Below are 117,036 nucleotides of genomic sequence, written 5' to 3'. Positions count from 1 at the left end.
TCAAGACTCGTAACTCAAAGGTCAAGGCCACATGTAAGGGGTCACTGCCATTCTCAATACTGAGACAGTGACAGACACAGTGAACACAAATGTTCACTTCATTAAGAAGGCCTTCAAGACTCGTAACTCAAAGGTCAAGGCCACATGTAAGGAGTCACTGCCATTCTCAATACTGAGACAGTGACAGACACAGTGAACACAAATGTTCACTTCATTAAGAAGGCCTTCAAGACTTGTTACTCAAAGGTCAAGGCCACATGAAAGAGGTCACAGCCATTCTCAATATTGAGACAGTGAAGGACAGTGACCACAAATGTTCACTTCATTAAGAAGGCCTTCAAGACTCGTAACTCAAAGGTCAAGGCCACATGAAAGAGGTCACAGCCATTCTCAATATTGAGACAGTGACCACAAATGTTCACTTCATTAAGAAGGCCTTCTAAACTCGTAACTTAAAGGTCAAGGCCACATGTAAGGGGTCATTACCATTCTCAATATTGAGACAGTGACGGACACAGTGACCACAAATGTTCACTACCTTAAGGCCTTCTAGACTTGTAACTCAAAGGTCAAGGCCACATGTAAGGGGTCACTGCCATTCTCAGTACTGTGACAGTGACAGACACAGTGACCACAAATGTCCACTTCATTAAGAAGGCCTTCAAGACTCGTAACTCAAAGGTCAAGGCCACATGTAAGGGGTCACTGCCATTCTCAATACTGAGACAGTGACAGACACAGTGAACACAAATGTTCACTTCATTAAGAAGGCCTTCAAGACTCGTAACTCAAAGGTCAAGGCCACATGTAAGGGGTCACTGCCATTCTCAATACTGAGACAGTGACAGACACAGTGAACACAAATGTTCACTTCATTAAGAAGGCCTTCCAAGACTTGTTACTCAAAGGTCAAGGCCACATGAAAGAGGTCACAGCCATTATCAATATTGAGACAGTGAAGGGCAGTGACCACAAATGTTCACTTCATTAAGAAGGCCTTCAAGACTTGTTACTCAAAGGTCAAGGCCACATGAAAGAGGTCACAGCCATTCTCAATATTGAGACAGTGACGGACAGTGACCACAAATGTTCACTTCATTAAGAAGGCCTTCTGAACTCGTAACTCAAAGGTCAAGGCCACATGTAAGGGGTCATTACCATTCTCAATATTGAGACAGTGACTGACACAGTGACCACAAATGTTCACTACCTTAAGGCCTTCTAGACTTGTAACTCAAAGGTCAAGGCCACATGTAAGGGGTCACTGCCATTCTCAGTACTGCGACAGTGACAGACACAGTGACCACAAATGTCCACTTCATTAAGAAGGCCTTCAAGACTCGTAACTCAAAGGTCAAGGCCACATGTAAGGGGTCACTGCCATTCTCAATACTGAGACAGTGACAGACACAGTGAACACAAATGTTCACTTCATTAAGAAGGCCTTCAAGACTCGTAACTCAAAGGTCAAGGCCACATGTAAGGGGTCACTGCCATTCTCAATACTGAGACAGTGACAGACACAGTGAACACAAATGTTCACTTCATTAAGAAGGCCTTCTAGACTCGTAACTCAAAGGTCAAGGCCACATGTAAGGGGTCACTGCCAATCTCAGTACTGAGACGGTTATGACACAGTGACCAACATATTCAAGAAGTGAAAGTTTTGTCTGGAAGGTGACACTTGTGCATTGTGGTAAATTTCATAGTCCTTATTTTCATGTAAATGGAGAGAATCCTGCACTGCAAGTCCCGAGTTATTGCCCTTGATGTTATTATGTTGTGCATGTCTCCAGGTATTTGATCTCCTCTCATATTAGTACCAAATTTGTTCTAATAGACAAGCAGCCCTAATAGAATATAAATAAATGTGCGGCAAAATTTAAATAACTGTTAATTCTTTAGTTAGTCGAAATGATTATTGATTGGTCAATATTTATCCAATGATGAGATGAACAATTAAATAACTTCCAAAACTGACCAAAAGATAATATGTGGATAACACATCCCATTTTATACAATTGGCCCCTGTACTTATATACTAAACACCACCATCCAATTTGTAAGCAAGAGCATCTATTAGAACAGTACAAATGTTTTAATTTTCCATCACAGAAAAGAAGTGCAACTCTGTTTATCTCCATATTCCTTACAGTATTAGTGTGTGTACTTTATTCTGTTAACACATTTGTACCATGGGGAAATTGAATGACAACCTCTTGTTTTCATTAATATTAATGACGGGGGGAAAATACTACTCTTCCAACAAAATCGCATGGTGCAATTCCATACTCTTCAATTTAGATTAACCAAAATGTCATGCAGGGGTTTAGTTACTAAATATAGAAACTAACACACCACATAAATTGATTGGCTTAGATTCAAAGGGGTCCCCATACAGCAATAAATAAAGTTTTCCTTGCTAAATGACCCACAGTACTCATTGAAGCAGACAGGGGGTATTGGATGATGGTGAACACAGACTTTGGTTTGGAATATTATGTTGAAGAATTTGTACGCAATTCTGTTTCAATATTTTATTTCATGTATTTTTACATTAATCATAACAACTTTGAGTACACTTAATCAAGTAATATATATTGTGGGATTGATGTCATTATTGGGGATATGAATGCAGTAGGGCTGGTTAAAGTGTGTGGAGTCCGTCTCCACGCATTCTTTTACCAGCCCAACTGCGTTCATATCCCCGATAATGACCTTAGTTACACAATTCATTATTTATATTTACACCAATATTTAATTCAAAAATCGTTTAAAAAACATGTCATTTCATCTAAGCAAACTTTACAGTAATTCTTTCTCACCCATTCTGTAAATAGAACGACCAGATAGTGACCGGAAATAGTTTATCAAATGAAATCACAATAACGCGGGGAAAAATCAATCAATTTAAAATGTAATATTGAAACACTCCTGACAAAAAATCATTTAACAAATCATAAAATAACACTTTCTAGCGTGTTGTTTTAAGTTTTTCAGCACCTGCGGACACAATACGAACAACAAGATAAACAATTTTCAATTTACATTGTGTTCATCGGAAAATATTCGCAATTGCTGAAAGACAGTTAATTTAAGTTGAGGTGTAAATATTTTGAAATACAATCAAAATTAAAATAAGATATGAAACTACAGGTGAAACGAAATTACCCAGAGGTTTTTTGGATGGTCATAGCATAAACTCTTGACAATTCATGAAGAAACAAATAAAGTTGTGTGAAGTTGTGGTTGTTTTTAAGTGAAAAAGGAGCCTGATAACTCAAGAATTACAAAAGCCAGACTTATGTGCGTATCATCACTTGCAGCATGTGTACTACGTTTCATTTGAATATCTTAAATATTCTTTATATGTGGCCATGGTTGAATTGTTTTTAAAGACATGGCCAACAATGACTTTGTGAACAACACAAGGGCTAACACAATACCTAGACCTTTGTCTTTATAAAACAGACAAGCTAAAAATGTTCACCCAATTTTCTTACTAACATTTTCTTTAACCCCATATTATTTTTATGGTCCATAATAATGAAATGTTGACATTATCCTCCCATCCCTGCAGACAAAGAAGGTGAAAAATTGTTTTTTCCAAACAAGGGAAGGAACTTGAAGGACCTCGGAACTGGGAGAAGTTGCTCCCATTTATGATAAGGACCAATGCACCAGAGTATCACAGCCTACGCTTGGAACGCCACATGTCCAGGTCAGGCCAGCATGTCAAAATCATCCCGCTGAAAAAAAAGAAGTTGTATTACAAACATTAGTAATGGTAGTAAATATCATTAAAATGAGTTGTATGCAACTTAATCCTTTCCGTGTAAAAATTATCCTGTTAATGTATACACAATGCTTTGTGTCAAGTTATCACAACAAATTCCCAACATACCATGTCATTGTAGTCCAGGACATGTTTCTTGATGGCTGAGGTGTCTGTCCATGTAACAAAGTCCTCCATTTGTCTGAAAATACAACAATGTTTAGTCAATGTCCTGAACATATTTAGTGATCAAAATAGAATAAACACTCTTCAAATCTTAACCAATAATAAAACATCATACAAAATTCATTTTAATTAAATACTGTTTCACAAAATACATGAAGAACCCCTCTGATAATTGAAGCTACAAATGTATTTTTAAAACTTATTTGCCTTAAAAAATGCATGAGAACCAATACAGTTTATTAAGAGAAAAAATGCACTACACAGTAAGCTGATTATTCAGAACTTTTTTTTTAAGTAAACAAGCACAGCTTAAACGGTTGTCTTATATCTTATCAGAAGAACTGCAGATCACAAATGTGTCCATGGAACTTTCAGAGTATTTAACAATAAAATATATGGCCTATAAAGGTTAACAACAATGCCGATAGCCATAAAGCTAACTTGAACAATGTTCTGAACTATCCACCAATTCTTTGTCTTCAAAGACTTGATATCATTCAGACTCTGCATCATAAATTACAAATAGTGAAATTCTAATGCTTAATGCCATAACAACTCACCTGGTAACCAGAAATGCAGGGTCGGAGACAACCTCTGGCCCAACCCTCACATCTGCCTCAAGGTCAAGGTCAAATTATATTAGACAATTTTGAATACCTACATATAAGAAGAGGTCAAATAACCTTCACCAAGGTCAAACAACCTAAAAGATGTCAAATTACCAGTGACAGACACTTTCAAAGCCTAGCTCAGGCCAATATTTACTTCATGTCAAGGCTGAGACAAACGCCTAGATTTAGATTCAACAAATTAAATGTGAACAACAAAATAACTAAAAAATAACAATCATATCAAGCAACTTCGAGAATTGATATACCCAGTCAAGTTTCATTATTCAAAGGACGTCATTACAAGACCCCAATGTCAGCAAATATTTATTAAAACCTGCATTTAAATTGACATAATCAGTAAACATGTGCTACGTCATCCAGGTCTGTGGTTTTTTACCAATACACTGGTGTACGTTGAATAAGTTAGGACTAGGCTACCGTATGTGTTATATACCGGGTACGTTAAAAGCACACTGGTATAAGCTGTCAAACATTGTTGTAGGCATAGGCGGAAATATTATGTCGAGACAGACTGGCATGGAGATGTACTTGTTGATAACCAATGAGTAAATTGCTTCAAACCTATATCTGATCTATCAGCAACGCATATTGACATATTCAGACATATTACTTATTAGTATTTCTTACGATGAAGTAACTTATTTAACTTGTTTCCACAATACAACAAAAAAAGCGTTTTATTGCATTTTGCCAGCGTTTTGTTGTCCCTGTACATAAGGGGGCCTGTGACTAGCTCACAATCAATCTCCAGCTGTCATCAGAAGATGGAGGATCCTGAGAAACTGCGACAAGAATACCAACTAGAGATTCCCCAAAATTAGTATGACATCAAATTCACATTTTACCAGGTCCCTGCCAATAGGAATATGAGGAGAAGAGGTCATCTACTGCAAAAGGTCTGGGCCAGACCATGGATCGGGAGTTGCTGGCAGTTAGGCTGTACAACAACGGGGACCAGACCCATGGAGCACTTATGTTTATGCTGATCATCTTTTCTGTGAAGTTTCATGAGAATTGGTTCATTACTTTTGGAGCTACAGGCAATCTAAGATGTTTCAGAGAGGTGACTCGACAGGTCTGATACAAATCTTATATTATAGACCCCTGATATCTATATCTGGGGTTATAAATATTTGCTGTTACATTTTCAAGAATCCTGCTATTTTCATTATTGAAAATCAAAACCTCATCCACCTAAACAAAAAGGATACGTCCTTGCTCTATAAATGTTGTAGCTGCCTTCAGGGTCTGGGCCATGTGGTTACGGACCATGACCACAGGTAGCCTACGCCTGGAAAGAAAATAAACAAGCACTTCTGTACAATTTGAGATTAGGGATGCATAACATTATCTATATGTCAGTCGAGTTAGTAGGTGACCCGATATGGGATATACAGGGCAAAGGGAACCCTATTCAGTGAGAGCAAAAATGGAACCTGAATAATTATGGTGTCCTACACCCTGCATACCCTATATCTTGAATTTTCTTGAAACTCTGAATGTATCTTAACTTATAACATGATTCTTTTTTTTTACAAGTGTTTTTGCAAAGGCATAGAAACACCAAATTAGTCAAAGTTTAATGTAGAACTTTTTCTGTGGGCTTGTGCTCATTTTGAGTAATTATAAGCAAAATATAACATTTCTGATGGGCTTTTCAAACACAGAGATTAACCACAAATCATGTTTATAAAGTAGCATACTTCCTTAAGCTGAGTAATTCAACCACATTACATTGACAATCTTTTTGTTCTTTGTCCATGGCAATTACCTAGCAACCTTTTATCTAAACCCTTAAGTTACCAACATGTTTATAAACTCTATTTTTTATTATAGTATGCCAATATGGTATAAACTTCATGACATTGAACAATATTTCATACACTAAGACAATGACCCCACCTGCAGAATGATGATGCGTTGACATCATCAGCCAGTTGCAGACTCCTCTTGGTTGGTATCAGCCCCAAACTGTGTCTGCAATACAAGAGATCATAATAATGACATGTATAATCACAGTTTTAACAAAACAATGAAAAAGAAAAAAAAAATTAGAGCAAAAATTGAATGTTTTTGCTCTAAAAATATTTTTTTTCTTTGAAATATTGGCAAAAAGTTTTTATGAACACATTGTATAATTAAATAACTAAGATTGGACACAGGCAATTTTTATGAGAATTCTTGGGAAAAAGTGCATCCTTATAATACACACAGCACAGTAGAGTATGGCATGCATCTATATGGTAAAATGAGTTGAGATTGAGATTTGACTTGATTATTTTCGTGATATTGGGGCCAGGGTTCACCATTGACCACTGTTTGTACAGTTGTATGAAATTAAACTTGCCATTTCCTTTTATATGTTGTATCTATTTCATTTATAATTACCTGGGTACCTAGACACACAAAATACCCTGAGCAATAAATCAACCAAATGGTTAAAACTGGACTCTTGACCACATGAAACTGATTTTATTACCAATTACAGCAATAAACCAATTAAACGTGACTCCAGTCTATTTGTTTGGCAACCATTTGGTTACATTATACCATAATTAGCTGGACCATTTCCTGTCATTTAATCACCACACATATTTTGAGAGCATCTGAAATGTCCCATTTGGCATAATTATAACCCTTGGGAGTTTAATATAATTTATATACAGAAATAAATTTAGTTATTATCAAATATATAACGGTGGCAATAATTTTAATCTTGAAAAGTCTTGAGTCATGATCGAAATATCTGAGTTTTGTTGATGTTATATAATATACATCATAAGGGAATGTGGCCCGTTGTCTTTCTGATTGGGAAAAATGCAAAATGTGTCATGTGGCCCGTTGTCTTTCTGATTGGGAAAAATGCAAAATGTGTCATTTTGACTAAAATGTGGAATTTTTAGAAAATAGACTAAAAAGATAAAATGTTATGGGTCATTATTTTTCACATTTGGGAAAAAACTGTTTTAAAATTGGAAATGGGGGCGTATTTTTGTCTTAAATTGGTCAGAAAACCCCACGCTGGTTTTGAGGATAATTCCAAGAGTTGAGAGTTAAAAATTCAAATATGTTTATTCAATGTCACTTCAAACCTTTTCGCTTTCACCCATAGATTTATACATACAGTAGTAAGGCAAGCTAAAGAAAACCATATTCTAATTGAGTAATTAGCCTATTACATTCCTAAACATTGCAATCTGCCCAAAATCTGCAACTCATTTTCCTCTCATTTGTCATGCAGAACTTGTCGTTTATTACCAGTCGAATAAATCAAAGCAATAATCATTTCCCCACCGCCCTGTTTGCAAAGTCAATCAAATGAATAAACGCCAATGAAAATTTAATCAATTAATGGCATGCTTGATTGCCCCGATGCAGAGAAAGTAAATACTGAACCATTGTTCCCACACATCATGGCAGATCTGAACCACCGACGCAGAAAAAAATCTTCATTTTTATACTCATGTGCTTGTCAATACTTCTGATTGTTAAAATTTTGCGAGGATTTAATTTTGCGAATCAGTTAGTTCATGACTTAAAGCCTAACAAAATAATAATTTACCTGAATTCGCCAATGATGAAATAAAGGCATAAATTTTTTAAATCTTTTCAAATTCATCAAAAAAAACAAAAACAAAAACATGAAATTCACATAAACTGAAAAAAGGACCTCAAAAATTGTAACAATTTACAGCAATATGAATGTTAACTGCTACCAATGATTAATGATATCTTTTATTGCTTAAATTGAAAATAAACTAATGCATAGCCACATAGTCAAATATGAGCATATTTGAAGTCAGAAAATAATTACACTATCTCTAATGAAGTCCCCAGTGATATTCACGACCTAGTTATGAAGTAAAGTTGATTTTTTTACATTTTACATGCTAACCAATTGACATGATCGAAAAGCAGACATTTTTGTCTAAAAAATTTTTTATGACCAACGGACAAAACTCAACCAAAAGTTTAACCAGAATTATTGACATATTGACAATGTGTACCTAGTTTCATATTTACGACATTATGTTCGGGCCCCGATTTCACAAAACTTCTTAAGCCCCTTATAACAGGATTAAGCTAACCTCTCTATTTTTGATTTTCAATAAACTGTGTAATGTTAACTTTTTTAAGAGTTTTTATACTTCAGAAAATTATCATCAAGATTATCAGAATAAACAATTTTTCATTTATCAAAATTTTATTTAAGTATGTATTTTGGCTTTTTGAAATAAGCAACTTAAGCCTGTTTGGGTTAAGAAGTTTCGAGAAATTGGGCCCAGAAGTTTGAAGGCTTAAATCTTAACAATTTTTTTTAAGTAGAAAAACTAAATATTATGCGATTTCCATGAAATATGATAAATAACCCGAATAAACTTGGCAATTTCGATAATTCGTCCACCTATGAGGGAGAGCGGATTTTGTTGGGAGAACAAGTTTTACATAACTAATGAAACAAGCATTGGAGAATACAGTAAGTGCGTACAGTTTTTCTAGGATCTGACCGACGGCCTCCTGTCTGAATGGATCCTTCACATCTAGTTCCTTGATTCTCCGCACCAGCTCTCGTACCTGGCGGGACAGCTTGTTGTACCTGAAATCAATTCGATAACCATGTGGCAAATGATGGTTACTAGTTTTGTGTCAAACTTACAATTACTACATGTAGCTCTTCACCTTAGGGTCGAGGGTCAGCTGAGTCCCCAATCTTTTCAGACAACAAAATTTATAATATAATTACTTCAATTTCCTTCAAATCTTCCAATGCATCAGGTTGCTAGTAACTAATCTCTGATTAGTTTTCCACTTTATTGTTATAGTATTACAAGAATTCTCATTTGAACATTAGGTGAAAACTTTTTCAAATAATCCATTTTTGTTTAAACACATTTAAAATATTTTAATATATGGCCTAGTCCTAGTGTGTTTGGTGGGTGGTCTGGTGGGTACCGTAAATATATGACCAAGTGGTTAAGCAGTTGGTGGGTGGTTTGGTGGGTAAATACATGACCAAGTGGTTGAGCAGTTTGTGGGAAGTCTGGTGGGTAAATAAATGGCCAAGTGGTTGAGCAGTTTGTGGGTAGTCTGGTGGGTAAATATATGACCAAGTGGTTGAGCAGTTGGTGGGTAGTCTGGTGGGTAAATATATGACCCAGTGGTTGAGCAGTTGGTGGGTAGTCTGGTGGGTAAATATATAACCAAGTGGTTGAGCAAGTGGTGGGTGGTCTGGTGGGTAAATATATGGCATAGTGGTTGAGCAGTTGATGGGTAGTCTGGTGGGTAAATATAAAACCAAGTGGTTAAGCAGTTGGCGGGTAGTCTGGGTGGTAAATATATGACCAAGTAGTTGAGCAGTTGGTGGGTAGTCTGGTGGGTAAATATATGGCATAGTGGTTGAGCAGTTGGTGGGTAGTCTGGTGGGTAAATATATGACCAAGTGGTTGAGCAAGTGGTGGGTAGTCTGATGGGTAAATATATGGCCAAGTGGTTGAGCAGTTGGTGGGTAAATAAATGACCAAGTGGTTGAGCAGTTGGTGGATAGTCTGGTGTGTAAATATATGACCAAGTGGTTGAGCAAGGGGTTGGTAGTCTGGTGGGTAAATATATGGCCAAGTGGTTGAGCAGTTGGTGGGTAGTCTGCTGGGTAAATATATGAACAAGTGGTTGAGCAAGTGGTGGGTGGTCTGATGGGTAAATATATGGCCTAGTGGTTGAGCAGTTCGTGGGTAAATATATGGCCTAGTGGTTGAGCAGTTGGTGGGTAGTCTGTTGGGTAAATATATGGCCTAGTGGTTGAGCAGTTGGTGGATAGTCTGGTGTGTAAATATATGACCAAGTGGTTGAGCAGTTGGTGGGTAGTCTGGTGGGTAAATATATGGCCTAGTGGTTGAGCAGTTGGTGGGTAAATATATGGCCAAGTGGTTGAGCAGTTGGTGGGGAAATATATGGCCAAGTGGTTGAGCATTTGGTGGGTAGTCTGGTGGGTAAATATATGGCCTAGTGGTTGAGCAGTTGGTGGGTAAATATATGGCCAAGTGGTTGAGCAGTTGGTGGATAGTCTGGTGTGTAAATATATGACCAAGTGGTTGAGCAAGTGGTGGGTAGTCTGATGGGTAAATATATGACCAAGTGGTTGAGCAAGTGGTGGGTGGTCTGATGGGTAAATATATGGCCTAGTGGTTGAGCAGTTGGTGGGTAAATATATGGCCTAGTGGTTGAGCAGTTGATGGATTGTCTGGTGTGTAAATATATGACCAAGTGGTTGAGCAAGTGGTGGGTGGTCTGATGGGTAAATATATGGCCTAGTGGTTGAGCAGTTGGTGGGGAAATATATGGCCAAGTGGTTGAGCAGTTGGTGGGTAGTCTGTTGGGTAAATATATGACCCAGTGGTTGAGCAGTTGGTGAGTAGTCTGGTGGTTAAATATATGGCCTAGTGGTTGAACAGTTGGTGGGTGGTCTTGTGGGTAAATATATGGCCTAGTGGTTGAGCAGTTGGTGGGGAAATATATGGCCAAGTGGTTGAGCAGTTGGTGGGTAGTCTGGTGGGTAAATAAATGACCAAGTGGTTGAGCAGTTGGTGGGTGAATATATGGCCTAGTGGTTGAGCAGTTGGTGTGTAAATATATGGCCTAGTGGTTGAGCAGTTGGTGGGTAAATATACGACCAAGTGGTTGAGCAGTTGGTGGGTAAATATATGGCCTAGTGGTTGAGCAGTTGGTGGGTAAATATATGGCCTAGTGGTTGAGCAGTTGGTGGGTAAATATATGACCAAGTGGTTGAGCAGTTGGTGTGTAGTCTGGTGGGTAAATATATTACCAAGTGGTTGAGCGATAGGTGGGTAAATATATGGCCTAGTGGTTGAGCAGTTGGTGGGTAGTCTGGTGGGTAAATAAATGACCAAGTGGTTCAGCGGTTGGTGGGTAGTCTGGTGGGTAAATATATGAACAAGTGGTTGAGCAAGTGGTGGGTGGTCTGGTGGGTAAATATATGGCATAGTGGTTGAGTAGTTGGTGGGTAGTCTGGTTGGTAAATATATGACCAAGTGGTTGAGCAAGTGGGGGGTGGTCTGGTGAGTAAATTAACAGCCTAGTGGTTGAGCAGTTGGTGTGTAAATATATGACCAAGTGGTTGAGCGATAGGTGGGTAAATATATGGCCAAGTGGTTGAGCTATAGGTAGGTGGTCTGGTGGGTAAATATATGGTGAGGTGGTTGAGTGATAGGTGGGTGGTCTGGTGGGTAAATATATGGACAAGTGGTTAAGAGATAGGTGGATGGTCTGGTTGGCAAATAGATGGCCAAGTGGTTGAGCAATAGGTTGGTAGTCTGGTGGTTAAATAGATGGCCAAGTGGTTGGGCGATATGTGGGTGGTCTGGTGGGTAAATATATGGACAAGTGGTTGAGTGATAGGTGGGTGGTCTGGTGGTTAAATATATGACCAAGTGGTTGAGTGATAGGTGGGTGGTCTGGTGGTTAAATATATGACCAAGTGGTTGAGTGATAGGTGGATAGTCTGGTGGTTAAATATATGACCAAGTGGTTGAGTGATAGGTGGGTGGTCTGGTGGTTAAATATATGGCCAAGTGGTTGAGTGATAGGTGGGTGGTCTGATGGTTAAATATATGACCAAGTGGTTGAGTGATAGGTGGGTGGTCTGGTAGTTAAATATATGGCCAAGTGGTTGAGTGATAGGTGGGTGGTCTGGTGGTTAAATATATGACCAAGTGGTTGAGTGATAGGTGGGTTGTCTGGTGGTTAAATATATGGCCAAGTGGTTGAGTGATAGGTGGGTAGTCTGGTGGGTAAATATATGGCCAAGTGGTTGAGTGATAGATGGGTTGTCTGGTGGGTAAATATATTGCTAAATGGTTGAGTGATAGGTGGGTTGTCTGGTGGGTAAATATATGGCCTAGTGGTTGAGTGTTTGGTGAGTGGTCTGATGGGTATATATATGGACAAGTGGTTGTGCGCGTGTTTGGTTGTCTGGTGTGTATAGAACCATATTAACTCTTTTTTAATAACACAGAATGGGGTACTGCTGGGAGTAATATTTTACAGAAGTTTGATATGCAAAATTGTTGTCTGTGTCATTAGAAGCTTTGCACACCTACAAAAGGTAAAGCCTGTTTTATACGCATTTTATGCTTGTTTTGTGCAAAATACTTTAGCAGTTACATGGTAAAATATAAATATAACCCTTTATAATCTATATTTCAAACATCAAATACTTCTCTAACAACATTTTTTTATTTTTTCGTACACACCCCGAGTTTTATTTTACAAACTTGTTTAGACATTTTGGAAGAAGAATCCCAATTTGAATGTCTATTATTTTATACTAGATGGGAGACAAGCAATTTGGAAAAGAAGTATGAAAAAATGGGAGAGAGTTTTTGTCTGCCTAGAGTTAAGATCATACTTGGTTTAACAATTAGAATAAAAATTATGTTCTGTTATAAGCTCTGAAAACTGTTCGAGTCTGATAATTTTGAGTATGAATATGACAGCATCCATGAACATATTGAGATAGAAGTGGGGATATTCATAATGCACCAGTCAATTGTAACCACAGCCCACCCAGGTCCAGGGAATATACTGGGGATAGCCGGGCAAATGGTTAGGGTTTTTTTACCTTCCAGGTGGTCCTGCAGTTCCGGGTATTTTTTTCTTTGTGCCAAAAATAGTAGAGAATTTACATACCTAGATTTCCTGGGATGCGGGAGCATTTGGCAGGGATATTACCAGCAGTTAGTCCCTGCAGGCATTTTACCTGGCTTGGCTGGACCAAAAGTCAAAGTCCCCACTATTTCCAAGACCTTGGGGGGCCATGGTTAAAAAAGACTGGTGCATAAAAAGAGTTATGTATTTGAAATTATACCAGGGTTCGACACTAAGGGTCGTCCCGTAGTCCGAGACTACCAGTTTTTTAGTCGGACTACAAGAAATTTTAAGTCAATAGTCCATCGGACGACTAGAAAAATTAAATATCACATCAGTTAATTGAGCATAAAATCTTTATTACGCTTAAACTTGCATAAAACTTCATGTTAAAAAAAAGCCAAACATCAGCGGTAAATGCTCATTCTAAAGTTTGCCGAAAATGGCCGAACAGTTCCGGACAACGTGGACTGTTCACCGAATTTTGCGCGCATTTCATATAGCCTTTCGACCAATATTTAAACCAGTCTTTAGAATGTCTTAATTTAGAAAGGGAAAAACCCATTTCCCACTGTGTGGTGTGTTTTAATCCTCAGACATGTAAACCTCTGCCAATCTCAGCGAGGTAGATTTGGGTCCAGAAGTGGTAGAATTTTTATGTCCCTTGCATTTTCAGTCAGAAACAATGATAGATACAATGTAAACCAAAGCTTGATTTTTTTTAGATTTTCTGAAAATATGTCGGGGTTATCCAGTGTTCTCAATGACACGAAAATGGGCGATTAAAATGGCAGTAGGGCCGGTTCCAATTTGGAAAACTAAATGAATTTTCAATAGAATAAGTAGAAGCTGGTCGGTTACTTTACTATTTGAAACGGTTCAACCGAAACTTATTAACCCTGGTTATCATGGTTTAGGGTATTGCCAAATGTCGGTGTCTCGATAAAGCAACCAGAAGGAACATAATGTCTGGCTTGAGAAATCTTTTAAATGGCTTTTAGAAGAGCAGCTGATAAAATAATTATACTGCCAAAATAGGTCTAATGCAGTGTAAGTGCAGACGACGGCAGACTTGTGTGCGTTAATTTTTCGCGCCAAAATGTCGTAACATTTTATGCATTGAAGCTAGGGCAAATAACAACTTTGATCTTACTCCCATATTAGAAAAGTAATTAATAACACTTTGGGAGTTTATTTCATTATGTTTTTTAATCATTATGTTATGGTATGTCATTTAGATTAACAAAGAATACTGAATAATAGGATGCCAAATTATCAAATATTGCCTATAAGTAGAATGTCTGTCATTTGTGCCGTAACTTAGCAACAATTTCGGTAGAGGTGTCAAGTGATTTATTACACCGTTTTCCCGAAAGTGACAGATTAAGGGGGTATTTTAGGATGGTTCTTATATCTTTATTATGGGGCATATTAGAATGGTTTTTAGATTTTTTTAAGGTTTGGAAATGATATTTAAAGGCCAGAATTGTTTTTAAGATTGAGATAGATAAAAAAAGACAAATCAAATGATGATGACAATAGTCTAAGGAGAAGGCTAAGTCTGGCAAAACACTCTAGAAATCGGTTGCAGGCTTGCAATATTTTGGACTACCAGAAATTTTGCTGGACTACCCAGATTTCAGATCCAATAGTCCAAGGGACTACCTTGTACAACATATAAGTGTTTAACCCTAAATCATACATGCCATATCCCGGGGGGGGGGGGGGGGATTTTGACCCATCCCCTGGTCCCCCGCCGGGGGATCCATATCCCCTGGAATTTAAAAAAAACTGGAAAGCTTCAATAATATTATGAGTGTGAAATTCCATGAAGGACCATGATGACTATGTCCAAAAATTATTGTAATTTGAGTGTATTTCTGTATTTATTGTTATATTATAAATGCAGATATTGCGCAAATTTTCGTCGCGTAAAAACCCCCTCGTGTAATTTCAAAATCCCCTGGAATTCAGACCAAAATCCCCTGGGAAGCCTCTCAGAAATATGGCATGTATGCCTGAATACATAACTGTTTTAAAAACACATTGCGTTTTAGCATTTATTCATGTATATCAGCTCAATACGCAGTAATTTCAGATATTCTAACACAGGCTAGTGAATTTTCGGTAAAGCAATAATTGTTAATTTACTAGTCGGGCTTGCTTTAAGTTTCAGATGTTAATTTTGAATGACTAGTAGAGCTTAAAGTGATATGTCTATCACAGTTGACACTAGGAGGCAAAAAAGCGCTATTTCTACGTCACACAGGTATTTGACATCAGCGACAGATTGCTCGTGTGGTCACTGTCGCGAAATTATATGACATTCTGACTTACTTTGTATAGTCTTCTCTCCGTTGAATGTAATACTTTTTCATGACCTTCAACTCGTGTAGATTGTTGTCGACATTCCATGAAATGAAGTCGACCTTCTTCAGAAGCTTCTTTTCGTGGAACTTAAGTTTTCTAACCATGTTTACACGTTTTCTATGTAGTGAAAATGGCAAATTTATTTTAGGGGAAGCAACTGCTGACATCATTTAAGGTTACATACAACCAAACCTCAAGGATAAGTTACCAATAATATTAGTGGATAACAACACCTTGATAAGTTCGAATATGCCTGACAAATTATCACCACTATGTATTGAAGTGTACCTTATTTATGCATCTATCAGCAGCCCAGCAAGCTCAATGCTTAAGATACGATGGTCATGGCGGGGTGTGAGCCCGCACCATCTCGCTACACCCGCGGCGGCTTTTCCTCCCTGAAATTGTATAATTATACTGCTCCAAAACATGATTTGCAATATCAAGACACTGTTTCAAGTGACTTAAATAAGTGTTGATAATCAGCGTTACATGGAAGCGTCCTCCTTCGGTATGTATTCTCTACAAACGGATTGACCTACCTGGTGTGTTTAAAAACATTAGGCAAGTGAATACTGCGACTTTACGTTAAGCGTTGGTGCTGCTGATAAATAGGTAGTTGTTGATCATGCGTGTTTTTTTTTGTTTTTTTTAAAAATAGGCTCCAAAATAGTGGTACTACAATGCAACGGAAATGGGATTTGGAAGGGGAATCAGCAGGCGATCGACGTGCTGACTTTGACGCTAGGGTTGTAGCACCATGAAATTGGAACTCCATTTCCGAAGATGACCCATTTACCTCGTTTTTATTTGCTGTTGGCTATTTGATATTCAAACACTTTTATTGAACACATTGAGCTGCCAGGGTTAATTTATAAACCCACGTTACTGCTCTACTAGCGTACCACCCCTAGTGCGACACGCCGGAGGGTGGTGCGTTAGGTGTCATGGTAAGCTTATTAGTACTCGCACTCGGGCCTTGCCCATTCGGCGAGTTCTCCGATAAGGTTATATAAGTCATTTTATGTTTTTGGAGCATAGTGCACGGGCAGAATGTAACGCTGGTTAGAGCTTCCCTGGGTTTTCAACGTGCGTCAGTGTATAGCACTGTACTGTGACAGGGGACCCCAATTTAACGTCCCTCCCGGAATACGATAAGTATGTGTTAGTGGTGCGGCGGGGAGTTGAACCTGCGACCCCTGGTTTGACAGTCAAGTGTGTTACCACTATACCACGGATCCGCCACATACACCGGAACACGAGCTTTATAATGCAATGGAAAGTACAATTGAGAACAAGCCCGAAGCCAAAAATTAACGCAGACACTGTTTGAAAGCACAAGCGGTTAACAGGAACTAATATCTGTATTAGTATAGTTAGGGGTTACGGAAAGATCTTGGAATACTCGGAAAACATAAACATAAGACATTTCTTTCATTTCTTAAATCGTATCCATTCCCAGTTTCGTAGTTTCAAAATTGAGGCTATAAATCTGATGGAATCGTCTAAGTATTCAGGGGTCGCCATTGAGGTCATTTTGGGGACTTAAAGTGACAGCAGGGCGCTCGGTAAGCGCGGCCTGCGGTGGACCTGTTGAACACTTTCATACCATACTCAACAACTGACAACCAAAACGTGTGTGTCGGGGGGGGGGGGGGGGGGTCGATCCCCACTCGGAGCTTCGTCGACGATCTACTGGTATGGTAAAAAACGGTACACATCTCTACAGATCGTGTGTTATATGTTTAAAATTGCGACTTAAAGCTGCACTCCAGTCACAGATGACCGTTTTGGCAGCTTAGTTGTAATTTTTTGTCATAGAATGAGCCAATTTTTGCGTACATGTCTTGAAACCAGTGATATAAGACTGCTGACAAAAGATAAGATTGCAGTTTTACATATTTACATTCGAAAATTGATGTTTTATGCTGAAGAACACATTTTTAAAGCGTTAGCCCTAAACCTTTTTCGAACGTATATTTTAAAGACTTCGATCTGATATTTTGTCACCAGTATTATATCACTTGTTTCCAGATATTTACGCAAAAATTCGTTCATTCCAAGACGGCAAAAAAAATGTCAAAATGGTGAATCTGTGAGAGTGCAGCTTTAAAATTAATGGCACCTTTATCCTTATAATATTTATCGTTCGTTGTCTTCAAATTTTGTAGCGACAACTTGTCTAAAACGGATTTTAATGAAGCGAAGAAACCCACCGCTGCTGTTTTAAAAGAAAATAAAGGGCGCTTATCAGATCGCATCAAGCTGTTACATCTGCCATTTTTGTCGCATGGAGAGATAGTCTTTTCACGAACGCAAAATATAATTGAAAATAAATACTAATTTTAAACAATTATCATGTAGATAAAATCATTACTCTTTTGATTTTTTTTGTATTGATAGTTTATGCTGATATTAGCATAAATGAGTTAACTTGGACAATTTAGTCGGAGCGCTCGGGTGCGTCTACAACCGCCCCACTCCTTTATTCCCCTAGTGTTTCTCAATTCAGTGGGTTTTATCATTTCCCTTCCCCATTCCGCCTGCCATTATTCCGTCCGTCTGCCGTTTAAATCGGACACATATTATTATTATTATTATTATTATTATTATTATTATTATTATTATTATTATTATTATTATTATTATCATTTTATCCCTATTTCAAAAAGCCCCGCACTTGACATATGCTGTATAAAATGTAATATCAAAAACTACATAGGTATACATTTTGATTTTGGCAATTATGTGTTTTTTTTTCATTTTGCTTTACTTTATGTTTATTTTAATTTTCCACTGTGCAGGTTTAATAAGCAGATTCTAAGAGATCAAAGACGAAATGAATCTGCCAAAATTAGAATCCGAACAAAATAGTCCCTTGTATAAACGCTTCAATATTAATGAGTTCACATCAGATTCGATGATCTTGAGTTAAGAATAACATCTGAGATTATGAGAATATGAATTATTGCGATGCCAGGATAAATAATTGGCTAAAGAAAACTTTAAAAAGTTTTGTTTGTTTAGCGCGGAGTGATACAGATGCACTGATTTACAATACATTGAATACACCTTGGCACGAGCCAAATACACTGCTATGATAGTAGAATGTAGGCGATAGACTGAATACTGATTATTTTTATTTCTACGCGAAATTATCAATTCTTTAAGGATATTCAATGTGGTTATGGATTAAAAATGTGTTTATTAACGTCATAGTGAAAGTGGATTAAAATATTCGGAGTTATGAAGCTAATTCCTTGGATTTTATTACTCAGTCTCCTGCAGATTTTTTGTACTTCCGAAGGTAATTTATTTTTTCTGTGCTTTGGAAAAGAACAACACTGTACCTTGTTTTCGGTGAATAAGAGCAGCGTGAATATGAAACGATGTTTATAAGGTGCATGTTATGGTATATTCATCGCGGAGAGTTTCTCAGTAATATACGGTTTACCTACATTATAACTTTAACACGTGCAGTCATGCACTATTTCCAAATTCCATGTAACTTTCAAGGAAATCAATACCTATTGTTTATCCCACATCTGATTCATGAACTATTGTTTTAATTATTATTATTATTATTATTATTATTACAGTCACTGATTAGTCATTATTTGCATGGGATTCTAATGTGCCAATAAGGGTCATAATTAAGACTACCGGTATACTGCTAATTAAGTAAGCTGGGGAGGGATTGGTTTTTGCAATTGATTCTCTGAACTGTTTACCAGTGGAGTAAGTACTTGACATACCTGATCCCACAATGACTTAAAATACAATTAAAACGAATAAAAATGTACTTTCTCTGCATAGACACATCACACTAAAATATTCCTTCATTTGGAAAAAAATACCCCCCCCCCCAATGCAATGCAATGCAATGACACATATTAAGTACCTAGTCCTACAATGACAATTTAAAAACTGCATTTTCAACGCAATGACATATATCACATGAAAATGAGATTTGTCCACTTAGTATAATTTAGTACCTGGTCCCAAAATGACTCAAAAAAGAAACAATTTTAAATGAATTATCCTCGTTATGACATAAAACGAAAAGATGTGTAGTATCTCATATGAGGAGTATTTGTCTCTCCGTCACTCTTAGAATAATTATTGACCACAATTTGGTTTTTGGATTTCGTAAACAGCTTTCCCAACTTTCACCAAAAATGGAATTGAAAGTAACACCTAGTCTCCATGGCATTTCCCCAAATTTTCTCAAATTAACCAAATCTTTGCACATTTTGGATTTAAATTGCTTTGTAATGGCATCAGATCATTGATCATTTATAGAAATTGTCGGAACCAAAATGTCCAGATTGTGTGGAATGATTAAAATTGTGGACTTGATTACATTTTAACTTCTTGCTAATTATTGTGAATCTTTCACGAGGCTTGATTAATGCTCAGTGGTGCCTAGAATAATACTAAGAGTCCATGTTTCCTTTTTTTGTCAATATAAATTGTTGTAGGAGAAAAAGTTATATTAAATGCTCAAAATGCACCATTTTGGATTAGAAATTGTTAAAAATGTTTTTGGGGTCAGTATTAAACCCAAAACTGCTATTCAAACATATTATGCATTATTTATTTGGTTCTGAGGGAGGGGCACAACCTTAAAGGCTTTTGACGTGCGCCCCTCCCTCAGAACCAAAATAAGTTGCACCCCTTCTAACTTTGATTCCGGATTCTGCCATTTATATATTAAGGGATGTGAAAGGAAAGTATTTTAACTATTAAAATCTTGTGCGAGTGGATGGGCAATTTTGGCAGTTTCCATATTTTATCATATTAATTAATTATTATTGTTCATAATGTTCATATAATTAATTTATGCAGTTTATAACATGTAAGATGACAAACTCAATATGTGAAAAATATTTTTTTCAGAACTGACCATTTTGGCCAATGAAATAATCAAATTCATAGATCAGAGATTATCTGAAGGTCCATAAAGCCGTAATTTTTGTTATTTTGTTTTGGGTTACTTGACCCTACTTGTGAAATAGACGCTGACCCTACCGTTTTTAAAGTCTGTTGGTAAAAAAGTGTACTTTTAAGGGCATTACCCAATTATGAAATGAAAATAACACTAACATATCTTCCTGTTTTGGGAAAAGATGTAACCTTAACCACATAATTTTATTTTGGCCTAATATATCTTAAGTGTTTTGCAGGGGCAAGTTCAGGATTTGAGGTCAGAGGGGGTCTCAACATGGGGTTGTAATTTGTTATGGGAGCCCCTCCCCTCGGGCCTTGTGTTTTTTTGCAGACTGGGAACATTTCTTCCATTGAAATTCTAATTATTTCAATTGCTCATACTGTTTTCATATAATATCATTCTTAACTCATCCTTGAAATGTACTGACTGCCAACAATAATGGCCCACATTCGAAAATCAGTCAGTAAGCTTATATAAGTAAATCTATTGGGCTAAGAATCCTGGCCAAATTATTGCCAAATTGCTGTAAACAGTTTATTTTACCTGGTTATTCTAGTAACAAAACTACCAGGTGTTTCGTTCTGAATCAAACCTTCGTAATCAGCACTTATTTTCTTATTGTTTCAATTTCAGTGGGCTTGAAATTCTGGAATCAAATCTCAGACCAGCAATTTAGTTTATCCAGAATTGATGTTTTCATGGGATGAATTGATCTTGGAATTTTTATGAGAAATGAATTGAACATATGGAAAACAAACAAAGACAATATAGGTATCATATGCAAATTTTGAGTTTAGACTGAAACATTTGTTGCATTTTTTCTTCAAAAAATGTAGCAAGGTGAAGCTTTTGGCACCCAATCTTCAAGTGTTTTCTTAATGTTTAGAAGTGGCTCTTCATCTATAGGTGTCTTCCCCTGTAAGCACTTCTGTCATATCATGCTGTTTTCTTCAATTTTAAAGTCACATTTGGGAACTGCATTCCTCAGAAATTCAAGCATAAATGAAATATTTCCCCACAAATAGAGGGCTATCAAGGGTCCCTTCCCCTACTGAAGTGAAAAAAAGTGAAAAAATAACTTGAATACAATACATAGTCAGTCTTGTTAAGTCTTTGCCACATCCTACATGTAAACCATGATCATCTAAATCTGGCTTCATAATATATGTTTAAACGATTATTATTATTAGTAACTCCTGAGGGGTAGGGGAGTGGGGGGATGATTTTACCAGGCATGCCTCCCCCTCTCCCCTCTAAATTGAAATTGTCCAAGTTAAACTTTTAGTGTCAATATGGTGAAACATATATGCATGTAGTCTTTAGAACCCACAAAAATGCACCATTGGACCAAAATTAGCCTAAGTTTTCTTAGTTGGGGTCCACACCGTAATTTATGATGTTAAGAAGTTACATTTTTTTCAGTTCCAAGGGAGGGGGCGCTTGTCCCAAGTTTTTCCCCTTGGCTACGCCCAACTCTGGATCCACCTCTGTAAATTATCAGGCCTAAAAAAGCCATGCCTTTTTTTTTGTTACCGCCTGAAAATAAATGGGTCTGTTTATACATGCAGATAGGGTATTTGTTATCTGGCATGGTGGAATGTAACCTTCAAATTATGCTTATTCTTCATTTTAGATCGCAAACATAAAAATTGTTTTGTTTTATTTTCCCGGTCTGCGGAAACAAAACATGGTTGGTCTGGTTACCCAAAACAAACATTTTTGTTTCGGCCTAAGTAATAGATTAATTAATGCTAAAATGCAGCAGATTCACATCTGTAAAATATATAAGATGAGTTTGAAAACAGGTGGATCTACCAATATCTGTTTCCGATGCGGAATTTGTGCATTTTTTGTTTGTTTCAGAGATATTTTATGGGGCAATCTGTTTCAATATTTTGACAGGTAACGCTATTATTTTAAAACTTCTTGATCCTGTCATTGTTTTTCTGAAATTGTCTTACATTGAATGAACACCTGAGCAAATCTTTCTTTGAGAATTTCTTCTGAGTCACATATCTGGAATCAGTGGACCTGCGATTAAATATCACTGTATTCCAACCATGCATTACCTGTCTAAGTTTATTGTTTAATAAATCTTCTGTGCTACGCATTTTTTTGAACTCATAAATAAATGTTTAAAAATGAGGTAATTGTTTGTTTCAGTGTTAGCCAGCAATTACCATATATATTTTACCAACTGAGCACTAGAAGTTAAATTTCACAAGTGGCTTTGTCACGAGTGAAATATTTACTTTTGGTGCACAGGAGTGAAATATATTGCTATCTTACACTGAAACAAAAAAAATCCTTTTATCTCATGCTTATCAATTTGTCAAATAATTAATTGATTCTTAATTGAATAATTGAACCAAATTTTAGTGAGTAAGAATTAATGTCATACTGGAAATGACATCATTGATTTTTCTTCCTAGCAAGGTTTGCAATTAAGTTCCTTTTTTTACAGTGAAACGGGTTTAAAACAAAGTGAAAATATAAAAAAATGAAATCAATATTCAATTAACTTTAACTGTTTCAAATTGTGAGTTTATCAGGATAATTAACGGTATATTAAACACAGTTAATTTTCAATAAACCACTGAAAAGCATTCAAAATAAATCATTATATATTAATAATTATCGATTCCATTAGGCCACACCAATTCTATCTTTCGTATGTAAAATGAAGTCTGAGAAAAAATTGAGTGAATAAAAGAAAGATATAAGTACATTTTTTATACCCCGCTGAAAGGCGAAGGGGATATATATATAGTAATGGAAGGCGTGAATAAGTGTGTGTTAGTGTGTGTGTGTCCGGGCAATCTTGTCTGGTGCATAACTTCAAAGTCTTTGAGGTATTGACTTCAAACTTCATTAGAGATAGATCTCATTGAGGAGAAGTGCAGTGCACAAGAACCATAACTCTTGGTGCAGTATTTTTTGAGTTATTGCATTTTGTTTTAAATGTTCATTGGTATTGTTTGTCGATGTTTGATACTGTTCTTAGTTTGGCAGGGGGGTTAGGCTGTGACTGCTCTTGTCCATTCTTATTGTTGCAGTTCTTGGTTTTAAAGGCCTAAAATGATCTCAAAAAAGCTAGGTATAGGGTGTGACAAAATAAATTCTCTAGTCAAAACAACAAAGCATGTGCCGCATGCTTAACATGGATTCTAGTATTAATTGTTTATTTAATAATTCATGCATTCTTTCTTTTTTTGTTATCAACACAAATTGTCAACATCAACTTCAAATCAGGAAATATAAATTTGTTTATATACTGTGGATAATAAGGCCTTATTGTCGCTAGATCATCTTTTTATGTAACATATATGTTAACAGTTGCAAAAATCTTTATGGGCTTTTACACTTTGAAATCCTTTAAACTTTTTAGAAAGTTTTTAAAATGACTTATATATGTGCATATATAAATTTTGGTTTATATTCTTTTCAATTTCAAAGTGCCAACCAAATTTATACCACAGTTGCCAACATTTATAGAATAATTTGTTTAATTAAGAATCAATTAGTGTTTTGTGAATACTGTTTGTGCTGGTAATTATATTATTTATATATGCTGATTTTGTATATTAATTGTGAGAATTTCACAAAGTCCTAGTTTCCGTAGGAAAAATGGCCTTCTTAACAAGAAATGCATTGTCTTACATGGTTTCTCATGGAAACTCAATTCTTTGATATTCTTTTATGCTTATGTAATAAAACATAAGTTACTGAGCCAAAAGTAAAAATGATACAGGATCCAAGTCGATGTTTTCAAAGGTGAAGAACATCTGAATTTTCTAACTTTCTTTTCTCACAACACGAGGATTTTCCAGCAAAGATCAGGAGTTTTACGAGTTGATGTGGAGTTGATGCCGTAATTACGATCAGGCTTGATACAAAGTTTGATAGGTAGCATGAGGCAGGAATTATGTAGGTAAAACAATTTCATGAGTCACATCGCCATGCAATTCATATGTAGTATTTTTAGTTCTTACCTCATCGATAGCCATGCAATTCCTATAGTTGATGTTTTGTCAGTAAGTGAACACTGGAAAAGGAATCATCGAAATAGAACTGGAAAACAAATATCACATCATTGTTCGTTTTCGTTATTCATCATAAAAGAAATAGACTTCCAAAATTGGGGCTCTTCCAGGTATTAGGGTGGTTATAACGGCTGATTTCTGACATTTATTGTCAGCAAGATTCGAGGTAAAATGATGACAGAAAAACAAGTGATCCCCTGACTATATAATGGATTCTTTTATGTTTTTTAAACATGCCGATGAAAAGGGGACAAATAGAAGGGGACCCCCCTCCCCCTCATCCCCAGATTATTTGGTTGATTTTCATGTTGATATTATTTTTTGCCACTTTAATTGCCTTTTATCTATAAATATTTGATATTTCGCCCAGTCACTTTGTAACAATGTAAAATGAAGCATAATTAGATGGAGAAAAATTGTATCAAAAATGTTTTAAGCTGTATCAAAAATGTTTTAAGCCAAAAGCAACATGTAAGAATTCAAAAAGTTGACGTTGCTGGCTTGGTTAATACATTGTTATTTAATTTTAGGAAACACCTGAGTGATGCTTCCTGTCTGAACGGAACAATTTTTTTGCAGCAGGTTGCAATATTTCTTCCCTGAAACTAGATGAAAAAAATATAAGGCATCTTGATTTTCATGATTGCTGAATTTATATATTTTCTATGGCTGAGTCACAGCATGCCTTTATAACTGTTTTCTGCAATTCATGGTGAAGGAATTTGCGGAGAAATCTGATCATGACAATTTTAATATAGAACCAATTGCTTAAACATAATACTGAGTTTTGTGTTTTGGAATGAACGTTTTTTTTTTGCAAGTGTCTCATTATAATGGAATCTTCATTTTGGATGGCTTAATAAGTACTTTCAGCTCGATTTTCAAGAAAGCTACTGCATGATTTCTTGAAAGGTTATAGAAACACAGACTCAAATTATAGATTCATATGAGTCAATTTCCTTCAAAGAAACGAGGACTTATGTCCATTTTGAGAATTTTTTAGCAAAAGAAAAGCCGCGGATTGGATTTGAACCCATGACCACTTGATAGAATTACACTTAAGTTCCATAACGTTGACCACTAGACCGCTCTCGATTCGAATGCACTGAGCATGGCAAAGGCCTTTTGCCAAGTTTGGAAGTGTTTTTTCTTTGTAACAATGCTTATCGATAAATTATCTGAAGGGTATCAAAGTTCTTGTGCATCGTAGATCAAATGTCTGTGTCTGACCCAGCATGTTTATGAATTTTTTTTATCATTTTACGAAGAATTAATTTGCAATTCAGGTAAAAAATGTCAGAACAAAACCATGGATATATGAAGCAGATATTGTAGCCTTTTTTATGCAGCTTTGTTAAAATTCTAACCCAGTTTAACAGAAAATTATGAAATCTGTGGTTTGTTAAAACCGTAAAATGTAACATAAAATATAACAGGACTAAATTGGACAAATGATTTCTGGAATTTCTTTATTTCCAGAGTTGTTAGAACAGAGCTTACAGGTATAAACTTGATCTTTGACACACCTACAAGTGTTAAAAAACAACCAAAAACATTAACACATGCATCGATGAGCAAAACTGTTCTCTGGTAAACTCATAATCCAAAGGTCATGAAAACTCAACATTTCGTTAACCATTAAGCATGTGAAGATCATTTTCATACTGCGTAGGATCGGTTCAAGTTACTGTGCCTGTATACTTCAGACCCCCAGTGCCATTTCGTGGCATCTGAAAGCAATTCGGGTTTTAAAGTCACAGATGACTGTGATCTTATCTTGCATTTTATCTTCTCGCAATATTTCTTTGTCTTAGTGCACAATGAATGGAACTCTTCATATTTTGGTGTTAAATTTGTTTGATGATGTGTATGAAGAAAAACAGGAAACGTCTCCTTGTTAATAGTTGTTAAAATTGATCCCTGGAGTAGCACATATATATATATATATGTATTTATATTGTATTATTTGATGACTGCCTATGTTATTGTTTAAACATTAAAGGGACTAGACACCAGATGATACATTTGCAAGAAAAAAAGAAAATTGTCAAAAACTTACATAAAATTGACATGGATGTGTATGACACATTGAGTCTTGCCTACTGATGTATCACATCGCTAACAACTCATATGAGAATGCATCTTTCGCATTATTTGCCCATTGTTCCAATTCGAAATTTATGTATGAAGTTAGTTTAAAAATAGCATCAGTATAATTATTTGTACTCATAAACAGATATGATTTAAACTGGAAAACCATAATGTGCTATTTTTAAACGGATAAACACAGATAAGACAGCAACATGATTGTTGCTTTTATTATTTTATTAGTGAAAAAAATGATGTATTTTTTACCTCCTACTAGCTTGCATTGACAAGTCTAGGCATGTTTTGACGCAATAACTGTATTTGCCGATTTTGGGACCATCATTCTGGTGTCTAGCCCCTTTAAGCAAAACCTTTTGAAATGTTGGACATATTTTGCAGATTCACATGAAACTTGGTACATATTTACTCACATTTTGTTGCTGTTCCCAACACTCTGGCCATGGTTTTTGTTTAGTTATGTCCTTTGTAGATTCAAAACCAAATTGGCATGATCCACATGTATTGCCCTTATTCATACCCATGGGTAGTATATTAATCAAAGTACAATGTTTTTATTCTTTATTTCTATTTGCAGGAATTGAGTCATGTGACCCCAACCCGTGTCAAAATGGAGCTCCCTGCAAACGATCTGTTCTTGGACATTACGAGTGCAAGTAAGTGATGCTGTCAGGGACTGGTAGTCAGCACAATGGCTTTATGCAGTTATAGCTTGGGCTGTATTAAACTGCTCCAGCAGGAGGCATGATCTATGGGGCTGAAACCTCCGTTTTTGGTATGCCGTGTTTAGGTGCTTTGTGCAATGTAATTTGGAGGTGTACTGAGTTACCGATAAACTCCAAATTTGGCATTGCTTGGTATGTCAACTCGAAATCAGTTAAATTATTTCTTATGTAAAGTTCAGGTAAAAAAGGAAGGAATATTCGAACCACAAGGGGGGGTGGGGTATCAACCTCTTCTAAAGTGCATTTTGTCTCACTACATAGTTCTTAATTGAAAAATGCACAGTGCAAAACATTTGAAACCTTCCTTAATTTTCCCAAATGGGAGGTATATTTGGATTTGCTTATTCCAAAGCCCCAAGTGGCTGAACCATCCTCCAAAATTTATTCTATGAAGGCAACAACAATGAGATTAAGAATCACGTACCAGACCTTGGAAATAATCTGGGTGCTCATCAACAAAGCTCCAAGTGTCAAGAACCTCCCCTAGAATCTGACATGCTTACACATGTAACTCTTGGCTCAGTCCCTATTCATTATCAAGTAACTCTTGGCTGTCGCTATTGAAAATATTTTCGATCGGTGTAATTCAAGTCCGATAATGTTATATAATATGTTGTTTTTTTCTGGTTTCTGTTTTTATAATCCAAATTTATAAAAACAAGTGCACAATCTTGTATGTCTTATTAAAAAAAAACGTTATTATTTATGTTGCAAACAGATAATAATTAAATATATTCATAAATTACACTTGTTCATTTATCTAAACTGTTTTATATTTGGGACTTACTTTAAATACAAAAAATTAAGAAAGAAATTTAGATATGATATGAGATGATATGTTACCATTTACAGGGGTCGACACTAACCATTTTTCCAAGGGATCCCGAAGGGACACCAACATTTGAAATCAGGTGTCCCTTCCTGAAATTAGGAGTCCCTGCCACTTTTTACATTTTTTTCATTGTTGAGCCTGTTTTAATATTAAATTCAACATTCTTTTACTTTTCAATTTGTAATGCAAGTATACACCACCATATTATACATGTTTTCAGCAGCATGTAATGACAGGTTTATAGTAGAACTGAATGGCAGTGAGGTATATTTTGGTCTCTAAGTTGGTAGATTGGGTTCAAAAGCGGGAGAATGTCCAAGTCCCTTTTGTTTTCAGTCAAAAACAGAGATGGATACAATGTAAACAAAAACTCTATGTTGTTACTATTTTTAGATTTTAGGAAAATACGCATAAAATACATCATGGTTCAGGGTCTTGTCAAATGTCGGTGCTTTTCATTAAGAAACTGTAGGAATATTACATCTGGCTTGTGAAAACTCCAATCAATATTTAGTAGAGCTGTTCATAAATCAATCAGACTGCCCAACAGTCGTAGTGCATACTGGAAGAGCAGACGACCCAAAATTGTGTGTACATGTTAATTTTCGCGCCAAAAATTTTATAAATTGATTGAATTAATGAATAAAACCCTGCAAATTTTATTTCTATTATTTTTTTATCAAAGCATAAAATATATGTCTTTAAAATTAACAAAGAATATTGATAAGTTGAATGCCAATTAACAAAGAATGCTGAATGTAGGATGCTGTTCTTTTTGTGTAAATACTCGAAGGTCGTATCATATTATATAAAAGGTATCACCAGAGTTGGCATCTTTTTGGGCGGTTCTGACACATAAGCAAAACAATTCCACATAAGTATTTTACTGATAATAAATCTCTGTCAGCTCTGACCTTGTTTAAAATGTAAACAACAAAACGGAAGCGTTAACCTGCATGCGCCTTGTGAAATGACCTGTTTATTTATAGATTCATGACGTAACTATAGTCAAATAGTCAGCTTTACTTTCGCTTTGATGAGTCCGATAATGATAATTAATAATATCGTTTTGACATGTGCTGTCAAGAAATTTAGGGGAGCCCGAATTTAGGTAATAAATTAATTAAATGCTACTTATTTATTGATATTTAGCGTTTATCAGTCAAAAATTTAAGTGTCCCGACGGAATACCGGACTTCGAAGTTCAGGTGTCCCTCCTGAAAAATTGGAGTCCTCGGGATCCCGGGACCCCGTTAGTGTCGAACACTGATTTAGAGGAAAAGTGTTCCTAAAATAAGCTAGAAACATAACATAGAAACATTTAGCTTTATAGAACAAACCTTTTAATGACAGTATTTGGAAGTTATTTCATTGATATAAATTTATATATGTACGATATATATTATTAAAGACCATTAAAGACCGTATGTTTTTTACCTTTCAAGATAATGTTACTCTATATCGCTGTGGTTGAAGACTGAATAGAACACATAAAATCGCATGAAATTTTCCCCACTGCTATAAGTATCGCAATGATCTAAGAGTGGTAATATGTAATAATTTAATGGCACCATGCTTTCAAAAATTGCCTAGTTATCTCTCAAACATCAAAGATATGTATTAATAAATGCTTTTTTGCTGATAAACTAGTCCAGTGGTAACTGATTCTGATCATGAATAATATCAGCGGCAAAAAATAAAGTGCTCCGAGCATAGCAGTTACAAAGCTGGAAATTACTCTAAGACTACATGTAGATTTTGTTGTGAGAAAAAGTTGAGTTATGTTTTTATTCTAGTAAATACCTGAGCAAAATCTGATATTCGTTTTAGACTCAGTTTCTCGATAATTTTACTAACAGCGACGGAGAACAATATTTGCTTTATGTTTTTTTTAATGTTCATGTATGGAATCCACGCGTACATATCATGATGTAATTTTTATTGTCTTTTACGATCTTTGTTTGTTTCTGATATGTTGAATTGCGCATCATTTCCGAGGTGGTAGAATCATTTATAATCAGAGCGTGGGAAATCTTCTTTTACGTAAGTAAGTCGCAAAAACCTTATTTTCACGCATGTTTTTGGAAGTCACTGTAGAATTTAGTAATGAAAAAGCTCATGTGATGTTTAAAGTGCGCAGTTCTTGCCCGGAATATTCTTGTACTAACCAGTGCAGATGATACTTTAATTCTTACTCTGTAATGCTTAAAATTACATAATTACACCAAGTTAATGCGTTGTAAGTTTACGTCACCATCATTATACTGGTAACAATTGTTTCTGTAAATTCAAATTAATGATGAATTGCACTGAGAGTGTTAGCCACTATTAAACTGCCTTTTTACTGGAGTCTGTCAGTCTAACTACCCACTTACAAATGTTTGAAGTCGGTCAAAATCAAGGAGTCCAGCGCATGAAAAAAATTTCATTGTCAAAGTAGAAAGAGAAGTATTTGAAGCTAATTAGCTTTAAAACAATGCTTGTTATCAAGTTTTTGAAGTGTTTATAAAAACTCACAAGATTACTTTAAGAACCAAAATAGCATTAATTGTTTTAAACTAGGTTTCTGAAGGATGCCCAAGCTAAATTTTCTAGAAATCCATTCCAAAATCTCACATCAAGGATTCCATGCTTAACTCAAAGAGTCCATGCTTAAAATTCTATGAGTCCATGCTAAAATCTATGAGTCCATGCCAAAATCTAGGAGTCTATGCCTAAATCTAGGAGTCCATGCCCAAATCTAGGAGTCCATGCCCAAATTTAGGAGTCCATGCCTAAATCTAGGAGTCCATGCCTAAATCTAGGAGTCCATGCCTAAATCTAGGAGTCCATGCCTAAATCTAGGAGTGACCGAGTCCATGCCAAAATCAAGGAGACCATGCCTAAATCTATGAGTCTATGAGTCCATGCCTAAATCTATGAGTCCATGCCTAAATCTAGGAGTCCATGCCTAAATCTAGGAGTCCATGCCAACAACTAGGAGTCCATGCCAACATCTAGGAGTCCATGCATGCTAAAATTTAGAAGTCAGTGCCATAATCTAGGAGATCAACATTGCATGCATATATCTTGGAGTCCATGCCAAAAGTCCATGCCAAAATTTAGTAGTCCACGCCAAAATGTAGGAGTGTAAGACTCCTTGGCTCCCTTGGTGTCAAACTCTCCAATAGTCTAAAGAGCATGTATATCAACATCGTCATGATCACTAGACTGTCTCTGTATATCACCATCGACATTGCCGCTAGACTATCTCTGAATATCACCATCGACATGGCCGCTAGACTGTCTCTGTATATATATCACCATCGACATGGCCGCTAGACTGTCTCTGAATATCACCATCGACATGGTTGCTAATCACCATCGACATGGCCGCTAGACTGTCTCTGTATATCACCATCGACATGGCCGCTAGACTGTCTCTGAATATCACCATCGACATGGTTGCTAATCACCATCGACATGGCCGCTAGACTGTCTCTGAATATCACCATCGACATGGTCGCTAGACTGTCTCTGAATATCACCATCGACATGGTCGCTAGACTGTCTCTGAATATCACCATCGACATGGTCGCTAGACTGTCTCTGAATATCACCATCGACATGGCTGCTAGACTGTCTCTGAATATCACCATCGACATGGCTGCTAGACTGTCTCTGAATATCACCATCGACATGGTTGCTAATCACAATCGACATGGTCGCTAGACTGTCTCTGTATATCACCATCGACATGACAGCTAGACTGTCTCTGAATATCACCATCAACATGGCCGCTAGACTGTCTCTAAATATCACCATCGACATGGTTGCTAATCACCATCGACATGGTCGCTAGACTGTCTCTGTATATCACCATCGACATGGTCGCTAGACTGTCTCTGAATATCACCATCGACATGGTCGCTAGACTGTCTCTGAATATCACCATCGACATGGTCGCTAGACTGTCTCTAAATATCACCATCGACATGGTTGCTAATCACCATCGACATGGTCGCTAGACTGTCTCTGAATATCACCATCGACATGGTCACTAGACTGTCTCTAAATATCACCATCGACATGGTTGCTAATCACCATCGACATGGTCGCTAGACTGTCTCTGAATATCACCATCGACATGGTCGCTAGACTGTCTCTGAATATCACCATCGACATGGTCGCTAGACTGTCTCTGAATATCACCATCGACATGGTCGCTAGACTGTCTCTGAATATCACCATCAACATGGCCGCTAGACTGTCTCTGAATATCACCATCGACATGGTCACTAGACTGTCTCTAAATATCACCATCGACATGGTTGCTAATCACCATCGACATGGCCGCTAGACTGTCTCTGAATATCACCATCGACATGGTCGCTAGACTGTCTCTGAATATCACCATCGACATGGCCGCTAGACTGTCTCTGAATATCACCATCGACATGGCCGCTAGACTGTCTCAGAATATCATCATCGACATGGTTGCTAGACTGTCTCTGTATATCACCATCGACATGACAGCTAGACTGTCTCTGTATATCACCATCAACATGGTCACTAGACTGTCTCTGTATATCACCATCGACATGGTTGCTAATCACCATCGACATGGCCGCTAGACGTTCACTGAATATCACCATCGACATGGCTGCTAGACTGTCTCTGTATATCTCCATCAACATGGTCACTAGACTGTCTCCGTATATCTCCATCAACATGGCCACTAGACTGTCTCTGTATATCTCCATCAACATGGTCACTAGACTGTCTCCGTATGTCACCATCAACATGGTCACTAGACTGTCTCCGTATATCTCCATCAACATGGTCACTAGACTGTCTCCGTATATCTCCATCAACATGGTCACTAGACTGTCTCCGTATATCTCCATCAACATGGCCACTAGACTGTCTCCGTATATCTCCATCAACATGGCCACTAGACTGTCTCCGTATGTCTCCATCAACATGGCCACTAGACTGTCTCCGTATGTCTCCATCAACATGGTCACTAGACTGTCTCCGTATGTCTCCATCAACATGGCCACTAGACTGTCTCCGTATGTCTCCATCAACATGGTCACTAGACTGTCTCCGTATGTCACCATCAACATGGTCACTAGACTGTCTCCGTATGTCACCATCAACATGGTCACTAGACTGTCTCCGTATATCTCCATCAACATGGTCACTAGACTGTCTCCGTATATCTCCATCAACATGGTCACTAGACTGTCTCCGTATATCTCCATCGACATGGTCACTAGACTGTCTCCGTATCTCTCCATCGACATGGTCACTAGACTGTCTCCGTATGTCACCATCGACATGGTCACTAGACTGTCTCCGTATGTCACCATCGACATGGTCACTAGACTGTCTCCGTATGTCACCATGGACATGGTCACTAGACTGTCTCCGTATATCACCATCGACATGGTCGCTAGACTGTCTCTGTATATCTCCATCAACATGGTCACTAGACTGTCTCCGTATGTCACCATGGACAAACATTAGACTGTCTGTGTAGTTGTAAATTGTAAATCATTATATTGCTTTGTAATATTTATATTCCCATTTCCTTAGATATTTATCCTGTTCATCTTCAAAAGAAAATTTTATGTTAATGTTCAAAGACAATACTGCACAATTACCAATTATCAGGGTAATTGACCAATTAAGGGCGATGGTCATACACAGTGATTGCTGGCTCTTGTCTCTGAGGGGCTATCTCACCTTCAGATAGTGTGGTTTAATCATGGGCCTCCGTAATCTGCTTATCACCTTTCCTGCCAGATTAGCTTGTCATTTTTGCCAATATTGAGGAATTTCACCTAATGCTAAATGAAGCTTATTTTGACAGTTACGGTGATGAAAATGACTGGTTTATAAAGCATGAATCGTTTGCTTGTATTTGAATATCATAAATTTAAAGATGATGTTTTATAATGTGTATAAATCATCTACTTTTTTAAATTTGTTTGAGTTTTGTGGCCAATTATATTTGTCTTACCAAGTGAAGGGTACATTTCAGTGTATTCCTTGCTCCAGTAACTGTCCACCCCCTTCCCCTGAATGTTAATTATTGTTTAGTTGATGCAGCTCTAGTTGTTGCTACTGTAGGTGGTGCTGCTCATGCACTATGTGATTTATTAAAGGTAGCTGTTGTTGTTTAATCCTTTTAGATGTTGTGAGAAAAGAAGTACTGTTTATTTTATTTTGGGCAATTATTTCAGGATTCAAATTTCCAAACTTTCACCCGTAACTTTCCAGCTGGGTGTTATAACGACTGTACATCTCATGGAGGGTAACAGTGGGTGTCCTTAAATAGACTAGGGCATGGGGAGGATATAATTAGGGAAAAAATAGGTAGCTATGTAACAGGGGTGTGCTTGATTTCAACAGTGGCTGACTTGATTGTCACATTTTGGTAATAAAAGTAATGGAATGTCTCCTGCCGGTTCCGCTTGGCCTTTATACCTAGTGAAAGGGGAACTCTTCTGTAAGCTTGCGAAATTACAAGTGGCAAAGCTGCGAAATTACAAGCCAGGGGATCGTGAAGGCAACTGAGATGCACACAACAATTGATACAGTAATTTGTGGAATGATTAGGTAAATAAAATGAAACATGGTATTGTCAGACGCAGCATGTACCGCTAAAGGTGGGAATGAGTCACTGTTTTGATAAATAAAAAAATGCCGCAACATTTTTGTTTCACTCAAAATTTTTTTTCTTAAATGTTGGTATATATTTTTTTTCATATTAAACGTATCTTAAATGTTGGTATATATTTTTTTTCATATTAAACGTATCTTAAATGTTGGTATATATTCTTTATATTAAAGGGACTAGACACCAGATCGTCCAAAAATCTGCAAATACAGTTTTATCTCAAAACATTTTTTGAGCTTTAAGAATTTTCAATGCGAGCTTAGGTACTGGCCAATAGTACATCATTTTACATGATTAAAATAATAAAGGCAACAATCTTGTTGCTGTCTCATCTGAGTTTTCCTGTTTAAAGATAGGGCATGTTTTTGTTTTTCCAGTTTGAACCAAATCTGTTTATGAGCTCAAATAAATATACCGAAGCTATTTTTAAACTTACTGGAATTTGCGTGGTAGACTTAACCCTAGTCATTTTCGAATTTGAAAGACTGAGAAAGGTAAGAGATGCGATACATTATAAAGTAAGATTCAGTAAGTTTTTTACAATTTTCATTTTTTCTTGCAATAGTATCATCTGGTGTCTAGTCCCTTTAAGTTCTGTTTTTAAAAATCGCAGAAAAGTAGTTGTCAAAAGGTTTCACTTAAAATTATTAATCTTTAAGGACTACTTTTTTTCCATCCACAATGACGAACAAGAAAATTTCATTGCTCATTATTCAGTTGTAATTTACATTCGTGATCATTTAAATCTTTTGTGCTACTGATAACACATTGTGATAACAATGATTTTTCAATTTTCTCGCAATAAATATTAAAAATGTCTTTTAAACTTAAATATCACAGAAGACGACATAAATGTGTGTTCAAAGGAAAGAATTGAAATAAAGATTACAGCAATTTTCTTGACTTGTAAATAAGAAAATTTGTCAATGAAGGCGTAATAGTGATCAAAATCTGGACTCAATTGTCGATTGAACGGCTCATTAAAATAGATAATAGTATTTTAAACAAACATCTTAAAACACTCTAAGTTCAAAAATGCTTCTCTTGGTTGGCAAGATGTTAATAGTTAAAAATGTATAGTGGTGCTGATCATACTTTTGATAAGTTTGTTGTTTTTGAGAAATGTATTGCATCAATTTCTTTGTTTCAACTAACGACTTACAAATTCATTAAAGTTTGATTTATATCCAAGTAATGAATTCTCAGTCCTCGAAACTGCATGAATGATTAAAAAATGTTTTGGTGCAAAAAAATCAGAAGAAAGGGCAAAAAATGCAGAAGATGAAAAACAGCTGTTCTTTCTCATCATAATTTCGTAAACAGCAAATCCAGGTGCTCGACACATTGTTTTCAAAATCTGCAAAAACCCTCTTCAATCATAATCAGTGTTTCAAAAGGTTTAATGTGTGGGGACGAGTAGATTTTACTTCACTAACATCATGTGCCAATAATTACTTGTTGAAATGTTTCTATAGCCAGCCACAAATGGACAAACGGTGTCATGAAAATCATAAATATCTTCAAGAATTTTAGACACCCCTCTTCAGAAGGTAGAAGTGTGTTATTGAGGATGATAAGAGACTTTTTATGGTGGAGTGTAACCTCTAACTCAAGTGCATCAATTTTAAATTGAATCTCAATGTTTGCGCACAGATTTAAAAGATTTACTGCGACATGACAAATTGTTTGTGTACTTTTGAATAATAAATGTACAATGAATCTTAAATGTGCCAAACAGTTGCAGTATATTTTGATAAGATGCTGGAAAAGTCAGTAAGGATTTAAAAACTATATTAAAGTTCTCAACAACAGCTTAATCAACCGCAGCAACAACTGTAGTAATAGTCAGTAGAATTATCAGCAACAACAGCAGTATAATTAACAGCATTTATCTATATGAACAGCTATAAACAAAATCATCAGCTAAGAATAAAAAACAACCACCATGTCCATTGCAACGACAACTTTATCAGCAACAGCAACAACAGCAGTAGGATTATCAGCAGCTATAGCAGCAACAGCAGTAGAATTAACAACAACCATATCAGCAGTAAAATTATGTAGCAACAAAAACATAGAATTAACAAAGCTTAAAATGAAATATGTGCTAGAAGCAGCAGTATAACATTGTTTCATGTTACACCGGCAATAGCTGTAGATTTGCCAACATAAACAACATTAATTTGGGCCTTTTCACCAAAAATTGGGAAGTGGACTACATGACTTTATAGTCTATTCATTTTGGGAAATTTTAGCACATGACATTCTTCTTTTAGTGCGTAAACGCCCAAAATAGGGAAATTCCACATTTGCAATTATTGTAGACAACTATTAAATGTAATCATATCATCTAACGAAGTAATGGCCAGGGCCAGGCAGGGGAATAAATGATGCGGTGGGCAAAGCCAGGCAATTGAGCAGTGAGGGATAGATGGGGGCGCGTTTAATTTTTATATCAATATAGGAGAAGAAAAGTAATAAAATATGCCCAATTGCACCATTTCGGACTAGAAATTGTTAAAATAAATTTGGGGGCGGACCCCCTGCAAAAACTAATAATATAAATTTCGTTTCTCAGGGAGGGGTGCAAGTAAACAGTGTAGGCCCCTAAGTTATGGCCCCTTTAAGGGCGAATCCTGGATCTGCCCCTGGATTGATATTATTAATTTGTTTTAATTTCATTGATCAGATCATACCATATATTACCTGCTGCACCCACACAAAAAGTCATGTATGTAAGGAATATGACTCCTTTAATTAGCATCTAAATTAACAATTACAGCATCCTGAAAGATATATATCACTCTTTGAGAATTAGAATTGGCACAAATTTAGGCTAATGTTTTTGGAGGAAAATACACAAAAAAGAGCGGAATGCTTGAATCCTTATCAAAGAAGTTTTTCATTTCTCCAAAATGTTTTTGGTAGGCTGTATGGGCAGAGCCCTAAAAACTAGCTTCTTCAACCTGAAATTGAATTCTGACATATTTATGATTTTATTTGCTTAAATCATTTAAGTATTTACTGAACTTAGCCCCAAGTTTTCCCTTTCTTTCATAAAACAGGAGTCTATTTCCTTTCTGTTTTCTGTTCATTGAAATCTGTTGATTGCCGCCTATTTGTCATATCAAATGAGGTATAAATTGCTTGATTTTGAGTCAATATTTATTATTTGGTTTGGAGTCTATTTTTTTTTTGGACAATTTTTGACATTGTTATAGTTCAAAATTTTGTATTCTTGTGTATTCTTGTGTATTACCTGTTTTAGAGTCTAGTAAACAATGTTACAAAATAAATTGTTTACATTTGATTTGTATTTAAAGCACTCTTTTCAGTGTGAAGTTTTAACATTTTTTGAAGCTCCAGTATTTGAAACGTTTCGATAGAATTTGGTAGGTAAACATAGATATTGTACGAGAATTTCTCACAGGTTTGTTTGGATTATCCTATCCAGGTTCAAAGTCAGTTCTAATTTCCGATTTGTATCTACTTGGTTTATATAAGCTTTTGATATTCTTAAATTCATGAATGTTAAATGCCTACTTTGGCACTGTTTTAAAATGTTTTCTGCAAATATTGGCAAAGATTTAGGCCGATATTTCATGTATTGTCTTAAGCTTTCTTGTAAATTAAATACCAATGAATAGGGAATGTATTTTTCCCACCATTTTGGGAAATGGGGCCTGGGCCTGGGGGAAAAAGGCATATTTATACCCCCGACAAACAAAGTTTGAAGGGGTTATATTGGAGTCACCCTGTGGTTGGTCAGTCGGTCGGTCGGTTTGTCGGTCGGTCGGTTGCAATTTACCTTGTCCGGAGCATAACTTAAAAACTACTGGATGGAATTGGATTAAACTTCATACAATGGTAGAGCATAATGAGAGGAAGTGCAGTGTACAATAACCATAACTCTATTTTTGCCTATTACTGAGTTATTGCTCTTTGTTACTTTTTTTTGTCCAGAGTATAACTTGAAAAGTACTGGATGGAATTGATTGGAACTTCATAGAATGGTAAAGCACAATGAGAGGAAGCGCAGTGTTCAAGAACCATAACTCTACTTTAGCTAATTACTGAGCTATTGCCATTTATTTGAGTTTTTTTGCTGTCATTTTTTTTCCCGGACATTAACTTGCAAACTACTAGATGGAATTTATTAAAACTTAATACAATGGTAAAGCACAATGAGAGGAAGTGCAGTGCACAAGAACCATAACTCTATTTTAGCTAATTGCAGAGTAACTGCCCTTAGTTACTTTTTTCTTGTCCGAAGCATAACTTGAAAACTATTGGATGTAATTTAATAAAACTTCATACAGTGATTGATCATAATGAGAGGGAGTGCAGTGTACAGGAACCGCAATTCTATTTCAGCTAATTACAGAGTTACTGCCCTTTGTTACTTTTTCTTGTCCGGAGCATAACTTGAAAACTATTGGATGGAATTTAATAAAACTTCATACAGTGATAGATCATAATGAGAGGAAGTGCAGTGTACAGGAACTGCAATTCTTTTTCAGCCAATTACAGAGTTACTGCCCTTTGTTACTTTTTCTTGTCCGGAGCATAACTTGAAAACTATTGGATGGAATTTAATAAAACTTCATACAGTGATAGATCATAATGAGAGGAAGTGCAGTGTACAGGAACTGCAATTCTATTTCAGCCAATTACAGAGTTACTGCCCTGTGTTACTTTTTCTTGTCCGGAGCATAATTTGAAAACTATTGGATGGAATTTAATAAAACTTCATACAGTGATAGATCATAATGAGAGGAAGTGCAGTGTACAGGAACTGCAATTCTATTTCAGCCAATTACAGAGTTACTGCCCTTTGTTACTTTTTCTTGTCCGGAGCATAGCTTGAAAACTACCGAAAGGAATGTAATAAAACTTTATACAATGGTACAGCACAATGAGGAGGAGTGAACATGAATCATTACACTATTTTAGCAAATTACAGAGTTATTGCCTTTTTCTGTTTGTTTGTTTTTTTTGGTCAAACTTTTGTCCGCACTGTTACTTGAAAACTAGTGGAATTTCATAAAACTTTATACAATGATAAATCATAATGAGAGGCGGCGTTCGGGGGTATTAATCACCTTCAGTGATAGCTCTAGTTTTTGCTAAAATTGGGAATTTCAACTTTGCCTATAAATGTGCTTGAATGCTTTAAAAAATCGTCTGATAAAGTTTGTTTCTAAAAGAATGGCTCAAACTCTTCTAACCTAAACTGTTGGGGTTAAATGTTTTAATTAAAAAAAAAAAAAAAAAAAAAAATACAGATTTTTTTGTTTTGTAAAAATACAAAATTTGAAATTTTATTTTATAAGTTGGAAAATGAAGAATGTTAAATCATAAGAAATGGCGCTTAATTTTGGCCACAAAAAGATCAGAAAACAATCACATTGATAAAAGTAAGCAAGCTTACAGCTTTAGCAACAGATGCATGGAATACCAAGTCTCCTTGAAAAAAAGAAAAAGAGCTATGTATTTGTATGAATGAAACCTCCAGCCTGATTTCCTGAACCAGACTCCAGTGGATTCCACCCCCACAATATTCTAGCCAGGCTCAAATTATCAAGAAATAGTTCTGCTCCCTTCTTGCATCACTTGCTTTTTCTAATTATCAATATTTACTGACTATATACCTGCCTCATAGGCTTCTGTAGTTTGTATAAAGTTGAGATTGGAAACATAAGTTGCAAAGTACCTTTGTAATAATGTGATACCTAAAATATATATGTTCCCATTCCCATAAATCAGCTGTATATGTTGTAGTCTAAATTTCCGGTTAATTTACTTGTGATTCTCTCACGAGAGACAAAGAAAAAGGTATTCAACATGTTTTCATCAGCTGACATCAGCTGGTTTGTATTCAGCTTGTTCATCAGCTGACTGGTCAGTGATAAGTCTCAATAAGCAGTGATGAACTTCATCAGCTGACTGGTCAGTGATAAGTCTCAATAAGCAGTGATGAACTTCATCAGCTGACTGGTCAGTGATAAGTCTCAATAAGCAGTGATGAACTTCATCAGCTGACTGGTCAGTGATAAGTCTCAATAAGCAGTGATATACTTCATTTGCTGACTGGACTGTGATCAATTTAAAGTCTTCATCAGCTGACTTGTCAGTGATCAAAGTGCACATCAGCTGACTCAGGTCAGTGATCAGAGTGCACATCACCTGACTCAGGTCAGTGATCAGAGTGTTCATCAGTTGACTGGTCAGTGATCAGAGTGTTCATCAGCTGACTGGTCAGTGATCAGAGTGTTCATCAGCTGACTCAGGTCAGTGATCAGAGTGTTCATCAGCTGACTGCTCAATGATCAGAGTGCACATCAGCTGACTCAGGTCAGTGATCAGAGTGCACATCAGCTGACTCAGGTCAGTGATCAAGAGTGTTCATCAGCTGACTATTTTAATAAGTGATCCAGTATTCATCATCTGACTGCTCAGTGATCCAAGTTTCCATCAACTGACTGGTCAGTGATCCAATTTCAATGATCTGACTGGTCAGTGATCCAAGTCTCCATCAGCTGACTGGTCAGTGATCCAAGTTTCCATCAACTGACTGGTCAGTGATCCAAATTTCCATCATCTGACTGGTCAGTGATCCAAGTCTCCATCAGCTGACTGGTCAGTGATCCATGTCTCCATCAGCTGACTGGTCTGTGATCCAAGTCTCCATCAGCTTACTGGTCAGTGATACAAGTTTCCATCAGCTGACTGGTTAGTGATCCAAGTCTCCATCAGCTGACTGGTCATTGATCCTAAGTTTCCATCAGCTGACTGGTCAGTGATCCTAAGTTTCCATCAGCTGACTGGTCAGTGATCGAAGTCTCCATCACCTGACTGGTCAGTGATCCAAGTCTCCATCAGCTGACTGGTCAGTGATCCAAGTTTCCATCAGCTGACTGGTCAGTGATCCAAGTCTCCATCAGCTGACTAGTCAATGATACAAGTTTCCATCAGCTGACTGGTCAGTGATCCAAGTCTCCATCAGCTGACTGGTCAGTGATCCAAGTCTCCATCAGTTGACTGGTCAGTGACCCAAGTCTCCATCAGCTGACTGGTCAGTGATCCAAGTCTCCTTCAGTTGACTTGTCAATGATCCAAGTCTACATCCGCTGACTGGTCAGTGATCCTAAGTTTCCATCAGCTGACTGGTCAGTGATCCTAAGTTTCCATCAGCTGACTGGTCAGTGATCGAAGTCTCCATCAGCTGACTGGTCAGTGATCCAAGTCTCCATCAGCTGACTGCTCAGTGATCCAAGTCTCCATCAGCTGACTAGTCAGTGATCCTAAGTTTCCATCAGCTGACTGGTCAGTGATCCAAGTCTCAATCAGCTGACTGGTCAGTGATTCAAGTATCCATCAGCCAACTGGTCAGTGATCATACTTCATTAGCTGACTGGTCAGTGATCCAAGTCTCCATCAGCTAACTGGTCAGTGATAGGACTTCATCAGCTAACTTGTCAGTGATTGGACTTCATCAGCTGACTGGTCAGTGATCCAACTTCATTGGGTGACTTTACAGTGATCCAAGTCTTCATCGTTTTATACTAATTATACATATTTTTGGGCAATATCAACATTTGCAAAAATGAATGCTTCTACAGCATTGTTGCCAGATGTCTCTGAAAACATGTTTTTTGTGCCACATAGGAATTCCCTGGGCTATCAGGCAGCGTGCCATATGCACAATGTTACTTAACAAAAGGGCCCACCCTCCAATGTGTCTGAAAAATCGTGGCCCGGTTTGTTTATGAGTCCCCGCACCTTTATGTCAGAACTTTGTAAACAGTTTGTGCCAAAATAAATTAATATCTGGACCTCCTGATTTTTGTATTTCCTTCTTTTATATAGTTGTCAATACCATGTGTGTCATTTAGAAAAAGCTTAATTAAAATTTGTATAAAATTGATAAAGATAGGGTAAAAGGTCTACTTTGAAGATTTCCTCCTGTGATAAGTAAATAAGGATGAGATGAATCCTTATTATTTGAGGAACATAGGGAGTTTTTTAGGTTTAGAAGTATATATATATATAGAAATTAGTCTCAGATTTTGATTTATCGTAAATCTGCAGTTTAAAAGAAAATAACACGGTGATTTAAAACAGATAATGACTTTTGATACAAATTTAGCAAAACTTTGAAACTCATATAATTCCTGTCTGTTGTTCTTGTTTTTCCACGAAAAACAACAACATTTATTGTAGTAGCCTTGTCATTGTCATTATCAGTGTCATTGTGCAAAAACCTTGGCCATTACTCAAAAACCTCTTCAGATGTTTACATATAATGTAGATTATATGTTGCCAGAGACAATAAGCAGAGGCAGAGCACTTAACTCTGGCTTCAATAACGGTTCAGTTGTGTCCCTTTTTAACTATTAAACAACATCTGCAGCTGGCCCCAATTTCTCGAAAGTCTGAAAGCATAACCAGCTTTAGTAGCTGATTCCATTCAGCCAATTACATTCAGGGGCGTAGCTAAGGCCTAAAAAACTTTAGGCCCAATGATTCTATTTGAGTGTGGGGATTTTTATATGCACATTACACACACTCAGTAATACTTAGAATGATTACAATAAAACCAAGCAATACACCCTGCACAGCACTCAGTAATACTTACAATGATTACAATAAAACCAAGCAATACACCCTGCACAGCACTCAGTAATACTTACAATGATTACAATAAAACCAAGCAATACACCCTGCACATAGTTTAAAAAAACACAAAACCTGCTTTCGTTCAAATAAAGCAAACTTTTGAGTTGTTCAAATTGCTTGAGTAGCTATTAGTTTTTATTGCATTTTTGGGTTATTCAAATTTATCATTTTCAAAAAAAAAATGAAGGCCCGGTCCTATATGGACGTACGCTACTGACATTGTCTTACTTAATCCTGATTTTATTAAATAAAAATATGTTTTTTTGTGATAATCATAAAATAATTTCTTTTTAAGGCCAGAAACTCCTAAGAATGTTAGTATTACACAATTTATACCAAACCAAAATAAGTGAGCTTTTCTTAACGCTATTATAAGTGACTTTAGATGTTTTGCGAAATTAGGGACAGGTGGGCATTGGCATCCCCCTGCTGAGCTCTTGTTTAAAGTAGATTTAAGTAAGTCCGCACAGCCTTAATGAAGACAAAGGAATGAGGCTTTTTACTTGAAGTGCTTTAGTTTAATCTTTAGAACGAAGCACCCAACACAAGATCTGCATTATAAGCATCATTTAAGCTAATTACTGAAACTTTGATATTGTTTCTGACTTAAATTAGTCAGCAGGAGTAGCATTGAGTGTGTTTAGTGTGTAGAAAGACGTTAAACAAAGAATAAGCTTAATGCATCTCGGAGATGCGCAGCTCTTAAAATTCTCAGTGGAATTTTAATGTAAAACACACTCCCTCAATGAATTGGTTCTCTTCTGGACGAGAATAACCTTTAGACTTTTCTTAAATTAGTGGGACAGACCATTAGGGGGCTGTTTATATGGTTGTTACATTCAATAATCTTAAATCAGTATAAACATCACAAATGGCAACACACTGATTTTTTTCGCTTAACTTTGTGTTGATGAGTTCAATTCACTCAAATATGAAGCAAAATAACGAAAAATATGACACTATAAAGATAATTTCAATTTACGACAAAAATTAACAAAGATCTTAATTGAAGTGGGCAATGGATTGACCACTGGCCTGATACTGGATTTTAGAGTGACCACTGGCCTGATACTGGATTTTAGAGTGACCACTGGGCTGATACTGGATTTTGGAGTGACCACTGGGCTGGTACTGGATTTTGGAGTGACCACTGGCCTGATACTGAATTTTGGAGTGACCACTGACTTAACTTGTTATATCGAATGTTTGTTGTCTCAAAGTATTTCCCAATGTCCCATCTTTTTTGACAAAGCGAGGTTTTGACTTTACAATGATTTTATTTCAAAAGATATTTTTTAACCATTTAATACTTCTATTTTAATATGATTTAGATATATTTTGAATATTTAGGCAGCATTCATTTTATTTTATTTTTCTACATATTTAACAAAGAAGTTTTGTTTTTCCTTCAAAAACCAAGATCTCAGGGATGTTGAAAGTTAAGATAAGTGTTCTTAAACTTCAACAGTTGTTGTCCTGTGTTCAACAAATGTCAAGCCCCTTGACTGCAGTGTCCCGGGCGGTCACTTTTGTTGTCCATGCTTAGGCCAGTGGTCACCCCATAATCCAGTCTCATGCCAGTGGACACTCTATTGTCCAGGCCAGTCATTTAAGGCCAGCTGCAGCGTCCCATCTGGCCACGCTCGGTCATTTGGCTGATGGTCGTATAAAAATGTCTCCTCTAATAAATACCTCCCTTGTTGCTCTACGTTTATATGGCAGTTTTAGTGTTTATTTTGTTTGCTTTAACCACAAAAATATGTTCGAGTTCATATTAATGTTCAAATTAAATATGCGTATGTACCATTTATAATTTAACAATATATGAATCGAAATAGCAAGATTTAAATGAAATATATAAACAAATTAGATGTTATTATCAGAAATAAAAGTATTTAAAAAGTATTTAATTATATTTAATGTTGTGGTTCACACTAATATGTTATTAATATTCCGTTAAGTGAATTGAGGTCGTCAACTGAAAAGTGCACCCTCCTGCGTGCTGATTGTTGAGTTTTTTACCGGTTTGCGTCTTGTCAAATTTTCGTTTAAATTGTACAAACTTCTCAAGTATGTGAGTTTGTAAGGATTAATAAAACGCTATTAAAGCTTCGATAATAAGGTTTATCATTACAAGAAATTTAACCCAGCATAACTTGAAAATTTTCAAAATGCAAACAAATGACACGAGACTGTAATTTCACTGTCATCAATTATCGGCACATTATGTTAATAGCGGGGGAAATTTGAGCTGGAACATTTAGGACATGCTAGGTATTATTTGATATAAAATCGTTTTTGGCGGTATGAAACAAATTGAGATTTGGGGAAACCGTTGGCGACATCTTGGTCTTTAGTAATTTAATACAAGCAAGTTAGTCTTAAATAGTAAAATATAATGAAAGATAATAAAATCTTTTGTCATAAAACAATTTATTTTTTAATTCGATGTGAATATAATGCAATTAAAAAATAAAAGGTACACTAATTGTACATGGGTTTTATTTTCATTTTAATGGGATGCCAATATAAAGTTAGGGTTTTAGCCAGGTTTCAAAAATAACAGGCTGATGTAGAAAATGGACAGGGTGCTGTTGATCAAAAGTCACATTGTTTCAGGCAGTAAATAATTAAATCAATATGAATTATATAGAAAATGTTAAAAATTGTGCTTATTTGGAGAAATATTAGGTTTCAACTACTTATTGTGTAAAGTGTATTTCTAATAAGGCACGCGGGTGCAGAAGGGTGCTTCCAAAAAAAGGACGGGTGAAGCACCCTCTTATAACCCTCTGAAGCCCTTATAATAAAGTGCAGCTGCTCTTATAAGAAAAGGTGTCTTTTATCAACATGATTTTATAAATCTTTTCAAGTAAACACTGGGTTAATAATATTTAATATTTTTTTCATTCTGCTTGTCAAAATTCATCATTATGAACTGTTAAATGTTGATCGTTATAAACCTATCAATATCGCATTTTGTGTAAAATAATATTCAATTCAAAAAATTTGGGGACTACTTTATTTGCGTGTGCCTAAATGTCCTGCCAGATAATATTCAATATTTGTTGAGTATTTCGTTCAACACGGATTTATCAGTATTATCGTACAGCGATAAACTGACTATCAGAAATAATAGCATGGAGTTGGAAAAGATGACATTGTCAACGAATACATCAATACTTTGTTTTTATTATAGTTTCAATGCAAGGGTGCTCCTCAATGGTTTCAGACCGCAGATATTTGATTTAATCGAGATGTTTAGCTTTTGGGTCTCGGTGATTTCAAGTCTGTGGAGGAATTTGTGGTGTATAAAGGCTGTCCATACCTTGAAAATCACCGTTACTTTAACATTTCCTCTTGTACCATCTGTCGCCAAATTCACCTGTATGCAAATTAGGTCCTAGAGATCATTTTGGTCCCTGCGTAGACAAATTGTTTGCATTAAGCACAGCATGACAAATTATAACCCAGCTTTATTGTATACCGTCTGCATGCAATCTGCATACATTCCTTTATTTAAGAGAAGGTCAGATATGCTGAAAAAGTGGAAATTTTGCAGAATATTAATTGTAGTATTCTGAATACATGTACATGTACATGTATGTGGGAATTTAAGAAAAATGATCCAGAATTATTGTGATAGTTGGTATCTGTGTCGTCATAGTGGTGTAAAAACCTAAATCTCAGCCATATCTTTTTAAAAAAAGTGCAAGAATATTTAAAAGTAAAATGTTGCCACTGACAATATGCACATGTATTACACACACCGTAACTCAGGCATCAATAGTTGTCAGGTTACCGTATGCCACTTGCACTAGCAGATCCAGGGGGTGGGGGGTCCTTAAATTGTCCCCAGCTAACTTTTAATTTCAATATGGGCAAGTAAAATAATGAAAAACGCCCATAATGCATCATTTCAGACTAGAAATTGTTAAAATTTTGTCTGATTTGTGTGACTGAAAAAAAACCTGACAAGTGTTGGCAGTTGCTCATAAGGAAGATATTCTGTTCCAATATTGTCCCCTTAGGTTTGTTTGAATGAGCTGATTGAAATCTGATGTCATCTTATTTAATTGAAACTCTTGATTTCAGCATTGTTTTGTTAATTTTGCCACAGGGGTTCTTAAAGTGCCAAAATGTTTTATGGATTTTCCAATGATTTCTGAATTTTAAGGGGTTTGTATCCAGAGACAATGACTTGTAATTATTAGATTAGGGTTCTGGGCATTTCATTAAGGCCCCCAGTGATGTAATTTGGGGTTGATTAAGGGAGCAGATATGTCAATATTTTAACAATAAGGGAGCTTTGTTTCAGATTTAAGGGGCTATAAATGAGTGCTCAGAATCTGAATTAAAATATTTGATACAAACTCATCTTAATTTATACCTCTATCCATACGGGAACTTAATTAATGCATATCTAATTTATTCTTATGCTCTGATTTAAATTGCATTCTAAATTGCATTCTTTCTTAATTCATATCTAAAATGATTATTGTTTGAAGATGTCCAGAAATCTTCATAAATGGTACATTCAGTTAAGAACCTTTTCAGAATATATTCAATAAAACTTATCAACATTACAACGAAGTATTGAAAGTGTTAGTTGATATTCAAAATAATAATTAAAAAAATGCTTTATGATCAAAGGTAAATTGTATAAGTTTTAACACCCTTGCCCTACAAAGAGTCACAATTTATTGCTAACTTTATTTATTTAAGAAAAGATGCATTGTAATCAAGAAATATAAACAATTGAATAATTTAGTTTAATAAGGATGACATTCGTAATTTATTGCCGTATCATGTCTGTATTAGAGACAGCCAAACAATCAGGAATAATAATGAAGATGTTTTCATGATCGCATATTACATTACTGGTTTAGTCATACAGACCTAGTTTAATCTCAAAATCAAATGACTTTAAAAGTAATGATGATAATTATTAATTGGAAATGGAGGGCTAAATTGTCTTGTCAGTGTCAAGGGCACAGTGACAGTCACATAAATGTTCTGATACAATGCATTTGAGGTCATTTCCATAAGAATTAGCGGGTAAGACTGAAGTTTTGAGAATCAGAGTTGCAGAGGAAGATTTGCTCTTCGGTAACTCTTTGCCAAAGCCCGTGTCACACAGTGGTGAGTTTCAGTTACGAGTTGTTGCGAGATTCAACTTGCCTAAACTTTATAGGTGTCGAGTTGGACTCAAAGCCTAGTCGTTGCATGTTGAAAACTTGTCTCTACATTAAGAAAGTACTCAACATGCAGTGGTGAGAACCTTAAACAGTTTAAAATTGTTGTACCAGTTTTCGTCTCATACACATCTCGAGGACATGTGCTAGGGGTGTCTAACAAACATGAACACTTGTGGTAGACATATCTTCACCTGTCGCCGCTTCTCTCGCTGCGTCAAAAAGTTGTTCGACAATCTACGACTCAGGAGGACATTATTACAATCTCTGCTCGAGATTCGTTCAAGTTGTTGTGAGTTTGTGCATACCCCTTCGACATAACCTCGATATTGTTGCAATTTCCGGCGAGTTCAATATAATATATCAATAAAAAGCACTGCATCATATCTCTTAAAGATTTTAAACAACAAACATCACTGTTTTTACAAGAGATAAACCATTGTTAGACTAGTCATGCCTTCGAAGAGAAAGGGAAAGGTTCCGTTAAGACTGATGGTGGCTTTGGAACAAGATGTTGAGTCACCATCCCCTGCACCAAAACCACATTTGAATAACAACACAGAGCCGGAAGGGGAAGATCCAGCAGCACCATCTGTATTTATACCCAGTTCCCCATTTGTCATCCTTTCTTGAACATTATCGTAGCTCATTCTCAATAACTCGTCATGATATCGTGCACATATCGGCAGAAATCTCTGTGGTTGTCGAAAGAGTGAGGTACACAAATCATACCGATTTTGCTTAAACTAGAGTTTAACAGAAGAATCTTGTACTCCTCTCATATTCACATGGAAGAGAACTCGAGCTGTCAAACTGATGTTCCTAACATCGGAATCTGCGGTCATCTCGTGGTATTTTTGGCGATTTATAATTCACAAGCACTCGTGGTAACTCGCTGATCTAAGTCGTGACAGTGTGACAGGGTCTTAAGACAACAGCTCACATTTCAAAAGAGCTTTCTGTTTGAAATAGAATTAGTTTAACCAATATAAAATAGCAGCATGAATATAAAATTGTTCAATCTAAAAGAAGCAGAGCAGCATAAATCAGGTTTTCGAGAAGTCCACATGCTTTGGCAGTTAGTTTTGTATGGAGATTTTTAATGAGAAAAAAACAGTTTTTTTTTCGAAGGACATTTTTTGTAACAATTTCATACAATAGCAAGGGAGTTGGCTACAGAGTGCTCTAGAGCTTATCAACAAATTTTACACGTTGGTGTTTAAGGCAGGTGTTGCGTTGTGTTGTTGTTGTTTTTGTTGTGTTTTTTTATTTCTACTTTGATTGTTATAAAGCATTTTGGAATTATTTACACCAAACTGGACACACCCTCTCGCCTCTCGCACCCTTTTGTGTTGATTGTAATATTTCTAATTTTTGTTTTTAATGACTAATATTTGTTTAAAAGATGTAAAAGATAACATAATTTGTTATTGAACGATCAAAATGCCAATTTGTTTCAGCATTGATTGGTGAAGACAAAGCCGTCTTTATTTATATTCTTATGTCACTGCTACTGTTCCGATACGTACAGTAAGTATAAGAAGATAATCGTTCATGATAAATGTAATTGAAGTATATAAATTAGCCTAATGTTGAAGTAATTCTTTTTGTGATACGCCTCTCCAATGAAGTCAGTGATTTTAAAACTGATGACTTATTGAAAATAATGTGTGTCAGGTAGAAAGATAACTTATTGTTTGATTAGAGTATTGTTTCAAATTATTATCTCCAGAAGTTCAAGTGTTATTTTGAATGATTGGTGTGTCTACAGATATATTAGCAAAAAATAGTTGACTGTAAGGTATTTAGAGCACAAAAATAAGTTATTTAATTAAGGCTGTATATAAGTAGTTGATATTAAACAAAAAACACTTTTGTAGTTCATTGCTTCAAAGAAGCCAAAAAGAGAAAAAAAGTATTTTGTGCACTCTATTTTGTTTATTATTTTATGTGACTTAGTTGATTCATTTACATGGCCATGATGTCACACTTAATGATGTACTTACCGAGGGATATAATTTGTTCAGAAGGTCATTGATCCAATGGCTATTGGGACCAGGGATATAATTTGTTCTGAAGGTCGTTGATCCAATGGCTATTGGGACCAGGGATATAATTTGTTCAGAAGGTCGTTGATCCAATGGCTATTGGGACCAGGGATATAATTTGTTCAGAAGGTCGTTAATCCAATGGCTATTGGGACCAGGGATATAATTTGTTCAGAAGGTCGTTGATCCAATGGCTATTGGGACCAGGGATATAATTTGTTCAGAAGGTCGTTAATCCAATGGCTATTGGGACCAGGGATATAATTTGTTCAGAAGGTCATTGATCCAATGGCTATTGGGACCAGGGATATAATTTGTTCAGAAGGTCGTTGATCCAATGGCTATTGGGACCAGGGATATAATTTGTTCAGAAGGTCGTTGATCCAATGGCTATTGGGACCAAACAAATAAAATGTGAAAAAAAATAAAAAAGAAGAGTTAAAAAGGATTTGGTTGTTACTTTATTTGTTTTTAATTAACTCTCCAGTTTCAAAATTTGAAGTCAGGACATCTCGACGCGGCCTCAAACCGGCTTCTTAAAACCCAGCTTCAATGCTTCTGCTACAAAGGTCAATAATCGACCTCTTTGACCTCCATTTTTGGCCTAGAGCTACCCCATCTTCTCTCCAAAATGATTTGAGCCCTTCAGCTACACTGTCTATCACATCCCAGGCTATTACCCAAGTTACATAATATCTTCTTGTATTATACACCTTGTTTATATGATTCAGCTCTGGCATAGATTTTTTAAATTCATTTTTCTGATGTAATTACTTGTGTCCATGACACTGAAAATAACCTTTTAATTATGATCTTGCACTACTGTCCAAAAATAATTTCATTTATAAGTTTATCAGTGGTTTGTAGGCTACGTTGGGATATCATACAAAAAAATATCTCTGTTATGTTTGATAATTTATCTCATGTTTTGTTTGATCATTATCCAAAATCGCAAAACAATTTTGCAAGTGCGCCTTTCGGTGTCAAAACGCTGATAACGTATTCATTCATGATATTTATACAGATTTGTTGATCGCTTTATAAATATCTGCATGTTGTCAAAAATGGCTTCCTCTGTCTTCAATTGTATTGTTTATTAGTTCTTTTAATACTTTGTAATCCGAAGGAGGAGAAAATCTAAAATGGGTGATTTAATAAAGTTACATGTATTTAGCTAATTTTCAGATTTCCAGCTGTCACTTAAAAAACTAAATTTGATATCTTAATTATTTTCAACAGTAATTTAAAGTGCCCTGACAGTCACGGAATGGCAGACATAAACATGTTTTAGAAGGGTAATGGAAAGGAAAAAAAGTAGTCCCCTTGAACTTTTTTGTGAAATTAAATTAAAAGTTGTTTAAATTTACCGTCAAACTGAGAGAGCAACTCTTCAACAGCTGAGGAATTCAGCGCCCCGCTGAATGGCTGCTTTTACGCGTGAAATCTTTTGTTCGATAATTACATCGGAGCAGGTATGACAATCGACCAGGATGGACAAACCCTACTGGGGTCGTCAATGGCGGAATTCAGTGTTTTTACACCTCATGTATTGTCATCAAATGAGGCAATGTCGAAGCTCTTTTGTAATTTGTGAGGAAATTGAAAAGCAAAATGAAGAAATTTAAAAAGGGACTTAAGGATGCATGGCTTTAAAGGATGTTGAGTAATGGGGCACAATTATTTTAGAAGTTTTTTGACACCTAAATTATATGAAGGGTCATTGGTGTAATTTAGGGGCTGTTGCCTGGCTTTAGAATGTCAGCATACGGCATAAGTGATGCAGTTATATAGTTATGTCGTACTTGCATCTATTTATCAAATATGAATAATGTAGTAATTGCACCATAAATTGTTGCATTATTTCATTATCTCAGAAGATATGCAGTCGTTTGTCAAATAAATAAAAAAATGTCCAGTTATTTATGAATTATGGTTGCAGAAATAATTGCTGACGGTTACAAGTGGTTTCACATACAGTATTTCCCCTTTGAATAAATGTCCAAGGGGATGAAGCATTTGTAAACCGACATACCATAATAAATTTTCAGTGGGTTGTCTCCCTTACATTTAAGCAGATTTTAGGATCTTTACAGTGCTTTAACTCATTTAAAACATAAATAATTGAACATATTTTGCTGTATTATGATGTCTCCTTGTTGGCAGTGCATCTGCTGATGGCATTACTAGAAACCTATTCCCAATTGTACTACTCTTAGGCTAAACACCACCAATTTTTACTGACAAATTTGTTTTTAATGCTAAAGTGTCTGACAAATTACATGCACTGGGCCGACCTTTATGGAAATTTTGTACATTTTAAATTTATTTTTTAACATTGTACTGTCAGTATTTAACTATTTTAATTGAATTGTGCAAAAAAAAGTAAGTTGTTTTTTGGTGGCTGTTGAAACAAAGTTTTGTTATTCTTTGTTTTAGCTGGTAGACAAAGTGTTTTTCCATTAGACTATAAATATATCCGTAGTAAATAAAACATAATATTTAACAAGTTTATAGTATCTTTTGTCTGACAATGCATAAGGTGTCAAGTAATTCACATTTTATGTTCAAAACGATTTATATTATCACCTATTCTCAAAAATGATGTACGTTTTCTGCTAAGAAAATGCCAAAATATGCCATAAATATTATGCTGTAAGTGCTATTCTGATTTTAGAAGAATTGCTGGAATACTACAATTCTGATATTTGTATTGCATATGACTGGTGGAGTACATTTTTAAAGCAAAAGTTTCATTTGTCTGGAAATTGTTACAGCTTTTGAATATGTTCCATGTTGAAAGCCAAAGAATTTGAAGTATGAAGGGTGTTACTTATTGTTAATAGTTATGATTATAACCCTCTTAGCTTGCTTTTCAATGAAATAAGGTTATAATTATTTCTTATGTTAAAGCTGCAGTCACACAGATTGACAGTTTTAGCATTTTTTATTATTTTGTCCCGGAGTAAGCTGATTTTGGCATCAGTATCTTTTATTCAGTTAAATAAGATAACTCGCAATGGAACTGATCTAAACTGTTTATAAAACTGTTGGAAATGTTATTTTTCTTAAAGCGTATGTTATGCTTTTAGCTATAGAAAATTAATTTTCGAATGTAAAATAAGGACATTCCACGACCAAAAAAACAGTATTGATGAAAATTAATGGTCAAACTGTGAGAGTGCAGCTTTAAATCTATCTTTGTTTAATTTTAACTTTTTTACATGAAAATGAAGCAATTTTAATTAAGCCTATTTAATAAAATTTGCATTACATGTGCAAAGCAATTGAAACTTTTGCGATTAGATTCTGATAACTTGATGATATTTCTACATAAAATACAATTGTCGATTTACTTGTTGTGGACATGTGGGCACTGTAAGGGCTTTTTCTGCCCATTTTGGGAAAAAGACCCTTGACATTTTGGGAAATTTTGCGTCCTGAAAATGCGGAAATTGGGAAATTTTACAGTGAAAACAAAAAGCTGTCTAGTCTCTGTGAATTAGGAAATGATTTAATATTAGTTTATTTTCCCTTTAAAAGACCCACAATGGCTGACATATCAATCCTTGGGGTGTAAATATCTATTGCAATAAATCATGACAGATAATATTTCATACTCATCACTGAATGTGATGAAAATCAATGATTTCTGAGTTCAATTACCAAAAAATCTTCACATTACATAATTTATTAGGATGTTGAAAATGAACCAGTATAGGTAAAAAGAATTTCTAATTTTTGGATTGGGATTTTTTTCTGAAGATTGGGAAAAATATCTTATATTTTGCTTTGGGAATGGGTCCGATAGTCGGACCCGTGGGTACTATAGAAAAAGCCCTGGGGCATATCAGTCTGAAAAACATTTTGTCCAATTTAATATCAGGATTGTAATGTGAATTGGGCAATAAAAGTTGGGTTTTAAATTTGAGCCCCGAAAGACAAATTTGAATTCATTTCTTGTCTTTACTCTTCTTATTCTTTGATTGAAGATCAGAGTACACCTGTCGAAACGTTTTTGTTCTTACGAAAGTTATTTATGAGTGTTTTATTGCAATAATTTGCACATACTTTCATAACAAACACAGCAAGAATTTTTAAGGTGTACTGTTGCAACTTATTGTCATGATTCATCAATTTATTAGAAAGATAATTAATAGAACACCTGAGAACGCCCGTTCGCAGCCCAGAAATGTTTCGGTTTTTTTGGCGTCTGTGTCAGCAGCATCATTGTGCAAAGACTTTAACCTTATTAGTGTGTTTATTAAAAAAACATTTCAGATAATCGAATAAAATGGTTTAACATCTTACCTATGACAATTTGCACAAATGTATCATTGCACATTACTCTGACTTCAATGTGTTCTTTTTTGAGCCCCAAAAGTTTTGTTTTAACACCCTGACATTAACTGACAATAGTGTATACATTTTTTCCTGTACATCCAGCAATATTATCCTGCTGACTGCCTTTACTGTACATAGGCTGTTGAATGGAAGATCATGTACTGTTGGATGGAAGATCATGTACTGTTGGGTGGAAGATCATGTACTGTTGGATGGGAGATCACATGCTGTTGGATGATGGAAGATCATGTACTGTTGGATGGGAGATCACATACTGTTGGATGATGGAAGATCATGTACTGTTGGATGATGGAAGATCATGTACTGTTGGATGATGGAAGATCATGTACTGTTGGATGGGAGATCACATACTGTTGGATGATGGGAGATCATGTACTGTTGGATGATGGAAGATCATGTACTGTTGGATGGGAGATCACATACTGTTGGATGATGGAAGATCATGTACTGTTGGATGATGGAAGATCATGTACTGTTGGGTGATGGAAGATCATGTACTGTTGGATGGGAGATCACATACTGTTGGATGATTGAAGATCATGTACTGTTGGATGGGAGATCACATACTGTTGGATGATGGAAGATCATGTACTGTTGGATGATGGAGGATCATGTACTGTTGGATGATGGAAGATCATGTACTGTTGGATGATGGAAGATCATGTACTGTTGGGATAGAAGATCATGTACTGTTGGATGAAAGATCATGTACTGTTGGATTGAAGATCATGTTCTGTTGGATGAAAGATCATGTACTGTTAGATGGAAGAAGAGTTGTACAATTATCTAAAGTTTGCTGTTGTCCTGTTAGCACACTCATTCCTCACCTAGGCTACCCATGTTTGATTCCTGGCCTGAGCGCATGAGAGTTTCGTTGGTGGTCACCTTGCCGGACGAGTGGATTTTGCACTGGGTTCTCCAGTTTCTCCCACAAAACATGACCATCCTCTCTTGCAACAATGTGCCAACGAGAGTGACTTAGTATAAGTTAATAATTAACTTTCTTTACAATAGTTGTAAAAAAGATAAAAGTATATACTAAAAGTTGTTGTCCTTGTAAAAGTTATTTATCAGCCTTGTAATAAAATGGTGTGCACAAAATTTTGTAACAAAAACAGAAACAAATGTTATGTTGCACATTTAGTCTTATATTCATAAATGTCATTCATCATTATTAGAAAGATAGTGAACATAAAAGTACACCTGAGAATGCCAGTTTACAGCTCCAAGATGATGTTTTGTGGTATTCTCAATTCCACTGATGGAGATGGTGTGTCATGGTTGTTTTATAGCTAACGTCTGTTTTTCAAAGAAAAACGTTGACATATTTTGATATTCTTGGAGTAGCTCAAGGGTATTTAGATGTTGGCATTGTGAAAACAATTTAACTGCGGTCATAACTCAAAATCAGCTCAAGATATTAACATGGAACTTGGTTCACATGTTGCAAGAGACAAAATGTGTGTACTTGTTGCAAGGCCTATAATTCCTGCTGTTATATTTGTTGAGTTAAGTTGCCCTTTCTTGATTAAGTAAACAACCACAGGCAAGTGTTGGCGGTGATCTTGTTTATTTCATGACATTACAGAGGTTGCACAACAGTACTTGTACGTGTACCTGTTTGTTCGTTGTACGGTAAGCATGGACTTCATTTTGTCTTAAGTAATCCAGGTACGTGTACATTGTACACAATTAGAAAATTCATGTGTTACAGCACGAGAATAGTTTTTTCAGCTTACAAGTACAAGTTTAAAGAAATACTTTGCGTATTAGTTTTAAACTCGACTCCAACATTCACATGTACGTCTAGGTAGACGTACAAGTTCATGTTTTTTTTTGCAACCTTTTCTGTTCTCTTGAACTGACAAAAAATGACATGGTTGTCTTTTAGTTAAAATTACTTTTGCAATAGGTTATACCCCAGTCATTTTAAGTGTCTCATTTTAGCCGCCATGTTTAGCCATGTTGGGAAATCTGACCTTCTCATGCCCATTCACCACAACATACTACGAGATGACAACAATGTAGAAAAACTGCGACAGGACTTGAACAACCTGTTTCCTTTAATGTGTTGTTAGAATGTAGATGTATTTTACTTGGCAGTCAAGAAAGTACATATTTGTACTTACTGTTTGAATCTTACTGTTTGAATAAAAACAGTAACTTGTTCATGAAAGAAAAAGGAGTAATCATTTGTTTTGGTGGGCTAGCCAGCACATGCTGGGTTCTATAAACTGAACGTGGTTGCAGCCTCTGGGCAATGAGACATAACAAGATACAGCATAGAACAAGGCACAGCCTGCCAACAGCAAAGTTACAGAATCACGACAGCAAAGTAAAACCTGACTTTGATCATATCATAGCGGGACTACTATAGGCGACAATGTGGCTAGCAGCATTAGATTTGTAAATATTTTCGGTCCAAACACGGCACATTGGCGTAGTGATATGTTACAATATTGATGGGATATTTAGAATCTTATTATCAACTTTACAATAAATAAAGGAAGAAGAAGAACAAATGATTACGGTTTAAATCGTGGTGGTCAAAACACTGCACAACAGCATAGTGTGACACTATTCCTTAGCATTAAAAAGCTTATTACCAGCCTCATCATAATTAAATGAAGGAAGTACTAGAACAAATGATTATGGGTTTTTTAAATGATTATTGCTATGTGTCTAAATGCAAGCATAGTTTTATCACTATTTCACGAGATATGTCTGAGATGTTCTGAGCTGTATATTGGCACAGATTTGATAAACACTAGGACTTTGATGACTATATAATAGGAAAACCTATTGTGCCACATGTAACAGGGGTTAATAGTAGTTGTCTAGACTGGGGAATAAAACACAAACTTGTTATTAAGTACACATTCTGCACACACTTGAGCAACAATTATTGCACCATGTTTTTCGATATTGGGCGGTGGTTTGTTACAATTTTTTTTTTTCCAGAAGTGTTTATAAAAAAGATCAATCAGCGGAGTTAATGAAAAATACTTTAGCTAAGTCTCTGAGGGTTTATTAATGAACTGGTATGAAGAAAAAGTTACACTGAGGTTGAAGGGACATAACAAAGGACTTTGTAGGTTCTCACAGATAAAAGGCCCGGCTAATAACTGGAACTCCCTTATTGCCCAACAAAATTAACTTGTACAAGGGAGGTAACTCAAACAGTGAACATGAAATGTCAGATTAGGTTTGGTCCCCTTGCAAAGCTTGGAATTATTGTTTTTATTGAAACAATATTTTACATATTTATTTACTTCGTTGAATAATGTTGCTAATGTTTTGTTTTTGATAAAACTTATCTTTATTAGCTGGATTGTGAAGATACTTAGAAGCTAATATGGATCATACCGAGTCTAATTCCTGGTTGAGTTTAATTCCTGGTCGAGTTTAATTCCTGGTGTAGTCTAATTCCTGGTGTAGTCTAATTCCTGGTAGAGTCCTTTTAAGAGGCTGAGAGAATGTGTCCCTAGTGGAGCTTTAAACCATTATGTGAGAGGTGGAGACCTGGGCTTGTATTATAATACATCTCAAGTCATTATTTACTAAGTCATAAGTTGAGTATGTTACATATCATATGATATAATAGCTTCATAATATCTCATATACTTTATTTGCGTTGATATGGCTGAAAATACAAACTTTTATGATTAAAACCACTGATAGTTCTGTTTAATTATGATTATGAAAATATTAGGAAATTTACTTAATGACTTTGATGATATTTTAGGAATACTGCCCCAGTACAATAAGACGATTGTCACTGTCATGCTAATGTTTTATATTACTTTTTTTCCAGATGTGGGGCAAACTATGTCGGAGAGTACTGTCAGACGGTGAACCCGTGTCTCCATACTACCTGCCGCAACAACGCCACCTGTCAAATCATCACCCTGGCCAACCATGACTTTGCCACAGAGTGTGTCTGCCGACCTGGTAAGTAGTAGTTTTAGCGCTGCTGTAAAGTGAGGTTGTTTCTTGGTATTATATAAATATTATGTCTCATTGAGGGTGAAATTAGTATTAAATAGCAAAACAAGAAAAAAATAATGATGGCCAAGTTGAAAGCTAAGGTTGACATTGATTATTTTATGCTGTAACTTAACATTTGTTAAGTTTAATCAAGATGCATCTATTTTTTGAAATGTGTGTGTGTCTACATGTAATTTACAGCAGCCAAATTACATAAGGTGTTTATGTAATTTGACAAAAGTACAGAATGCCTAGTTATGTCTATATGTAATTTGACAGCAGCTTCGTAACATGAAGAATAATAATACAGAATACCTAGTGATTTCACAGTGGCCAAGTCATGTGAGGTATTTTCATGAAATTAAATAATGATTTTCCAAGTAAATACAATTTTTTCTTCTTTTAGGTTACACGGGCAGTCAATGTGAGAATGTAGTTGAATCAAGCGCGTGTTTCGCCCAACCGTGTCTACATGGGGGAACGTGTTATAACACACACAGCACCGATCTCATGCAGTACCGCTGTGAATGTTACCTCGGGTATATGGGTATGTAACAATATTGGCGAGTGTAAGAGGAGTTATCCAAGTTTGCACAAGCTGCACTGGCTTGTAAAAAAAAATCTGAGTTTATATATTATTTATTTATATATTCAGGCTATATGATATCTGACTCATAAACCTAATGCTGCTTAAGAGTGCTCAGGTACACCTGTTTCTAACAAAAATGAGGTTATGCCTGGAATTTTAAAGTGACGCTCTTATTCAAAATCAATACATTCACATGTAAAACAAACATAAATTTTTACTGATAAACCTTTAACTACTCACTAAATAATGCATTTATGGAAAATATTAACTACTGATAACAAAATTGTAACTGTGTATTTAATAGCAGAGTGCGCAAAAATATTAAATGATTGGTGAATGCTAAAAGATTTACTGTGGTCTACTATATTCTCATAAGGTAGAAATAGCATGTTTTATGCTAATTTCTTCCAAATTAAACTCGGTATCCTCCATAAGAACCATTGTTTTCGACATTTATTCATCCTTTTTGGAATATTAGAACAGTATTATTAATTGTGGTAAATCTTTTCTAGGAGTAAGAGTGCATCTTTAAGTCTTATGATCTTTATTGAAATGAGGCCTTGGCTTGTTTGAAAATGTTTTGTTGATGCCCCTTAAAATAAATGAACCAGGGCATTTAACCTGAGACCTTCCTATTTTCCGCTCTGCTATCTCTACAGCAGAAACTAGACAACCCCATTGGAAATACATACATTGTGATTTCATGGCCTGTCCAAGATTCCAATATCTGAATATTATACATGCATTCTTGCAGGTATGAACTGTGCTGTCATCGACTACTGCATAACACAGCCATGCAGTAATGGTGGACAATGTAGGTCACACAGCCAGGGATTTTCTTGCACCTGCAAGGCTGGTTTTCGTGGCGACACATGCAAGGACGACATCGATGAATGCATGGAAAATCCAAGTTTATGTATGAATGGTGGTATCTGCGAAAACAGGAACGGATCATTTTTGTAAGATTGATTTTATAGGGTCATGAATTGAATAATTGAATTTTATGTGTAATATGGACTGTAAGACTCAAGGGAGAAAACCCATTTTGGTTAGTTCGAAGTTGACAAAGTGAATGATCTTCCATTGGTCATCAAGGGAGCAAACCATGTTTGTCTTGGCTGACAAATTGGATTTATTTCCCTTGGGTAATCAAGGGAGATCAATTTGTTGTTTGTGATATACATTTTGAAAAAGGTTGCCTCCCTTAGAAGTAATTATATTACACACTCTGTAATAGTACACATTTGCATCAAGTCATGGGAAAATTGCTCCCAGTTAATTAATTATTAAAGGATTTGTAAATAACTGATGTGTAAATTGGTTTTAAATTTCTGTTTCCTTAATTAAGATTGTCAGATGAATACACTGATGAAAAGATCTAAATAGTTCCCCCAGCCGCTTTAATGTCTTTACACTAGATTTAGGGTGTAACCTTTTTGTTCCCAATAAATTTTGACTTACAGATGGTTGGTAATGACCGAATAGTTGAAACAAATAATAGAGCATTTACAAGGAAAGATATGTAACTACAAAACGCAGTCTCATTTCTGATATTTACAGTCACAGATTTAACTACTGTCATTTAAAAAGAGCTGTTAAGTGATAAGATTTGAAAGCCTTCTTTTTGTTCATATTATTTTCCAGCATAGAACAAAACTCGATAGAAAATGATGTTCAACGATGCATAATAAATCATGTTTGCTCAAATAATTCTATGCTGTTTATAATAATACAGATCATTAACGTTTGAACAATGTTTAATAAACTGCTGTATTATTGTCAAACAAGCACCTTTATTGAAAACGCAGTTATACTTATTATACTTGATTTTACTTTTTTTACTTAATTTACTTATGTAATTTAATGGATTTCTTTATTGTTATATTGGGCTGAACAGCATATTACCATTTCAGCTGTATGTCTGTGAGGGTAGTACCGTGGTGCATTGTGTGAACACCTGTACTTGTTTTTCTGACCTTGTACAATTATGATGTACATGTATAAACCATTTCAGCTGTATCAGTATGGCATGATACTGTGGTTCATCATGTGAACACCTGTACATTCTGTGTTACCCTGACCCTTGTCAACAACTATGTTGTACATGCATTTACCATTACAGCTGTAACTGCGACGTGAGTTACCGTGGCACGTTATGTGAAGAACCATACATTCCATGCTTCCCTGACCCTTGCCAACATGGGGGGACCTGCCTGACGACTTCTGCCATCACCTACCAATGCACCTGTCCACCAGGTAAACCATGGTAACAATGTCTGGCAAAGGCTGCCATTGTAGGATACTTGTTGAAAGTCTTGTCCACTTGATGTCTGTTGAGGCTTTTGTGCAAGGACATCTTGACTATGTTGGAATTTCTATAAGATGTAGAATGCATGGGATGGCTTTATTAGGAAGGAGTTGGATCCTGTTAATTGAGGCTGTTCCTTAATCATGTGTCTGTTATGAGCTGTCAACAGCGCATCATTGTTAACATATTCAGATACTTGATCTTTGTTCTAAAACTTTATATTCTCTGTATGTGAGAAACTGTCAGCAAGTTGGGATTGTCATTTTCATTTTCAAGTTTCTGTTTTCTGCTTAACTCTGGATACAATGATACAATCAGAAACCACACTTTGATTTTCATGACTTCCGCCTCTTAATATACTGTTGTCATTGTAAGTGGCGATGATGAGGAGATTTATTCAATGGGTAAATAGAAGTTCAAGTTGCATAATACTTATATATAATATATTTTCCATTGAAAGTCCAAACCTTCTTGCCAAAAGGGTAAGGGCTCTAAGTGACAACAATAAAATAGCAGATGCAACTCTGATAAGCCCGTATGGCTGTTAATTGTTGATACAAGACTATAAGAGGCCCACTTGTAGTGACACATCTATGTATGAGGGTTAAATCATGTTAGGGCAGATACATCCAGGCTAAGTGTGTTGTTCCGATGTCACTGGCAGGCCTCTTGAGAGTTATCATGACATGACAAGGGGCTGTTTTGGGTGGATGTGTGTGTGGGTGGGGAGGTGGTGGCGGCGCAGCTTGTCTATTCATAGTTGAAAGTTATTATGATCTCAATCCAGTTTGTCCTGTTTACTATTATGATTTAGAGAATAGAGGTATATATATATTAGGGATGCAAACGAATATTCAAATATTCGATCAAACGTTCGGTATTCGGATGTCAAAATCTGTATTCGAATATTCGATGTTTTGTTGAATTAATAAATTAATAAATTAATAAATTTTTTGCCTACAACTGTCATCTTCGTCTGTCTTGTTTTTACAACGATGGACCCGTAACTTAGTGCCAGAGGTTTGAACTTGATGAAACTATAGTCTATACACGCGCCATATCGGATATATTATCGGGAACTATAAACAGTCCCCGTAATTTTGCATTTACTGGCTGTTAGACAAGTGACATCAAACACATTCCAATTATTTTGGGAACATTTAAGATCGGCCTTTATACCAATGTGTTGTCTTCACTGCTAATCAAGCTTGGCGATATTGCGCAAATCGCCTTGATGATTCGAGGGAATGTGCTAGTTATGTGCTTTAAACTGTTTTCCATGTTTCGATACAACGCTCTTGTGTTGAAAAGTAACTGTATGGTTTAACGTTTAAGGATATATGTCCTGTATTGTTGTACAATACATCAGTCAAAATCGACGTTTGGCCATGGTTGGTGTCATTTTCTATAAATATATTTCGTAGACATCATTCCAAGAACGAGGCTGCAAGTACCACGTTGGCACGTATTGTCATTTAACAGGGATAAAATGAAATTCCCCAATCTTATTTTGCATTGTTTACAAAATTCGCAGAGGAATTGATATAGTTAGTTTTTTGTTTAAAATATATATCACTTTTTCTTGGGATATATTCTGTAAATGGGGAAATTCAGAGGCTAATTTTTTGGAACAATAAGTGTCCGCCGCGTGTACCGAATACATCAAAGAAGGGTTACAGGGCCCTGGCTATTACATTAGTGAATATTAGCTAACTACAATTCTTAAAGAATCATTTTGGTATTCAAATATTCCATAGAAAGAATTACCGAATATTTGAATATCAATATTAGCTAACTACAATTCTTGAAGGATCATTTTGGTATTCGAATATTCGATCGAAAGAATTACCGAATATTCGAATATCAATTTTGCCATTCGTTTGCATCCCTAATATATATATGTCATCGGGGCTCAAGCCATGCCTTCATTCATTCTAAGCATGAAAAATGAAAAACCATTATAAATGAACTGTTAGATTATCAATCATGTTTTTTTAAATGGAGTCGTGGGTGACCTTTTTTTGGATATTGTTAGATAATTGTTTTTCATTGAATATGTGTTCATGTTCTTTTTTATTGCATAAGATACCATATGCATGTGTTTCTAGTTGAACCACGAGCACGATCGTAATAATTCTCCTTTTTTTACATGTGAATGTTTACATTGACACCGGTTGGTATAAATAAACGCTGTTCCCAGACAGTACTGGACCTATGCGAAATACAGACCCTAGTTCAACATTTATATTTCAGTCAATAATATTTAAGGGGCTGCAGAAAAAAGAGGGGGGTGGGGGCGGGATGAAAATCTAGCAATTAATTTATAGTCGCCTAAGTAGCTAGACACTTTTAATCTGGGACATCTTGTAGGCCTTAAAACATGGCTAAAGTTGTGAATGGGTGGATGATCTGTATAAATAGAACTTTGAAAGGCTGCGATCAGGCTCCACCCCATCACATAAATATCCCCATCATTTATGTCATATCCCAATCTCATTCTCAACTCATTTAACTACATAGCATTGAAAGTTATTAGAATCAGATATGCTTTTACACCCTTTTAAAGCTGCACTCTCACAGATTGAAAGTTTTGACAAATTCTTAATTTTTTGTATTGGAGCGAGCCATTTATGTGAAAATGCATGTAAACTAGTCATATAAGACTGCTGACAAAAAATTAGATCGCAGGTCTTTATATTTAAGTTAAAAAATTGATGCATTTTTCTAAAACCATTAGTAACGCTTTTAACTATAAAACATTAATTTGAAAATCTGCAATCTGATCTTTTGTCAACAGTCTTTTATCACTGGTGTGCAGATATTCACTCAAAAATTTGCTCATTCCAAGACAAAAAGTTGTAAAAACAGTAAATCTAAAGAGTGCAGCTTTAAAAGCACATTCTCTCATAAAATATGTTAATCAAAAACTTTGGTCTTGATAATGATATTCTTCAACCATAAATGAAATTCAGAGAACAATTCATTTATTATAACACATGCAAGATTTTGAATCATTAGTTATCATGTTTTCACATTGAGAATGAGATTTTCACTTTTATATTTGGACCTGCTGTCAATAATTTTTGGTCAAACTAAACTGGGGTGTTTTCTGCCAGTAATTGTTAAAATAATCAATTTGTCAGTGATTTAAGTCACATACACCAATATTTATACTTAATTCATGTACAATCTTATAGTGTCATTTTCAAGTAATATTGTGACCACAACTCGATTTATTAACTTAATTACCGCTTATTCTACAGTGTGGTCTGGTCTCTGACATTATGAACCACATTTTTCTATTTATGGTCAGTGCTTGGGACGACACTTTCAGTACAAACATTTTTCCCGTGTAACTTTTTCGCAAAACCAATCTTTGCAGGAAGTGTTTCACACATGTTTCGATTGTTTTCAAGAGGGAATGACAATCGTTCATGCACGGAGTATGGGCAGATTTCAGGGACTGTGGTCACCTAAACATCTGATAGGAAGTTGGCATTCCAACTAGCACTTATAACATACTTGTTATGAGAGTGTATTAATTAAACGATATAAAATCTTAATTATATATCTACATCTTGAAGAAAGTTTTATTTATTTATCAATAGTAAAAGTGATTAATAAGAAAAATTTAAAAAAAAGAATGGAAACCTAAAGGTTTTTCAACTTATTGTTGTTAGTGGTCGACATTTTTTTTTGTCCAATGAGAAGGTAGCATTGCTCATTTTTCCAATTAATTTTTTTTCCCAGTAAATCAGCTGTCAGCCGTTATTGATTTAAATCCGATAAAGCAATAGATATGACCATTGAATGGTGGCTGGACCTTTAAGTAGGTAGTTTACAGAAGAAAATGTAGACCACTAAAAGGTTAAAGATCGTTTGTTTGTTCTTACACAAAATAAATGGTTCTGGACTGCATCAAACCATTTATTTTTGTAAGTGCATACTAAAAACCTTTAACCATTTCCTATTGGATAATTAACAAAATAAAATAAAAATATGAAGCATTAATGATAAATTAGAGCATGCTTTTTCTTCCCAATTTGATATCATTTTCTAGAAAATTGCCAAAAAAAATAAACTAAGTGATGTGAAAGTGTACCGAATCTTGAAGGCACCGTCTAATTTAGCCCCTGGATTAATTTAATGATACTGATGCATTTTTAACAGAACCAGACCCCTAAGCTAAGCCCTGTTTACATTTCTTCTATACTTGCTTTTTACATGGATGTTTGAAACTCAAAGATGTGGTAATTTTCTGGCATTTTTGCTTGAGCATTTTTCATGGCGAGTCAATTTCCTCATTCTGGCGTGGTCTGAGATTTTTTGTTGGGAGTTTAATTCAGTGCTTACAGAAGTCTTATTTCTCTTTTGAAGGAAGACCAGATTCTAGGGTCCAAAAAGTGTGACAAATTTCAGATAATAAATGCTGTTAAAATGTTCTGTGATAATCATGTTTGTTTAAAAAAAATGAGCACCTATTGCATCCATAAAAAAACCTGTTATCTGTTAATATTCAATAAAATAAACAAAAGTTATCTGTTGATATTCAATTAATTACCAAAAGTAAAAAAACAACAACAACACTTGAACCTTATATGGCGACTTTTTTGGGTAAAAAAATCATGTTTATGAAAAATAATTTCCTTGACCGTTCTGCGTGTGCAATTCGCTGAACTTTTGACAGCCGCGTGCATTATTAATAGCTCATCATTTAGTTCCTACACTGACAATCATCCAATTTTAGCAATTTTGACAAACATTATGCGAATTACTGGACCACCTGTTGCATTTTAACAGTTTTCCTCTTTAGTGTAGGCATTTACTGTTAAAATGTCAAAAACAAGCTGTTTAACTAATGGTTGTCCAATTTGCTGAAAATATTTGTAACTTTTCATTTTTCACCTAAATGTCAACAACAACCATTATTTTGCAGATTTTGACAAGTCATCTAAAAATTGATGGACAGTTGGATATTAGTGTTATCTAACCTATTATCAGTTTAGTGATCTTCGACCCCTAGGGACTTAAGTTTTCTTTAATGTTACTGTTATGTTGATAAAGATATTAATTTTCTTGCAGCCTGGTTATTATAATGTTGAAAACCATATTCACTTATCTTTTCAGTTACACCACTCAGACAGTATAATCTTAAGACCAAAATAAGTGGCCGCATGACTTTGTATAGTACTTTAAAGGGACTGTACTCCATATGATAAAACAGCGAAAAAAAAGAAAATTGTCGAAAACTGACATAAACTTGGTATCAATGTGTACAATGCATTGGAACTTATTAACTGAAGTACCACATAGTTTTCAATTAATTTATTTTTCGCAGTTTTGTCATATTTTTCGATTAAAAAATATAATAGGTGTGTCTACCTAGTGGAATTCATTATTCATTCCTTATTCCTGATTGGCTAGTCGATGTTATCACGTGATATGACCATGTTACATATATAGCTAAAATATTCCGTCTGTGTAAAGTAAGCCTTCGTAGCACAGTGGATACAGCACTGGACTGCAATTTTGGCGACACCAGTTCGAACCCGGTCTCAGGCTCGATTTTTTTTTACATTTTGGTATGTTTTTTTACAATTATGATATCAAAGAGTAAAACATTTCATTAAATGATTGTCCTGAGATTCGTTACAGAAAAAAACTTTTTTTGGTGCCAATCTGGTGTACAGTCCCATTAAAGGGGCACAATATAAGTCCATGCAAAAGCTTGATAATTTGTTTAACTCATTTCACTTTCTTGATTAAAAAAAATGCAAATAATTTGTGTACAGATAAAAAAAAATAGTAGCATTTTGACGCTTTTTAACGGCCACATAGTTCTTTATAGAAATAAACCAAAACATTTATAAAGGAAATTAGTCTTTTATTTATCTGTACACAAATCATCTGATTTTATTTGTTTTAATTATTAAAGTCAAATGTTCAACGTAATAATGCATTAAAACAAGCATTATTTTTTTTTGCATCAACCAATATAGTACACCTTTAAATTTAGATTACTGAAGTATGGGGATGAAGATTTCATAAAAGGCTTGGTTCTTTTAAGCTATCCTAGTTCTTATTAAGCAGATTGTCATGTTTGATTGTAAATTGTTCCAGCAAAATGCCTTGAGACATTTTAATCTTGGTACTAAATGAACACCCAAAACATCAAACACTTTTTGCCGAAGGTCTGTTATTCAGGGTGTTAATTTAATCATTTCTTAATTCCCTGATCATACAAAGTACAATGGTTTTCAATTAAAGACAAACTGACCACTGTCCACTAAGAAGCATTGTTCTGGCCGGACTTCATTTGCAAAGCTTTGAAGACTACTTTATTCTAAGCAAACAGATTATGGCTTGATGTCAATAGTATTACATTAAACACGCTCTTGAAGGGCTATTGGGATGTCTTTGATATGTGCAAAATCATATGTTAAGCTACTTTACTTATATTTGTTTATTGACGCAAGGCTTTGATTCAAGTGGGGGTAGACCTAAGAAATTATTAAATTTATGCATTCATTAAAATCAAAGACATCTTAAAGAGTTCAAATTGTACTTAAACAAATTTGTAAAAAAAGTTAATTGCAACATATCATATTGATTGCAAGAAAATTTTGTCTACCATCGCAAACATCTTTTTTGTGTGTGCATGAATGCGAGTATATAATTAGCATAAATAAAATTTTAAAATATTTTTCAAGTACCTGTCTAAGAACTCAATAAAAGCTGACTTAATTAGATTACATGTAAGAATTATCTTATTTAGAAAATAATAATCTCAAAGGTTTTTAAGTTCACCTGGGTACATCAAACATAATTTTTATGTAAATATTTCCTTCGGCTTTAATTTTTATTCATATTCAAATCAGTCTCAGGTGTTGTTTTTTCAAATTCATTCAAACATGTTTAATGCATGCTAGTTTTACTTTTCAAACCGAAAGATTTTAAATTACAGAGGTCTTTTACCATACGACATCTACCGTATTACGTGTACCATATCACATGTACTGAAGGAGTTTTATTTATTTACTTTCACAATCTTAAGAAAGAAACAGAAAACTGCTTTGTTCTTTTGTCTATTCATGAAATACATCGTGAATTCGATCCCTCATTAGGTGTTTTTTGGTACAATATAAACATCTTTACTTAAATTTGAAACTACAAAAAATAAATAAAAAAATGCCTGTTTAAAAGAAAAAGAGAGAGTCATTGTTAATGCTGTACTATTTAAAAACTCGAAACCGTAATATGCATTGCTTGGTTTCACTTAGTATAATGTTACAGTCATCATGCAAAATATTTGAATGATTTGACAACTTTCAAACAATTTTATTCAATAATATCGGCAGTCATAGGAAAACTGCATAAATCTATTTGAAATCGAGTCTGATAACTTTCTAATTATATCATCACCTATTAAAGCGAAAATGAAATTGGATTTTAATTTACTATGCTTGTGAATTAATAAACATAATCAACTGGCACGTTTTATACACATGTTTGATGAATTAAAACTCCTTCCTCGAGTCTGTTAGCGTCTTGTGTCAAACCACATTATCAATGAAGCTTCGCCATTAATCGAAGAAAATCTTTTGATCTAATTATAAAATCTGTTATTGTATCACAGAATTATGACAAGAAAAAAAATATGACACAGAAGCGTCTTAGTCTCCCCTTGCTTCCTTTCAATAAAATTAATTGATCGAAATTTGATTTTCTTTTCACCTTTCTACCTTCTTATCAAGATAATATGTGTTTTTAATGACTTTTAGTAAAGGTATTTGTTAATAAAACATGTGCTTGAAGATAACGTAATTCCATAAATCTTGAAGGCTCTAGTGAGCTTGTGAAGAGGTAATCTGTGAATTTCTATAATACTATGACTCAACACTTGCTGATATGTAACAAAGAAATATAGAGCAGAAAATGAGCTCAAGAATAAAAAACAAAGAATTGTTAAAAAAACACTCCAGGTTTTGAGTCATTCTTGCAGTAAGATTGAATGAGGATTAGCTAACTTTTGCAATGATGTTTTCGTCTGTGTTTTACTTGATGTTTATTGATGCAAGAATTTTTTTGGGTAAAATTCTAAATCAAAGATATATATTACAGGTTTAACTGAGAAGTTTTATCATCTTGAATATTAATATTTCATATGTTTTTAACAATTGAACTCTTCAATTAAACATTCTTGTCTCAGTTTTATCAAATTCATAGTCCATGTGTCTTCAATATTAATACTATCTGCATTTCCATCAAACTTAGCATAGACTCAATGCAAGAATTTCTGCATGGATTTCCTACAAACTTAACAAATTGTCTAATGATAAGATCATCCCTACATTGACAGTCAACATGAAACCTTGTTCCAAATTGAAAATATAGTGCCGATATGTGGTGATAAAGATCTGATATGATCATTATGTCAGGGCTATATCATTAAAGGTAATGTCAAAATCATAACATTTAAGCTCAAAATTGATTTGACATTGTTTGTAATAGTTAGCACGCGTAATTAACGTTTCATAAAATTAGTATGTTCAAAAGATTGATAATATAACTAATTTTCTTAAAAATCTTAAGTTCTTCTTTTAATATTATGTCTATGAAACTGAACATTACTGATCGCTTAGAAATGGAAGGCCTGTTTATTGACAGTGTTATTTGTTGTTCAATGCTCTTAAAACACTCATTAATTAAAAGCCTAATTAGCACTTTGCACCTAAGTTCCGTAATTTAAAAATAAATCTGTTCTTTTATACATAGCTAGGCTTTACCATTGCTTACACCATGTCTTTGAACAAGAGTCGGATTTCATCAGAAGAAAGCTTAAAATGCTTTCATTTACATTAAGGGGACATTAGCCCAATAATTATCCCCATAATTAGATTGATTCAGGGTCTGATAAAGCAGAAAAAAATGCTCCCCAAAATATTCAATTATTCAGGGAAGGTTTTGAAATTGTAGCCTGGTTTTAAACATTTGGTTTGATCTCCTAATATTACCAGAGCAACATTTAAATAAAACGAATATTGTCTCAAAAAAGCTCAAGATGGTACCAAATTAGGCCATTACCATCAGTCTTTTTGTTTTTCTCAGAAAAACAATTCAGATGTTGTCATAGCCTCTGTATTCTCTTCGCTCTGGACATTGCATTCCTCTTTGTGCTAAATCTGAATACTAATGCAAAACAAAACTTGAAAACCATGATGTAACTTGGTACATCTGCTCATGTCAGTCCCACTATTTGTACTAAATGCTATATTGAGTTATGGCCCATGGTTTATTGAGAAAACTAGACCAGAGTGCAATCTATTTAATTAAAAATTTACTCTCGTTTAAAAAAGGTCTTAAAATACTTTTTTAAAAAGATGATTTTCCTTTAGGGAAAGAATTGCAGTATCGTTACTTTCTGCTTTGAAAGCAGGTCAATGTGGAAAAAAATTTAGGTTATCAATCTTCAGAATTGGAACATCAATGATATATGTGAATTTTTTAGATTATTACATCAAAAATGTATTAGACATTCTGGGTTTGCAACAAATTAGTCATCAGAACTTTGGTTTAAATAGATTAATATGAGCAAGCAAAGGCAGAATTTAAACAATAATCTGATTTCGTGTTTTGGATGCAGCAGATTATATATCACACATGACTGTCAGTATTTTGTAATTGTCGTCCAAAAACATTGGCAATATGTATAACAAATGTAATAAACATATTTTTTCTCATGAAACTTTGTACACATGTTGCAAGAGACAATTATTTGGGCACATGTTTTGTAAGGCCAATAACTCTGGCTTTAGAAGATATTGTGTTATGTGCCGTTTTTACGAAAAACATCAACATCCGTAACCCCGGGCTTTGACAACCTGATAAAAGTGTGTAATGTTAAGGTTATAATAAATCATGGTTATATTAAACCAGGAGTTATATAAAAAATGCTATTATAAATATGTAAATGGAATCCTAGTGTTGCATTTCCTGCTCGGATTTTTTAAAAGTGTTAACTCCAAAGTTGAACAAGACATGCTTTACATTCAAGTTATAAAACCCAATTTTCCCACAGCATCTTATTTCTTTGCGGATATTTGATATAATATATCAAAATTGAGTTAAGATTTAAGATGTTTGTGTCTTTTGCTAACTAGGGAGTTTAATTGAATTTTACACACCTTTAATTTTTGTACATATTATAGTTGGTAAGAAATGGTAGAATGAATTATGGTCCTTTTTGACAGTTATTTTTTATTTTGAAAGGTATGAGCAGTCTTGCAAATTCTTTGACTCGGAAAAAAACTATTTTATTAAAGCTACTGCTAATTTTGACTTTGAGTGCTTAAATTTAATTTGATTGATCATCATCAAACTTGGTTGGCTTAAAATATTTCCATGGACTTTGAATAATAAGTCTGATATGAAGTAACAGAATGTTGTTATAGTGAAAATTATGACATGCATGTTGTATTAATCCAATCAAAGACAGCATCTTTCAATTTAAATGTCATTTATGACAAGAGGTTTTGGTGTCTTGACCTTGTGTACAATTGTATGTAAATATTTCTACAGCCTGCAACTTATAAAACTTAATCTACACAATGAATTTGATATAGGACAGTGATAGCTTTGTTTCACTGGTAAACATTACCATCCTGAAAACAAATATATAATAGCTCTTATTTAAGTCTTGATCTCAATTGTTACAGGAAAGATGGTCAAATTGGTAAACAGTTTTCCCAAATCTGTCCCCAGGGTTAAAGCATAGATGCAACTACATATCATTATGTGTGTCACACAATGGACTGGGTAACAATATTGTTATCTCAAAACAGAGGGGTGACAGCGTAAATGTTTTAAATGACATAAGATAAAGAGGCAGATAGAATCTTTAAGCTATCACCCCTCGAAACTGAAGAGGTTGATAGACCCAAAAGTAGCTCACTTTGCTACATGGTTTACGCTCACTTTTATGGTCATGTCTGTTTTGGTATCTGCTGATTTTAGTGGTTTTACTCACTTTTGTTTGAATGTTAATAACATTTTACGGTGTCTAAGTGTGTTCAGTGTTTAGAACTGTTGTGTTAATGAGTTTATGAGAGGATTTATGGTATAGTGTGTCTCTCTTAAGAAACAGGCCCTGGATTTTGATCAAACATTTTGCAGTCATGTCGGATTTAGATAACATGGACCTATAACAAATATGTGTCAGGGTTGTGTTGACAATGATCTGAATTAAAAACACATTAAGAAAATGCATTAATTTTAACTTGTGTGTTAAATGCAACCTAATTTGAATTTTCAAGCAAATGTGAGCAAGTGTATGGAATATAGCACTTTTGATGTTCTGAGTACCTGCATTTAATGAGTGACAAAGATTTAGGCTAAAGCTCTACTTTACATAGAAAAGCATTGACGGGTGACCAGAAAAAAGTTTGGGGATAAAAAAGCACACGCTTCATCTCACGACAGACGAGAGGCCTTATTATTATTCATACACAAGATCGCTACAGGTGGGCCAACGCTGGGACATCGAAATCCCGAGTTATTGATGTTCCGCTTCACTCGGTCAACGGTACAACAGATGAAGATTAAAATTCTACTGAGGACGACTTCAAATACACAACTTTAGCCCACTGTAGTTTGTTGGATATTTTTTTTTAAGGTTTCTGAAAATTGTCATCCCTTTCTGGATGAACCAGACTCAAAAGTTTATAAATTGCATTAAAAACTGTGCACATGGTGTTTTGGTAAAGAAGTACATGAATACTTGAACATACTGAAAGAATTACAAATTGTGTAAGGACAGTGTAATAAGAAAACAAAAAGCGTTACATGTGTTTTATTGGATATTACCAGAGATTAGTAAAAGCGTGGGAATCAGGGTGCTCAGGAGCTCGTGTTTCAAAGATTGTGATCTCTGTTTACCCCAGACATGCTTCTTGGTGATACTGATGTCGACTGGTTTACATTTTGAGTCCCTTGAATTGAGAGAACTATAAAAATAAACATGGTTGCACAGTCTAACTTCTGTCTTCTGCAATGACAGTAAGAAAAAGTTTTACAAGTTGTGCAGATGTGGTAAGGGAGTTTGTATATTTGTTAATCTGGGTTTAAAAGGCAATTTTATTTGAAAAACACCAAAAATAACGAGACTTGAAAGATTGTGGGGTTGATTAAATGGTTTGCTAAGTGGGTTAAGAGATTTAAGTATTTGGGCAGAGTGACTGTGATTTTCAATAGGCAGGAAGGCATGACTGGAGTTTATAGCGCATTTTAGTTGTTTTTCACAAGATTGAAAAATAAACTCTATACTGTGACAGAAGAAACTACTTGTGGATGCTTTAAGAATGCTGGGATCTTTATGGAGTTTTATTGTCCACACATAACATAGTGATGTGACTTTGTACAGAAGTTGGGAATAATTGGGGCCAAAATCATATGAATATTTTTTATTTATAATTTATTATGTGAATTAAGCTACATCTGTGTGCTGCAAAAAAGTAAAATTTGACCACAGAAGGTCAATGAATGGAAGAAGAGATGTAATTGTGTTTTACAGAACTTTTATTGTATTTGGTGCAGAGAAATATCATCATTAAATCCATAATAAAGAACTTAATTGACTTGACAAGTGCTCATGAAAGAAAGCTTGGATGTTATGAAGTGAAATAATATATTTTCTGTGTCCTGTTCTTATTTTAGAAACTACATAAGTGCACCATAGAAAGCATTATGGATTTAACATTTTAAATATAAGTAAAAAAAGTGTTACCAAAATGGGGAAAGTCCGGCCAGTGGTTAGGATTTACCTAATTCTGAACTTTTTATGTAAGTATTTTTTTATTTCATTTAATAATTACTCATTACATATAATCATATCACACTTTTTGGTTTTGTAGAAATATTGAAAGCTACTTGGTGAATGTTTTTAAATGTATCATAAGATTTGAATTTGAAATTAGCCGTAGAAAAACATAACTGGAATTAAGGAACCAGTCTGTGACTGACTTTATTGTTTAGTGATAAAAAATTTAAAAGCAAAAAATATTCTTTATCTTCGTTTATATGGATGTGAACAATTATAATACTATTATTTATTCGTCATTTAATTGTTGCAGTAAATTTCATATATCCCCTTGAAGTGTGTTCAGTCTATAGATAAAACATTTAGCTCGTTTTCAACGCTATTTTTGCAATTGTTTTTGTTGACATATTTGGGTTTCTTTGTTGTTTATCTGTTTGGGTCTTCCGCTCAAATCTCGGAGCAAGCCAGATGACTTTGATGGTACAGCCAAAGTTTTGATAACGATATTGACTGAACAATTAACATTACAGAAAAAGATCTTGTACAAATTCCTGTTTTCACTTCAAAAGCCATTAAGTATTCCCATTTTTGAGGGCTAATATAAATGAGTAATTTATCTTCAACATATGAATATTGAAAAATTTCGAACATTTGGTGGGAACAATTTTCTTGCTTTTAATAAATCTCTTAACACAGAAATTAAAGTAACTGAAGAATTTCCAATTTACATGTTAGTAAGGTGATTCATAATTCTGTTGGACTAGCTGTTACTATCCTCCTAAATGAAGCTTTTCAAAAGATCATTTACTGAATAAGGCTTTGTGCAAACAGTTTTCATTAAGGCTTACAAATCAAGGATATGTAGAGTACTGCTTGGGGTTTGCTTGTGCTCGGCAAGATTATACTCAAGAACGTGCACAAAGCCATAAGTAACATAAGACAAACATTTTGTCAGTTAGTCATAAGGGCATATTTCTGTTGAAAGTTATCTTTCAATCTCTTCTTTCAATCTGTAAAACCTTCGAAATTCCTAATACTCTAGTTTCTTAAATTTCACAACCTTGAAAACCCAGGCATTTAATGTTTATGATAAATTAAAATTTATCAGCTCTTAGGTGCAACTTCTGTTAAGTTTAAGATACATTCAATTTACGTAATGCAGGATTATAATATGTATTAGTATTATCTCTGTATTATATCATCGTTTTTTGATGTTCGATAAGTCATAATATTTATCAAATATGATTTTGTATAATAACAATTAAGCACATTAAAATGTTAATAAGATAAAAACAATCTTAATCCTAATATCTCCGGAGTTTATTTAACCTTTAGACCATTTAATAATCCCGAAAACTTTAAAGCTATAATAAGTTCAAGCTGAATGGTATTAATTAAATACCATTTACTTTAACTAATAAAATAATGTTTTCTCACCATATTTAAACCAGTAAATTAGAATTTTATATTTCCCCAAGTAATGCTTTTTTTTGAGAGACTCTTAATTATTGTTCTAAGTTCAATTGTACAAATTATGTGAACATTTACAGAAGTTCATAGCAGACATTACATTCCGATTTCTTAACAACGCAAAAAAATTAAGAAGACAATACTCCTGCGATCTCATCATTTCATGAGAAAAGAGCAGTTAATTTTGTCGTTGTTGTGATAATTGGGTAATTGTGATTAAATTTTTAGATCCTTTTCACAGGCTTTCATGTTAACAACATAACAAAGGTCCTGGAACTCTTCATGGGACCGAGAAAGAAGGTACTGCGCCACACGCCGTACTAGCAGTGAATTATGGGAATTTATTTCTTAGTTCTCAGGGTGTTCCGTTGTAATTTGATAGTTTTTAGCAGCCCAGTTGTGAGAATATCTGGCCTTGTTTGGTACACTCTTTTGTATTACAAGCCATTGCCCTTATGTTGGGTGTTCTTACGTCCTCTTCAAGAAAATATCTAATGTCACAAAATTGGAAAAGACCTTCATTATAGTTTTGGTAACACAATTGAAACAAGGTCAATAAATACACAAGTCAATTAATACATGTGCTGGCCAAGTGAGGACCCTACTGTATTCTTTTTCATCTTTCTTTGTAAAAAAATACAAAGAAAAACATAAAAATAGAAAGTATTATGAGTGAAATTAGGCATTAAAATTACAATTAGATTATGACAGTTATGATTTTTCCAATCAGTATAATGTTCATTAGAAGGCAAATTGTAATCTGGGAAGGTTGACAATCAACATTGGTTATATTTGTTGACCACACTTTACATGTTGTTTATCCCAAGCTACCTGACCAAGTGTGTGGACAATCAGTGACAGTAATTGCTAGAAAGCCTAGCCACCTGACCAAGTGTGGTGAGAATCAGACAACAGTTGCTTAAATGTCCTAACTGTGAAATGAGCAGATGACTGCAAGAAGGTGGCATGTGCCAATAATCAGGGGTGAACACTTTTTAAAGTTCATATTTTTCGTCAAAATTCTATACTGTGCCATACTGTAGGTTACACTAGTTTGTTTGGGTGCCAGTTTTGGAGGATTTTCTACTTTTGTTTCCCTAACAAGTGTAAAATCTTGCCCAAATGTCAACATATAAGTTAAATAGTGTGTCAAAACATTTCACCATATTTGTTAGTATTGTTGGAATAGGGAACAGTTACCTATTTGGACCCTTTAACAAAAAGTGGTTCTGCAATTTGGCAGCAATGTGTTTGTTTTTGCCCAAAGGTTTCCCAATATTTTTTCAGTTCAATTGTTCAAGTTTTCCCCCTTGTTTTCAAGGACAAAAACACTTGTTTGCACTCTTGAAATCGAGTTTGTTTTCCTTTGTAAATATTATACAAACATCTTGTAAAAATGTCATTCTACTTCTTGAATGTATTTTCAGTCTCTAGATTTGTAAAATTATAACGGTTTTATTCTTTGTTGTTGTTTTTTTAGATTCAAGTTATTTCTGTTGATTAAGGGTTCATTTCCTGACAGTCTGCTTCTGAGTTGACCTGTCTTTGGTAATAAAAGAACAAGTTATGCCTAATATGACTTTCCCAAAAAATTCCTTTGTTTGAAATACTTACCTAAAAATAAATATATATTTGACTGCTCCCTAATCCTGTAAGGAAAATGGAGATTTTAAGGCACTTAGATTTGCCTTTGTTCTTATATATGAACGTCAGACCGACATTTATCATCGTATATTGCCGAGTTAAATCTGTCCTGTATTTCATGTACCTTTATGTTGTATTCATAAATCTGAATTTACATACCAAAAAACTCATTTAAATGTATTTAAAGACGACACTGGTCTCTGCACCTGCCGATTTCGATATGCATGACGGGGGCCACATTTTAGCTTTTTCGACTGCTTGGTGATGTTTTCGAAAAGGCTGAGAAAACAGCGAGGTTTTGCTTTGAAGATTGTTGAAGGTTCATTTTTGTGTGGTATTTATACATACAAAATATGTCCTCAATAATGTTTGAGTTACCAGCCAAAAAGTAATTTACGATGTACAAGGTGCAAAATAGAGTCAACATATATTAATAATGTCATGGTACTTGATTTCTCACGCAAAACTGTCACCCACATCTGTAGCAAACCTTAATAGATATTAAAATACATCGTTTATGCAAATGAAGGACAAGTTTATCAACTTAATACTCTTATTGAGTTTTTTTTCTAAAATTTTGATCAGCCTTTAAATTTATTGCAGCGGCAGCATTATGCAAAATATTTCTACCTTCTGTCAATTCACTCAAAGATCAGTCAAGATATTTAGATGAAACTTTGTACAGATGTAAATAATGACAATACACATATTTGAAGGAAGTCCCATCACTAGTGTCAACATATTTTGTACACTAAATTGGTCCATGTAATACTGGGTGTTGGCATCTGCCTGCATTAAAAGCAATGCTTATATATTAATTTTAATATAACTTAAGACAATATAATTAACATAGCATGCATCCTCCCAAAGCATTGCTTGTGTAAATGATACTCATGATTAAGACATGGTAAAAATTACAGTATTTGATAATAAAATATATATTTAAACACAGACAGAGGAAAGTTTATCAAATTCTTGGATTGGGGTTGCATAGGGCACACTTTTCTTGATAAATGCTTGAAATTGAGACCCAATTATCTACAAATTATCAATAGGCCTCTGAAAATATGTAAATTAAGCAGGGAAAATGATGATACAGAAATATTTATAAATAGTTATCAAGTAACATCACTTTTAGTACATTATTTTGTGAGAATTAGGTGGGGGGCCGAAAGTTGACTTCAACTTTAGTCAAATGTAATTTTAAGTCCATAATAAGATATATAATGCTATCACACATATTGCTTTTTGATTTCTCGATAGTTTTAAAACAAACCTGTGGAACATTAAATTAATTGTGGGGAGTATTAGTAAAGTTAAAGGGTGATAACGAAATAGCGGTGAAGTCAAGCAGCTCAACTCACAAATAATGATTGAGTTTTACTTTTTTCACAAGGATGTCATGCAAATCCAAGGATGTTATTGGGATTTGTTAGCTTCTGTATTTTAATCCCATTTTACAAAGGATATAGATAACCCTCATTATATGAACATTTATATTTAACAACATTGTCCTGTTGTTATGTCACGAGGGTTTATCGTCGTACACCGCTGTGAAATACGTGATGGCTAAATAATTTTTGTCAGTTTGTGTTTTCGAATCCACCCTACTTGATGGCAAGTCAAAATGCTCTTAAATTTTGAAAACTTTATGTAGCTTTTTCACCATGACTTATTACTTCTGACGTAAAGATTTCAGATAAATTTGATCGAAAAGCGAAATATTTTCATGATTGATTATGTTATTACGATGTAATGATTTATCATGAAAATGTCATGATGTTTTTACTGTTGTTAACAATAATTATACATGTAGTGCAAAACCATATTTAGTGACTAATCAGGGCATAAAATGAGAGTTACATGTCTGCTATTTTGTTTCTAAGCCTATGCAATTAGTTGATTTATTTATAAAAAAAATAATGGAAAATGGTTCCTGACATCAAAGGCGAGCTTTCTCTCCATATGAAATTTGTTTAGGGTGAGATGCATGAACTATTAGCTATATTTATAAAATGATTGTCATTCAGTTACCTTATTAATTTGATTTCTTAACAACATTATAACTCAGATACACAAATATACATCACTGCTATCAATATTATTTGTTTGTGAGTTTAGCTTTATTGTTTGTTTATTCTCATTTTGTACATGAATTCTCACCAAACTAACGAGGGCCACCAGGTTTGTTGATTTTATGGCCATATTTTATGTAGCTTTGATGGTGCAGAAGACATTTTTGTTTACATAGAGGGCAGCACTGTTTACCCAGAATGCTATGCAAACAATTTCCCAGAATTCCAAAGACATTTCCTGTTATTGGGTCTATTTTTGCCGCCAAAACTTTTGACCTACATGTAGCATGATGCTGACCACTTCTACAGGGAATACTTAAAAAGGTTTTAATTATTCATTTCTTTAACCAAATAATTGGACCTTTCTGGTACATTACTCCCTAATTCAGTCCAATAAAACAAGGTGTTGGTCCAAGGGTTAAGCAAGGATTAGCATAATTATTTTTTTCTATGAAAATCAGCATGGATATGGATTAAAGGCTTGGGTCTTTCACAAAATTTACAGATATCATTAAAGTCTGATTTACAAAATTTATGGCCATTATATACAAGTATAAAATCTTGCATTAATGTCTAAAATCAAGCATTTTAGAAAAAATAAAGCTTGTCTTTTTATGTTTTCTAAAGTACTAAACAACATAAATCAATTACAAACTTAACAAGATAATTTACCATGGTTTCAGATTTCACATTTCAATTTGCATTTATAGTTTTCACAGTGGACATCCATTTAATGTTATACTTTTGAAAGACCTTTGACTTTCTTGGCCAATTCATTTGAAATCATTCTTTAGGACAGGTACATTGTTGATTCCTCTAGAATGCAGCAAAAAAAACCCAGGTCTTTAAGCCTAATTTAGTTTATACCAAGGATGAGATATTTTTTTACCCAGAAGTCAGTGGGTTTCCCATGGTTTATTAGCCCTTGATGAACTCCAAAGTATGGTGTACTTATAAACAAGCATGGGCATATGAATCCCTTGTCTGTCATGTCAAATTGAGCCCAATTGGCCCTGACTATACTGCTGTGTTGGCAGGATGGAAAATAGTGGACTGCGACCTTTTGCCTCCTTGTATTAAATTCAGCAATAAAAATATGTTAGATTAATTGCATGTGACTTACTGTTTTCTGTTTGTGTATGACATGAGAACAATCATTTCTTTTTGAATGCTTAAAATAAGTAGTGATAAAGGTTTAAACAATGATAAGAAATAGTCGTTCACTTTGCCACATCTACTTGTATGTGTTTGGAAAATGAATAAATAATTAATTTATTGCACATTTAATTTTGTCTCATTTGCAGTTTATTAAAATAATTAAAGTTTCTGTTCCTTTTTTCTGATTGTTTTTCAATTCTTATGTAGACAGCAAAAACTACCTAAGTGGCTGTTATTATAAAAATGCTAATAAAAAGATAAGATTTTCATGTAATGGAAAGATAGTGTGCAATTATGAGCATTACTCACTTTTAACTTAATGAAAAAATGCTTTTAATAACTTTTACATGTGAATTGCAAGAGCTCTTCCCACAGTTTCAGCGTGTTGAAAATGTGGTTTATATTAATAGCGCAGTCAAATCAAGCCTCGTCAGAGAACCAGAGCATTCCAGTCCTATGGCCCCAAAGTTCTGTTATTCTCTCAGCTCCCTTCTCCGAGCCTGCCGAGCTCTTGTATACAAAAAACATGTTTTTCTCTCAAGAAAGATGTCAGCAACGGGTTGACCCAGCGGGGTTTCGTGGGAACGCGGTTTTCACTTCTGAAAGTTCCGTAAGGCGAGATGGTAAAGATGAAAAACATAAGGGCTTCAGTGAAATATTCTGCCTTTGGGTTTTTGTTATGATTTTGATAGTAATTATGTTGTAGATAAGTGTTTTCTGGCAGCTGGATAAGGTTAGGTGACACCTGTGAGTTGTCTATCTTGGCAAAATGGTATTCATCTTCTATGCCTTGCATCTGGCACAAATGACATTCTGTTGCAAACAAACTATTAATGCTTTAAGCTTAATTGTTAATGACTTTTTGTTTGCTGTAAGGAAACAATCTGTACAGGCATTTTTTTAATTGTGTGCTTTAGATATTTATTGACATTCTCATTTTTGGTGGGTGGGGTTTGTAAGAACTTTGAAATATTATTCTTTTAAAAGGCTTTAATTTATTTTAACTGCAAAACCTTTATAAGCAAACGTTAGATTGTTTGGCTTTTTGAAATTGTTTGGAAAAAAGCTGACATTTGATAAATGGTTAAGCTTTTAAAGTTCATTTCCCACTAAAACACAGCAATTTTATTGTCATAAATCAGGTTTTGTTTATTAACATCTTTAAAATGATATAGCTCCATTTGAAAATGTCAAAAGATGCATTCTCATGATCCTAACAATTTGTTAATACTTTAGTTTAACATTTCAGTTTTGATACAAGACCATCTCTGAGTTTAGAGGTATTTAAAATACTTGTTTAATGGTAACCCTATGGGCCTAAAAATCCCTTCCCCACATTAAGGTCTGTCGAGCAAGTATTAAAAACAGCTACTAATGCAACATAATGTATAAACCTTGCAGACAGGGCTTAAATGATGATGGAGAAGTAATTAAATTTTAATCATTGCAGCTTTCTGCTCCGCCCATTGGCACTCTTGGTAAAAATTAAAGACACATTTCCTGCAGTCTCTAATCCAGCTTAGCGAGGGGTCATCCCTCATAAATGTCCAGTCTTGTTGATTGTCGAGTCCAGTTGTCTGACCAACAAGTGTCTCTGGTTTAAATGACCCCAATTTTTTGTCCCTAGTTGATCTAGTGTTTTTCTCCCATGCATGCAGATTGGTGACATTTTGTCCATACTAAGCCACTGTGTTTTCTACCCTGTTGGCCGGGGATATGGTCAGACAGGGTCATAGGTGATCAGTGGTCAGTAATTGACTGGGGTCAGTGGTGTTGTCTGGCTTTAATAGTGGATGTCTCCTCCTTCTATTGAACCCAAAACTGTCCGGATAAATACTAACAAGGGCTTGTTGACTATGACACGTTGTAGACAGAAATTGGGTTTGAAAAATGGGGCTTTTTTGCTTATGAACTTTATTATTCTATGGTTAAATGATTATACTCTTCTTCTGTGTACCTAAATCAGGTAACTGTTTCATTTGTGTAAAACTTTTTCTATTTTTTTTTACTTTTAATGCATCGTTGGATTTTAACTTGATAATCATTAGTTTTTAACATTAAATATATTGTCTTGTCTTTATGTGTCAGTGTTGGAGTGAGACCTCAGCTGTTAACATAAGTACCTGTAATGTCTTCAGACTTAATAAAATGGCCACTTTTCTTGCATAACGAATTGTTGAACATTTGACAAAACCTACCAAACAAAGCACCACGCTTAGTGAGCTTAACATGGCCTATTTATTTCAGAATAATGTTGATACCATAACGGCTACATCAGTATAAAAACACTTGAAATCTGACTCTTTGTATTGAATCTGATGTGATTTTTATCCGGCCACTAAGATCGCGGGCGAGCGGCAAGCGTATGACATGAACAAAGGGCAACAGTGTTCATTTGAAATATTTTGGGAGATTTTTACCTTTTATAAAGTCACTATTAGTTTAAAAGTTGATTTCCGTAACAGATTGGGCTTCAAATTTGTTCAAATGGTCTGTGATAAGGAAAAAAGGCTCTGATAAATACTGTATTAGCAGGTAGCACATTGGACGTGACCCGAAAATCAGAGATCATGATAATGACTAAACATAAAAGTTTCTGTTCTGGGCTGCATTATAACCCTACATCTGTTTTGAATGCAGAAGATATGAGCAATGTTTGATAACTATGCAATGGTATATTTCCGGTGTAGCTAAGAAATAAAATGTCTTGACACACCTACCTATTTTGCGTAATTATGCAGTTGGATATGCTGCTTCAGTTTGGTGGACAAAACTTCAGTGTTTTCAATTTAAACTTAAAGAAAACCCACCTGTTAGTTTCAAAAAGAAAAGCTAACTGTCACGCTACACCTTGTGTTACACAATAATGGATTGTTCAGATTCAATAGCCCCTTATAAACAGCCCTTTTTAGGTGTCAGAGCAATATTTGTTACTGGTAACTCTATCTCACAAGGACATGTAAAAAGTACATTGTTTGAACTTTTTCTTTAAAATGTTGATGCGAAAGAAAATGCTTGTTCAAGAAAATGCTAGTTACATCAATGCTGAAAAGGAAAATGGTGTCAAATCCTTCATTATTTGTTTTCGGTGTTTTATTGCAATGTTGGACCAGAAATCAATGAATATTAAGAATTGAATTGAAGTGAAAGTTGTTTCATATGGTAATGAAATCTTTTTGGCATGTGTTGTTCAGGAAATATTCATTTTAACTTCTGACCTGAAGCTGATTTAGGCAGGAATACCACATCTTGATCTAATGAAATGAAATTCATCTCCAATCACATTGACTGAACAAAGTCAACAAGTGGCTAAAGTTATCCAAACATCAAGGCAGCGAAAATTAGCAGTTTTCTGTCACTACGAACAATAAACATGGCCACTAACTAGCCCCTAGAAAAAGGAAATTTCAAGCTTGGTGGACAAATAAAAACTTCATTATAAATTAAATTTGAATTCGAAATTGACAGTAAGGTTGGTTGAACTTTATAGGAGCCGGAACCTGATAGGAATAAAATACCCAGAGGGCCATAGTGCTAATTTTGGACTTTGATCTTTGTTTGGCTAAGGAATTTTCTCATCTTTTAGAAGGGAACAGTTTTGTGAAGGAGCCCTTAGTTCAAATAATGTGGGGCTTCAGTAACTTGTGCCCTTTGGTGATGAACAAATAAAGAATAGGAAACGTTGAGGCATAAATATCAATTTATGTTGACTTGATTAGGTATTAAAAGAAATTAAAATGCTATTTATTTCAGTCAAGGCCCTTTTAAAATGGACACTTAAAAACTTTACGGAAGTGGTCATTGTAGGGAGAAAGCCGAATATTTTGCCTTAGATAAACAGTAAATCTTAATTAAATCCAACATTCAATGAGGTCAAACCAAAATTTAAAAAAAAAGAAGATGTAAAAAAACACCTTGACCACTATTGCTAAATGTTATTATTGAATGAAGTTGGTGAGGAAGACAGAAGAGGAAATGGTATGATCAAATTTGGAACATATGTTTCATTTGATGAAAGAATGAATTTTTCTTAAGTTGCATGGATGGCTTTTAAGTAGGTGTATGATGAATAAAATATTGCATGCCGGCCAGTAAGTTTCAGCCCGAAGGTAAATGCTCATAAAGTTCCCTCAATGATCATCAAATAATGATGTAAAAACCTCTGCCCTACCATTTAGGTGTCAAACGGTAAACACCAGGTCTGGCATAACTATAGGGTAGAGGGTTGTTATTATTTTTAAAGCATTATAAAGTTTTTAAGGGGGCTTATTGTCGGATGACATCTGAGTCAATAATGACACAAAGGGACAGTTTTAAATTTTTAAGCAACAAAAATGAGAAAATTGTTTAAGACGTGTGAATCCATTGACATTTTGTTGCTTTCGGATGCAATTTTATTTGAAACTGTGGGAAAAGTCATGCTTGCTTTTCTCTACCATGTTATTATATATCTTTCAAAACCTTTGAATGCCAGAAAGAACCTCTGTTTGGTAAAATAAACATAAACATTATTCAATTATGTGTATGAGAAAAGTCAAAATTCATGTGTTCCATAAGGTGAAATTATAAGCACTGCATTGACATTTTCAAAATCTGAAAGGATTTAAAAGACGCAATGATTTAAAAAAAAGAGAGGACATTTTTGGTTGGCCAAAACCTTTTTCATTACCCTTATTGCCTTCACTACGATATCTTCTTGCAAAGAATTTAATTTTATTGCCTCTACGCAATAAAATAAAGTCAAGGACTCACAAAAATATGTACAATATCTGGTTCAATGTCCTAATATAACTTTTCGCAACGATGTATGTTTTCAAATCCATATCAAACAATGCCATCATTGCAATGCATTATGGGTGCAAAAAAAGCAGGTTCTCAGCATTATGTCAAGTCTTTGTCTACTCGTTTATGTAGCTGCATGGTTAGCTCAGAGCTGCCATATGAATTTGTGGCACTGCGCACAATGCTGGCTGGATACACCATATGGGTTATATTAAAATGTTTGAAACAGGAGACACAAGATAAACTTTTCCCAGCCTGTGTGCGCATGGCAGCCTGATGCACTTGTGCTGGGATATTTTTATAATGTATTTTATTTGCTTCTTTTTTATCTGGGTCATGTTGCTATGGTTACAGTTTGAAGAATTGTTTACATGCTGTGAGAAATGAAATTGGTTGGTTAACAAACAACACAAAAAAATTAACCTTGGTCTTCATATGAATCTTAATGCACATGAGGATTTCCTACACAATAGGTAAATACATGTGATCAAGGAGCTGTAGTTCCTGGTGTATGTAATAACAAACTTAGATCTATAACAAACTGAAGACTAGAATCTTGAGTGTTTTGATTGGGCTGTAATATATCTGGCCAATAGCCTGAATGGAATCACTGAGGCATATCTAAGTATAAGGATAATGTACCAGTCAATTGTAACCACGCCCCCCCCTCCCCCAGGTCCGGGGAAATACCGGGGATAGCCGGGGAAATGGGCCGTGTTTTTTAAGTAACCTTCCAGGTGGCCCAGCAGTGCCGGGTGAATGCGGTGGTTTTGTCTTGGCGCCAAATATAGCGGGGACATGGGCCTTACCTAGGGTCTCTGGGGTGCAGGGGCATTTGGTGGGGATTTTACCATCAGTCTGTCGCTGCAGGGCGGGGATTTTACCTGGACTTGGCTGGACTGGAAGTCAAAGTCCCCGCTATTCCCCAAACCTGGGAGGGGGGGGGGGGGTATGGTTAAAATTGACTGGTGCAATAGACTGAATGGAATCACTGAGGCATATCTAAGTATAAGCATAAGCATTATATTAAATACTGCCCATGGCCCCTAATTCTGGCTTTGATTAACTATTGTCAAATATGCCAGTTAATCAAATAAGAAAAAGAAATAAGCATTGACATTCACTTTCTGTGCTTTGGTGAGAAGAATTATCACTGATGTAGAATATTGTTTTGAATATCATATTTCTCATGACATTATATAACTTGTTCGCATATTTGTTTAATTCATTATCAATCTCTTTACATTTACGTGGCAGGTGATGGATGCATGAGGCAATTCACTAAAACATTATTTCATAATTTATTATGCAGCGACATGGAAAAAGTACTTTAGTGCATTATGCTTGATCACGATGGTAAAGCAGTGGCATATGTATGCACTGTTGTAGGTCTAAACATGCACAAACTTTTCTTAATAGCTAGGTTGAATATTTAAGCTTGTTATGTATGCCAGAAATGGAAAATTCCCCTGACCCCTTTGGCACGATGGGCCTTCTCGTATCTATTTAATAAGCTAAATTTATGCAATGCTGAATGATTTTCAACTTTAGATTGTTTTGATGTAACACCGTTAATAGCTTGTTGAAGGATGGATGAGTGTTTTGTGTATTTACGAATTGTTTAACTTTCCTGCAATAGAAGATGTTAAATATAGTTAATAGTTTAAATAGCCATCAATTGAGGTTGTAACTTGTCAAATATTTGCGTCTTTAGATTTCAAAAGTTACGACCCCCATGTAACATATCACAGTATAACGTTATTGTATATAATTCTTAAGTTATTGTGTACATAAGTAAATACACATGCTCAATCAATGACTTGATAAACGATTTGTTATAATGTAAATTATTGAAAACGTAAGTGAAATTTAATTTCAAAACACAATATTTTTCAATAGATATTGACAGATATAAGATTTGAATGGATTTGATTTTATTGACAAAAAGTGTCGCATTGTGCTTTATAATTGTGGAGAAGCATGCCTAGTGCTTGTAGATTTGAAAATAGATCGATTTTACGTTTTTGGCCAGTATTTATCGATAAAGGTTTTGTTAAACGGGAAGGGGATAAAAGATTTAAGATCAACATGTATCAAAAGATTGTATAATAATGATTGCAAATCATTCAGATTTAGAAGAAAGAGATGTTGACAATGAACGCGAAGAATTATGGTCGTGAATCGACTGTCCGTATGACGATGACTTAATTATTTGCGATGCTGCCTTAAAAAGGAAATATTGAACTTAAAGGATTTCCGATACGTAATGAGACCATAGTATTTAACATCAGAGGATCCTTTCTTCAATAAAGAAAATGTCGTTTGCAAAAAACATTTCAATAACGGCATAAGACCAGCGCATGCTTGAAGCAATATAACGATGGCTGAAGAGTTTTGATCATTCAAATTATGCAACTTTGTTCAAATATTAGACATACAAGAGTAACACTGAATGGACTTCGGAACAAACTAACTTAATGTTCAAGTTCAACTCAATATTCCTTTCTATTAGTGTCTAAAAGTGAAAAATTGTCATTGAGAATATTGACCAAATGGCAAAAGATTCTGATTAATTATTCAGATTTCTTTTTCCCCTTGGTTTAACACTCGATGCTTGTTGAAACTTTATTTGATATCTAGCTTGTGTGTTTTGTGAAGAATAAAGGTCGAGGTATTGTGACAGACTTGGTGCAGTTGTCGGTGATGTTGGCTGCGTCTTTGTGCAAAAACTTTTACCTTGGCCATCATCAATCAAGATATTTATATAAAACGCATGTTGTCAGAGACAATGCACACTTTTTGCAGGGCCCTTAACTAAAACTGGCATTAAAATTGTTGAATTATGGCCCTTGTTTGACAGAAAAAAAACAACAGATGAGTTTTTGTGTTCCCTCTAAGGCGCTCCTGTTAATTCAGACCTGTTTGTGTTGTTTAATTTTATTTTAAGCTCCAATTTGACATTTCAAGTACAGAATTTATCAATAAACTTGTCTTTTGTTATCCACCACTCGGCTTCTGATAATATAAAGAGATTAGTTCATAATTTATTAAACAACCTTTTATGGACCGATTATCTTTAAATTTGACCCTGGATCAAATGATCATATACTTTGATTAGTAATAACCGCGACCGGTTGTCTGTTGTGGTAAATCCAAATAAGTGTTTACTGGATTACTCCCTTTAAAAGTCTGTGAAACCTGAAAGTTCTATTCATATCCATTTAACGGTTCTCATGCTTTTAAATGTCTGATAAGTAATTTATGAATATACATGACGATTGTACTGTTTATTATAATGTAAAAGTGTTATATTAATTTGAAATCTGATTCAGTGATTAAAAAATGCTAAGCATTATGACTAGATGGCCAAATTTCTGTCAGAATATAATCAAGTTCACAAGATTAAGCTAAATAGTTTGATTTTGTTTGAAACATTTAATGAGATTAAAAAGGTTATTCATACTTTCAAAGAAGAGTTGGTTTTAATAAGTATAGAAGTTCATTGGATTTATGACACATGTTTTTCAGTACAATAATTGTAATTCCAATAGTACATCCTTGTAATTTACATGTATATAGACTTATTTAGATTGTCAGGAGTTGCATGAGTCAGTAACTTGTAGCCCCAGTGCAATAACTGCATAGAAACAGATATTGAGTTAATGCATTTAGGTGTTGATTATTGTATAGGTTATCGGTCACTTGTTTTAACAGCATTTACTGGAATATGTTTGTTTAATTTGTAATATATGCACTTTAAATGACCATTATGTAAGTTTATCAATGAAAAAGAAAACTGAGAAGGTCATTATGTATTATCATTAAAACTCTGATGTCTCTGTCCAATGTATGAATTTACTCAGACACATAGGCCAACAAACAAAATAGAGTGAAAAACATTCTTGGCTTACTGATTGGCTTGTTTGAAATTATGAACAATAGGGCTATGTTTTTTGTAGTAAATGTGACCGAGTTGATTAATAAATTGGGTCAAGATGTTACACTTAATGATCCCACATGTACTTGCCTCATGGAATTACAATAAATTTAAGCCAGTTATAGAACAAATTTTACAAATGGTATACCAGTAGTTAAATCAGCGGAAGTGTTTTACCATAATAGGCCAATGTGTCAGTAAAACTAACGGATGCTGATCAATTTAACCGTGGGAAATTGTACGTTATTTTACTATAATAGGAAAGTACATGACTGTCCCCTGCTTTTATTTCATGAAGTCATGACGAGTGTGCTTGGTACTTGAAATCCCATAATAAAACAGCCAAGAACCAGAGTGCATAGTCAAGAACTTGAAGTAAAGATGACATTCAGTATAAGTGGTCTAAGGAACAAGTTTGAAATATATTGAATAAAAAATGTTGTATTAAGTTGTTTGATGGAAATGAACTCCTGCTTTGGTTTCATACTTATGCTCTCAGTTCTGTACAAAATTTAGTGACATATAACCTAAAAGTAATCATTTTTATTCAGATTATCAAGAGGGTCACTCCCACCAAAGATTTAATAGTATCTGCATCAAAATGACAGTCAAACTGACTTTTAGGAATTCTATTAAAGACAGTTTACACCCATCCCTTTTTGTGTTTTCAGTTTATTATTACATTTAGCTGTCTTCTTCCTTTGAAAACAACAGCTGCAAAAGTTGTCAAGCCCCTGTGTAACAAGGATGGTTCTGTCAAGCACTTGGTGATAAGGATCATGATTATAAACATTTTGGCGGCAAATTAATCCCTGTCTTTTGGTGTCTATTTCTGTTTACATAGACAAATAGAAAAGCACATGCCCTAAGCATTTTTATTGCCCTGGTTTTTACATTTTCTTCATATTCTTGAGAATTTCTAGAATTGTTCAACCTAGCTATCTCTTCGTTTATCCATAAATGACAGCTTGAATAAATTACAGTTCAACTTTGTTTATAATACAAGGTTTTGACACTGTCAAAGTTGAAGTTTGAGATGCAAAAAAGATGCTTGTGTTTACAGAAAAAGTTCAAGAAAAATTAATACATAAATTGTTGTCAGCCATTTTCTGTAGATTGGTTGATATAATGAACACAACACTAAAGAAATGTCTGTAAAATAATGGTTTTAAAGGGGCTGTCTCACGTATGATAAAATAGCGAAAAAAAAGAAAATTGTCGAAAACCGACATTAACTTTGCATCGATGTGTACAATGCATTGAAAACTTACTAACTGAAGTACCACATAGTTTATAATTTATTTAAGTTTAGCAGTTATTTCGTATTTTTCCATTAAAAAAGATTACTCAGGGTATGTCTACCAGGTAGAATTCATTCCTTATGCATGATTGGCTAGTCGGTGTTATCACGTGATATTACCGAGGTAGGTGTATAGCTTAATTATGTCACCCGATCAGAGTAAGCCTTTGAAGCACAGTCAGTACGACGCTGAACTGCAAATTTGGCGACATGGGTTCGAACCGGGTCTCCAACACATTTGTTTTTTTTACATTTTGGTATTTTTTTTTACAATTATGATATCAAAGCGTGACACATTCTATTAGATAATTGTCCTGAGATTAATTGTTACAGAAAAAAACTTTTTTTGGTGCCAAAAGGTGAGATAGCCCCTTTAAATAATAACAGTTGCAAAGGTAAATTACAGACATGTCAATCATGGAATTACAGAATCATTATTGCATAATTTGAAGAAAAGAAAAATCGCTGTGTTTGTATAATAAATGTAAAATAAATTATTTATTTTTCAGGGTTTCGGGGTATGAACTGTGAACAGAATATCGATGATTGCCAGGGTAACTCGTGTCAGAACGGCTCCACATGTGTGGACGGCATCAACAACTACACTTGCAAGTGTCCACCAACATATACAGGTTAGAGTCTACTAAACTTAGATATAACAAATCCTTTGGCTTAAAAATCATTGTTTTGAAAGCCATGGTTGCTGCAGGACTGAAATATATTGGCTTTAAACTTGGGGTGGGAGGTGCTGTGGGGAGGAAGTGTGGCAAATTTGAGCTATTTTGTTGTATTTTACATATATTTTATTCCACCAAAATTGATGTAAATTTTAAGAGGGGGCACACGCCTGGTCCTTGTGCATTGTTTGATGATAAAATCAGGTTGAACATTTCTGTTTATAAAAGCTTTATCAGTGAAGAGGGCCAGCACGTTTAGTATGTGGTAATGGATGGTGAAGCAAACACCGGAAAAGTGATAACATATCACACATATCTCATTATTATCCCTGCAGTGTTATCTGTGTCCATAACAAGCAAGACTGACCATCACCACATCAATAGGGTATACAGTGATAGAGCAAGTCTCAGCTCATTAAATCATACCCACTATAAGTGGTCTCAAATTGTACCCATGGAAACCCATTTGTGATATCAAATTCATGCCCTTTAAATGATTTTTTCTCTCAGCAACAATTAACAAGTGGGTTTTCTTCAATCTTTCATACTGTATTGTATATTCTGTCACGCTGGGGTATTCTTCGTATGGTATTATATATTCAGTCACGCTGCGTCTCTGCTCAGTGGGTTTATGGTTGACACCATTGTCGGACCGTGGGTCAGTCATTATTTGAAAACTCTCCATCCACTCAGATCAATTGTTCCACTCTAGTTGGGGAACAGTGTCTATTTATCTTGTTCTTATTGTCCTGTCCCTGTGTCCAACCTGCCACACCTGTGTTAGAAAATGAATAATTATCATCTAACAGTTAAGAAAGTGATCACACAGATTTATAAACTTGAGACAAGTGGTTGCCATGGTAATGTATCCCAAATTGGTCACTTTTGTCCACTCCTGCTTCAAAAGTTCCCCAGCTTGAAAATATATCACCTTTTTATGACCTAACTGGATTGGTCATTCAGTTGTTATATCAGCCGGAGTTTGGATACAAGGATTTTATATCGCTGATTATTAGGTTTGGCCATTAGATTCTCAAGACAGTTTTAATTGATGGAAGTTCATTAAATGGCTTAAAATTCCCAGCAAATTTTCACAGGCATTAATAATGTTTTATTGTTAGAACTTGATAGCCTACCTGGTCTTCCAAAGAAGCAAGCCTTTGATGGTTCAAGTAAGAAGATGAAATGAAAGCAGCTCTGCTTTTGAGCAATGGAAAATGTCCCATATTAACAATTTAAAGAAAAGTCGAAAAGTGAAAAGCTATTTGGCTAGTGCAACTCATTTATCATTTTGCACTGTTTGTTTTTGAGAACTAAAGGGTGCAAAAATGTCATGGATTTTAAAGGGTTCATGAACCCTTTGATTTTATGGGTATTATCTTATTCTTTGATTATTTTGCTGTAATAAAATTGAAATAAAAGATTAATCTACTTCACATCAAAGACAGATGAGGTGATCTTGGATAAAAAAACAGATTTCAATGACTACTTTTTCCTTGCTTAAAGAATAAATGATGTCTTGACAGTTAAAGCACCCCTTCCCAAAACGCCCCCCAAGTGGGACACAAGCAGGGAGGGAGGTTCCACCATTTTGGATAGGTGTTATTTTGCATATACAATGAAATCAATAATTCATAATGATTAAAAATGATGTGCTTATAGAAATATATTGCACCAATGTAGCTTTATTTCCAAACTCATTAGACTTTACCTGTGATCTGTGATGTTTGAGCTTAGCTGACGCCACATTCTTGTAAGCCATTACCCAAACCTTCAAATTAAAATATGATATGCTTAACGGTAGTTGTTAATTTGCAGGTACTTACTGCGAGAAGGATGTGGATGAGTGTTCGGCCTCAACGCGGCTGTGTCAGAATGGGGGGACATGTCAAAACCTCCCAGGGTCATTCATCTGCGTGTGTGTCAACGGCTGGAACGGGACATACTGCGAGAACAATATCAATGACTGCGGACCCATCAATCCGTGTTATAACGGCGGAACGTGTCACGATATGGTCGGATACTACAAGTGTGAATGTCCAGAAACAAAGACAGGTAATGAAATCGAATACTGATTTGATCATTCTAAACTGCGTTTAGCAAAAATGGGTCTTATTTTAAAGTCTAGATTATCATTGGTTTAGGCAGCGTTTGAAATATGTTTTGACATAAATACATCGTCATCAAATATGAACTTATTTTAAACATTGTAAACCTCATTGCTGTCACTGCTATTTTAGTCACGGCAGTGATGTCATAATTATGGCTTGCATCATTTTGACTATTTCCGCTTGTTGAAATTCAATCAATCGTTAGTTTGATGAATATTTAAGTGTTGAAAAGTAAAACCATTGATTGTTTATAAAATATGACCAGAAATTTCATGACTGATACAAAAAATTGTGAAATAAGTTTTTTTGCACAATTTGGAAGAGAAAAAAATAATGTCAAAATTTGAAAATATTAAGCAATATTTGACAAACTTCAAACTAAATTTGAATCAGGCTGCCATTGCGATACGAATCTCTCCGATCTAAAGGAAGTGGATTTTAACGCCGAATATGACAACAAGGATGATGATTTACCATTTGACATTGACAATACATTTGATGATAAAATGTTCGAGAAAATGCCAGACTATAAAATTGAAGATGGAGGTATATGATATGTCTCGCATGATGACTTCAATGTACTGGCTATATAAAAAATATAGGTAATCTCTGTATGGGTTGATCATCAATGACGTGTATGCGATCAAGTTTCTGGTTTACAATGCCTTATCGGCTGCTTTTGAGTTATGTTTTTGCTCAACTTTGACAAAGCAAAAATTTCTTTCTTTGGTGTCCTTAAAAGTGAATTTTTCGCTCATCTCCGGGAGAGCTGTCTCTTGCTTGTATTCTCTCAAACACATTGACACGAGACTGATTTTTCTGTTCTTTAAACTATTATTCATGTTTTCACTGATGATATAACTTTCACAACATCTACCTTATAATTGAAGCCAGCTGTTTTAACATCTTTCTTTATTTTTATGCCTTCCTTAAATTTTTTACTCAACTTGAATTATACAAAGATAAATATCCCTTTAAGTTACCAATTTAAAAAATATTATTAAAATGTGCTAGCAAAAAATAACTTCTTTATATATGGTAAATAAATACAGACATTTGATATAACATTTGTTCAAGAGATTTCATTAAAGTACACATGTGATAAAATCAAAGTGACTTCATTTGTTTAAAATATCATGTGTTCTCATTATCTGTCTTGTTCACTATGATCCACCAAACAAACTGTTAACCAACTATTCTTATGCATGTATACAGGGTTGCGATGCCATGTAGAGGATGCTTGTGTATCGGGACCGTGTAAAGGCAACGGCTCAATTTGCTCAACGTCGCCCATCAACGGCAACCCGCTCTGCGTCTGCGGGCATGGCTGGAACGGAAGCGACTGTGGGACAGATATCAACGAGTGTTTGGAAGGTAACAAAAAAAAAACCTTTTGTGAAACAATTGATAATTGTTCAAGAAATTTGGAAAACCCTTTGAAAAAAAGTGAAAAATGCCTTAGAACTATTTTTCCACATAAACCAAACAATGTTGGATGTCCAGTTTTTGTCCTTAACATTAAGAAGTAGCTCTGATTATATAGTTGATTTGTTGTGAGTGTTGCTTTCTCACTCCAGACAGAAAGCTTTTGATTTCAAAATTTCATTTAGTGGTCAACATTTTATTTTGTCCATTGAGAAGGCAGTCAACCATTATTGATATAAAGCATGTGAAGCGATAGGTAGATTACACAAGAAAATGCAGATCACTTAAAAAGTTAAAGGTTGTTTGTATGTACAATTGTGTCGCATCAAACTATTTGTTTTTGTAAGTACATATTAACAATCTTTAACCATTTATACACAGTAAAGTATTGATAAAAAGTAAGATTTTTTTTCACAGTCTACATTGTAGAAAAAATAGAATGAGTCGAGCTTAATGTGACACTGACACTAGAAGATTTTTTAATAAAAATCCTGGCTTTATCAGTAGATAAGGATTTGAATTTCATAAAGTATCATTTTGCAGTAGTTATATCCTCAAATTTTAATATGCGATTTAAATGATATAATTTATATCAAACCTTATGTGTCGCGCATATAAACTAAACAGCCTGTGACAAACGTGAAATTTGAACATTTTCTCACAGTCTAGTTTAAACTTTTTTTGTATCAATTTAATATTCAAAGTCTTATGTTATTATCTGCGGTTTTCACATCACCTTTATATGAATGTTTTGCCCTCCATTTTCATGCATGCAGGCGGCTTTAATTGCTTGCCTGGGTATTATGAAATATGGGCCAGATTTTTAACTGAACAACAAACAAACAAAACATCTTAACAAAAAAATGCAGAAATCAAAATTCTTGCTTGAGTAAATATGGATTGCTTGGCAGATTTAATGTATTGTTATTTGCTGCAGTCGTCTGTTAAAATAATGATTGAACCATTATATTATAAAGAAAACATCGCATTTTGATGCAATATAGTTAACTTGCTTTGCATTTGCATATAACGATTTCAATTTGATTGAATTAATTATACTCGTTTTATGTCTGCATTATCAACATTTTAACATCATGCACAATTTTAAGAATTTATCAACATTATTGGTTTAAATTTTACCATTTAAGCTTTCTCTTTTTAACTGCAAAATAATACTGTCTTAGTTAAATTTTGTTATTGAAATAATTATTTCAAAGCTTTGTGTTTCTAAAATGAATTTATAAGTTGTTTCTCTCAAAAAAATGACATGTTTTTAATTAGACCAAATATTTAATAATTATAATATTTCATGATTATTTCTAAATTCCAGGGATGTCAATCTGTGAGCATGGGGGTACGTGCGTGAACATGCAAGGCTCGTTCCGATGTGACTGTACACCGGGGTACACAGGACAGCGGTGCTCAGAAAACATCAAGGAGTGCCTATCAAACCCGTGTTTGAACGCCGGAACCTGTATAGATGACATAGCCAAATTCACCTGCCTGTGCTTGGCAGGTACGGTTGAAGAAACGTTTTAAATATCATAAATAAGATGTCATAAAACAACTTACTAAACTGGATTTGATCCCTACCAGGGCCAATATTCATAAAACATCTTAGGTCATTTCTTAACTAAAGTCAATCTCTTAAAATTTTCAAAATCAAATTCAAAGAAAAATATACCGGGAGAAGAATTTGAACATAAAAATATGTATTTTCAATAAATGCAATGACAATAAAGGAATTCAGATATTATTTCACCATTATCTTGATGATAAGAGGGATGATATGAATACTACCCCAGAATACTTTGTCATGAATTTTTTTGACTTGGACACCAGTATGAAGCAGACTCATAACAATTTAGCTAAATTCATAAACTAAACTAAACTGAACTAATGGTGATATGATTTATTAGATGTCCTGATAAAATGCAAATTAAGGTTTGTATGAGGTATCATTGTTAATTTAGATATTTATTATAATTTTATAATTTGTGGTTGATGTGGTAAGTAATGCATCTAAATTTAAATGCCACTAAATGGTTTGAAAAAAATATATATAAAATTTTCCCAAAATGTCAAAAAATGTCTTAAAAAGAATAATTAAAATCTAGTATCATTTTTCAGCTTATATCTTGTCAAATAATTAAGTCGTTATTAGAGATAAATTAAATTGGTAACTGATCTTATGACACTACAATATGAAATGTTGACCTGAGATATATTTCAGCGCAATATTCTCATCAGAATCCTTTTAGGGCCACAATCGTCATAGCAGGGCAATGTGATATCTTATTATTCAGCTTATGAGCCATAATATAATAATCAAGAACTTATTTTTCTCATGATTAACAGTTTATACAGTAGTCGACTTTGGTTCCCATTGTCCGGATATAGTAGTTCATGTTTTATCTGGCTGGCCAATATCGTTTTAAGAGTCAAAGGTTGTTTGAATAGTGTGGGAAATGTATCCTTGGTAGGAATTTATTCGCTACCACCATGGCCCCAATTTTAGGAAACTTGGAAAACCGTCCCCTTAGGTTCTTAAGGGACTCGCTAATTAAATTTATCCTTGATTACATTCAGTCTAATTCTTGGTGTCTTCAAGTTTTTGCCTCGGAGAAAGGGAATTACATTGCTCTCTGGCTAGACAAAGCTATTCATTACTTTGAGAAAGTTTTGAAATTTAAATAGAAAATAAAATAACAACTACCCCTATGATTTTGTGATATAAAAGTATTCATTCTCTAAGATAATTGTTAATTTGATTTCAAAGTTTCATTTTTGGGAAAAGAAAATAACTTCAGTAAGAGTGAATTTAATTGTTATTGTAAAATAGTGCTTTGAATTTATAATAAGAGAATTGAAGATACTTAAAGAAATCTTTCATACATCGTTAATGATACTTGAAAAGAATACATAAAAGTTAAACCGTAAAAAATCTTCTTGACGGTGTGGTTCGTTAAATGTGGTTTTTGATCATTTTTATGTGTTGTAATTGCACTGTATAAATACATAACAGCCTCAAAATTACTGAAGCATAAAATTACTGCATCTTATAAAACATTGTCACTGGGTATAAGTAAGGTTTCCATGGCGATATTTCTCATTTTGTGGGGTAACGTAGCGCAACTGATGCCACTTTCCCACGCTTTGTACAGCCCTATTTACAGGTCGAATATGAGAAGATTACAAGGGAAACATTATAGTAAAAACTCAGAATGATTTAAGGATGAGTTATCGTTGTATCAAATTGTTTTCAATGACAAACCAATTTTCAAAATTTGTAACAGTTTTGGGCGATTAAACTAAAATGGATAATTGCAGTAATATTAATTCATTTTGATGTACAGATATACTCATAAATCTCTTCTTTGCTCACTCTTATTAAATTTCACAATGTATAAAATAATTAACGCTTTTACCATTAAACTAATTACAAATTATTAATTCGTTAAACTTATTTATGGCGGCTTATTATTTTGTTTGAATGGCATTAATATGTGAAACCGAAAGTATAGGAAAGGTGTAAAGAAAATAAGTTATATTCAAATACGGTATTTGGTAAATGGATACAATGTACAAAACTGACAAAGTCTCGTTGATTAAATTATGGTAATGCTAGTCACCATGTGCTGAGATTGACAGTGTGATCAAGAACTACAACCTCAACTGTGACTTCAAAGTTGTACACAGAAGTTCTCTTCCTTTAATTTTTACTTCGTTAATTTTGTTAATCTATCCCCAAAAAATCAATTTAATCATAATGAAATACTGAACAGTATTTACAGAAAATGCAGTTTCTGATCATGAGCAATGAATGTGAAAAGATCATGATTAATTACAACAACATATAGATAAAATGCCAAAAATAGAAAGAATTGTTATGTTACAAAGATAACTTGAAATGAAATGTTCCTGCTGTCTTTAAATGTTGTTACTAATTCTGTATATTAATGAGATACTTGGAACATTTGAAAGTGAGAATTATTCACCAAGAAATTCAAAATAAATAAACTCAGTTGTAAAACAAAGGTAATGAAAGTTAATTGTTTCTCTGCGTCAAATTTCCAGGTTGGACGGGCGTGATGTGTGAGGATGAGATAGATGAGTGTGAGTCACAGCCGTGTAAGAACGGTGCTGTATGTACAGACCTGCTTAATGATTACAAGTGTGAGTGTCTGCCAGGGTACCAAGGCGTCAACTGCCAGTTCGAGATCGACCAATGTGACGGCGCACATTGTGCTAACGGGGCTACCTGCGTTAATCTACGTGACAGCTACACGTGCAACTGTGTTAATGGTAGGTGATGACTGGTTTATTATTAGATATGTAACACACATATTTTCAGGGATTTCCAATTAAAAGTTCATTTCTCAGCTGAATCAACATTTTGATTGTTGAGATTGGATATAAAGATTAGTCAGTCATGGATAAACAACGGGATAGAGAGTGCTTCTTCGTCTCGTTAATGTAATGTAACACCAATACTGTGGCTTGATTGTGGAACTTTTAGCATCCACTTCAGTGTGTTGTTGTTTTCCGATCAATTTGGGTCCGAATTTCAGCCCCATTCTAAAGGCTTGAACAATTTTGAACAGAAAATTTAATTTTTGTACAAAAAAAACGTATGAATATTTGACCTCCAAACTGACAATTTTTTCTAAACCTGATGAGCCCTAGTCACATTCCCAAAATTTTGAAAAAACCCACTATACTTAATAGTGTCCCATACATGCCATATCCCCCAGCGGGGGGATTTTCCCCCGGAATTTCGATCCATCCCCCGGTCTCCCGGCGGGAGATAAAAATCCCCCGGAATTTAATTTTTTTTATTTTTTTTTGAAATTTTACATCAGGCAATAATGACAAGGTGAAACCACAGTATGTGAGTGAAACTGAATGTAAACAAACAACTCCACAAGGGTGAAATGCCAAAAAGAAACAAGTGATCAATTAATTTGTAATAATTATCAAAGGCAAAGAAATATTACTATTTTGGAAGGAAGAAATTAATAATATTTATTCTATTCTCTTATTGTCTGAAAGTCATCAAAGCCGACAGAATTAAGCACAATTTTTTAAAAGGCTTTGGAGGAAGGTAAATTTAATTGAATTGTCTTGAAAACATATTTTTTCCAATGACTTATTTTGTTTTGCAAGTGCATTACAGTATGACATGACAGCGTATCATAAAAATATGATAAATCATGACATAAAATAATTCTGTATAATGAAAAAGTTTTTTCAAAGCAAACTATATGTGAATACATTTTTTCATACTTGCGTCTAAAAATACTTTAAAATTTCACCAACTTAGACCTGCTCAAAAAATCCCCCTGATACAACCAAAATCCCCCTGAATTTTCAGCCTTTTGAACAAATCCCCCTGAATGGTCTCCAGAAAATATGGCATGTATGGTGTCCAAACATGATGTATTAACATTAAGTTAAACTAAAGAATATATTTATCATTTCAGGTTACACGGGGCCGCGTTGTGAAACAAATGTCAACGATTGCGAATCTGTCACATGTGAATACGGTATGTGTATTGACAAGGTCGGTTACTACGAGTGTAAATGTCAAAATGGCTACACAGGCCAGTTTTGTCAGACAGAGATCGACGAATGTCAGAGTTCACCCTGCCAACACGGCGGCACCTGTTTTGACGTTATTGGTGGGTACGAGTGTCGTTGCCTACGGGGAACATTCGGCCAAAACTGTGAATACAACCATAACGACTGTTCCAGCAATCCATGTGTGAATGGCCAGTGTACCGATCTAATCTCCGACTACAAGTGCGATTGTAGAGCAGGGTACGTTGACACTTAGATATAGATACATAACTATAATAATTATTGCGATGCTTTGGTTTCGACCTAAATCTTTGCTTGGTTAATAATCCGTAAACATGTACTTTATCAATTCATGAGTATATAAACATATGTGAAATTTGAGTGATTTACAGTAACTGTTTTTATTAATTCGTATCGATTTAAAAAAATCGTCCATTACGTGTCTGTTTGCATTAACTATGACAACAGCAGCAGTATAACACTATAGGAAATAATTTATTACATATTCAGCCTTTCTCTTGAACTTACTTCGAGTTGTTTGGTTTCCACAAACATATGCAGATTTTCATTTTTTTCCAAATATGTCAATTTAATCTTGATTGGGCCAATAATGAAGATGTTATCAGTGCTTATGAAAAACAAGGGTTATAAACTGCCAGATCAGTTACTGAAATATGCCCACATATTATGGGTATCATTTCTGACTTAGCCTGAAAAAGAAATGTGTTGATAATTGTTGGAAAAAAATTCAAGTCATATGCACTATATCAACTTTCTGAGTGATTGAAATTTAACATGGCTCTTCTGGTTAGTATTACTATTCTGAAATAAAAGTCAATTCATATAGAAAAAGCAAACTCTCCAATATCGAGCAATTGACTGTTATAGTTTATCGTTATTACAGATACACTGGAGCACACTGCGAGACAGAAATCAACGAGTGTTTGAAACTAGGGAATCCGTGCCATAACGGCGGCGTATGTATTGACGAGGTAAACGGATATCGATGCAACTGCCCACCTGGTTACTTCGACGACAATTGCCGTAGCAATGTCAACTACTGCGCAAAGAATCCATGTGTGCATGGCTCATGTAAGGACGGAGTGGACTCGTACACATGTGTATGCGAGTTTGGGTACGAGGGCCAGAATTGTAACCAACAGATCAACCATTGTAAGAGTAACCCGTGTCAACACGGTGCTACATGCAACAAACTTATTGGTCACTACACATGCACATGTACACCAGGGTATACAGGTGAGCAAATTATTTTTACATTTGTGGAAATTACAAACTAAGAGATATTATTTTGTTTTATGACTCTTGATCATATGACTTCTGTCTTAGAAATTACTTTTTTTTTAAATTTTACTATTATCAACTTTATTAGTGGACACTAAAATATTTTTTGAACTTAAGCATAACCATTTTAAATCACATTATATATTTTTGTGAAAAATGTCGAAGCTATGAGAAAAATATTAGGAATATAACAAATGATCTTGGAAATAATTTGCGCAGTTTCTCATCGAGACCTGTAAGAATTGTTATAGTATTTCTTTTGTATTTCCAGGTACTAACTGTCAACAGAACGTGAACGAGTGTAACAGTAACCCGTGTATATTTGGACAGTGTCAGGACCTGGTCAATGACTATCGCTGTGTGTGCGAGGCACAATACACAGGCAAGAATTGCGACTCAAAACTCAACCCGTGTTCACCAAACAGGTGCGAGAATAGAGCGCAATGTGTCCCCCAGAAAAACTACACAGATTACTACTGTGATTGCGCGGGAAATGGATTTCAAGGTAGTGTGCAGAATTTAAATCATAATTGAAGAGATATTTTAGGTTAATTATTTTTGTATTTGGATTAAGTGAAATATAGTTCTACTTACTAAGTACTTGTTTGCAAATAATATAACACAATGTTGATTTACAATGCTGTTATGAAAGACATGTACCAGTACTGCTGCGGATTTTGGCTTCTCAAAATAGTTCCTTTAATTTAATTCTCATTTTTGAAAAGAGTTTATGTATAAAGATACTGACAACACAAACAGCCAAAAAAATTGCAAAAATTAGGCTTTCATCAGTATAAAATGCAATACAATAATTCTTGTGATATTGTAACTTATTTTATTAAAGAGGAATACAAATAACTTTCAGGTCGTCACTGTGAAATTGATGTCAATGAATGTGCACAGTGTGAGTTGGGGAACACATGCCCATGCAAACGTGGACGCTGTCGAAACACACGAGGTTCGTACGAATGCGATTGCGACCCAGGATATGACGGTCGTCACTGTGAGGTCGACCACAACGACTGCTACCCCAATATGTGCAAGAGTGGGGCTACATGCTTAGACCACATTGGTAAGAAGAATAAAATATTTATAGTTTATACAAATTTATTAAGGAATTTATGCAAAACTGCTTAGACCATCATTTACAGTAATTATTTCCTCAGCTCCTAAATCGTTAAAGATCATTTATCATAATGTGGTTTTTTAGATTAAATGCAAACAAATAATCATTTAAAGACTTACGCTTCAATACAAAACATAGAGTTAGAATTCATATTGTCCTATACTATAAATATTTCGTGTTTTTGATTTTTATAGCATTTATACATAAAGAGACTTTAACTGTCTCATTGAAACAAAAAGAAATTGCGGTGAAAATTTTTTATAAACTATTTTCAAATATTTTCCGCTACAGGTGGTTATTCATGTCACTGTCCTCCTGGCTTCAACGGTTCCCGGTGTGAATATGATATCGATGAATGTCTGTCCGCGCCATGCCGAAATGGGGCCCGTTGTCATGACTATGTGAACTCATACACGTGTGAGTGTCCCGCAGGGTTCAGCGGAACAAACTGTGACCATAACGACAATGACTGCACCAACAGGTATAAGATCACTTTTACTGCCGAAATGGATATACGATAACCTAAAATAAGATAAGAAAATAAAAATAAAAATGCACGATTGTAGATGAATATTGTTCCGTGACACTTCCATTTTTACCATTTTGGTCGAAGTAGAAATGCATTTATGTAGATGAATATTGTTCCGTAAGACTTAATTTTTTCATTTTGTATGACCTTTATAAATAATTACATTCTCAGGACTTGTCTGAATGGTGGAAGGTGTATTGACGGGGTAAATACGTACCGGTGCGACTGTTTGACTGGCTTCTCGGGCACAAACTGTGAACATCGTGTTAACGCGTGTGACAACAATCACTGTATGAACGGGGCGACGTGTGTCAACATGGGCTTGGGACAGCCCTACTGCCAATGTCCTATTGGATTTCAGGGGCCTCAGTGTGCTGTACGTAGATTAAATAGTTTTATGGGTGGGGAATTGAACTATATAGCCATTTTGTTAATGTCTTATTATTGTTTTTAGAGCTTGCACTTTATCCATACATTTTAGTCTGATTCGCAATTTATAATATCGACTATAAGCATATTCATTCAAAATGTTAACAGTAGTAAAATTTTACAATTTAGTATAAAGAATCAGAACAATTTTAGATTCAAGACTCACAGAATTTAATTGTTAATTATAACTGTATAATTTGTATTCTTCTGAAAAAGTTCTTATCAAACCAAGGTATGGTATGTTCAAGATTGTTCATGGGTTTTCTCCCTTGTGTTTCCAGGATTTTGTTGACTACTGCAAAGCGGGTGTGTGTCTGAACGGGGCCACGTGTTTACAGGTGGCAAATGAGTACAGATGCGAATGTAAGCCTGACTTTACGGGAAAAGTGTGTGACGTACCCATGGTCACTTGCAGTGCCGGCGCTGCATTGAGAAGTAAGTGTTTTTGTAGTTTTCTTTTCAAAAGTAAATACTTCCCTTTTGCCTTGTTAATGTGTTAACAAATAGAAGAAAAACAACAAATGATTAACGAATATGCTTCAGCATAATTCACATAATTTACTTGAAACATTTCATCCATATAAAATGGTGCATGCTTTTAACGTACTGGATCTTTCCATTTTATAGATACGACTGTCCAAAATCTATGCCAGCATGGAGGGACCTGTTACAATGAGGACGGAACTCATCGCTGTGTATGTCCACAAGGTTACCACGGGTCATACTGCGAGGTTAAAGACAACCATTGTCTCTCAAATCCTTGCCAAAACGGTGCAACCTGTCATAACAGCGGCAATTCATATTTCTGTGCATGTCCACAGGGATTTCAGGGCCAGAACTGTGAGACAAATAGTGATGATTGTGCAACCCAACCTTGTGCTAACGGGGGCACGTGTCATGATTTAATAAACTCATACGAATGTTCTTGCCCGTCTGGTACAGCCGGATTGCTTTGTGAGACCAACTTTGAAGATTGCTACACAGGCGCATGTTATCACGGGGGAACCTGTGTCGATAGAGTCGGAGGATACCAATGCCTCTGTCCACAGGGTTACGTCGGGAAGCGATGCGAGGGAGACATTAACGAGTGCCTGTCAAACCCATGCAGCAGTGGGGCTTTGAGCTGTGAACAGAAACTCAACGACTATGTCTGCCACTGCAAACCAGGCTACCAAGGTAAAAAAATTAAAAAAATCATTTCAAATTGGCATTGTATAATAAAGTTATTAAAAATTACACCTCTCTGTTTTAAAGCTGCACATAAAATACATTTACTAGCACATATATATATATAAGTGTGTGGATAAAGAAGTCTGCCGAGATAAAAACTTTTTTTCGTCACTGATATGAACAAAATTGTTTCGCTACTGCTTAGAAGAATCCAGAAGAATTTGTTTGATATTGATTAAAACAAACTTGTTTCCTTACACAGGTCGTCACTGTTACACAAAGATCAATTACTGTGAAACCAACCCGTGTCTTAACTTCGGACTCTGTGAGGATGGTGAGAGCGGCCCCGTGTGTAGGTGCCCTCAGGTAAATGATACCTTATGTCTCTATATTATGTACACAGTTTTGGGGGCTCGTTATGTTGAAATATCTTTGTCATAACTTTAATAATCAAAAATCTGTTTAATATGTCACAAATAACAACACATGAATTTATTTTTTTTCTCAACTTTGTGTTTACTTAAGATTCATTTCACATTAATATGTAGCAAACTAATGAAAATATATAAGTACGATGATTTAAGATTACGACCAAAATCTTCGAAATGGTCTTGTAGGAAGTGTTTTGATTTCACTGTTTTATTTAAGAGATTATCACATTCTTATTTTGTTCTAACTTCCTTCAAAGGCATCAAAAAATAATACTATAAAAACAACACATGTAGGTTTCCAAATCAAGAAACTACCAAAACAGTATGTACCTATAAAGATAAAAAATAATGGTCAGAAAAAAGGTTATTTTGCAAACTTGGGATCTGGTGTCAATTTAGTTCACATCTTATTCTTATTTCTTACTTATTGCTCACAGGCTTTTACTGGTGAACGATGCGAGAAGGCAGCGACGGTGTGTGATAGCGTTACATGTAAGAATGGCGGGAACTGCGAGCTGACGAGTGCAACCACGTTCAAGTGTCAGTGCTCGTATGGATGGATGGGACAGTTTTGCGAGACCAATATTGATGAGTGTGTCTCCAGTCCCTGTCAGCATAGTGGACAGTGTTTGGATAGAAATGGTAGGTAGTTGTGTATAATATAATTATATAAATCAGACCTGGTGTAACTGAATGATTTAAAAGTTTCTTGAAATTAAAGGAAAATATTTATCTTGCAGCATAATTTCACTCATAATTTATGGTATTTTTTACCAGATTGTATGTTATTTCATCAAACTTTTTGATGTTATTATTTTTGAAAATGTCAGATATTGTTTCAAGTAAATAGAAATTATTTTTGGTAATCTTAATTCTAAAAAGAGTTAAGAATATAAGAGTGACTTAATTAAAAGTTTGAATATTATTTGCAGGTTATTACGAGTGTTTGTGCCCTCGTTACTATACTGGCATCCACTGTGAAATTTACAACGAGGCGGTAACGGCCGGAATTGGTAAACCCACCCAGTCCACCCTTCCTCCACCCATCCTGCCAACAAAGTGCCTCGACCTCGGGTGTGACTATAAGTCCGGGAATGGAAGATGTGATGTGAGTGAGACATGATGTCATCCTAAAATGTTCTTACTATTTATGATGATTCACAGGCATACATGCCTAATTTGACTGGCAGTGGGAGAAATCAAAGAGAATTTTGATCAATAGACTGGTCTCCTGCCTCCTCACCTAGATGTTCTTGACATGTTCAAGATACACTGTGCTAATGTTAAAATCTCATGGGGATGTGTCCAAATATATGGCATGTATATACAGGTTACATGAAAATTGCAATATAATTATGTAAAATTCAAATCTTTCACAGTAAAATTTAGATGATTAATTATGGTGTGTTGATACTTCTAACAATATCCTTATATTTCCTTGCTTCTTTCAGCCTGAATGCAACGTCCCCCAGTGTCGTTATGACAATCTTGAGTGTTCCAATGGTCCCTGGAGGAACTGTAACACCGAGCGTGATGGCGTCATGTGCATGAATGTGTTTAACGACAGTAAATGTGACCCACAGTGTGACACAGAAGAATGTTTGTTCGATGGTTTCGACTGCGTGCGCTCACTCGGGGAATGTAATCCTCACTATGACACATACTGCAGCTTAGTTTACGGGAACGGCGTTTGTAATCCAGGTAGGGTGACTTAAATCATTGTGTAGTGAATTAAGTGAACTTCAATAGAAATGTGTACAAGATTGAATAAAAAAAGTCCAAGCTATTGTCGAAATGTCTTCTTTGATAAAATTAAATGAAGCAGATGTTGCATTAAAGTTCAAAAAGCCATGTCCTTTATTTCAGTTAGCCCATGTTGTAGTATCATACTTAATTATCTTCTTACCTCAATTTCAACGATTAACTAATATTTGTCCCTTGGAATAACTTGTTAATTTTTAATACATGAACTATGACCTATTCATAATCTTTCTAGGCTGTGACACAGCTGCTTGTAGCTGGGATGGCCTGGATTGTAGTCATGAGCCAGAAAGGCTTGCCCTTGGAACCCTCGTTATTGTTGTGGGCGTACAACCTGAAGAATTCAGGAACATGTCTCGTGAGTTCCTGCGAAAGCTGGGTCACCTCCTCCGCGCTGTACTGGTGATTAAGAAAGAGGAGAGTGGACAAGATATGATTTACCCATACGATGGTAATGAAGCGATGGTTGGACGAAGGAAACGAGCGATTGGAAATATTGTGATTGGGTATGTCATTCTTATAACTTTGTTTACTTTAAGAAATATTACACACCACTGAGGGCCATATGACATTATAAGGACGGGCCGTCAGCCCCCAAAAGTGTATATGGACCGAGGCATTAGCTGAAGTCCATTCACCTTCAGGGGCTGACTGGCCGGTCCTTATATAGCCATATGGCCTGAAGTGGTGCGTTACATTTCTTATATTATACCGAACACTTTTTTACCACTTAATAATTTTAAAGTGCCTTTTATGTGTTTTATTGAACAAATCTAATGTTCACTTGTGAAAAAAATATCGTTATGAAAATTGCAAGCAGCACTCACCAGTTTTATGACGTCAGCGGTCCATATTGTATGACGTCAGCGGTCCATATTATTTTTTCGCGAGGTCGAGACTGGCCAAAAACATGATATGGACCGCTGACGTCATAAAAAATGCATTTTTATTAAAACACGTTGATATACGGACTGATCAACTTTATATACACAAAGAAGGGACACATTTATGAAAGGTATAATATTTAAAAAAAATTGCTCAGTGGTCGGGAAATTTAGAAGCTAAAAGTCAAAGTTAACAACAAATGTCATCTTTGTTAACTCTGACACAAATCTTTTCTGCTCTGGAAGTTTAATTGATACACTTGTGATCTACAGTATTTCTGACAAGATCTGAAACAATTGTTTTAGCTGAACTGGTTTCATTTAGATATATAAGCACATCATCAAATAATTCACGTTTAAAAGTCTCGTTAATCAGGTTGTCAAATTTAACACATTGTGATCAAATGGCTGATTAAAGGTTTTGAAAATATAGACAAAAAAAATATGTTTAATGAGCTCTAACTGTTTTTAGAGTAATTTGTGCATAACTATGATAAGGATATTAAAGATTAAAATTCATTATAAAGGTATATTGGTGGTCATTATTTTTATGTATGTCTGAGTTCTCACATAATGTTATACTTTATTTTTATTTTATAACAGCACCATAGTTCATCTGCTGATTGACATCCAGCCGTGTCTGAAAGACGGATTCCACGAGTGTTTTGATACGGCAGACTCCGCAGCGGAGTTTGTACTCGCTGCACTACAGAATGATTGGACAAGCCCGATGCCTATTGTGGATGTATCAGGTGAGCTTGGGGTCTTATATTAATTTGTGCAACATTAATACTTTTGTAAGAAATAGCATAAAAAAACAACAAATAAGAATATATACTGAACTAGCCATTAGCAGTGAAACAATGAAATTCTACCAGAAAAGAGATTAATATCAGAAGTTTATGTCAGTAAAAAGCTATATGTTTAAAATATTATATGGAATTCGACAATAAACAAATATTGACTTGACTTGACTTGAGAAATAATTTTTGAGTTACCGGGCTAGATTAAATACTATTTATGAATTTTAGAGTATTTTTTATACCTCTTTTGTGTATAAACTATTCATGTTCAGATGTTCAAGATCCTCCTTGCCCTATTTCAGGTACAGGTAGCCCTCGCCCAGGCCCTGACCCTGGCAACGACACTAAGGCGGGTCCTTTCAGCACCCCGCTGACGATACCATTGCTTGTGCCTCTTTAATCATCCTTGCCCTGGTCCTTGTGCTTGTGATCAGTCGACGCAAGACAGCAAGGGGAATCACCTGGTTTCCAGAAGGTTTCTTCAGTCGCGGAAGTGAGGCGGGTGCAGCTTCCAGGATATCTAAACGGCATGGACCAGACGGTGGTGAAGAAATGAAGTAAGTGAAGAGTTACACAGAATTTACATTCATGGTAGACTCATCTATTTCATAAATAACTGACTTGATTTTAAACAAACTCTTTACATTGTTATGTGTGAAAAATTATGTTATTTCTGAGTGCTTTTTTGTGTATCATAAAAATATTTTATAAAACTGGGTGTGATATAATCATTAATCATAAAGTATTACCAAAATTGAAACATAATGAACAATTTTGGACCGATTTTTAAGTCAAAATCGTTCCAGACTGGCAAATATCCGATCATTAGAAGCCCTGAATTATAATGCTAGTAAAAATAAGAACTGATTTGCCATGTAGTACTCTCAACCTTGTTTAGGCTAGGAACTGCCTTTGCCTTTTCATTCTGCAAACCAGAATGTTCCTTCAACAATGTTTTAATCTGTTACTATGTTTACCAGGAACGTTAGCAAGGGGTCAATGGACAAGGTTGACAACAACGACAACACTACAGATGACTGGGACATGAACCACCAACCAGCCAAGAGAATAAAGGTAACTAAGTGTGTGGGTGGGGGGAGTGGTTTTTGGTGGGGTAGGCACACACATTGGGGTTTGTTATGGTGGACATAGGTGGTGGGAAACATGGGGGGGGGAGTGAGTTTTGTAGTTAAATATAACAAGATGACAATCTTCGGAACATTCTCTGATTGTTATGTAAATAGGCAATGAATAAAAATCACCGTTTATGATGAAGGGGGATATCAATAGTTGTCCAAAAGTTTGGAATTCTTACCAGCCTTTTATTGTTATTCTGCATATATTCTGCTAAATACACAGCATATAACAATTTTAAGACTATGAAGTCACATGACTATGATTCTAATACAAGTTGTACATGTTCAGTTGGAGCAGCCAGGTGAATCCACAACCGATGACTCAGACACACGACAGTGGACCACACAGCACCTGGAGGCAGCCAACGTTCTTACCCCACCCAGTGGAGACGAACTCAACTCGAAGGATGTCGATGTTCGCGGGCCTGATGGTTTCACACCTTTGATGCTGGCTTCCATACGTGGCATGGACATGGAAAACGCATTGGATAATGAAAGTAGTGGATCAGCGACGACGTCATTAGGTGATTCTGAGGAATCAGATGAAAAATCTCCAGAAATCATTCGTAGTCTGCTTATGCAAGGAGCAGCCATTAATGCCCAGACAGACAGAACTGGTAAAGACTTATTTTTGTTTGAAAAACTATGTCTTATTTTGCATAGATAATCATTTATAATTAAGATTTTATGTATTAAATTTAAATGTGGGTCATTAGATTTTATGATATTGAAATTAAAAGCATAGTTGACAGACTTGAACCCAAGTATAAATGTTGTAATTTTGGGTGTATCAGAAAGGCTCTACATCTGAACTGTTTACTTTCATAAACTTAATATTATCTTCATTCCAGGAGAGACGTCTCTACATCTTGCAGCCCGTTACGCCCGAGCAGATGCTGCGAAGGCCTTACTAGATGCGGGAGCTGACTCCAACGCCCAGGATGCCACTGGCAGGACCCCGTTACATGCTGCTGTTGCTGCTGATGCACAGGGGGTCTTCCAGGTAAAAAAAACTTGAAAGTTCTCATGAAATTGATTAACATTACCTTTGTTGTAAATAGAACAATGTCTATTTGTAGTAGGAATTACTAGATTATGCACACATGTTTTAACAAAGAATGACAGTTAAAACAGTTGTCTTTGAATTTGAATTATTTCTATTTGATATTGTTGCAATGTAGGTTATGATCCTTAAATCTTTTATTTTTGAAATCCTTTTTTCATTATATAAATACAAGGCATCTTGCTTTTAACGATATCGTTTGGTCTTGTGTCTCCACTTCTGACCTTTCATGACAAGAAATACTCAAGTATGAACCATATATTAAGGGTGATCGTAGTCTAGTGTCTGTCTGTCATCACAGAGGTAGTTTGTTTGATCCAAGTGAACGTTGTCTTTGCTTCTCAAAGAGGGCACAGGTTTCACAGAGTTTCTACCCAGGGAAATGACTCGAGAGTGATTCTCATGAGCTTTTAGTTGTCTTCCTAATCAAGCTCAGATAAATTAGTTTAAATTAACCTTATCTCAACTGTATCTGTGATTCTTCTATCTTCATGACAGATTCTTCTGCGAAATCGTCTAACCAACCTCAACGCCCGCACCCAGGACGGCACTACGCCTATGATCCTCGCAGCTCGTCTAAACATTGAGGGCATGGTGGATGACCTCATTAATGCAGAGGCAGACATCAATGCAATGGATGACAATGGCAAAACTGCCCTTCACTGGGGGGCAGCAGTCAACAATGCAGAGGCGACGCTGATCTTGCTACAACATGGGGCAAACAGGGATGCCCAGGATCAAAAGGTGTGTGGAAGATGATGGCTTGCATTCTTAATTTTAATGTTTCTAAATTTCAATGTGGATCCTATTTCATTTCAATGAAAAGATTTGCATAATAAATGATTAGGAAGCTTATTAAAGTGAAAAACATCACCGGGTTTATCAAATTTAGGATTAATTATATTATATTTTGCCATGGGATTACACATTTCTTTCTTTATGTGTACAATAAATTTATTGTGCTGTTCCTCACAAATGTTTACACATTGTGTTTCAATTGTAGGATGAGACTCCCATCTTCCTGGCTGCCAAGGAGGGCAGCTATGAGACTGCTAAGATTCTCCTGGACCATTATGCAAACCGGGAAATAGCCGACCACATGGATCGACTACCCAGGGATGTAGCTGCAGAGCGCATGCACAATGACATTCGTCAATTGTTAGATGAATACCGAGTGACTTCCCCTGGATCTATGTCTATGCATAATGGTATCCCCACTTCTCCCAACGGGCTGCATGCATTCATGCACCCTCACAAAACAAAGAGCAAACAGCGTAGGAACAAAAACAATGGACAAATAAAGGACCACAATTCTTACTCTCCAGAAGGAGGTAAAACTGGAGCCACAAGAAAAACGAAATCAAAGAAAAAGAGTGGAGTGCAAGGAAATGTACAGAATGAAGTGTCATCAGTTGGCACCTTGTCCCCTGGTGACATTGTGGAGTCACCCAATGGGTATGATATGACTCCCCCCACGTATGACAATGTGTGTGGGCAGGGTAATATGATGGGGCTCTCCCATCCTGTACAGATGAACGGGATGGAGGATCCACGTGTCAGTTGTGCGCAGATCGCAAGTAGAATGGACGATCACTGTGTTATGTCTAACCATTATAAAAACAATGACTCACTGCTTGAGCAGCATCGGCGAATGGAAATGATGCAACCCCAAGACTGGTTACAGAATCATGTTTCAATGTCACAGTCTCCAATGACTATGACTGGTTCAATACCCACGCCGCCTTCATCTCATAGCAGTCCTTTGGGAATGGAGGGCAAACATTCACCGATGAAGGGTGGTGGCAAAATGCTGCCCACATCACCCCCTCATTATCTCGCCATGCAGCAACTGTCGCAACGAAATCATTCCCAGAAAAGTCCCCACCATTATCATATAGAAAATTACCCTTTCGACCAGCAACAGCAGAGACATATGGACTCAGCGCACCATAACGGCATGCAACAGTACACTGGCCTGTATGATAATCACCACCAGAAGGTATCCACCCCTATGCAGATCCAGCACGTGCCCCAGTACCCCACCCCTCCCTCTCAGCATAGTTATGTAGGCATGGACAGTACGCCTCCACAGCAGAATTTAACCGGCCTACCCGAAAATATTCTCACACCCTCGCCTGACTGTCCAGGTGGCTCCCCTGGGCACTGGTCTACAGGTAGTTCCTCCCCTCACTCTGCCCAATCTGATTGGTCAGAGGGTATTTCGAGCCCAGTGCCCCCTGTCGGTTCCCAGCCACCCCACTGCCAGAACATGAAGGGCCGGTCACATATGTCAAATGATGCTGTGTTTATTTAAAAACTGAATGGAGTTAACATTATGTGCTGAACTCTAATGGGCTTCCCCTCTCGAGCCGGAGTGCCCCTGTCATTTCCAAGCCTAGTTACAGGCAGAACATGAAGGGCTGGTCACAAATGTCAAGTGAAGCTGATTCATATAAACTTCATGGAAATAATAACATGGGCTGACAACTACGTGGCGTCTCATCTCAAGCCCGGTGCCCGCCTAGTTTCAGTCAGAACATGAAGGGAAAGTCACAAGTGTCGAGTGAAGCTGTGTTTCAACTGCTTGGAATTATGTGCTGTAACTATAGGGACTTCTTGTCAGGAACAAGGTGTACTAGTATGAATAAACATCATGTGTAAATATGTTATTGTGAAAGTGAAAAATGTGCTATTTTCGCATATGTGGTGCAGATATCTGTGATGAATAGTGACTTGATTAGGGGCATAAAATATGCCTTCGGGAGATATAGCGCTGATTTAGCAATGGGTATGAAATATGCCTTCAGGAGATATAGCGCTGACTAAGGGTGGGACATTAAATATGCCTTCAGGAGATATATTGCTGACTTAGCATAGGGCATAAAATATGCCTTTAGGAGATATATCGCTGACTTAGCGTGAGGCATAAAATATGCCTTCAGGAGATATATCGCTGACTTAGCACAGGGCATAAAATATGCTCGCAGGGGGTATAACACTGACATGGGTGGTGCCGATTATAAGCCCGCAGAAGATAACCATGTAACGCTGTCAATGCTCAAGAGCATTTTTTTTATCCTATGCCATGTTGATTAATTTTATGCTGCATTTCATTGAACAAAATTCACAATTATGTGTAAAATGTTGCAGCTATTTTGTTATTATTGCAGAAAGTGCTTTTAAACTTGTTTTTATGATACAATGATTTGTTGAGACAAGTCTGAGACTTTTGTAGCTTTTTAAAATGGATTTTAATGAGCACAGATTTACATTCACAAATGTACATGCATTATTGTGAACTGCAGTTATATATTTATATGAAGTGTTTACAGATTTCCGCAGGTTTTAACACTATAATAATATTACATGCGCTGTATTATATGCTTATTTGAACAAGGATTTGAGATTTCAAATTGATCTCTCGCATTATTTTTATTCTTCATAACCACCCCCCAACCCCCCATTTTTTCCCAAATCAACATTTCGTTATTTTAAGCTGTACATATTTATCCTAACACAACATCACCTTACATACATGTCATTACATATACATTGAGTTATATATTATTTTTTAATTTTTAATTGTTTTTATTTTTAATTTTTATTTTATAATACAAATATGAAGTTTTGCAAAAGGAAAAAGAAATAAAATTCTCAAAGACAAAAATAGAACATTGAAGAATTATAAATGAAACTCAAAGAGTGTGTTTTCGTGAAATATTAAATTTACAAGTAAATAAAATGCAAAAACAGTAGCAAATCATCCTAAAACTTGTTTGAAAAGTTTTAACTTGTACATGTAATTTCTTGCAAAGTTGTGTTGATTCCCAGTTTTGTTTGCATTATTAAAACAACGCCATGCCAGGCAAGTGGCTTGTGGGTCCAATTTTTCTACAAAATGTGTTTTCCTATGATGCGTCTATTTCCTAAATTATTGCAAATGGTGTCAGAATATTGCACTTTGCTTTTATTCTTGAACGTAGAACATCTTTGAAAAACAATTTACCAACATGGACTGAAAAGAACCCAAACATTTTATTGATCCTTACTTTTGATTATGTAAGATCCTTGATCCTTAATTTTTAAATATGCGAGATCCTTGATCCTTAATTTTTAAATATATAAGATCCGTGATCCTTAATTTTTAAATATGTAAGATCCTTGATCCTTAATTTTTAAATATGCGAGATCCTTGATCCTTACTTGTGTATATCGTTTGTACAGTGTAAATAAAGTGTACTATCTATTTTGTCAGATTTCATAGGGCATCTTACATTAGATCTTCAAAAAATGTCTTTTATATTTGTCACAAACTCTAACTACTGTATGCAATTTAAAAATTTACATTGTATGATTATGTACTTAATATTTAATTTGCCAAATGGAATGTCTTAGATTAAAAAATAAAAATAAGGACCATTTTTACCATCTACAAGATAGAAATGCCAACAATAAACTTTGACAACTACTAATTAAAAAACTATTCTTTCAAGTTTGATGCATAATATAATTAATTGACTTTGTATCCATCATAACTGTGTGTTACGACTTGAAAAGACTTACTTTAAGATAGTTAAAATGGACACATACAGTACATGTACCGTTTGGTTGGGTCTTTCCAATGAAGATACTTCAATGACATATTACTAAAACAGTGTCTAAAACAGAGCCAATGTTACAGTTGGACAATGTGGATATTAGTGTTTTGTTTTTGTGTTCACCTGTTTTTGTTTAGAATTCTGGATTTTATTTTTTGTTTCTTCATCATGCCAAAACATTAACATTATTCATCTGTTTATATGTAAAATACACTGTAAAAAGGTCGGAAGGACCTCATATTTAATTAGCAAATAAAATATGTTTCAAATGCGCCGATTTGCTTTGTTGTTATGTATAGTACTATTGATCATGGCCAGTGGATGACCCCTACTGATTTTGATGTCAAAGGTCAAGGTTGTAGTTTCCCTTAATATAACCAAGACTTCGATCCCTAGCAGTGCTCAAAGTTAGTAGGGTTATTGGTTATGATTATTTACTGATCCTATTAATTTTGAAGTCAATGGTCAAGGTCATAGTGACCTAAACTTGGAAAACAGTTTTCTTTCCATGTGTTCCAATGCTACAGTCCTCAAACGCAGTAGGAATATTGGTAATGGACAGTTGACGACCCGACTTTATAATGGTGTCAGTAGGTCAAAGGTCATAACTTAAAACTATTGATCTAGCTAAACTACCATCATAATTATTAAGTTCCCAAAAACAAACCGCAATGTTTAGGACATCCCCTAAATATAATAAAATAAGCTGCAATTT

At 35.1% G+C, this 117,036-nt stretch overlaps 2 protein-coding genes across 2 annotated transcripts; one reads left to right on the top strand and one right to left on the bottom strand.

Annotated features, from left to right (window-relative positions):
* Nucleotides 1–2,522: 2,522 nt before the first annotated feature.
* On the bottom strand, nt 2,523–15,758 carry LOC128224205 (U3 small nucleolar ribonucleoprotein protein IMP3-like). The gene is made up of 7 exons (XM_052933971.1): nt 15,592–15,758; nt 9,083–9,190; nt 6,496–6,570; nt 5,805–5,884; nt 4,522–4,573; nt 3,905–3,977; nt 2,523–3,749 (listed from the first exon to the last, which is right to left on the bottom strand). The coding sequence occupies exons 1-7, from the start codon at nt 15,726–15,728 to the stop codon at nt 3,723–3,725; spliced, it is 552 nt and encodes a 183-aa protein (XP_052789931.1). The 5' UTR covers nt 15,729–15,758; the 3' UTR covers nt 2,523–3,722.
* Nucleotides 15,759–18,746: 2,988 nt separating this feature from the next.
* On the top strand, nt 18,747–116,598 carry LOC128222854 (neurogenic locus notch homolog protein 1-like). The gene is given in 31 exon segments (XM_052932002.1): nt 18,747–18,931; nt 27,302–27,380; nt 59,047–59,183; nt 59,626–59,766; nt 60,563–60,767; nt 61,931–62,064; nt 91,806–91,928; nt 93,792–94,028; nt 95,300–95,458; nt 96,840–97,025; nt 99,587–99,814; nt 100,993–101,329; nt 101,994–102,346; nt 102,663–102,896; nt 103,257–103,463; nt 103,809–103,998; nt 104,218–104,422; nt 104,757–104,910; nt 105,103–105,651; nt 105,908–106,011; nt 106,514–106,718; nt 107,009–107,184; nt 107,528–107,777; nt 108,073–108,343; nt 109,325–109,484; nt 109,837–110,081; nt 110,505–110,598; nt 110,950–111,277; nt 111,512–111,663; nt 112,222–112,467; nt 112,727–116,598. Coding segments are annotated over 31 exon segments (7,461 nt in total). The 5' UTR covers nt 18,747–18,870; the 3' UTR covers nt 114,038–116,598.
* Nucleotides 116,599–117,036: the final 438 nt, after the last annotated feature.

This window comes from Mya arenaria, chromosome 17 (assembly GCF_026914265.1).
Source record: "Mya arenaria isolate MELC-2E11 chromosome 17, ASM2691426v1".
Taxonomy (NCBI): domain Eukaryota; kingdom Metazoa; phylum Mollusca; class Bivalvia; order Myida; family Myidae; genus Mya; species Mya arenaria.
The sequence above is the reverse complement of the archived record's forward strand: the minus strand, read 5'-3'. Positions and strand labels throughout refer to the sequence as shown.

Excerpts from the sequence above, each read along its gene's own strand:
- LOC128224205 (XM_052933971.1), bottom strand. The coding sequence starts at position 15,728 with ATGGTTAGAAAACTTAAGTTCCACGAAAAGAAGCTTCTGAAGAAGGTC. Across the intron at positions 6,571-9,082 it reads GGTCAGATCCTAGAAAAACT|ACACAGTTTGGGGCTGATAC; the intron begins GTACGCACTTAC and ends CTTGTATTGCAG. Across the intron at positions 3,750-3,904 it reads TCCTGGACTACAATGACATG|CGGGATGATTTTGACATGCT; the intron begins GTATGTTGGGAA and ends CTTTTTTTTCAG.